The following is a 144,179-nucleotide window of genomic DNA, read 5'->3' as shown; positions in this document are numbered from 1 at the left end:
TGCTTGTAATTGTGACCTATAAGGGGTAACTGCCCCTCCACTGATTCCTGTAAAGCCAGAGCTGTCAATCAAGAAAGATGGGGGGTGTAACAAGTAGGTGGGAAAGCATACTGAACTTCCCGGCCACACCCAGGGTGCACTGAGCACCTCATTAGCATAGATGAACAATTGTTGGCAAACAGCAATGGATTTGGACTATGACTCTTTCTGGGGCAATGTCCTCGATATCGTGCTGTGCTTGGTTTGAATGGTACTTTTGTCCTGAGACTCCTTTCAACAGGAATGTGCCTTTATAAAAATGAAGAATCTGATCAGAATGTGACCAGAAGTCAGCAAATCTTATTCATGCGGTAATGTGACAGCCCTGTTCTCATCTGGTCATGTGAATGGAGGCAGAACGGAGACCGTCACCTATTGTGTTATCCACTGCATATAGAGGAGTTATCAGGCATTGTACAATAGGGGGAAGAGGTGAGCTGTGATATCACCTGTTGTGAATAGTGGATCCTGTGTTATCTACTGTATATAGAGGTGTTATATGTCATTGTACAGGAGGAGGTGAGCTGTGACATCACCTATTGTGAATGGTGGATCCTGTGTTATCTACTGTATATAGAGGTGTTATATGTCATTGTACGGGAGGAGGAGGTGAGCTGTGGCATCTATTGAGTGGTGAATCCTGTGTTCTCTACTGTATATAGAGGTGTTATCAGTCATTGTACAGGAGGAGGACGTGAGCTGTTACATCACCTATTGTGAATGGTGGATCCTGTGTTATGAGTTATTGTACAATAGGAGGAGGTGAGCTGTGACATCTATTCCGAATGGTGGATTCTGTGTTATCTACTGTATATAGAGATGTTATCAGTCATTGTACAGGAGGAGGAGGTGAGCTGTGACATCATCTATTGTGAATGGTGGATTCTGTGTTATCTACGGTATATAGAGATGTTATCAGTCATTGAACAGGATGAGGAGAAGGTGAGCTTTGACATCACCTATTGTGAATGGTGGATCCTGTGTTATCTACTGTATATAGAAGTATCTACCACAGAGGAGATTACTTTGCAGCAGACCACTCCAGTCCCTCTGTTCTCCTACTAGGCATGCTCATGAGACTATCTCCCATTGGAGATTGGGAGTCATGTGCCCAGGTCCTGCTCCAGATCTCATTGGTCCATCTCGGAGATCTGGAAGCTTCCGGAAGGTCCCGGCTATAAAAAGCGCACATGACCGTTCGGCCATGCGCTAGTATAGTCTCTAGTTGCTACTCTGTGAATGATGATGGATGTATGAACCTGCGAATGACTCATTAAGATCCCTTCTCTCTGATATTACGAATGTGTACAGGGTCTTAGATTAGAGTCAGCGCCAGCGCGTGGCAAGCCTCAAGCCACTACAGCATCATCCACAGTGCTAGCGTCCGACATTGCGCCTGCTTCCTTGCTTTGTCGACCAGTGGCAGTTTCTTACGCCACGCTGCAGTTACAGCCCTCTTTGGCGTCCGCAGTAGCGAGGCCGCACACACGGTAGGTCTAGACGGACGCAGCTCCTCTGTCTTGGGTCCTGCTCCTGTGACCGGATACCGTGTGTGCATTTACCTGAGACCTGTGACACTAACAGGTTCAGCATTTATTGTTTACCTCTGCTTACATCTCTGTGAGCAAACACAGATTGCTTAGCGCACTTGGGTGACGTTCAACCCGCGTGCGCATTTCCGCCATATTGCTCGTCTGTCACTATATAGCAGCAGTTTAACAGCTCTGCACGGTGGACCCCGAGCGGCGAACGCACTTTATTATTTATTTTTATTTAGTGCGTTCCGCCGTTCCTAACAAGGAGGAGATGAGCTGTGACAAACTATTATGAATAGAGGATACTGTGTTGTCTACTGTATATACAGGTATTAGTCATTGTACAGGAGGAGGAGGTGAGCTGTGACATCTATTGTGAATGGTGGATCCTGTGTTTCCTGTATATACAGGTATTATTAGTCATTGTACAGGAGGAAGAGGTGAGCTGTGATAGTGGTGAATCCTGTGTTATCCTCTGTTTATAGAAGTGTCATCTGTGATTGTAATCCTATCTGTGATGATAATGAGACTGCTTATAAGTCATTTATACAGATCAGGAACTATGGTACAGATTCTTCAAAGCTTTTAAGCTAGAAAACTGGTATAAAAAGCTTTGAAAAATTGCAAAATTTTTCCACAACGCATGGTTCCATAATATACAGTTACAACAAAGTGGGCAGAGCTAAGGGGCGTAATGGGGCATGGCGCTCCTTACTCCACAAACCTTACTCTGGGTTTGTGATGAGGTGCACATGGAGGCACACGCCACTTCGGGCCTTGTCTGATTCCATTAGAGGCATGCGTCTCCTAATGAATCAGATACCTAGCACTCCATGCTGACCCCTCATCAAAACCGGCTCCAGCTCTTTTTTTTAAGTGTCGTTGTGTGCTTAGTATTAGGCCTAGTGGCTGGTATGAAAATTGCAAGATTTGTTGTTTTTTTTCACTATAAAAAATGATAATAGATTGAAAAAAATTTCTAAAGAAAAGTTTGTTTCTTCGTCGTTGAGGAAGATAAAATTGCAAAATCATAGAGTCATAGAATCATAGAATCATAGAGTTGGAAGGGACCTCCTGGGCCATCTGGTCCAACCCCCTGCTCAAAGCAGGATTCACTAAATCATCCCAGTCAGATGTCTGTCCAGCCTCTGTTTGAAGACTTCCATTGAAGGAGAACTCGCCACTTCTCGTGGCAGCTTGTTCCACTCATTGATCACTCTAACTGTCAAAAAGTTTTTTCTAACATCTAATCTGTGTCTCCTCCCATTCAGGTTCATCCCATTGCTTCTAGTCTTTCCTTGCGCAAATGAGAATAAAGATGATCCTTCTACAATGTGACAGCCCTTGAGATTTGTAGACAGCTATTAAGTCTCCTCTCAGTCTTCTCTTCTGCAAGCTAAACATTCCCAAATCCTGCAACCTTTCCTCATAAGACAGGGTTTGCAGACCGGTCACCATTCTGGTTGCTCTTTTCTGAACTTGCTCTAGTTTGTTGATGTCTTTTTTAAAATGTGGCACCCAAAACTGGACACAGTATTCCAGATGAGTTCTGACCAAAGAGGAGTAGAGGGCAATAATGACTTCACGTGATCTAGACTGTATGCTTCTGTTAATACATCCTAGAATTGCATTTGCCTTTTTTGCTGCTGCATCACACTGTTGACTCATATTCAATCTGTGATCTATTAGTATACCCAAGTCTTTTTCACATGTGCTGTTGCTTAGCCCTATTCCTCCCATTCTGTATATGCTTTTTTCATTTTTATTGCCCAGATGTAGTACTTTGCATTTTTCCCTGTTAAAAACCATTCTGTTAGTTGCTGCCCACTGCTCCAGTTTATTTATATCTTTTAGAATCCTCTCTCTCTTCTCTAGTATTAGATATCCCTCCTAGCTTTGTGTCATCAGCAAATTTAATCAGTTTACCCTCAATTCCTTCATCTAAATCGTTGATAAAGATGTTGAACAATACAGGGCCCAGGACAGAGCGCTGTGGTACCCCACTTGAGACATTCTTCCAACTGGATGTGCAGCCATTTACGACCACTCTTTGGTTCCTATCACTAAGCCAGTTATGAATCCACCTAACAGTTGCCTTGTCCATTCCATACTTAGCCATTTTTTCAATAAGGATTGTGTGAGATACCTTGTCAAATGCTTTGCTGAAGTCAAGATATACTATATCTACAGCATTTCCCTGATCCACCCAATCAGTGATTCTGTCATAGAAGGAAATTAAGTTAGTCTGACATGACTTATTAGTTACAAACCCATGCTGACTCTGTTTAATCACTTCATTCTTATCCAGATACTTACATACATGTTGTTTAATAATTTGTTCAAAGATCTTTCCTGGTATAGAAGTCAGACTCACCGGCCTATAGTTGCCTGGGTCCACCTTCTTCCCCTCTTTGAAGATATGAACAACATTTGCTCTTCTCCAGTCTTCTGGGACTTCTCCTGTTCTCCACGAATTTTCAAAGATTATGGAGACCGGTTCAAAAATTTCTTCTGCTATCTCCTTCAGTACTCTGGGGTGTAATTCATCTGGACTTGGAGACTTGAATTCATTTAGGTTAGCTAAGTGTTCCCTCACTTTCTTTCTGTTTATAGATATTCTGGATTCTTCTATTCCATTAATAGGACAGTGAAGAATAGTTGATGTTACACTTCCTTTCTGAGAGAAAACAGATGCAAAATCCTGTAAAAATCCTATAGCATCTTTGACTTTTCTTTTACTTTTGACATATCCCCAAAATCCTTTATTATTGATTTTGATGTCTCTTGCAAGCCTCAATTCATTGTCAGCTTTAGATAATCTGATTCGTGCCCTGCAGGTAACATAGTAACATAGTTTTGAAGGCTGAAGGAAGACCTTATGTCCATCTAGTTCAGCCTATTTTTAGTGCAGCTGTTCTGCATTGTTGATTTTCTGGGGAAGGCAAAAAACCTCAGGTTCTGCAGACAGCATTATATTCTTCTTTAGATATGCCTACCTCTTTCCATTTGATAAACATTTCTTTCTTCCTTTTTAGCATGTGCTTAAAGGGAAGGTGCCATCCAAAAAAATTTTTTTCAGCAATTGAAAAAATGTGAAGAATTAATGATTACATTTTCTTGAAAAATATTATCATTTGTTTTTAATTTTGTAAAATATGAAAAATAATTTTAAAAAGTTTGGCATTTCCACTTGTTAACACTAGGGGGAGCAGCTACTGAAATTCGGCACAAAAACCTAGTGTACAACTAGCTCACATTACTGCCCTGCAGTAATTATGGGCGGAATCTGCTGACATGGGTGTGGTGTCACTCCTCTCCTCCCCTTCTGGGTGTTTGCTAAGGGAAAAGAGAGGATGACATTTAGGAACACAGTGAGCAGCCATTTTGATGGGGCCTGCAAAGTTACTGACTGTCTTTGCATGCAAAGTCTGGATTAGAACAGGCCATCAATCAGCAGAAATGTGTCCTGGATTTCTGTGCAGCAGACAAGAAGACGGTCCGTCCATTCATGTGTATAAAACACAGCGCTTTATGTACAATCCCTGGCACCGAACAGGGTGCCCCCCATAGACCAGCACACTGCTCTCCTGAAATACTCTGTGCTGCTGTCACCCTGCTCCTTCCACCATATATCAGACCTGTTATGATTGAGTCAAAAATGGAGGAGGAGGCAAAAATAGAAATGCTAGCTAAGTCCAGAAAACCAGAGAAGTTGGCAGCTATCGGATTGCAGACCCCTGAACCTATCAACACAACTAGCAGTAGCCGTGGGGGGCTCCTACGATGCCCTAGGCCCCTCGATCACAGCCGGAGGACTACATAGCCTAAAGATGGAAAGGGAAATCTAAACTGCCCCAGAGCAGACCCCAAAGCAAAAGGCAGCCCCCCACATATAATGACGGTGAAGCAAGAAGAAAGAACAAAACACAGACAGAAAGATAGACTGAGCAAAGATGGGGCCCAAGCTAGCTTAGATAGGAAAGGACAGGAAGGCTGCTGTCTGCAATCCGTGAAAAACCCTATGAAAATAAGAGCCAACAAACTGACAGTAAAAAAGGCCCTGAAGACGCTAGGCTTCAAAAAAGACTATGTCAGTACTCAGGAATATTCTGAAGACGGAGCAACAGGCAAAAGGAGATTCAGCTCACCCCAGCAGGGATTGGCAGAATCCAGAAAAGCAAGGAAAACAAAACACTAATGCAAAAAGGCAAAGCAGAAATCTTAGCTTTAGATGAGCAGGAATCAGACTGGTTTCCTAGAAGTCCACAGAGAAATCACCCGCAGGCCAGAAGGGCGTCGGCAGCCTTATATCCAGTCATTAACTCCACTCAGCCAGTCATCATCATCAGCCCCAGGTGTTTGACAATCAGGCTCACTACCTTTCTTCACCAGAAGAGGGAGTTCCTCGGGCCTCAGTAGTGAAGGGGAAAATGAACTCACAACACAGACCCCTGTCGCCTCGCTTTCACACATCGCCAGGACAGGATCTGAGGAGAGGAATGGGGTCTTCGGTCACCGAGGATGGCACACAGCAAGGATTCTGGGAGCAGGGTGACAGCAGCACAGAGTATTTCAGGAGAGCAGTGTGCTGATCTATAGGGGGCACAGAGGGAGATATATGGTGGAGGAGCAGGGTGACAGCAGCACAGAGTATTTCAGGAGAGCAGTGTGCTGATCTATGGGGGGCCCAAAGGGAGATATATGGGGAGGAGCAGGGTGACATCAGCACAGAGTATTTCAGGAGAGCAGTGTACTGGTCTATGGGAGGCACAGAGGGAGATATATGGTGGAGGAGCAGGGTGACAGCAGCACAGAGTATTTCAGGAGAGCAGTATCACACGGGACAGGATTAGATACACGGCTCAGCAGACAGTATCACACAGGATAGGATTAGATACACGGCTCAGCAGACAGTATCACACAGGAGAGGATTAGATACACGGCTCAGCAGACAGTATCACACAGGAGAGGATTAGATACACGGCTCAGCAGACAGTATCACACAGGAGAGGATTAGATGTCCAGCAGATTGCCAAGTGTTTTGAAAGAGCAGGGAGCAGCTCCTCCTATGTTTTGCAAGAGCAGGGGTAGCGGCTGGTCGGGTGTTTTGGAAAGAGCAGCTCGGTCTCCAGGAGCTCGTCCTGTATCCCCCTCCTGCAGCTGGTACAGTCATATGTTAAAGTTTGGGCACCCCTATTAATGTTAACCTTTTTTCTTTATAACAATTTTGGTTTTTGCAACAGCTATTTCAGTTTCATATATCTAATAAATGATGGACTCAGTTATATTTCTGGATTCAAATGAGGTTTATTGTACTAACAGAAAATGTGCAATCTGCATTTTAACAAAATTTGACAGGTGCAAAAGTATGGGCACCTCAACATGAAAGTGACATTAATATTTCGTAGATCCTCCTTTTGCAAAAATAACAGCCTCTAGTCGCTTCCTGTAGCTATTAATGAGTTCCTGGATCCTGGATGAAGGTATTTGTGACCATTCCTGTTTACAAAACAATTCCAGTTCAGTTAAGTTTGATGGCCGCCGAGCATGGACAGCCCGCTTCACATCATCCCACAGATGTTCAATGATATTCAGGTCTGGGGACTGGGATGGCCATTCCAGAACACTGTAATTGTTCCTCTGCATGAATGCCTGAGTAGATTTGGAGCGGTGTTTTGGATCATTGTCTTGCTGAAATATCCATCTCCTGCGTAACTTCAACTTCGTCACTGATTCTTGCATTGTCAAGAATCTGCTGATACTGAGTTGAATCCATGCGACCCTCAACTTTAACAAGATTCCCGGTGCCAGCATTGGCCACACAGCCCCAAAGCATGATGGAACCTCCACCAAATTTCACTGTGGGTAGCAAGTGTTTTTCTTGGAATGCTGTGTTTTTTAGCCTCCATGCATAACACCTTTTTGTATGACCAAACAACTCAATCTTTGTTTCATCAGTCCACAGGACCTTCTTCCAAAATGAAACTGGCTTGTCCAAATGTGCTTTTGCATACCTCAGGTGACTGTTTGTGGCGTGCTTGCAGAAACGGCTTCTTTCGCATCACTCTCCCATACAGCTTCTCCTTGTGCAAAGTGCGCTGTATTGTTGACCGAGGCACAGTGACACCATCTGCAGCAAGATGATGCTGCAGGTCTTTGGAGATGGTCTGTGGATTGTCCTTGACTGTTCTCACCATTCTTCTTCTCTGCCTTTCTGATATTTTTCTTGGCCTGCCACTTCTGGGCTTAACAAGAACTGTACCTGTGTTCTTCCATTTCCTTACTATGTTCCTCACAGTGGAAACTGACAGGTTAAATCTCTGAGACAACTTTTTGTATCCTTCCCCTGAAAAGCTATGTTGAATAATCTTTGTTTTCAGATCATTTGAGAGTTGTTTTGAGGAGCCCATGATGCCACTCTTCATAGGAGAATCAAATAGGAGAACTACTTGCAAGTGGCCACCTTAAATACCTTCTCTGTTGATTTGATACACCTGGCTATGAAGTTCAAAGCTCAATGAGGTTACAAAACCAATTTAGTGCTTCAGGAAGTCAGTAAAAAATAGTTAGGAGTGTTCAAATCAAGAAAATGATAAGGGTGCCCATACTTTTGCACCGGTCAAATTTTGTTTAAATGCAGATTGCACATTTTCTGTTAGTACAATAAGCCTCATTTGAATCCAGAAATATAATTGAGTCCATCAGTTATTAGATATATGAAACGGAAATAGCTGTTGCAAAAACCAAAATTGTTATAAAGAAAAAAGGTTAACATTAATAGGGGTGCCCAAACTTTAACATATGCCTGTATGTGCAGAGTGAACATCCAAGCCCTGTTATGGTGGAACAGTACAGCATCAGTGATAACAGGGCTTGCAATAGTGTAAATGGAGCTAAAAGGAAAGCACTGGGCTCTAATAAGATGCCGCCTGGCCACACCTACAGCTGCGAATTGAGACAATATCTTTTTATACTATTTTCTTCTTTACATTATGACTGTAATGTAATTTTAAATTGTGAATAAACACGGTACCTTCCCTTTAAGTTCTGTGTTCATCCATCTTGGTTTCCTTAAATGCTTCCTATTCTTCCCTCTTTTCAGAATTGTTAACAACTGTGCTTTGAGAATTTCATTTTTCAAGATTTCCCATCCTTCCTGGACATTTTTGTCTTTAAGGATATCCAGCCATTGGATCCCTCCAATTCTCTTTCTGAATCCCCTAAAATCTGCCTTTGTGAAATCTAACCTTGACGTCTGAGTCTTCACAGGTCTTCCTCCTCTAGTTATCCAAAATTCTAAAATAGCATGGTCGCTACCTCCTAGGGTCCCAGCCACTTTTACCTCCTCAACCATTTCCTCCCTGTTTATAAGGATTAGATCCAAGGTAGCAGTTCCCCTTGTTTTCTCCCTTACCTTTTGGAAGATAAAGTTGTCAGCAAGAGAGGATAAGAATTTCCTTGACCTGTTAGTTTTGCCTGAGAGAGATTCCCAACAAATGTCTGGATAGTTGAAATCTCCCATAACAACTATGTCATATTTTTTGGAGAACTTGGCCATTTGATGCATAAAGAGTTCATCCATTTCTTCAGCTTGCACAGGTGGCCTGTAGTAAATGCCTACAATGGTGTCCTTTCCATTGTTCTGTCCTTGTATTCTTACTCAAACAGTTTCCACAGAACTCCCAGTCTCTGAAGCTTCAATCTCTGTGCAGATATACGCGTTTCTAACATACAATGCGACACCCCCTCCTCGTTTATCAAGTCTGTTTCTTGCAAATAAGTTGTATCCTTCTAGTCTTGTATTCCAATCATGTGTATTGTCCCACCAAGTTTCAGTGATTCCAATGACATCATATTTCTTTTCCTGTGTTAGTAGTTCCAATTCTCCTTGTTTGTTGCCCATGCTTTATGCATTAGTATAGAAACATTTTAGTTTGTGATAGGTTTCTCTTTCTCCAATATTTTTATTACTTAGATTTTTTTGTCTTTGTTCTTCCTTTCCACTTGTAATAGCAGAGTTCTCAATAGCATTTGTCAGGTGTATGGCTTTTTCTGGTCTTTTGCTTCCCTTCCCATGTTGTTCTAGTTTAAAGCTCTCCTTACAAGTGTAGCAAGGCGACTTCCAAATACATGCTTTCCAGTCTTCGTAAGGTGCACCCCATCTCTAGCAAGTAGTCCATCGTATAAGTAATTCACTCCGTGATCCAGAAATCCAAATCTTTGCTGACGGCACCATCGACGTAGCCAGTTGTTCACCTGCAGAATCTTATTCCACCTCCTTGTTCCATGGCCATCCACTGGGAGGATGGAAGAGAAGACCACCTGCGCTCCCAGTTCTTTCACTTTCTTTCCTAAGTTTTCAAAGTCTCTGCAGATGGTTTCCAGGTCGTTTCTTGCGGTGTCATTTGTCCCCACATGTAGTAGCAGGAATGGGTAGTCATCTGTAGGTCTGAAGAGTCCTGATATCCTGTCAGACACATCTTTAATTTTTGCACCTGGAAGACAGCACATTCCTCTTGAGGTTATATCCGGTCTGCAGATAGCGGCAACTTTGCAATTTACCTCTTATGAAGAATCTTCTCTGTTCTCTAGAAAGGAGGGATTTTTAATTGTGTTGTGTACAGCTTGTTGCATAGGGTCAGTCTCAGAGGGGCTGGTTGCCTAAGCAATTGGCACTTGTCACTTGCAGGCTCCATTCTTTAGCGTCTGCAAGTGCATCTCTGAAGCTGGCGGGCTCGCTGGGTCCATGCAGCCTCGGTCTTGCAGGAGGTAGGACCCAGGCCAATGCACCAATTCTCACCTAATAAGTGGGTGGGTGGGTCACTGGACACCCGCTTTGAAGACGTTTGCATCCTAAAAGCATGAAAGGTGTGTGACTTCTGTGACCACCTAATACCCAGACACATAGAGATGAACGGGCGCGTCGGGGTGCAGTGGTCACGACCCTGATGACGCTCTCGCAGTGGCTGCTCGATCTTGATCTATTGGTCCATTTAAGGTTAATATGACATCTGCGCTCACATTAGCTTCACTTTAAAGCTGCATTTCCTGTTCTAGAGCCGCACGACACGTTCAATTAATGTGACATTTTCCAGAATCTGTAAGTAATGCTGCTGCAAAGTCTCCATCTTCTCCGGGCTGTCACAAGTCATCTATGGCTGGCCCACAGATCAGTCCTGGCTGCTCCTATTAATGAAGCGCAATTCTCCAATCTTTGTTCTCTCCATCCTGCCAAATTACTGTTTTTTTTCCTGTGACGCAGCCCATTCACCTTGTAGCGGGGCAGTGTAATGAGATCTGTGTCCCCAGCTCTGCCTTTCATCATCAGCAAATGTATTAATGTCTCAAAGCCATAGCTCCATCCTGGTGACTATTAATGGTCAGTGCTGAACTGGTGATATTACATTAACTGAGCAAATGTTGTACTGTAATGAAATTATATCTATACGTACCAAGAGTGAGAATGTAATCACAGCTACCACATTGGACTTGCCATAAATATATATACAGTATATATATGTATTTTTACCTGGTATAAATGCTGCCGTTCTCCTGAATCCGGCAATGTTTTTCTTTTGTTCCTATGCCTCTCCATTCCTGAGATATAGCCAACTCTTCCCTATTTATAAATCTAGTATTTTTAGCCAAGTGGGTGTGTCTTTTCATGATCACTCCCTTTTGGCTTAAATTACTACTCTTATATAAACGGAAGAGGGGACTATATCTCAGGAACGTAGAGGCGCAGGGAAAAAAATGAATATTTTGGGTACCTACTGTAAAATCTTTCTCAGAGCCTTCATTGGGAGACACAGGAAACCATGGGTGTATGCTGCTGCCACTGGGAGTATATGCCCACCAACTGACAAGAAGCTAATCAGTTAGTGAGAAAGCAGTAGGAGAAGCAACAGGTATACAACTATCATAACATAACCAAAAAACCATCAGTAAACAAGGGTGGGTCGTGTGAAGGCTCCGAGAAAGATTTTACGGTAGATACCCAAAATCTTAATTTCTGTATTGCTTTAGAGGGGGACACAGGAAACCATGGGTCATCCAAAAGCAGTTCCAAAGGTGGGTAAAGGAATAGTACCCTCAAGTCAGAGCTTGGGCCACTGTGGCTTGCTGGACCTTTCTATCAAGGTTCCGACGAGGCGTAGGTATGAACTCTGTAGAACTTGGCAAAGGTATGAATGGAGGACCATGTAGCAGCCTTGCAAATCTGTGAGGCCAACGCCTCGTGGCGGTCGGCCAAGGGAGCCCCACTGCGCCAGTGGAGTGCACGGTGACTCTAAGTTGACACGTTCTGTCCCTTAGTTGGTAGGCTTCCAGAATGGCAGAACAAACCCAGCAGGGAATGGTAGACCTGAAAGCAGAAAGGCCTTTTCAAGGATCTTTGGGAATTATGAACAGCGAGTCCACATGTCTGAAGGGTGCTGTTCTGGAATGGTAGATGAAGGGCTCTTTCCAGGTCCAGTTTGTTTAGAGAACATTCTCGAAGATGAGAGGGGGACGGGCAAAAGGAAGGAAGAATAATGTCCTCTGAGATGAAATGCAGAAACCACCTTAGGGAGAAAGGATGGGATGGGAAGTAAAACTACCTTGTCCTGTTGGAACACTAGTTGAACAGAACAGCAAGAGAGAGCTGCGAGTTTAGAGACTCGTCTGATAGAAGTGATGGCAACCAGGAAGGCAGCCTTCCAGAAAAGTAAGGAAAGATAGATTTCTCATAGAGGATCAAATATTGACTACTGGAGGACATCGAGTACTAGATTTAGGTCCCAAGGTTCTACTGGAGACCCGTAGGGGGGAATGGAGTGCGCGACTACTTGAAGGAATTTCTTGATCTGCAGGCGAGTCGCTACATTCTTTTGAAAGAGGATGGAAAAAAGCAGACACTTGCCCACTGGGAGAACTGAGGAACGGCCCGTTGTAACAAGGACAAAATGGATGGCAAATGGAAAACCCATCGGGGAGATTCGTTTAGTTTCGCACCTGCGGAAAAATGCTTTTCACATACGGTGGAAAATGCGAGAGGAAGAAGGCTTCCTAGCTCTGATCATGGTCTGAACAATCTGATCTGAGAAACCACCGAGTGACCGAGAATTCAGGAGGACCCTGCAAGAGAAGGTGTGGAAGGTCCAGGAGTTTCCATGGAATGTCCGTGAGGAGGTTGATTACTTCTGAGTACCAAGGTTTTCTGGGCCAGTCCAGAATTATGAGAATGATGGGCACTCCCTCTGTCTTTACCACTGATCCACAAGGTGGTCAAGAAGATCAAGGAAGGAACAAGTACGGGAGAACTGGGACCAAGGAATTACCAGGGCATCGGAACCAATTGTTAGCGGGTCGTGGGATCTGGAGACGAACTGAGGAACCTTGTGGTTCAATCTGGACACCAAAAGGTCATCATTTGGGGTCCCCAATCCTGAAACAAATCTCATGGACGACCGACAAATTCAGGGCGAGAACTTTTTGGCTGAGAAAATCGGCACCCAGTTGAGAACACCTGGAAAGTGTACTGCTGAGACCATCGGTACATTCTGCTTGACTTATAACAATATCTGTGTCACTTCTGACAGCACTGCTTGACTTCAAATTTCTCCTTGGTGGTGTATGTATGCCACTGCCATGGCATTGTCGGTTTGGACCCGAATCAGATGGTTGAGAAGTTTCTGCCAGTTGAGTTGAACAAGAAAGATTGCTCTGAGCTCCAGAATGTTGATGGGAAGAAACGATTCCTGAGCGGTCCCTCAGCCCTGGTCTGTTAAGTACTGAAAAACTGCTCCCCAGCTGAGTAGACTGGCATCCATTGTCACAATTTTCAAACGTGGCGGCAGGAACAATCTTTTGCAATGGAATAAGGGAATTGGTGTCCACCATTCTAGGGACCTCTTTATGAGGGAGAGACGTGTGATCAGTCGATCCAGGGACCTGTCTCATCTTGATAGAAGAAAAAGTTGAAGAGGATGTGTATGAAACTTAGCTAATGGGACTTCTTCCATTGCCGCAACCATCCTGCCTAGGACACTCATATAGAAGTGGAGGGAGCAAGGACATGTGCCTCTGCGTGAGTGAATTCTGCGTGATAGAGCCGATTGCTTCTCTCCAGTGAGAAAAACTCTTGATCGTGTGGTGTCGAATAGCATTCCCAGAAAACCAATACATTGAACCAGGATCAGAGACGACTTTGCGATGTTGATGATCCAGCCGAAACGGGAGAAGGTGTCCAGAGTGATCTGTAGCCTCTTGTGACACACGGAGGAGCAGTTTTGATGAGAATATCGTCTAAATAAGGGGTGATAAGAATGCCTCTGCTCCGAAGAATGGCCATAACCGTCGCCATTATCTTTGTGAAAACCCTGGGCGCTGTGACTAGGCCGAACAGCAGCGCTGTGAATTGAAAGTGGAATTCTTGTACTGTGAAGTGAAGAAATCTCCGGTGAGGAGGAAAAATGGGTATGTGTAGATGAGCATCTTGAATATTCACCGAGCATAGGAATTCTTCAACTTCTTTGGAGGCCATCACTGACTGAAGGGACTCCATTCTGAAGTGGCATAGTCGGTCAATAGTTTGAGATCCATCATGGGACAAGCGGAGGCATCCTTCTTTGGAACCACAAACAGGTTGTAATGAAAACCCGAAATGCATTGTGGCTCGGGAACAGGGACGATGAGCCCTGCCTCAGAGAGAGTGAGCCAATAGCCTTGAAAAACCAGGGAATGAGGGAAGGATTCTTTGGTGGGCGGGTATCAGAAAAATTAAAAATGAGGTAGCGTAGAAAACGCTTGTGTAACCGTGAGAAACGACGTCTTGGACCCAAGCATTGTTGACCACTGACATTCTCTTGTTCTAGAATTGAAGGAGACGTCCGCCCATCCCGAGAGGCTTTCGAGGTGGTAGCAACCGAGGAAAATCTGTTGGATCCATGTTTGTCTCATGACAAGCTGCAAATGTGTCCTGTTGGTTACTGGTGTGAAATGGGAATCTCCGAAAGGAACGAAACTGCACTGCTGGACATTTGGGAAGTGGGTGTTTAGGTCTGTGTTGCGGGAGAGAAGCACCCTTACCTCCATGGCAATCGAAATTATCTAATTCTTCTCTGTAAAGAAGTGAGGCCTGGGAGGGGAGGCCGGTAGGGGACCTTTTGGAAGCTGTGTCCATGTGCCATGCCTTCAACCAGAAGTCCCTGAAGATGGTGAAGATGTTGTCGGCTGCCAAGGCAGAGCAAGCAGCTGTGTCAGAAGATACCTTCCTGCATGACCTATTTGGTCTGCTAGGTCCACCAGTTTGGAAGAGGGTGCGGCTGACAAGATACCTTGGCGGAGGCAGGGCTGGTTAGTTATAAGACTGAAACTGAGATCTGGGATACCTTGTAAGGTCAGTTACTAACTGGGAGAGAGAGGCAGCCCACTCAGGGGCAGGCACCCTCTCGTTTTGGGCAGCGATGGGCTCCTAGGGGGTGGTATTTTGGTAAGTTGAATTATAATTTTGGCAGAGGGACAAGTTCTGACCATGGGGAAAATTTTTATTACAGGTGGAACAAGCGAAATGCAGGACAATAAAAGGAGGATGGAAGCGAGGCTCCCTGCATGTATATGTGTATGTGTGTGTATGTATATATATATATATATATATATCGAGAGAGAATGTGCGAAGGTAAGCTATGCTGGGATGAGGGCTGCCACTGGGACGTGGTGGAGATTAGTGGGCACGGCAGTGCGAATAGTTGGCATGTGTGATTGGCTGGGCTGACAGGGGCGTGGTCTGGCCACTGGAGAAGGCCCAGGATGGGAGCTAAATTTTGTTATAGCGGCCATGGAAGAGTGCAGGGAAGCGCGGTAGATGCGTGATGTAGTGCTTTTGCCCCCATCTCCTGTTAATCGCCATTATCGTAAGAGGGACAATGCTATTTGTTCCCTGTATGGCTGGGAGTTAGAGGTTTATATATTTTTAAGGATCCCCCTCACTGCCTTGTTGGAAAATACTTGTCCTGAAGATCCTGAATCCTTCTTCGCAGACCTCTGATAGAAGATGGACATCAAGGACCTGGGTGGAAACCATGGGACTGGCATCAAAGCGCTTTTTGGCCAGTAATGGATCAGTTTTCCCACAGTGCACATTTGGCTCTAGGGGGCAAGCGAGCTAGGTAATGGTGGAGAAGACTGTCCACCTGTCCCACTTTGCGGATGCCCTGAGCACCCTTTGTGTTAGGGGATAGGATCCTGCCGGATGGACCAGGGAGACAACAATAGTGACGCAACCCCACAATGTGCTCTTGGTCTATAGAGGCGAGATCAGTGACGCCATTCCATTTTGTCGCCCGTAGTCACAATTTGAACCTGCAAAAGGGAAATCATTAATAAACAACACACCTAAAGGTAGAAACGGGGCTGAGGGCAGCTCTGTGTCTGCCTGCTACTGACACCAAGCTAAAACTGATTAGCTTTGTGCCAGTTGATGGGTATAACTTTTTTGCATAGTGTCGGCCTCCTTGTGGCAGCAGCGTACACCCACGGTTTCCTGTGTCACCCAACGAAGCGATAGACAAAAGAAAAACAACGCCGGATTCAGGAGAACAGCGACATTTAAATCACGTACAAATATGTATATTTAAGGAAAATGACTGAGTATGGCTGAACTCTGTTATCAGAAGCTCCTGAGACCCAGTGATAAATCAGTTGTATGGCTCCCACCTGCCAAATACCGGAGTGTGGGGTCTTTGGATATCTCTGGCCCCATGCCCAGGTGTGACTGCTACTTCTGCCCTAATAGTTATATCACATTTGTAATAAAATCTGATGTAAACTACCTACTACACAACGGTAGGTACAAGTAGTGTAAGGTCCTGGTGTATTGTGGGGGAAATGTACTCATCCAAATCCACTAGAGTTCTAGATCTTCACTCTGGAGACTGCTCGGTGGAGGTGGATGGACCCCAAATGACCAGATTGTGGGTTTTACATAACAGATAATCGTCGCCCATATCTCTAGTGGAGGTCTCCTACTTTGATCCAGCGGACACGACATGTACCAGGCAGTCTGTGGCTGTATGGCTGCGTGTTCCATATTGGTGGCAGATGCCACTGTCATTCTCGTCGGCTTCACGTAATAATGACTAATTGCTCCTAATGACAAAAGTGCTGTCTGTTGTAGTAATTAATTATTCATTCTTCCAGATTATGGCGGTGGCTGGTCTGGACTCCAGCAAAGCTCAGAAGCATTCGCCTTGTCGCTCTACTCGGTCTTGGGCTACTCCCCCGGCAACTCCAAACCACCGGGACCGTACCCCATTCTACACCCCTCTCATCCGGGTAGACCGTACCGAATCTAAGGAGCAAATGAATGGGAGTCTCCCCTCTTTGCAACGGAGCTCATGGTACACAGATGACACAGATATTTCATATAGGACATTTACACAATCCAACCTGACTGTGCCCAACGAATTCAGGAACAAACAGAGCGACAAACAGAGGAGCGCAGACAGCCTTGTGGAAGCCGTAAGTCCCCCAGTAAAGGTTCAGAGCAACTCTTTCCTACTTTTAAAGTCTGAATCAAAGAGGACCGGTCACTCATGAGTACGGGCGATGAGATGGTTCATGGCCAGTTAGTACATGAAGCCACCTGGTACATCGCTGCTCCGTGGGCTTTACGCAGCGAGATCTCAGGAGCACAAGAATCAAACACTCAATGCATGGGGCAAAAATTGTATCTCCACTTCACAGTGCAGTCAGCACTTGCTCTATTCTGAATCCTATACCTGTAGATGGAGAGAGGGTCTGCAGCTGAACCCCCGGGGGATTAGAATTTTACTGGCGCCTCTGGAAAACCGACACTGCACATTCAGTGTGAATTCACCTTAGGATTCATTCAGAAGTCTGTGCTCCATTTCTGTTTTTCAAAAAAAAAATAAAAAATTGGACTTCTGAACAGGGTCTTATGCTGATGACACTGAATTTGTCAGATAAATTCTATCACGTCCTGAAGAATTGATAATGGATTGTCTGGGGATATGACCGTAACAATATTATCTAACGCGAGTTGTAAAACGAAGGGAACAAGATGGTAAAGCAGAGGTGGAGGGTCACCCTTACAAAGGTGATCTGTATGGAGGGGCTCATTTACACCACACAGTCATTCATATCCATAGTTCTCACTCCTTAAAGGGAAGTCATCAGAAAACGATCTATTGTTTAAATCATGTATTTATGTTAAAGATATTTTTAACAGGGATTGTGATGAGGAAAAGTAAAATGGGCAAAATGTTATAAAATACAAAATAGAAAACTTCCAATTTTCACATTGGACACTGAGGCTTTTTTTTAGACTCTAACTTGCTGTTGTTTCAGGAATCATCACATGAACATTAGCAGCAATGAACAGACCCTATCATTTATATTGAAGCATCTAATGAGCGTGTGCAAAAATCATTGCGAAGGGAGGGGGATGAGTGGTGTATCCTGTGTTATCAGCTGTGTGGAGAAGTGTGATCGGTCATTGCAATCCTGCCTGTTATGATAAGGAGCCTGCTGAAAACTCCTCTTGAAAGGTCTACAAAAGCAAAATGACCAATTTATTTATGATTAAGGCTATGTGCCCACGGTGCGTGTTAAAACGCACACCAAAAACCGGACTCCTTCCCGGAAATCGCGCGATTTTACCGCGATTATGATCGCGATTTTGCCGCGATATTCAAGCACTTTCCAAGCGATTTGAAGCATCGCTTGGAAAGTGATTGACAGTGTTTGACAAGTGTGACCAGGTTTTTACTATTGAGGCCGCCTATGCGGCCTCAATAGTAAAAGATAGAATGTTAAAATGCTAAAAAAAATAAAAAAAAATCGGGGTATATTTACCTTCCGGCATCCCGCGCTGCATTCCCGGGCCACAGCGTTCCCAGTAATGCCTTGCAAGACCTGTGATGACGTAGTCTCGCGTTGCTATAGCGATCTCACGAGACCGCTAGAGTCACGCGAGACTACGTCATCACTGGACCGTGCCGCAAGGCATTACTGGGAACGCTGAGGCCGGGAATGCAGCGCGGGACACCGGAAGGTAAATATACCCCGATTTTTTATTTTTTATTCTTTTTTTACAGGGGTATGGTACCCAGGGCCTGGAGGACAGTCTCCTCTCCTCCACACCGTGGGTACCAACCGCACATGAGACGCTTAACTTCCCGCATGGTGGGAATAGCCACATGCGGGAAGTCAGCGATTCTCATGCATTCCTATGGGTGCGGAATCGCGGCAATTCATTGCGATTCCGCACAAAAGAATGAGCATGCTGCGATTTTTTTCCGCGATGCGATTCCGCCGCGGAAAAAAGTGCAGCATTAGCACAGCATGTGCGGAATGCCATAGGAATGCATGGGGGGCGTTCTGTACACGATTTTTAAACGTTTTCGCGCTGAAAATCGCGGCAAAAACGCTTAAAAATCGCTACATGGGCACACAGCCTAAGTCTAAAAAAAAAGCACGGAACACAAAAACCTGATTTAAACAGTAGGTAATTTTCTGATGATAGCTTCCCTCTAAGGCCTCATTCAGATGTCCTTTCTTCTCTCATACATGAAAAAATGGACCGATTTCCATCAGTGTTTGGTGAGTGTGTCGGTTTTTACCATAAATGATTTTCTCGTATACCAATTACATGCCCATTAAACTGTTAATAACACACACAGATGCCATCCAATTGAAAAATGGGGATTTTTGTGTACTCACCATAAAATCCTTTTCTCCGAGCCCATCATTGGGGGACACAGATGTCTGTGTCCCGCAATGAGGTAAAGGAGAAATGGACGTTTCCGTGATTTTTTTAGTGGACATACAGGCCGCCAAAAACGAAAGAAAACAACAAAAAACAGACATGTGACCAGACACAGACTATAATGGATATGTCCAATCCCTGAAAGCACAGATAGAACTTGTATGTAAGATAAGGACGTCTGAATGGGCCCTAATCCTCCTCTTCTGTTCTTTTTCCAGTCTGATGACAGTTAACGTTTCAGCGTTTCCGCCGTAAACTCACGTCATTGCTTCTTCTCTCTCTTCCAGGTGCTAATATCAGAGGGTTTGGGAAGATACGCCCGAGATCCAAAATTTGTATCTGCCACAAAACACGAAATTGCTGATGCCTGCGACATGACTATTGACGAGATGGAGAGCGCAGCCAGCAACCTCCTGAACGGCAGCATTCGAAACGGGACGGCGGGGGGCGATATGTTCCCCATCCTAAGCAGGAGAGACTACGATCTTCAAGACTTTGGAACTGGGTACAGTGACGAGGAGCCGGAGACCAATAAATATGAAGAAGATTTAGCTGATGAAATGATTTGTATAACAACATTATAACAAAAAAAAAAAGACAAACTGTAGAATTCTATAAAAAAAAAACAACAGCAAAAAAAGTGCCTCTCGATCAGTGATGCATGGCACTACATGGGAGGACTGACCAGTCTGGATGGATAGGAGTGGAGTGGTGGTGGAAACAGCTTCCTGGCACATCCGGATGTTGGCAGACGACAACTCCCAATAGCCAAGTCCTGGAGGATGGCGTGTATACTAACGCAATGGTGACGGATGATGGTCAAACCATATTGTGCTATATATGAACAGTATGCCGCATGTTGCACCTGAATCAGTGCTGCAAATATGTGATATATGGTGATGACAATCAAAATGCCCTCGTCATTACCCTCAGCCATATCAGATGTCTGGCCACTACCGTCAAGTCTTTACCAGCGGTAGTACGGCTCCACCCTCTGCTACAGAGCGAGTGTATGGGTCCGCCCCGGCATGGACCTTGGATAATGTAAAGTTACCTTTACATAGAGAATATATCATTTCAATAGTCAACTTTTTTTTGACTATCATCTTAAAAGGGCAAATGACACTGGAATAAGCTGCAAATAACGCACTGACACCCAGAAATCAAGTCACTTAGATTTTCTGTAAATGACGTGTATCATACGAAAATTTGTATTTGTAAAGAGATGTTCTATATTTTGTAACCATTTACGGTAAAAACTGAACTGCAGCAATATCTCACTGGTGTTTGATTATTATGTAGTTCTACCACGGGGGAAAAAAAAAGCAAAAAAAATTAAAAATTGCAATTTATTTTTTATTTCTTTGGAAATCCATAGAGATCTAGAACAATATATTCATACGTCACGGGAAAAAAAAGAAAAAAAAAAGTTTTAAAATCAAAATTTATGAAGAAATTTAAAATAAAAGATATTTTATGTCAAATTGAATATTATTATAAAACAGATCTGCAATTATCAAAGTGATGTCACATTACTCTGAGGTTTTTTTTTTTCCCCCCATGTGACGTTGAGCTGTGAAACTTTTTAATCTGCAATGAAACTTTTACCAAAAAAACAAACTTTTTTTAAATTTATTTTGCAAAAAAAAAAAAATCAGAATCCCGTTTTGTAATACCCATTTTGTCTCCATTAGTGTTTTTAGTCTTCTCGCACGTATTCAGTCATATTCCAAAGCAGCACTATACAGGAAATCTGACGTTCCGGTATAAGAGATCGGGGGTGACTGGGACAGGACAAGGCGGCCATATTTCCTGACATATATACGCTCCCTATACAAAGATTCGAGGGCTGTTGGTGCTAAGCCCAAATATATATATATATATATATATATATATTTTAACCCTGCTTTACAGGTTCCTTGCATTGTCCAAATATCGTAACGCTTTAAGGGTCCAACGCATTACCATGATTTCTATGTGCACGATGCGTAAAAAGCAATTCCATAACACGCGCCCACTATTGGGATCTTTTCCTTGGATAAGGAATTTTCACTTTCTCCTACGCCTCATTGGGGGACACAGGACCATGGAAAATAAACTTCGAAAAGTCTTCTCCAGTACCGCGACCACACTGATTCTAGTCCCCCTGAGTCGCGGTACTGGAAAAGACTTTACAAAGTTTATTTTCCATGGTCCTGTGTCCCCCAATGATTGGCTCGGAGAAAAGGATTTTACGGTGAGTACACAAAAATCCCTATTTTTTTTGGCTAATAGAACTTTCTAGAAGACCGACTTTTCTATCTATGAAGAACGTGGCCCGCTCATATTTTATGGAATTGCTATTTATGCGGCACATTGATATATTGCCCTGTAAGGTGATGCAAGCATACTTGCGTTGGCTTCTCTTTATGGACGGCGGAGACTTGATACGGGGGTAAATTATTGTTCTGTTCACGGAGAGAAAAAAAAACAATTGACGGCAGTAATAATGCATTGGAGCTAATGGAAGAATTCGGAGGTCATAATTCATTGGGTGAAATGTGTTTTGTGTGCCGATACATTGAGGCATCCGCACAGAGTATACATGATGAAATCATGCCTGAACCAATAAACCTCTTTTGTACGGGTGTTGTGTGTTCTGTTCTCACTCCGGTCATGTTGGGGAAATTATATTAAGGTCTGTGCTGCATTAAAATTGTGGAGGGGGAAAAAGGGCACAAATTTCATAAAAATTGGGTAGGGCTTAGCGGAAGGGACAGGACCTCCCATTGGCCTGAAAATTATATTATAAATGACTCCTGAAATTGGTGCAAATTGTAGCACAAAATCTATGTGACTTTCTAGCAGTGGGAGAGACATAGATGTGCCAAATTTATAAAGATATCCCCTTACAGATTAGGCTTTGTTCACACTTGTGGGTTGCGTTCCGATGCCAAATTATGCACTTTTTGCACGATTGATATAAAATGGAATACAAGAAGACCCCCCCCCCCCGTAGTCAATAGTTCACCTTCTGCTTTTGTTCGAACTAATTTTGGATCTGTTATCCATTCGAAAACGGGTCAGATAAAGGGAATGCACAACGCGAGTGTGAACAGAGCCCGAGAAATGTCTTATCACTAGTGATGAGCGCGTATACTCGTTGCTCGGGTGTCCTCCGAGTATTTTCGTCGTCTCAGCTGCAGGATTTGCGACTTGTAGACAGGCTGAATACATGTGGGGATTCCCTAACAAACAGGCATTCCACACATGTATTCAGGCTGTCTAGCAGCCGCAAATCATGCAGCTGAGACGACGAAAACTAAATCTCCGAGCACGCCAAAATACTGGGAGGTCACCCGAGCAACGAGTATACTCACTCATCACTACATATCACCCTATGGAAGATGGAGATTGAATAGATTGAAGTATATTCAAAGTCAAGTAACCCCTTCAAACAAGTGACATGAAAGAGCCTTCAAAACTGTTGGCCCTTAAGCCATGGACTATATCCCCAGGGGCCCGCATGCAAGAGGTTGAGGATCTGGGCTCTGTACCGTACACATGGGCACATATAGATGCTGATGAAAACCTATTTTACCAGTCTGGTTATCGGAGAACTGTAATGACACCATACTGCACGGTTTCTCAAATGGTGTTGCGGTCACATGTAGTAGCTTTAGGCCCCATACATAACCCTCTTACATATCTGGTACCACATATATACTTGTGTGGGCCGAAACTGAACCTCCCTGTGCCTCAGAGCAACAAATGGTGATCGAAAATGCAAATCACAGTCTCCGAATATATACAAGATCAGATTGACCCATGTGGGTATCCTCTAGTTGTCTCAGGATTCTGGCACAACTGGCCTCTTGGGCCGATTCACAAATAGCCTCTCAGACCTTACTGATGAACCCTGTGGGGCCACATGAGAATAGGAGCCGATCTGCAGCACTGAGCAGCAGCCACGTTCAACGTTTACATCGGCCACCACTGGAGCAAATAACAGCAGATTGGGGGGGACAAGGCGTCCGACCACATCCGATCTAATATTGGTGACCTATCCTGGGGTCATCAGTATTAGATGCCCAGATAACCCCTTTAATGCCACTGCTGAGGTTGTAGCGTTACAGTCTCCTGGTTGAGCAGAACCGGAAGCTCTTGGTAAAGGAGTTACCTTCCGCCCATTGTAGAGATGATCAAGGAAATGGATTATCGTTGGGTTTCGAGACTTTTAGGCTTGTACACTGGAATGTTGTTTTCTTCAAGTGACGGCACCCCCTTAATTATATCGGCAGCCTTCTCGGCCAGCATGATTGTAGGGGCGTTCAAGTTGCCACTCACAATACTCGGCATGATGGACGCATCAACAACTCTTAGGTTTTCCACCCCGATGACCTTTGTGTCCGGATCAACAACAGCTGTGGTGTCGGTCGGCTGTCCCATTTTACAGGTGCAGGATGGGTGGTATGCGGTGTCTGATTTCTGCCTGATGAAGGCGTCAATTTCTTTGTCCGTCTGAACAGTAGGACCCGGTAGGATCTCTGGTCCCCGGTAATCATCAAATGCTTTCTGGGCAAAGATCTCTCTCGACAGCTTCACGCACTGGCGGAAATCTACTACGTCCTTTTCTGTCAAAATATAGAATTCAGTAATTATAAATACTGGCCAGACATAATATAAACACAGACATCAAATCTTCCTACAGATGTGCGTGGGTGGGGTTGTAAAAGATAGATGCCATCCCATTCTATTTAATAATCTAGCATCTCACTTTTGCACATTCTGCATATCATTTTTCACAGTTTTCTATGCTGCAGATCTAGCAGCTCTCTGAATGCTCAGCTCTGTATAACCCCCGCCCACACCACTGATTGGCAGCTTCCTGTGTACACTGTGCATAGGCAAAAAGCTGCCAATCAGTGGTGTGGACTGTTATACAAAGCTAATGAATATGGAGGACTACCTGGCAACAGGTTTACTAGTCCTCTAATGATCCTCTCCTCCTGATAAAACAAGGATTTTATCAAAACTATAACAAGCAGCCCAGTAAGTGATGCATCACTGGAATCAGGGTCTCCACCCTTACATGATGATGCTCTCAGATTAGGTGACAAAAATCTGATGACAAATTTGGTTTAAAAGTAGCAACCGAAACTGAATCCCATTTAGGAGGTCATAGGATTTTATATCGCCTTTTATACACCCTAAAATTTTATTTGCTTTTATCGCTGCTACTTGGCATGGAGTACTGCAGCTAAGCTTACAGATAACCAGAACACCCAAGTCCTTTTTCTAGTCTGTCATGTCTATTTTAGTTACCTATGTATATATGTTTAAGGCCGGGGTGACATTAGCGTATGGCATAAGATGCTATACGCTAATGACAGTCGTCTCAAACCTTACTGCGAGCGTGATCCAAGTGTCAGTGCTCTGTGCCCCCATCCTCTTGCGTGAGGGAGTCGCAGCGCAGGTGAAGAGGAAAAGGAGAAAATAATTTCTCCATCGCTTCCATCTGCAGTAATTGAACTGCACTCGGGTGACATCAGAGTGCAGCCCGATGTTTCATTCGCACCCACAGACTTGCATGGGTGAGTATGATCAGATTCTTGGATGCCATTACAGAATGCCGAAACGGCATGAGAAAGTGATCGCAGATCTGAGCTGCCCCATAGAATAACACGGGGCCATGTTATACACTCTTGTGAGCGAGCCTCTTCAGTGACACACTGTAAGGCCGGAGTCACACTGGCGAGGAATACGGGTGCGTGAGAGGCGCAAAAAGCACGCATTAGACACGGACCAATGATTCTCTATGGGGTCCCACGCACCAGGCGTATATTACTCATCCGTATTCTAGGCTCCGTGCCAATCGCAGCATGCTGAGATTGTCAGCGTACTACGGCCGTAGTACGCCAATGCAAGTCTATGGGTGCGCAAAAAATACGGATTACACACGGAGCACACATGTGACTTGCGAGAAATACGCACCCGGTGTCTTTTAGCAAAGCCGGCAATTCAGTGCACGATACAGTAAACTCACACTGACTGTTTTAATAAAGAAATGAAAGAATAGATATATACACATAGAATACATATATATATATATATATATATATGCATTCTATGTGTCTATATCTATTCTTTCATTTCTTTATTAAAACTGTCATAGGGCTCCATTATATGTCCATTTTGCAAGCCTGCGAGAAAATCTCACCATACGGATGCCATACGGATTACATACGGATGCTGACATGCGCAAAATACGCGACCACACCTTCATTACGGATGACATACAGAGCACTGTTTAGGGGTCTGTCATCCGTATTACGCATGTAAAATACTGACCGCATTTTGCGCAGGTTAGTGTGACTCCAGCCTAAAGGTTTCCTTTCAGCGAGCACCTTTAGATCTGCCAATAGACAAAAGCATACAGCCCCCGAGGCCGGGTTCAAACGGAGATCTTGGCTCCAAAATTCACCTTAAAAATCACTTTGAGTGTATGTGCACAGAGCGCCTGGGATCCGCCTGAAAAAGAATTGCAAAAAACACCCCAGAAAATGACCATAATGCCGAGCAATGTTAAAAAGACATTGCTGTGTGCATGTTTCATCTTATGTCAAGTGTTTTAACCGCTTCAGGGTTCAGAAACCTTAAAAGGTTATTCCAATCTCCAAGATCCTGTCCCAATAGGCAGTAGGTATAACAATACTAATATTAGCAAACACCTCGAATAAGAAAAGTATAGTTCTTCTGATTAGCTATGTCACTTACCCTATGTGCAGTTTATTGCAGTAGCTTAGGTATCCATATTTACGACCACTTATATAGTGAGTTAGGTAGTTACTAGTGGTCATAACCATTGACAACTAAGCTACTGCAATTCCCTGCACATGGGGGAAGCGACATAGCTAATCAGAAGAACTAGATTACATTTCTAATTGGAAGTATTTGCTAATATCATCATTACACCTACTATATATTGACATAGGATCTTGGGGATGGGAATACCCCTTTAAGTGGATAAAAGAAAAAAGACGCCAACAACAGAGCCGTAAAGATGCTAACAAAGCCACTTCAGAAAACCGGTGTGCCCCTGAAAAACCTGTTAGGTGCCACTGACATCCTCAGGGTAGGAGTACACAATGCTTTTTAAGGAGGATTCCGCTCTTAAAAAAGGTATGAAAAGCAAACGTGGTGGGGTGGGTTCACCCGAGTATAAAAGACGTAGTGTGTACACAGCCTTACGGTGCCGGAAAAATTCTTCCTATTGAACTCAAGGTTAATTCACATTGCTGTTTTCTTTCTTTTTTTTTTTTTTTTTTACGTTTTTCTTCCTTTTCGGGTTCTAAAAAACACCTGGTGGGAAAAAAAACTGCCCCGTTTCTTTGAGGTGGATTCCTCCTTGAATCTGCTTCAAATTTGAAACATCAAGGCAAAAAAAAAACACATTTCATTTGAAAATAATTCTTTAAAACCATTTCAATATCTCCTCATAAAACACGTCAGAAACACAAAAACGCTTTAGAAAGACTGAAAAAAAAAACTCCATAGGAATGAACATCGCCCAAAGTCTGTGCATCTTTAAAGGACTCTGTCAGCAGCTTTTTGCTGTGAAATCTGTAAGCAGCATAATATATGGGGCAGAAACCCTGATTCCAGTCACCTAAAACTTACTGGGCTGTGTGCTGCTATTTCAATAAAATCAGTGGTTTATCAGCAGGAGATTAGAGATTAACACTACAGGACTACAGGTGTCTCGTGCCTCCTAGTTAACTGCTTTGTGCAATCACATCCTCATCACTGTTTGACAGCTTTCTGTGTACATTGTATATTCACAAAAGCTGTCAGTCAGTGGTGTGGGAGGGGTTATACAGGGCTCAGTATTCTGAGCTCTACTAGATCTGCAGCAGAGAAAACTAATTGCATCAAAATGACAGCAGGCAGCCCTGCAAGTGATACATCGCTGGAATCAGGGTCTCCATCCCTACAATGATGTGTCACTTACTAGGCCATGTGTTGCTTAAATACAATCTTTGTTTTATCAGCAGGAGATTATCACTTCAGAACTAATTGTTTCGTGCCTCCTGGTTAACTGCTCTGTGTAAACCCTGCCTACGCACAGTGTACACCAAAAGCTGCCAATCAGTAGAGTGGGCTGGGTTATACAGGGTTCAGCATTTCTAGATCTGCAGCACAGAAAATAGTGATTGAATAGAAATGACAGCATGCAGCCCAGTAAGTGATACATCGCAGGAATCAGGGACTCTGCCCCTTACATCTTGCTGCTCTCAGATTACATGGGGTACATTTGCCCCCAATTTTTTTTTTTTTTTTAAAGGGCAATTGATGAATCAGCCAAAAACATCCGGAAACCCCAAATCCCGTCTGCAATGATGAACATTAACAAAGAAAAAAGGTAAACACTCAATGCACGGTTCCTTTGAGGTGGATTCATCCTGGAATCTGCTCCAAATTTGACACATCAAGGGAAAAGGCTGCAAAAAAAACCTAAATGCTTCACTTTGAATTAAAAAAAAACCTATTAAAAAAAACACTTCAACATTTCTTTAAAAACAAATGGGAAAATGATGACAAAGATGATGTAGGTGCTGAGACCCTGATTCCAGTGATGTGCCACTTTCTAGGCTTTAAAAGAAGGTGCGGGTTCAAAGAAGAGTAAGGCGCAAATGTATTAAAAAAAAAGGCGAAAAACGGCAAAAATGAGTCAAAAAAAGGCTCAAGTTCAATAATGAATCAGACCCTTAGTGCCAAACTTCACTACAGGCTACAGCTGATTGACCTGCGTATTGTTATGGGGTCTTCTATTAGGGATTGTCCAAGGCAGAGACCCCCCCCCCTATAAATACTTCATCCTAAGAGATATTTACTCACCTGTTGAAAGGTAATTTGGGTTGATGAGTGGATGGACGTTGGGGTCGGCGCTCTGAAGTTTTAACCACCCAACACTTGTCGCTCTCATGGTTCCAACATGAACCTGTAAGATATACAATGTTTAACAGTGAAGAACCCGGTCGCTAGGGGTTAAGGCAGAAGCGCCCCCCCACCCTGAGTGCCGGAATAACAGCCCCCCTATCAGACATCTACTAGTCACAGCGGTCTCATTACCACATGTATGAGAACATTTGGGTATATTGGGATGCAGCTGGTAGGCTGACAGCCGGAGGTATTTACCGCCATCTTCACAGCCTGACAGTTGCTTAAAATACAAATTCCCTTCTTGACTTTAAATTACCTATTAACAATCAAGCTGTCACTCGGATGACGGTAACGGCACCTTACAACATGCGGATCCCGACTCATCCCTCATTAATTATAATTTCACATCCCCCCCGACAAAAACTAACCAACATTCTCAATTATTTCAAAATTACATTATGGTGATGATCCGGATCGGGAGTTAACTCTTTAACCACCAGACAGCCAATCCTTTTTTGGCTACGTTCCCACTATGAGTTTTTGGCGAGTTTTTTTACGCCGCGTAATTTAGAAAAAATGTAAGTTAAATATTTTACTTAATGGGCGCCAAAAATCTGCAACATCAAAATCCAAAAGCTCATCGTGGGAACGTGGCCACCGGCACATCTATTTATTTATTTTTTGCACTTTAGTGGTTTCCCTCCCTTTCTTCCTCAGGACATTACTTTTTTTTCCCCCATCTACATGTTTTTCAGATGAGTTGTAGTTTTTAATGAGACCGTTATTTTTTTTTCATATAAAATATTGAAGGGGGGGGGGGGGAATTCCACGTGGGGTAAAATGGTGAAGAAAAAAAAAGCTGCCGTGTTTTTTGGGGTTTTCTTTTTACGACATTCATGTGATTCTCGAGGTCTGTACAATTACGGTGATACAGAAATTATACATTATTTTTTATATTAAAATGGTTGTAAAAATAACTTGTTTGCATTTCCGTTTTATGACACCAATAACATTTTCATTTTTCTGTCCGAGAGCTTGTTTTTTTTGCATGCTGATTTCTGCTTTTTATTGATGCCTACTGGGGTAATTTGACAGCTCCTTATTGTATTTTTTAAGAGAAGTTTGACCACTGAGAAAAGATTAAATAATTTTATATTTTTTATATATTGGACTGTTTGTTTTGTTTTTTTTAGTTTCATTATTTTTGAATGGGAAAAAGACGGTAATTTAAAATTTTATATATTTAAAAAAAATATATTTTTCAAAATATTATTTTTGGACTCCTCTGAGGGTTTGATCATTTATACTATACTGTATACTGCAAGACAACTTTATATATATATATATATATATATATATATATAAATGTTTTGCAACTGCGGTTCTCCTATGCATGCAGCCTATAGCTAAACTATGATGGTAGCCTCAGAGCCTACGACAGGCCCCCATCTGTTATTGTAACCCAAACGAAAGGGCCGATGAGAGCCAGTGCGCACCAGCAGGCGGGCTTTATAAATGCCTCTGTCAGGGATGGACTGCAGCAACTCAATGGTTAACAGCAGCGATCAGAATTAAGTCCGGCCGCTGCATTTACGGGCAGATGATAACTGCGTAACATTCCCCCACACAGCCTTCAGCGACTTGTGGTAAAAATGTACGCCACAGGTCATTAAGGGGTTACGGACAAGTAAAAATTAATTCAGGTTTGTCTTTCAGTCTCATTGCCCCTGGTGTATAACATCCGGCCACTCACACCTGGTGTCTAGCATTCGGCCCTGTTGCCCTCGGCGTATAATATCCGACTCCTTGCCATGATGTCTGCCTTGACTAACGTGGCTGGTGGTAAAGAGTGGTCCTATAATAGCAGCAACTAGTGCAACAAGTCTGTTCCATAAAATAAAGAGCCCCATACTTCCACTGGCATTAATGTCAGCCCAAAAGCAGGTGTGATGTGAGCTTCATGAAATGGGTTTCCATCCAGCCTTACATTACCAAGCACAAGGCCGAACATCAGACGCAGCATGATGCAACTAATTTTTGGTGCAGTGGACACGTTCTGTGCGTGCAGCGACGGATCACATTTCCCTATCTGTCATCTGATGGACGAGTCTGGGTTTGGCCAGGAGAACGTTACCTGCCTGACTACATTGTGTCTGTTGTAGGAGGAATAACGCTATGGGCTTGTTTTTTCAGGGCTCGCCCTCGGTTCCAGTGAACAAAAATCAGTTCTTCAGCACAAGCCACTGTGGACAATTGCATCTCCCAACCTTGTGGAAACAGTTTGGGGGAGGTCTCCTCTGTTCCCCATGATTGTGCCCAGTGCACAAGGTCCATACAGACATGGTTGGGGGAGTTTGGTGTGAAAGAACATGACCAGAAGAACAAAACCTGAACCTCCGCCCCATCCTACACCTTTGGGATTCTCTGGAAAGGCGATTGTGATCCCGGCCGCTCCTCCAACATCAGTGTCTGACCTCACAAATGCTCTTCAGGATTGGCTGAGTTCACACGTGGCGTTTTTTTTGCGTTTCCGCGGCTGTTTTAACCGCGCGATTTTGCCACGAAAACGCGAAAAATAAGCATCCCATGCATTCCTATGGGATTCCGCAATGCTGTGCTAATGCTGCGGTTTTTACCGCGGCGGAATCGCTTCTCGGTAAAAAACGCAGCATGCTCATTAATTTGCGGAATCGCGGCGATCCTGCACCCATAGGAATGCATTGTTCCGCTTATTTCCCGCATGTGGCTGTGCACACCATGCGAAAAGTAAGCAGAACAATTGCGGATGGTACCCACGGTCCGGAGGAGAGGAGACTGTCCTCCGGGCTTTGGGTACCATATCCCTGTAAAAAATAGAATTTAAAAATAAAAAATATTGTTATTCTCACCCTCCGACGTCCCGCGCAGTCTTTCCGCTTCTCTTCATGCTCTCGTTCCCAGTAGTCCTTTGCGAAAATGCCCGCGATGGCGTCCGTTCTCGCGGGATCGCGAAGTCTCGCGGTCATCGCGAATTACCGCGAGACATCGCGATCCCGCGAGAACGGACGTCATCGCGGGCATTTTCGCAAAGGATTACTGGGAACGGATGCGCGGGACGTCGGAAGGTAAGAATAACACCATTTTTTATTTTTTTTTTACATTTTATCTTTTACTACTGATGCTGCATAGGCGGCCTCAGTAGTAAAAAGTTGGTCACACTTGTCAAACACTATGTTTGACGAGTGTGAGCAACCTGTCAATCAGTTCTCCAAGCGATGCTACAGATCGCTTGGAGAACGCTAGCATTTTGCAAGCTAAATATGCTTGCAAAATGCTAGTTTTTACGCGGGAAAATCGCGGGAATTTAAAATGCGATTTTCCCGCAGACTGGAATTCCGGAATTCTCGCGGTAATTTCCGCGAGAGTTCCGGTACGTGTGCACTTAGCCTAAGGGGTAAAACTTCCCACAGACGCCTCCAACATCTTGTAGAAAATCTTTCCAAAAGAGCAGAAGCGGTTACAGACTCCATATTAATGTCTATGGATGTAGAATGGCTCCTGTGGGTGTAATGTGGAGGGGGGCACATACTTTTATCCACATAATATATAACACAAACACAACACCTCCAAATGATCAATTTATCGATTTAAAAATGAGGTGTTAGCTATTGAGGAACTACAACTCCCAGCATGTCCACACAGATTTAAGCCTAAATGGAATTAAACCAAAGGTTAGAGATCGTGGGTTTACTTAGGCGCGACTTTTAGGTTGGGTTATCCCACTAATGGCCAATCGCAACCATACCAGGCACACGCCAACCCCCGAGCCATAACTTTTATATTTTTCCGTTTATATGGCCATGTGAGGGCTTATTTTTTGCGGGACGAGTTGTGCTTTTAAATGACATCATTGGTTTTACCATATCGTGTACTGGAAAATGGGAAAAATATTCCAAGTGCGATGAAATTGCAAAAAAAAGTGCAATTCCACAGCAGTTTTTTCTACCATATTCACTAAATGCTAAAACTGTCCTGCCGTTATGATTCTCCAGGTCATTACGAGTTTATAGACACCAAACACGGCTAGGTTCTTTTTTTATTTAAGTGGTGAAAAAAAAAATGATAGAATTTGTTAAAAAAAAAAAAATGGCAATGGCGCTATATTCCGAAACCTGTAGCGTCTCCAATTTTCATGATCTGGGGCTGGGTGAGGGTTTAGTTTTTGCGTGCCGGGCTGATGTTTTTACTGATACCATTTTGGTGCAGATACGATCTTTAGGTCGCCCGTTATTGCATTTTATTGTAATATAGCGTCAACCAAAAGTTGTAATTCTGGTGTTTTGAATTTTTTTTATTGCCACACCGTTTAGTGATCAGGTTAATTTTTTTTTATATTGATAGATTGGGTGATTCTGAATGCGGCAATACTAAAAATGTGTATGTTTGATTTATTTTATTGTTTTATTTTGAATTGGGGAGAAAGGGGGGTGATTTGAACTTTTATATTTTTTTATATATTTTTAAAAAACTTTTTTTTTTTTTTTTTTTACTTTTTGCATGCTTCAATAGATTCTATGGGGGACTAGAATCTACACTACTTTGATTGCTTCTGGTACATACAGGCAATGATCAAATCGCCTGTGTGTAGCAGAAATGCTCACTTGCTAAGTGCGGCGCTCATAGCAATCTGGCAACGACAACCATAGAGATCTGCTGGAGACCTCTGGTTGTCATGCCGACCCATCGGTGACCTACGAACATGTGATGGGGTCACCGATGGGCGGGATTTACAACGCGCTTCCGGTAAGCTCGAGTTAAATGCCGCTGTCAGAGATTGACAGTAGCATTTATCTTGTTAATAGCCAAAGGTGGATTGCGATTCCAGCTGTGGCTGTTGCGGGCAATTGTCAGCTGTATAGATCAACTGACATGTACTCAAAAAGGTGCGGGCTCAGCGCCAGAGCCCGCACCAAACAGGGGGAGTCCGATGTGGGTGTACTATTACGCCCAACATCGGAAAGGGGTTAAACAAAGCACACAACCGATAAGTGTCCTGAAAATTATAGATGTGTTACACTTTAGAATTGCTTAAAGCGCCTTCAAAATGTGGCGCTGGAGAAGGATGTTATCAATACCCCGGATGGTAAGAAGAACAAACAAATCAATTTTAGAACAAATCAAGCCAGACATGTCGCTCGAAGCAATGGCCACCAAGCTACGACTTGTCTACTTTGGACCCATCATAAGAAGAGAGCAATCACTGGAGAAGGACTTCATGGTCGGAGAATGGAAGGAATAAGGTGAAGAGGAAGACCAGCAACCTGATGGCTTCATACTATCGAGATAATGGTGGAGAAGACCCTGGTGGACCTATCTAGGCTTACACAAGATCAATCTTCCTACAGAGCGTTCATCCATCAAGTCACCAAGGCTAGAGATCGAGCCGAAGGCCGTTAATAATATTAAAGCGGTTCTATGGATGTAACACTTGGGGAATGTGCACAGAGTCTTTTTGCAAAGTTTTCAGAGCAGAAATTCCATGGTTTTGAGGAGTTTTTAATTTTTGAGAAGGATTTGGAGACCAGCATGCCCCAACAGGGATTGGGGAATGAAAAGTGCATAGGGTTGGGTGGTGCTGCTTTGGAAAAAAATCCATAGATACTGCTGTGTAGGTACCCCATTCATTCTATGACCCCCCACTAATCAGATAGTGAGAAGATATTCTAGTGACAGGCCATTAGTCTGGTAGGGAATGTTGCCCTGATCGCTCTCGGTGATTGCACGCAGCACTTGTACCCAGGTGCTAATCTGTAGGGGGTTGCTCAGCTGTGCTGTTACCTACACTGTCTCCCCGTCACACCACGTTGTGTCCGGCTCACCTGATAGGCCTCCATCTTTGGATTCACTCGTCCATGATCTATGACCTGAGAAGGGAGAAAGTGGAACTGGATGTCGGGGTGCTCAACGCCGGGGGCACTTCTAATGAACCCACCGGACTCCAGGTGTGACGTCGCCCCATAACCTGGTGACCAATGGTCGTAAAAAGATAAAGATCTGGTTAATATTAAGGTTTTATAGCTTAACGATGTCACTTAGTATAAAACTAAAAGAACTAAAAGTTCACTGACTGATCAGTCATCACATCCAGACACAAATCACAGAACTGATCAAAACCGAAGAAGAGCATTTAGAACAGAGAAATAAGCAGCTATAAAACGCATCGGCCCCGACTCATCACTCACCACTTAAAGTGGCCTTTTGTGAAAAATTCTTGAAAATGGCACACACTGTTGAAATTTTTTTTTTTGCAGGATCAAACACTTTTTTTTTTTGTCTTTTACCTTTTTTTGTGCATTTTTAAAGGAAAAAAAATGCATGATCTTTTAAATTGTCAGTGTTCAAAAGCGCAAAAAAAAAAAAAAAAGAAACTCCGATTTCTTACTCCACTAGGGTACTGGAGTACAATTGTGCCTAAAATTTAGTAATTTTTCAAATTTGGAATTACCGTAGGTTAAAACCTCTGGATAAGGAAAAACACACTCATAATGCTAATAATAATTAGCTAATAAAAAGTGCAAGTTAAATAGTGAATAAAACCATGAAAACAAGATAAAAGTCACGAAATTAAGTATTTTGACTCCACAGAAAAAAAAAGACTCAAAAACAATGATGAAGTAGTGCCATAATTAGTGATGAGCGAGTGTGTTGGGATTAGGTGTTATCTGAGCATGCTCGGGTGCTGAGTGTCTTCAGCATGCCTGAAAAATACGTTTGAGTCACAACACATGCAGGGATTGTCTGTTTGTTACGCAATCCCTGCATGTGTTTCGGCTGTCGGACAGCCGCGAGACATGCAGCCGCGAGGACTCTAACATATTTTTCGAGCACGCTGAAGTCACTCCGTTAGCACCAGAGCATGCTCAGATAACACCTTATCCCAGCACGATCACTCATCACTAGCCATAATGTTCAATGGTGAACAAGCCGCGCTGTCTTGTGACACATTAGGAAGCCGTATTCTCACCTGTAAACTTCAGCATCCATTCCACGCCGATCTGAAGCATCTTGAGGGGCTTTTGTGCCCCGTATAAAGTGATCGGCTTTGTGCACATCTGCTGGAGATAAACTTCCAGGTGATCCTGAAGATTCTGTCCCACTCCTGCCAGAATCAGAAGGAAAAACATCACCAACAGTATATTCTGTACCCCGACCCGATTCCTCCTCAAGAAGCTCTGAAGATTTTAAAGGGCTATGCTAATTTAAAGGAACCTGTCACATCGACCATGTAGTCTGGTCGTGGGCAGCATCCTACATATCAGATTGATTCATTATTTTCTGTGGAAAAAAAAGGATTCAGCTTATCTTATGTTTTAATCCCTGCTCGTTGAGGGAGTCCAGGGGGCGGTCCTAATCAGTGATCCACAGCTATCTCGCTATGCACACTCATTGATTAGCACCGCCCACTGGACTCCTAATCTCGAAATAGCATGAATTTATATGACTGAATGGTTGTACTAAATCTTTTCCCACAAAGCTATATATAAATGAGCTCAGCTCCTCCTGCTCTTTGCCGACTTCCTATACATGGGGACAGGATTTTCTTTAAATGTAACTGGCAACAATCAGACCCAGCAGATATAGGGGAAATCTGCAGGTAGATATCTTTTAATTGCTGTATAGCCAGCTTACTAGAGCAGCAGCTGCAGGGAGGAAGTGAACATTTATCCTCCCTGTAGCCTCTTGCATGCCCCACTTCTCAGTTTTTGAGTTTCCACAAAAATTTAAAATAAACAATAAATTTCGTTCAACTTCACAATTGTGTCCCACTTGTTGTTGATTCTTCACCAAAAATTTACACTTGGTATCTTTATGTTTGAAGCATGATATGTGGGAAAAGGTTGAAAAGTTCCAGGGAGCCGAATTCTTTCGCAAGGCACTGTAAGCCATCCAATGCTCAAGTTACCCCTTAGACCCAGTCAGAGGCCTTTCCTCCAGCTAAATCAGATTTCTTGCTCAGCACTGAGGAGGGGCAATACCCTAAAACACGTGTCTGCAAATTGAGATTCTGGATTGGCTTTTATCCTAAGTCATGTAACATGTCTCATTACAAGGTGGAGACTAACTTTTAGGATTGCTACATCCAATAATTGGCACTAGCGTTCTAGTCATCTTCCTCTCTTAAGGGGCAATTTGCATATGAGCAAAAAAATTAAAAACAAAAAGCAAAACCAATTTACGGTAAGTATAAAACAAGTATATAACATACAACCGCAGGAGATCTATACCTGGCAGGTGAGAGATCACAGGGATTCCTAATTGTCTCAGGTCTGAAGCATTTCCAATTCCAGACAGCATGAGTAGTTGGGGGGAGTTGATAGCCCCACCACTCAAGATCACTTCTTTGCTGGCAAATGCCTAGAAAGACATAGAAAGTTATAGGTTAAAAAATGAAGGCCGGTCAATAAGTCAGGCAGGCAGGTAATGTTCTCCTTGTGATTACCAAAACTCATCTCCACCGCTCCAGAGTCCATTGGTGGCAGCTTTATACCACTCCGCCTGACGCTTGGTGTTGTGTTTGGTGATGTAAGGCTGTGTGCAGTTGCTCGGTCATGGAAACCCAAATAAATCAAAGCGGCACACGGGATATAACAAGTTTGGTACAGTTCAGTAAAGTTAGGGACATTTGGTTGCCTTTTGCCACCTTGACATTGAAGTACATTCGCATTTACCTGTTTCTTTTGTCCATTTTGAACATACTCCACTCCAGTTGCTTTCAGTCCTTTGAAAAGTATTTTAGTGACCAGAGTCTTCTCCTGGACAGACACATTCTTGCGATCCATTGCTGGACGTAGATAGGCACTAGCTGAGCTCCATCTCTGACCTCAACAAGCAGAGAAGGAAGGTTACAAATGTCTCTAGCGTGTTATCTATCTATTGGGCTACCTCTTACCTTTGAAAATAGTCATATCCATCCATCCCACACCTTCTTGCTGGTAGCCATTCATGTCCTCTGTGAACGGGTATCCTGCCTCCTGGGCAGCTTTGAGAAATAGCCGATGAAGAAGATGATTTGTCTTCCCTCTTGAGACATGCAGTGGGCCACTACCTCCTCTGTAGGGATCAGGTCCTAGCTCGTGAGTCTGGGCTTTCTTAAAATATGGCAAACAATGATTATAATCCCAGCCGGTGGCACCTTGGGCGTGCCATCGATTGTAGTCCTCCGCATGCCCTCGAATATAGACCATGGCGTTCAAAGAGGAAGAGCCACCCCAAACTCTACCTCTAGGCCAGTACATAACTCTGCCATCCATGTGTCTTTGTGGCACGGTGTGATAATACCAGTTGAACTTATCATCACATAGGTTGTACATCAATGCAGCCGGCATGTGAATCTTCCACGACAATCTCTTGCAGCCCAACATGAGGTCCTTGGGTCCTGCTTCCAATACCAGCAGAGTGTCATCGTGGCTTTCCGACAGGCGGTTTGCCAACACACATCCGGCCGAACCAGCCCCGACTATGATATAACTATACGAGTCCACATTGCCTTGCTGACGAGTGGAGAACGGACTGATACTGGACAAATGGGATCTCAGCCCAATCAATTGCCTTTCCGTAAGTAAATCCGGCAAACGGTGCAAACCTTGACCTCTGATGGATAAATGTCGGGAGGTGACCTTGAAAGCTTTAAAGATCTGGGCCATTTTCTTTGGTTTCAGCTGGAAAATTATAGCAAAAGGAAATCAGCAATTAATATTAAGGCCTATTCCCATTTTAACCCATTATCACCTAGCCAGACGATTTGTGGGTCCAACTGCCGGGACCCCCAACAATCCTGTGCATGGGGCTCTGAAATACAGAATGGAAAGGCGGTCGTGCATACACACCATTGCTCTGTTCAGTCTCTATGGGACTTTCAGCGACAGCTGAGTACAAGCTTGGCTATTTCCAGCAGTCCCTTAAAGGGGATTTCAGAGTCTTGTTCCTTGGATTGGTGGGGGCTCCAGGGGCCGGACCAACAGAGAACAGCAAGTTATCGCCTGACCTGTCGACATATAGCATGCTAAAAGCTGCATAACCTTTAATCTATATTCTGTATCTTAAAGGGAATCGGTCACTGTGTTTTTGCTATGTAATCTGAGAGCAGCATAATGTAGAGATAGAGACCCGCATTCCAGGTATGTATCACTAACTAGGCTGCGTGCTGTATTTTTTTTTTTTTAAATAAATTCACTGTTTTATCTCCTGTATATATACAAGTACTCAAAATGCTGATCTCTGCATAACCCCACCCTCACCACTGATTGGCAACTTTCCGTGTATACTGTGCATCAGCAGAAAATCTATGTAATAGAGGACTACATGGCATGAGACAACTAGTCCTCTAGTGCTAATCTGCTGATAAAACACTTGATTTTATTGAAACAGCAGCAGGCAGTCTAGTACTTGACACATCACTGGAATCAGTGTGTCTGCCCCTACTTTATGCGGATCTCAGGTTAAAGAGCAAAAATCTGCTGACAGATTCCCAGATTAAGTGCATATCTTCAGGTTAACAGCTTTATTTCTGGTGACAGGTTCTCTTTAATTCGTCACGACAGGCCCTCCTAGAAGGCAGCAACCCGTGCTACGTTGTTCCAGGCGAGCACGGCGGAGAGGGTACAAAAATAGAAGGCATACTGGCCCACAGTGAGATTTCCCTGGTGCAATCTGAAGAGGATGCTGTGGAGGAAACACGGCTTGGCTCATCAAAGACCTTGCGGAAGACTCCTAGGAAAGCCTGGAGGTTGGAGACTAGAGGATCCCCAATCTCCCTGAAGGGATTGAGCCACAGGAGAGCATCGCCACTAAGATGGGACATAATAAATGCCCCTTTGGCCCAGTCAGATGAGAACTGATGTCCCAATAGCTCAAAGTGCAGCATGCACTGGTTGATGAAATTGCAGCGCTATGTGGGATCACCGAGGTGGGGCAGATGACAGCGTGTCCAAAAACAGGTGCTTACAGTCTGCAGATAGGACGTGATTTTGTCCTGCTTGTCCTTCTGACCGGAGACCTCCTGGTACAGGTCAGAGACCAGAGAGGATGGAGAGTCCGTGGGTTCCATGACCTGAGCAATCTGTGACATACGTGGTAGTGGAACCAATGTGCTGTGGCCCAAGGAGACCCTGGAGGGATGTGACTAGGCAAACACCTGACTGTTCGCTAGAGTCCTGGTGGTGTGGTTAGACTTGGCCCCAGATGGACGCCAGGTGCTACTCCAGGATGGACCTCGGGACACATGGCAACTGACTCTCAAAGTGGCAGGAAGCTGGAATGGCCAGGAATGGCATGGACGGTAGGTTACAGGAACGGCAGGTATGGCTGGTACATAGGAAGGCACTACAGGTACGGCTGGTATACAGGGAGACGTGGCACGTGCAGGCGGGGTTGGCTGGTATACAGGCAGGCACAGCAGATGCAGGCAGGTACAGACAGATATACTAGAACAATTAAATAAATGTCTCCCAGCCATGGGCTAGGGACACCTTAGGACGGTGCGTGCTTGTCTCTTTAAGAGACTAAGAGCGGCGTCCTCGGTGCAGACCCCGGGGGCCGCAGCAGCAGGATAATTCGCAGGCCGAGGCAGTGAGAGTCGGCGTTCCTGCCGGGGGAAGGAGGATGGTAACTCCGCAGGGACGCCGATGCTACACCCACTTGTATTCACAACCACATAGCAGGACACCAACAGCTACAGTCTACTGTACGGGGCATCTGTGGCTACTGTACGGGGCATCAATGGCTACCGTAAGGAGCATCTATGGTTACTGTACGGGGCATCTGTGGCTACTGTACGGGGCATCAATGGCTACCGTAAGGAGCATCTATGGTTACTGTACGGGGCATCTATGGCTACTGTACGGGGCATCAATGGCTACCGTAAGGAGCATCTATGGTTACTGTACGGGGCATCTGTGGCTACTGTACGGGGCATCAATGGCTACCGTAAGGAGCATCTATGGTTACTGTACGGGGCATCTGTGGCTACTGTACGGGGCATCAATGGCTACCGTAAGGAGCATCTATGGTTACTGTACGGGGCATCTGTGGCTACTGTACGGGGCATCAATGGCTACCGTAAGGAGCATCTATGGTTACTGTACGGGGCATCTATGGCTACTGTACGGGGCATCAATGGCTACCGTAAGGAGCATCTATGGTTACTGTACGGGGCATCTATGGCTACTGTACGGGGCATCAATGGCTACCGTAAGGAGCATCTATGGTTACTGTACGGGGCATCTATGGCTACTGTACGGGGCATCAATGGCTACCGTAAGGAGCATCTATGGTTACTGTACGGGGCATCTGTGGCTACTGTACGGGGCATCAATGGCTACCGTAAGGAGCATCTATGGTTACTGTACGGGGCATCTATGGCTACTGTACGGGGCATCAATGGCTACCGTAAGGAGCATCTATGGTTACTGTACGGGGCATCTGTGGCTACTGTACGGGGCATCAATGGCTACCGTAAGGAGCATCTATGGTTACTGTACGGGGCATCTATGGCTACTGTACGGGGCATCAATGGCTACTGTATGGAGCATCTGTAATGTGAACAAAAATGGAGGGCACCACTGGAAAGAGGTGTTCACCAGAGACTAGTCAAAAATATGTGACAGAAAAAAGAACAAAGCGACCAGCCTATGAATAGGGAACACCACATGTATGAGTAAAAAAATGTATGAAGTTTATTGAATACATCCAACACAGACATGGAATAACACAGACTCCATAAAAACATTTAAAAACATGTGGAAAAGTGGTGAGTCAAATCATGAAATAATGATATGATAAACCTCCCACATCAACAGACCCCACAGACAATGTATGAATGAGCACTATAAAGTGTCTAATGAGGAACAGTCTCTAAAACAAACAAATGAAAAAAGGCATTAAACATGAAAAATCAAAATGCCTGACTGGTTTGGAAAGAGAACTATTCACAGCACCATGAATATATTAAGCACATATGAAACCCCTGAACTGGCATCTATGTACTCACTGATGTAGTTAATGAGCACACACTCCTGTGGACTGCATATAACAAAAAAAAAAAAAAAAAGTTGAGCAGATGGAAAAATATCAAAAGCCCATATGGGACAGCAGTACTAATGCCCTTGCACCTCTAATAAGGTCGTTGCAGACATACAGACCACAAATGGCAGAGACAATGAAGGCAGAAAAGGTCAAATAAACCAAAGCTCCATAATATGCCAGTGCATATGAAAAATAAAGTGCCTGGTGCTTCTGTGGGATGAGTGTGCGGGGGGAGCAAACCCCACGCGTATCGCCACCAGAAAGTGGCTTTCTCAAGGGAGAAATAAAGCGCTGTATGGAGCATCTATGGCTACTGTACGGGGCATCTATGGCTACTGTACGGAGCATCTATGGCTACTGTACGGGGCATCTATGGCTACTGTACGGAGCATCTATGGCTACTGTACGGGGCATCTATGGCTACTGTACGGGGCATCTATGGCTACTGTACGGGGCATCTATGGCTACTGTACGGGGCATCTATGGCTACTGTATGGAGCATCTATGGCTACTGTACGGGGCATCTATGGCGCATCTATGGCTACTGTACGGGGCATCTATGGCTACTGTACGGAGCATCTATGGCTACTGTACGGAGCATCTATGGCTACAGTATGGAGCATCTATGGCTATTGTATGGAGCATCTATGGCTACTGTACGGGTATCTATGGCTACACTGCAGGACAAGACCCAATACATTTGTTCTATTTTTCACCTTTGCACCTTTGTTATTTTTATTTATTAATTTTTACTTTATTTTTTTTAAGCCTCCCCCACCCCTGAGGACTTGAACCTTCGATTGTTTGATCCTTATTCTATGTACTGCTATGCCACTCTTTACAGTAGGAGCACCATGATTGGTGACACCAGAGACCTTTGTTGGGCCCTCAGCTGCGGTGGCTACCCATTGGCTTCTCACGATTCTGTTGCCAGGTTAGTGATAGATGCAAGAATCATTATGCCAGAAAATGAGGCAGTTTAAACATCACCGTCAGAGGCCGATGACAGTGTTTCAATGGTTAAACAACAGCAGTTGAAGTTTGCTCCAGTTGCTGCTGTCAGCAGTAGGTGCTGGCTGTACAACACAGCCGGCATCTGCCCGGTTCAGAGCAGTCTCAGCTACTGCTCCATAGGACATAAGAAGAACTCCTATCAAATATGACTGTAAGGAGTTAAAGGGACATTAAGACCTGAAGCTTCTATCACTTATCCCTGGATTGGTAACGAGTCCCACTGAGCCCCATTTTAGCCCTCGGTAACGTCGTCCATTTATCATCATTGGTTAAGATCCTATTTTGATAAATGTTTCGGGCAGGACAAATGGAAACTCATAACAGCCGCCAATGATCTGATGCCAATTCATGCCGATGCAGCTTGTGGTGGGCTACTGTACACGTCCATGTTTATTCGGTAAAGAAGGTCAGAGAGACGTTCAGGCCACTTCACTAGCATTGTTTGCCATCTCTGGAGAACATAGACCTCCCCTCACAAGCCACCATGCTGGGCTCACTCACAACACAACTCTACTGCCCTCCATAAAGAGCGTCACCTAAGTGACTGGGAAGGAAACGATGGCCTCATTTATGGCCTACGCGGCTGTGGTAGAATGAAAGCGGAGTTCTGACTGGTTACTCTGGTAAAATGAAAGATGCATTCTGATTGGTTGCTTTGGGGAACAACAATAGTTTTATTTAAAAAATTGCAATAAACGAGGCCCGTAAAGAGTCATCCTGTACAACTACATAAGGGAAACAAGGGGCTGTAGTATCAGACGTACAAGAGGCTTTGTACTGCAGGGTATCATCCCCATACAATCCTCTGCCATTCAGCTTCTCCTAGTTTCCCTAATGCAGATTATCACATTTCCATGTCACAAAAACATTTGCATAGTGGTTATTAATACTGAGAACCGTACCGACTAGCTGCAGCACATTGCCCTGGTCCTCGGCTACACTGCCGCACATTGCCCTGGTCCTCGGCTACACTGCCGCACATTGCCCTGGTCCTCGGCTACACTGCCGCACATTGCCCTGGTCCTCGGCTACACTGCCGCACATTGCCCTGGTCCTCGGCTACACTGCCGCACATTGCCCTGGTCCTCGGCTACACTGCCGCACATTGCCCTGGTCCTCGGCTACACTGCCGCACATTGCCCTGGTCCTCGGCTACACTGCCGCACATTGCCCTGGTCCTCGGCTACACTGCCGCACATTGCCCTGGTCCTCGGCTACACTGCAGCACATTGCCCTGGTCCTCGGCTACACTGCCGCACATTGCCCTGGTCCTCGGCTACACTGCAGCACATTGCCCTGGTCCTCGGCTACACTGCAGCACATTGCCCTGGTCCTCGGCTACACTGCCGCACATTGCCCTGGTCCTCGGCTACACTGCAGCACATTGCCCTGGTCCTCGGCTACACTGCCGCACATTGCCCTGGTCCTCGGCTACACTGCCGCACATTGCCCTGGTCCTCGGCTACACTGCCGCACATTGCCCTGGTCCTCGGCTACACTACCGCACATTGCCCTGGTCCTCGGCTACACTGCCGCACATTGCCCTGGTCCTCGGCTACACTGCCGCACATTGCCCTGGTCCTCGGCTACACTGCAGCACATTGCCCTGGTCCTCGGCTACACTGCCGCACATTGCCCTGGTCCTCGGCTACACTGCCGCACATTGCCCTGGTCCTCGGCTACACTGCCGCACATTGCCCTGGTCCTCGGCTACACTGCCGCACATTGCCCTGGTCCTCGGCTACACTGCCGCACATTGCCCTGGTCCTCGGCTACACTGCAGCACATTGCCCTGGTCCTCGGCTACACTGCCGCACATTGCCCTGGTCCTCGGCTACACTGCCGCACATTGCCCTGGTCCTCGGCTACACTGCCGCACATTGCCCTGGTCCTCGGCTACACTGCCGCACATTGCCCTGGTCCTCGGCTACACTGACGCACATTGCCCTGGTCCTCGGCTACACTGTAGCACATTGCCCTGGTCCTCGGCTACACTGCCGCACATTGCCCTGGTCCTCGGCTACACTGCCGCACATTGCCCTGGTCCTCGGCTACACTGCAGCACATTGCCCTGGTCCTCGGCTACACTGCAGCACATTGCCCTGGTCCTCGGCTACACTGCAGAACATTGCCCTGGTCCTCGGCTACACTGCAGGACATTGCCCTGGTCCTTGGCTACACTGCCGGACATTGCCCTGGTCCTCGGCTACACTGCAGGACATTGCTCTAGTCCTCGGCTACACTGCAGGACATTGCCCTGGTCCTCCGCTACATTACAGCATATTGCTCTTAGTCCTCGGCTACACTGCAGGACATTGCCCTGGTCCTCGGCTACACTGCAGCACATTGCCCTGGTCCTCGGCTACACTGCAGCACATTGCCCTGGTCCTCGGCTACACTGCAGCACATTGCCCTGGTCCTCGGCTACACTGCAGCACATTGCCCTGGTCCTCGGCTACACTGCAGGACATTGCCCTGGTCCTCGGCTACACTGCAGGACATTGCCCTGGTCCTCGGCTACACTGCAGCACATTGCCCTGGTCCTCGGCTACACTGCAGCACATTGCCCTGGTCCTCGGCTACACTGCAGAACATTGCTCTGGTCCTCGGCTACACTGCAGGACATTGATCTAGTCCTCGGCTACACTGCAGGACATTGATCTAGTCCTCGGCTACACTGCCGCACATTGCCCTGGTCCTCGGCTACACTGCAGGACATTGCCCTGGTCCTCGGCTACACTGCAGGACATTGCTCTAGTCCTCGGCTACACTGCAGGACATTGCCCTGGTCCTCGGCTACACTACAGCATATTGCTCTTAGTCCTCGGCTACACTGCAGCACATTGCCCTAGTCCTCGGCTACACTGCAGCACATTGCCCTAGTCCTCGGCTACACTGCAGCACATTGCCCTGGTCCTCGGCTACACTGCAGCACATTGCCCTGGTCCTCGGCTACACTGCAGAACATTGCTCTGGTCCTCGGCTACACTGCAGGACATTGATCTAGTCCTCGGCTACACTGCAGGAAATTGCTCTAGTCCTCGGCTACTCTGCAGGAAATTGCTCTAGTCCTCGGCTACACTGCAGCACATTGCTCTAGTCCTCGGCTACACTAAAGGACATTGCTCTAGTCTTGCAGTGTAGCCAAGGACTAGGGCAATGTGCTGCAGTGTAGCCGAGGACTAGGGCAATGTGCTGCAGTGTAGCCGAGGTCTAGGGCAATGTGCTGCAGTGTAGCCGAAGACTAGAACAATGTGCTGCAGTGTAGCTGAAGTCCAGAGCTGCAGCACATTGCTCTAGTTCTCGGCTACACTGCAGGGCATTGTTCTAGACCTCGGCTACACTACAGCAAATTGCTCTTGACCTCGGCTACACCGCAGCACATTGCTCTAGTCCTCGGCTACACCGCAGCACATTGCTCTAGTCCTCGGCTACACCGCAGCACATTGCTCTAGTCCTCGGCTACACCGCAGCACATTGCTCTAGTCCTCGGCTACACCGCAGCACATTGCTCTAGTCCTCGGCTACACCGCAGCACATTGCTCTGGTCCTCGGCTACACTGCAGCACATTGCCCTGGTCCTCGGCTACACTGCAGGACATTGCCCTGGTCCTCGGCTACACTGCAGGACATTGCTCTAGTCCTCGGCTACACTGCAGGACATTGCCCTGGTCCTCGGCTACACTACAGCATATTGCTCTTAGTCCTCGGCTACACTGCAGCACATTGCCCTAGTCCTCGGCTACACTGCAGCACATTGCCCTAGTCCTCGGCTACACTGCAGCACATTGATCTAGTCCTCGGCTACACTGCAGGACATTGATCTAGTCCTCGGCTACACTGCAGGAAATTGCTCTAGTCCTCGGCTACTCTGCAGGAAATTGCTCTAGTCCTCGGCTACACTGCAGCACATTGCTCTAGTCCTCGGCTACACTAAAGGACATTGCTCTAGTCTTGCAGTGTAGCCAAGGACTAGGGCAATGTGCTGCAGTGTAGCCGAGGACTAGGGCAATGTGCTGCAGTGTAGCCGAGGTCTAGGGCAATGTGCTGCAGTGTAGCCGAAGACTAGAACAATGTGCTGCAGTGTAGCTGAAGTCCAGAGCTGCAGCACATTGCTCTAGTTCTCGGCTACACTGCAGGGCATTGTTCTAGACCTCGGCTACACTACAGCAAATTGCTCTTGACCTCGGCTACACCGCAGCACATTGCTCTAGTCCTCGGCTACACCGCAGCACATTGCTCTAGTCCTCGGCTACACCGCAGCACATTGCTCTAGTCCTCGGCTACACCGCAGCACATTGCTCTAGTCCTCGGCTACACCGCAGCACATTGCTCTAGTCCTCGGCTACACCGCAGCACATTGCTCTAGTCCTCGGCTACACCGCAGCACATTGCTCTAGTCCTCGGCTACACCGCAGCACATTGCTCTAGTCCTCGGCTACACCGCAGCACATTGCTCTGGTCCTCGGCTACACTGCAGCACATTGCCCTGGTCCTCGGCTACACTGCCGCACATTGCCCTGGTCCTCGGCTACACTGCAGCACATTGCCCTGGTCCTCGGCTACACTGCAGCACATTGCCCTGGTCCTCGGCTACACTGCAGCACATTGCCCTGGTCCTCGCCTACACTGCAGGACATTGCCCTGGTCCTCGGCTACACTGCAGGACATTGCCCTGGTCCTCGGCTACACTGCAGCACATTGCCCTGGTCCTCGGCTACACTGCAGCACATTGCCCTGGTCCTCGGCTACACTGCAGAACATTGCTCTGGTCCTCGGCTACACTGCAGGACATTGATCTAGTCCTCGGCTACACTGCAGGACATTGATCTAGTCCTCGGCTACACTGCCGCACATTGCCCTGGTCCTCGGCTACACTGCAGGACATTGCCCTGGTCCTCGGCTACACTGCAGGACATTGCTCTAGTCCTCGGCTACACTGCAGGACATTGCCCTGGTCCTCGGCTACACTACAGCATATTGCTCTTAGTCCTCGGCTACACTGCAGCACATTGCCCTAGTCCTCGGCTACACTGCAGCACATTGCCCTAGTCCTCGGCTACACTGCAGCACATTGATCTAGTCCTCGGCTACACTGCAGGACATTGATCTAGTCCTCGGCTACACTGCAGGAAATTGCTCTAGTCCTCGGCTACTCTGCAGGAAATTGCTCTAGTCCTCGGCTACACTGCAGCACATTGCTCTAGTCCTCGGCTACACTAAAGGACATTGCTCTAGTCTTGCAGTGTAGCCAAGGACTAGGGCAATGTGCTGCAGTGTAGCCGAGGTCTAGGGCAATGTGCTGCAGTGTAGCCGAAGACTAGAACAATGTGCTGCAGTGTAGCTGAAGTCCAGAGCTGCAGCACATTGCTCTAGTTCTCGGCTACACTGCAGGGAATTGTTCTAGACCTCGGCTACACTACAGCAAATTGCTCTTGACCTCGGCTACACCGCAGCACATTGCTCTAGTCCTCGGCTACACCGCAGCACATTGCTCTAGTCCTCGGCTACACCGCAGCACATTGCTCTAGTCCTCGGCTACACCGCAGCACATTGCTCTAGTCCTCGGCTACACCGCAGCACATTGCTCTAGTCCTCGGCTACACCGCAGCACATTGCTCTAGTCCTCGGCTACACCGCAGCACATTGCTCTAGTCCTCGGCTACACCGCAGCACATTGCTCTAGTCCTCGGCTACACCGCAGCACAATGCTCTAGTCCTCGGCTACACCGCAGCACATTGCTCTAGTCCTCGGCTACACCGCAGCACATTGCTCTAGTCCTCGGCTACACCGCAGCACATTGCTCTAGTCCTCGACTACACTGCAGCACATTTCCCTGGTCTTCGGCTACACTGCAGCACATTGCCCTGATCCTCGGCTACACTGCAGCACATTGCCCTGGTCCTCGGCTACACTGCAGGACATTGCCCCGGTCCTCGGCTACACTGCAGGACATTGCCCTGGTCCTCGGCTACACTGCAGCACATTGCCCTGGTCCTCGGCTACACTGCAGCACATTGCCCTGGTCCTCGGCTACATTACAGCATATTGCTCTTAGTCCTCGGCTACACTGCAGCACATTGCCCTAGTCCTCGGCTACACTGCAGCACATTGATCTAGTCCTCGGCTACACTGCAGGACATTGATCTAGTCCTCGGCTACACTGCAGGAAATTGCTCTAGTCCTCGGCTACTCTGCAGGAAATTGCTCTAGTCCTCGGCTACACTGCAGCACATTGCTCTAGTCCTCGGCTACACTGCAGCACATTGCTCTAGTCCTCGGCTACACTAAAGGACATTGCTCTAGTCTTGCAGTGTAGCCAAGGACAAGGGCAATGTGCTGCAGTGTAGCCGAGGACTAGGGCAATGTGCTGCAGTGTAGCCGAGGTCTAGGGCAATGTGCTGCAGTGTAGCCGAAGACTAGAACAATGTGCTGCAGTGTAGCTGAAGTCCAGAGCTGCAGCACATTGCTCTAGTTCTCGGCTACACTGCAGGGCATTGCTCTTGACCTCGGCTACACCGCAGCACATTGCTCTAGTCCTCGGCTACACCGCAGCACATTGCTCTAGTCCTCGGCTACACCGCAGCACATTGCTCTAGTCCTCGGCTACACCGCAGCACATTGCTCTAGTCCTCGGCTACACCGCAGCACATTGCTCTAGTCCTCGGCTACACCGCAGCACATTGCTCTAGTCCTCGGCTACACCGCAGCACATTGCTCTAGTCCTCGGCTACACCGCAGCACATTGCTCTAGTCCTCGGCTACACCGCAGCACATTGCTCTAGTCCTCGGCTACACCGCAGCACATTGCTCTAGTCCTCGGCTACACCGCAGCACATTGCTCTAGTCCTCGGCTACACCGCAGCACATTGCTCTAGTCCTCGGCTACACCGCAGCACATTGCTCTAGTCCTCGGCTACACCGCAGCACATTGCTCTAGTCCTCGGCTACACCGCAGCACATTGCTCTAGTCCTCGGCTACACCGCAGCACATTGCTCTAGTCCTCGGCTACACCGCAGCACATTGCTCTAGTCCTCGGCTACACCGCAGCACATTGCTCTAGTCCTCGGCTACACTGCAGCACATTGCTCTAGTCCTCGGCTACACTGAAGCACAGTGCTCTAGTCGTCGGCTACACTGAAGCACAGTGCTCTAGTCCTCGGCTACACTGCAGCACATTGCTCTAGTCCTCGGCTACACTGCAGCACATTGCTCTAGTCCTCGGCTACACTGCAGCACATTGCTCTAGTCCTCGGCTACACTGCAGCACATTGCTCTAGTCCTCGGCTACACTGCAGCACATTGCTCTTGTCCTCGGCTACACTGCAGCACATTGCTCTAGTCCTCGGCTACACTGCAGCACATTGCTCTAGTCCTCTGCTACACTGCAGCACAGTGCTCTAGTCCTCGGCTACATTGCAGCACATTGCACTAGTCCTCGGCTACACTGCAGCACATTGATCTTGACCTCTGTTACACTGCAGCACATAGCAAAACCAAAGGAAAAAACAATGTGTGTATATACCCTAAAAAAATAAATAAGTAAAAAAGCAAGTGCGTTAAATAACATAGGGTACTTGGTAAACACTATTTTGATCAAAAAAGTATAAAGCTGTCCCACCACGGCAAGGTGTACCCATTTGAGACAGTAACTACACTAACGGTTAAAACCTACCTAGTGTGAATAGTGGCAGAGTCTCTGGGTCCCATCCGGACACCCAGCTTCAGAGGGACTATAAGTGAACTACACAGCTCAGTAGAAAGGAGGCAACACCCTATTTGTACTGAATACAAAAATGCTGAGGAAAAACCAAAAAAACTGAACTGGAATAGACTTGAATGACATGCATGATGTAAAAGCATGTTCACACTGGCCATAAAACCATGCAAAACCAAAGGAAAAAACAATGTGTGTATATACCCTAAAAAATAAATAAGTAAAAAAGCAAGTGCATTAAATAACATAGGGTACTTGGTAAACACTATTTTGATCAAAAAAGTATAAAGCTGTCCCACCACGGCAAGGTGTACCCATTTGATACAGTAACTACACTAACTGTTAAAACCTACCTAGTGTGAATAGTGGCAGAGTCTATGAGTCCCAAACGGACACCCAGCTTCAGAGGGACTATAAGGCTGTGTGCACACGCTGCGGATTAGGTGCGGATTCATCCGCGCGGATTTTGTAGAAACCGCAGGTCAAAATACCTGCGGTTTTACCTGCGGATTGCTCTGCGGTTTTGCCCTGCGGTTTTTCATCTCCTCAATGGAGGAGATGGCAAACCGCAGGAGAATCCACCGAAAGAATTGACATGTCAATTCTTTCTGCGGATTGAAAACCGCAGATAATCTGCGCGGAAAATTCCGCACCGTCTGCACTGCGGTTTTTGATTCCCATAGGGAACCGCAGCAAAATCCGCAGCGTGTGCACACAGCCTAAGTGAACTACACAGCTCGGTAGAAAGGAGGCCACACCCTATTTGTACTTTTCCTTTTGTTTTGCTTGCTTTTATGGCCAGTGTGAACATGCTTTTACATCATGCATGTCATTCAAGTCTACTCCAGTTCAGTTTTTTGTTTTTTTTTCAGCATTTTTGTATTCACTTATAGTCCCTCTGAAGCTGGGTGTCCGGTTGGGACCCAGAGACTCTGCCACTATTCACACTAGGTAGGTTTTAACCGTTTGTGTAGTTAATATCTCAAATGGGTACACCTTGCCGTGGTGGAACAGCTTTATACTTTTTTGATCAAAATAGTGTTTACCAAGTACCCTATGTTATTTAATGCATTTGCTTTTTTACTTATTTATTTTTTTTAGGGTATATACACACATTGTTTTTTTCCTTTGGTTTTGCTTGCTTTTATGGCCAGTGTGAACATGCTTTTACATCATGCATGTCATTCAAGTCTACTCCAGTTCAGTTTTTTGGTTTTTCTACTGCAGCACATTGCTCTAGACCTTGGCTACACTGCAGCACATTGCCCTAGACCTTGGCTACACTGCAGAGACATTGCCCTAGACCTTGGCTACACTGCAGCACATTGCCCTAGACCTTGGCTACACTGCAGAGACATTGCCCTAGACCTCAGCTACACTGCTAGACATTGCTCTAGACCTCAGCTACACTGCAGCACATTGCTCTAGTCCTCGGCTACATGCAACACATTGCTCTAGTCCTTGGCTAAACTGCAGGACATGGCTCTGGTCCTCGGCTACATTACAGCATATTGCTCTAGTCCTTGGCTACACGGCTAGACATTGCTCTAGTCCTTGGCTACACTGCAGGACATTGCTCTAATCCTTGGCTACACTGCAGGACATTGCTCTAGTCCTTGGCTACACAGCAGCACATTGCCCTAGACCTTGGCTACACTGCAGAAACATTGCCCTAGACCTCGGCTACACTGCAGCACATTGCTCTAGACCTCGGCTACACTGCAGCACATTGCTCTCGTCCTCGGCTACACTGCAGCACATTGCTCTAGTCTTTGGCTACACTGCAGGACATTGCTCTAGTCCTCGGTTACTGCAAGACATTGCTCTAGTCCTCGGTTACACTGCAAGACATTGCTCTAGTCCTCGGCTACACTGCAGGACATGGCTCTGGTCCTCGGCTACATTACAGCATATTGCTCTAGTCCTTGGCTACATGGCTAGACATTGCTCTAGTCCTTGGCTACACTGCAGCACATTGACCTAGACCTTGGCTACACTGCAGCACATTGCCCTAGACCTTGGCTACACTGCAGAGACATTGCCCTAGACCTCGGCTACACTGCTAGACATTGCTCTAGACCTTGGCTACACTGCAGCACATTGCTCTCGTCCTCGACTACACTGCAGCACATTGCTCTCGTCCTCGGCTACACTGCAGCACATTGCTCTACTCCTCGGTTACTACAAGACATTGCCCTAGTCCTCGGCTACACTGCAAGATATTGCTCTAGTCCTCGGCTACACTGCAGGACATGCTCTTATGCTCGGCTACACTGCAGCCACATTGCCCTAGTCCTCGGCTACACTGCAGGACATTGCCCTAGTCCTCGGCTACACTGCAGGACATTGCCCTAGTCCTCGGCTACACTGCAGGACATTGCCCTAGTCCTCGGCTACACTGCAGGACATTGCCCTAGTCCTCGGCTACACTGCAGGACATTGCCCTAGTCCTCGGCTACACTGCAGGACATTGCCCTAGTCCTCGGCTACACTGCAGGACATTGCCCTAGTCCTCGGCTACACTGCAGGACATTGCCCTAGTCCTCGGCTACACTGCAGGACATTGCCCTAGTCCTCGGCTACACTGCAGGACATTGCCCTAGTCCTCGGCTACAAGGCAGGACATTGCCCTAGTCCTCGGCTACAAGGCAGGACATTGCCCTAGTCCTCGGCTACAAGGCAGGACATTGCTCTAGTCCTCAGCTACACTGCAGCACATTGCCCTAGTCGTCGGCTATACTGCAGCACATTGCCCAAGTCTTTGGCTACACTGCAACACATTGCTCTAGTCTTTGGCTACACTGCAGGATATACAATACAACACTTTTTTACCTATATGATTTAATAGAGTTTAGATAGAAAAACCTCCACAGTCCAGGACCTAATCCGATCCCATCCAGTTGCCAGTCTTTATTATCCAAGATTACGAACACTACAGTGCGGCTCCTTTCAGACTGTAAGCTCTTTTGCACTTAGTTACATAACAATCGGCTTTGTGTTGGGGGCTATCAGACAAAGCTGAGCTGAATTTGTCATTTATCCTGGCACAACTTACATAAGACTGCAGGTAAACCTACCTCAAACCCAGACGAGTAAAATCACAAACTCAGCTCTGCTACATCTGTAACATTCCACAAACTTTCTTGTAACTCCACAGAGGAGGATTACATAATGTACTAGTGGAAACATGTCAGGATCTGCACCATATTAGAGGGGTCATCTATGGACAAGAAGCCTGGACTTTCTACAGCTTCTGTGCTGGGTTTGTCACTTACCTTCCAGGGGTCTGATCACAGCTGGGACTCAGCACATGTATTCAGGGCTCGATCATGTAAAGGAGTGAATATTGGGAAACTTCCTGCACCTTCTGTGCCAGGATATCTGCTATACAGTATGCAGCATAGGGGGAGGGGGCTCTTAAAGCTGAACTGTTTCTTCCTGAGGATAAACTTTATACTGATGATATACACAAAAATGCAGGATCAGATATATACAGTAAGTGCACATAGAAATTCACTATCACTATTGCTGCATATATAATGCAAAAACTGCAACTTTTGAGTTTTTTTCCAAGATTTTCAATGTTTTTGCTCCATTTTTGCTGCAAAAACTCCTAAAAAAAACCCCCACTCAGTGTGCGCACAGCCTTAAGGTTCTACTCTCATGTCCAGTAATTATCCGTTAGAACGGATCCAGCAGAAATCCGTTTTATGACGGAGAAAAAAGTTGTGTCTGCACAACTTTTTGGCTAACAGATTTCCTCTGGATCCGTTCTAACGGATGATTACTGGACATGTGAACATAGCCTTATACTGTCAAACAGAACAGAAAAAAATGTCTTCTGCACTCAAAATTAGCAAAAAAAAATATGTGCAGTAAAAATGACCTGGCAACATGATTCCTTGGGGTCTGTTTGATAATTAATTTGACCCTCCACCGGCATCATAGCGTCTTCCAGTGATTCCACTAATGTAGGTGAGCACCTACATTACTGGCATTCAGAATGGACAGAACAATCTAACGACTCATTCAGATGTCCATGCACATAGGACCGAGATCGGACCACAATGCACGGACTGGCCGCGGAGAGACGTGGGGGCAGAGTGGAGAGACATGGCTGTAGAGTGGAGAGAAACGGGGGCAGAATAGAGAGACAAGGTGGCAGGATGGAGTCAAACGATGCAGAATGGGAGAACATATGGGGCCAGGAATGAGACACATCGGGTCCAGAATGGAGTACATATGGGAGCAGGATGTAGGACATTTTTACTTTAGGGACTAATTATGGGATAATATTACTGCTGTGATGTATTTCATTTTTGAAGATACTGTTTTTAGTGTGTGGGAGGAGAGTTTGTTACTGTGCAGGGCGACACGGTCACTTTTTTTCTTCATCTGGCGTAGTGTAGAAGTTGGGGAAAAATTTGAGAATGTGCTCTAGATGACTTATTTTCTGCAGACACACGTCCTGGCTGGAAGAAGTGATGGCGGTCTGTGCTGGATGAAGATAAAAGATTTTAACTAGTAGAGACATCTCCGGTCAGTCAGTGTGTCACCTGTACACTGACACTATACTATATACAAAGCTCCTGTGTATAATGTCACGGGTGATCACTGTATTACCTGTACACTGACACTATATACAGAGCTCCTGTGTATAATGTCATGGGTGATCACTGTATTCCCTGTGCACTGACACTATATACAGAGCTCCTGTGTATAATGTCACCAGTGATCACTGTATTACCTGTACACTGACACTATATACAGAGCTGTGTATAACGTCACTGGTGATCACTATTATCTGTACACTGACACTATATATAGAGCTCCTGTGTATAATGTCACAGATGATCACTGTATTCCCTGTGCACTGACACTATATACAGAGCTCCTGTGTATAATGTCACCGGTGATCACTGTATTCCCTGTGCACTGACACTATATACAGAGCTTCTGTGTATAATGTCACTGGTGATCACTGTATTACCTGTACACTGACACTATATACAGAGCTCCTGTGTAAAATGTCACAGGTGATCACTGTATTACCTGTACACACACTATATACAGAGCTCCTGTGTATAATGTCACTGGTGATCACTGTATCACCTGTACACTGACACTATACACTAAATACAGAGCTCCTATGTATAATGTCACGGGTGATCATTGTATGACCTGGACACTGACAGTATATATAGAGCTACTGTGTATAATGTCACTGGTGACTCACTGTATTACCTGTACACTGACACTACATACAGAGCTTCTGTGTATAATGTCACTGGTGATCACTGTATTACCTGTATACTAACACTATATACAGAGCTTCTGCGTATAATGTAACTGGTGATCACTGTATTACCTGTACACTGACACTATATACAGAGCTTCTGTGTATAATGTCACAGGTGATCACTGTATTACCTGTACACTGACACTATACACTAAATACAGAGCTCCTATGTATAATGTCACAGGTGATCATTGTATGACCTGTACACTGACATTATATACAGAGCTTCTGTGTATGTCACTGGTGATCACTGTATTACCTGTACACTGACACTATATAAGAGTGTATAATGTCACTGGTGATCACTGTATTACCTGTACACTGACACTATATACAGAGCTGTGTATAATGTCACTGGTGATCACTGTATTACCTGTACACTGACACTATATACAGAGCTTCTGTGTATAATGTCACTGGTGATCACTGTATTACCTGTACTCTGACACTATATACAGAGCTTCTGTGTATAATGTCACTGTTGACTCACTGTATTACCTGTACACTGACACTATATAAAGAGCTTCTGTGTATGTCACAGGTGATCACTGTATTACCTGTACACTGACATTATATAAAGAGCTTCTGTGTATAATGTCACAGGTGATCACTGTATTACATGTACACTGACACTATATACAGAGCTTCTGTGTATAAGGTCACTGGTGATCACTGTATTACCTGTACACTGACACTGTATACTATATACAGAGCTCCTGTGTATAATGTCACTTATGGTAATAGTATTTTTTTTATTAACCCCTTCACCCCCAAGGGTGGTTTGCACGTTCATGATTGGGGCCAATTTTTACAATTCTGACCACTGTACCTTTATGAGGTCATAACTCTGGAACGCTTCCATAGATCCCGGTGATTCTGACATTGTTTTCTCGTGACATATTGTACTTCATATTAGTGGTAAAATTTCATTCAAATAACTTGCGTTTATTTGTGAAAAAAATGGAAATTTGGCAAAAATTTTGAAAATTTTGCAATTTTCCAACTTTGAATTTTTATGCCCTTAAATCACAGAGATACGGCACACAAAAAACTTGATAACTAACATTTCCCACATGTTTACTTTACATCAGCACAATTTTGGAACCAAAATTTTTTTTTGTTAAGAAGTTATAAGGGTTAAAAGTTGACCAGCGATTTCTCATTTTTACAACACCATTTTATTTTTAGGACCACATCACATTTGAAGCCACTTTGAGGGGTCTATATGATAGAAAATACCCAAAAGTGACACCATTCTAAAAACTGCACCCCTTAAGGTACTCAAAACCACATTCAAGAAGTTTATTAACCCTTTAGGTGCGTCACAGGAATTTTTTTTAATATTTAAAAAAAAATGAACATCTAACTTTTTTTCACAAAAAAAATACTTCAGGTTCAATTTTTTTTATTTTACCAAGGGTAACAGGAGAAATTGGACTGCAAAAGTTATTGTGCAATTTGTCCTGAGTACGCTGATACCTGATTTGTGGGGGGGGGAACGACTGTTTCGGCGCATGGCAGAGCTCAGAATGGAAGGAGCGCCGTTTGACTTTTTCAATGCAAAATTGGCTGGAATTCAGATCGGACGCCATGTCACGTTTGGAGAGTCCCTGATGTACCTAAACAGTGGAAACCCCCTACAAGTGACCCCATTTTGGAAACTAGACCCCCCAAGGAACTTATCTAGATATGTGGTGAGAACTTTGAACCCACAAGGGCTTTACAGAAGTTTATAACGTACAGCGGTACAATTAAAAAAATCATATTTTTTCCACAAAAATGATCTTTTCACCCCAATTTTTATTTTCCCAAGGGTAACAGGACCCTAAAAGTTATTGTGCAATTTGTCCTGAGTACGCTGATACCCCACATGTGGGGGTAAACCACTATTTGGGCGCATGGCAGAGCTCGGAAGGGAAGCAGCGCCATTTGACGTTTTTGGCTGGAATTGAGATCGGACACCATGTCGCGATTGGAAAACCCCTGATGTACCTAAACAGTGGAAACTCCCCACAAATGACACCATTTTGTAAACTAGACCCCCCAAGGAACTTATCTAGATGTGTGGTGAGCACTTTGAACCCCCCAGTGCTTCACAGAAGTTTATAACGCCCGGGCGTGAAAATAAAAAATTCGTATTTTTTCCACAAACATGATCTTTTAGTCACCATTTTTTTATTTTCCAAAGGGTATCAGGAGAAATTGGACCCCAAAAGTTGTTGTCCAATTTGTCCTGAGTATGCTGATACCCCATATGTGGGAGAAAACTACTGTATGGGCACACGTCGGGGCTCGGAAGGGAAGTAGTGACGTTTTGGAATGCAGACATTGATGGAATGGTCTGCGGGTGTCATGTTGCCTTTGGAGAGCCCCTAATGTACCTAAACAGTGGAAACCCCCCACAAATGACCCCATTTTGAAAACTAGACCCCCTAAGGAACTTATCTAGATGTGAGGTGAGCACTTTGAACCCCCAAAGGCTTCACAGAAGTTTATAATGCCAGGGCATGAAAATAAAAAAATCGTATTTTTTCCACAGACGTGATCAATTAGTCCCCAATTTTTTCACTTTCCCAAGGGTAACAGGAGAAATTGGACCCCAAAAGTTGTTGTCCAATTTGTCATGAGTACGCTGACACCCCATATGTGGGAGAAAACTACTGTATGGACACACGTCGGGGCTCGGAAGGGAAGCAGTGACGTTTTGGAATGCAGACTTTGATGGAATGGTCTGCGGGTGTCATGTGCGTTTGGAGAGCCCCTGATGTACCTAAACTATTGAAACTCCCCACAAGTGACCCCATTTTGGACACTAGACCCCCCACGGAACTTATCTAGATGTGTGGTGAGCACTTTGAACCCCCAAGTGCTTCACAGAAGTTTATAATGCTCGGACGTGAAAATAAAAAAATCATTTTTTTCCACAAAAATGATATTTTTGCCCCCAATTTTTTATTTTCCTAAGGGTAACAGGAGAAATTGGACCCCAAAAATTGTTTTGCAATTTGTCCTGAGTAGGCCGATACCCTACATGTGGGGGTAAAACACTGTTTGGGCGCATGGCAGAGCTTGGAAGGGAAGGAGCACCATTTGACTTTTTCAACTCAGAATTGGCTGGAATTGAGATCAGACGCCATGTTGCATTTGGAGAGCACCTGATGTGCCCAAACAGTGGAAACCCCCAATTCTAACTCCAATCCGAACCCCAACACACCCCTAACCCTAATCTCAGCCCTAACCCTAATGGAAAAATGGAAATAAATACATTTTTTTTATTTTATTTTTCCCTAACTAAGAGGGTGATAACGGGGGGTTTGATTTACTATTTATGGCGGTTTTTATGTTTGGCAGCTGTCACACGCTAAAAGACACTTTTTATTGTAAAAATAGTTTTTGCATCACCACATATTGAGAGCTATAATTTTTCCGTATTTTGACCCACCGAGTCATGTGAGGTCTTATTTTTTGCGGGACGAGTTGACGTTTTTATTGGTACCATTTTTGGGCACGTGACATTTTTTGATCGCTTTTTATTCCGATTTTGGGGACGCAGAATGAACAAAAACCAGCGTTTCATGAATTTCTTTTGGGGGGGTGCGTTTACACCGTTCCGCGTGCGGTAAAATTGATAAAGCGGTTTTATTCTTCGGGTCAGTACGGTTACAGCGATACCTCATTTAGGTCGTTTTTTTATGTTTTGTCGGTTTTATGCAATGAAAACTATTTTATATAAAAAATAATTATTTTTGCATCGCTTTATTCTGCGAGCTATAACTTTTTATTTTTTTCTCTGATGATGCTGTGTGGCGGCTCGTTTTTTGCGGGACAAGATGACTTTTTCAGCAATACCATGGATATTTATATGCGTCTTTTTGATCGTGCGTTATTACACTTTTTGTTTGGCGGTATGATAATAAATCATTTTTTGCTTCGTTTTTTATTTTTATTTTTTAAGGGGTTCGCTAAGGGGTTAACTAATGGGACAGTTTTATAGGGCGGGTCGTTACGGACGCGGCGATACCTAATATGTGTACTTTTATTGTTTTGTTTTTTTTTATTTCCAAAAAATGGATTTATTTGGGGGAATATTTTTTTTTTTTTTTAATTTATTTGGCGATTTTTTTTAAATTATTTTAACACTTTTTTTTTTTTAACTTTATTAAATAGTCCCAGGTGGGACATCACTGTCCTGTGACAGATCGCTGATCTGTCACATCACAGATCACTGTGACAGATCAGCAATCTGTCACAGGCATTGAAGACTTCCTCTTGCCTGCGCTTTGCAGGCACTGAGGAAGCCAGCTTCCTGCAGGCCCCCGAAGGTCCCCGTCGCCATCTTGGATTCGGGGGCCTGCAGGAAAGGAGCCCCCCGCAGCAGCGCTGCACATTGCGCTGCCGTGGGGGGCTCAGGGAAGCACGGAGGGAGCCCCCTCCCTGCCGATGCTTCCCTTGAACCCCCGGTACACCGCGATCGTGTTTGATCGCGGTGTGCAAGGGGTTAACGTGTCGGGGGCGGTCCGTGATCACCCCTGACACATTGTGCCGGGTGTCAGCTGTGATAATCAGCTGACACCTGGCCGCGATCAGCGGCGCTCACCACGTGGGCGCCGCTGATTGCAGTAGACGTACTATCCTGTCCATGGGCATAGGGGCCCAGGTCACATGGACGGGATAGTACGTCTGATGTCAGAAAGGGGTTAATGATCAGTATTTTAGTATTCTGTCACTATGTGGTAGTAATATGTGGTCCCGCCATGATGTGGTGGTATTTGTCCTTTGTATGAGGTATTATTTGGTCACTGTGTGGTGGTAATATGTGGTCCGGCCATGGTGTGGTGGTATTTGTCACTTGTATGTGGCATTATTCTGTCATTATGGGGTGGTAATATGTGGTCTGGTCATGGTGTGGCAGTATTTGTCTCTTGAATGTGGTATTATTAATTTACTATCTGGAGGTAATATGTTGCCCGACTATGGTGTGATGGTATTTCTCGCTTGTATGTGGTATTATTCGGGAACGATGTGGTGGTAACGTGTGGTCCGGCTATGATGTGGTGATATGCGTCCCATGTATGTAGTATTATTGTTAATTTAAAAAAAATTATGTGACTCATTCCCTTAAAGAAAAATAAATAAAAATATACCTAAAAAGAGTATTAAGGCTTGAGAAAGGCTCACACCTTGAGCCAAAACAACATAGAAGCCCATATGGGCTAATAAACCACTATATTTTTTCTAAGAAGAGCGCTGTCTTCATTTTTTTCGTACCATCTTTTTTGTGCTAAAGAGTATTGGATATATTAAAAAATGTTTAATAGGTTAGAGCAAAGTAGAGCCCGGCCAAAAGAGTCTACCTTGTCGTGGTGGCAGGCTTAAAAAATCTTTTGGCCAAAACAAAAGCTGATGGCTGTGTGTGTGTGATTGGTGTTAGATGGGAACTGTTAGGGCTCATACTCATCTGCGAGGAAAACGGACGAGTGCAATCCGATAAAAAAAAAAAATTGGATTACACTTAGGGCAATGTTAATCTGTGATTCCCTGCTCATCTGTGATTTTTTTTCTCAGCTGAAATCATATGGAGAAAAAAAATGCTGCGATTGTCCTCGTATACCAGTTGGGACATTAGTGGTCTGCTGACCTCAGATCGGTGTGCATGGGCGTCTGAATGAGCCTTAATACACATTGCACAGAATCTACCGTAGTTAATTGTTAACCTTGGTGTTTAGTCTGCCAGAAAGTCAACTGTCAGAATTGTGACACCAAGTTAAGGGAGTTCAGAGATTAATCCGCTCAGTGCCGCTCCCGTCTCTTCCAAAGTCAAAATTAAGACTTAATAGACAATACAAAGTGGACTCTATGGACAATCCATGTAATAATTGACTTACTGAGACGATTCCAGCAGGGAACCATTGCTTTACATCTGATTAATCATCTCCGAACAGAACTACGAAGCTGTGCTTAGAAATTCTGGCATTTATGAAAGGTTTATAATATGGCAAATATAATATATTTTAAGTTATTTCATTAGGGGAACTATAGGCCCCGTCTCACGTAGCGAGATCGCTGATGCGTCACCGATTTTGTGACACAACAGCGATTTCGCTACGTGTGACACATAGCGGCGACCGGGCCCCCCCGCTGGATATCGCTGATTGTGCTCGAATGTCCTGGGCCATTTTTTGATCGTCGGCGTCCCGCTGGCCAGCATGCATCGCTGTGTTTGACGCCGGCGAGCGACCTCATTGGTGACGCAGAACTCAGGGACGCAGGTGTTAGTCGTCAGAGTAGCTGCTGTGTGACAAAGCACCAGCGATCCCTACCAGGTCGTATCGTTGTCAGGATCGCTGGTGCGTCGTTGAAGAGATCTGGCTGTTTGGCAGCTTACTAGAGATCATGTAGCGACGCACCAGCAATTCCAACAGGTCAGATCATTGTCGGGATCGCTGGTTGGTCGCTATGTGAAATGGGGCCCTAAAGGGCATGTCACACTTAGCGATATCGCTAGCAATATCGCTATAACTTGTGACGTTATAGCGATATTGCTAGCGACATCACTATGTCTGATACTTACCTCCGACCGCTCCCCCGCTGGTTATCGCTGATCGTGCGAGAACGTCCAGGACTGTTTCTCGTCGTCAGCTTCCTGTGGCGCTTCTTGTGGAGAGACGAGTGACTCGTGGAGCCGGGCGGGAGGACGCAGGATCGCCGCGTCTGACAGGTAAGTAGCGACCCCCGTCCCCAGCGATGTTGCTGGTGAGATCTGCCTGTGTGGCAGCTCACTAGCGACCAATTAGCGATGCACCAGCGATCCTGACCGCGTCATATCGCTGGTTGGGATCGCTGGTACATCGCCAAGTGTGACAATACCTTAAGTCTCCTGGGTGTGGTGGCAAGAATGGGATGCACTTCATTAGTATGCAAAGTTCCCATTGTTTGTACTGATTCCCACATCAAAAGGTCTTTGGGACCAACAAGTATCAGCTTAGCAGGAGAACAATGTCTGTACCCAGCAGATACAATAGGTATAATGAAGATAATAATACCAAAGAATTTGTGTTTGCAATCATTTTCAGGAAGAAACTGAGTATTATCTGACAGAATTGCAGGGGTGTCAATACTTTTGGCCACAACTGTAGCTCCCCCAAGACACAGCAGTGTGCTCCTGAGGATTGACCATTCAGAATGGCGGCATGGCTGCACCAATGGCCCGAACAGTGCACTCTCCGGTGCGGCAAGGAGCTGTAGTTTTGCTTCTACACATCAGAGGAAAGCAGTGCAATGAAGCTGGCTGGTTCCAGGTAACTTCTACAGCAAAGTGCTGCTTTCCTTGCTTTGGAGACTGGCCAATGATGATAAACCGCAGAGGTGGCTGGTAACCTAAACAAAAAGCAGAAAACTATACAAACTATACAAAACAAGCAAAAAAACCCCAAAACAAAACACTATTAACCCCTTAGTGACAGAGCCATTTTGCAGCTTAATGACCGGGCCAATTTTTACAATTCTGACCACTGTCCCTTTATGAGGTAATAACTCTGGAATGCTTTAATGGATCCCGCTGATTCTGAGACTGGTTTTTCGTGACATATTGTACTTCATGTTAGTGGTAAAATTTCTTCGATATGGCTTGTGTTTATTTATGAAAAAAACGGAAATATGGTGAAAATTTTGAAAATTTTGCAATTTTCAGACTTGACACCATTCTAAAAACTAGACCCCTCAAGGTGCTCAATACCAAGAAGTTTATTAACCCTTTACGTGCTTCACAGGAACTAAAGCAATGTGGAGGGAAAAAATTTAACATTTAACTTTTTTTGGGCAAAAAATTTACTTAAAAAAATTGGTTTTGATTTTCACAAGTGTTAAAAGAGAAAATTAACCACAAAATTTGTTGTGCAATTTCTCCTGAATACGCCGATACCCCATATATGGGGGTAAACCACTTTTTCGGAGCATGGAAGAGCTCGCAAGGGAAGGAGCGTCGTTTGACTTTTTCAATGCAGAATTGGCTGGAATTGAGATCGGATGCCATGTTGCATTCGAAGAGCCCCTGATGTGCCTAAACAGTGGAAACCTCCAACAAGTGACCCCATTTGGGAAACTAGACCCCTTAAGAAACTTATCTAGATGTGTGGTGAGCACTTTGAACCCCCAAGGGCTTCACAGAAGTTTATAACGTAGAGCCGTGAAAATAAAATATCTTTTTTCCCACAAAAATGATCTTTTCGCCCCCAAATTTTTATTTTTAAAAGGGTAACAGGAGAAAGTATACCCCCACAGTTGTTGTGCAATTTCAATTTGTCCTGAGTACGCTGATACCCCATATGTGGGGGTAAAACACTGTTTAGGCACATTGCAGAGCTCAGAAAGGAAGGAGCGCCATTTGACTTTTTCAATGCAGAATTGGCTGGAATTACGATTGGACGCCATGTCACTTTTGGAGAGCACCTGATGTGACTAAACAGTGCAAAAAACCCCACAAGTGACACCATTTTGGAAACTAGACCCCTTAAGGAACTTATCTGGATATAAGGTGAGCACTTTAAACCCCCAAGTGTGTCACAGAAGTTTATAGACGTAGAGCCGTGAAAATTAAAAATAATTTTTTCCTCAAAAATGATTTTTAAGCCCGCTATTTTTTATTTTCCTAAGGGTAACAGGAGAAATTGGACCACAAAAGATGTTGTGCAATTTGTCCTGAGTACAGCGATACCTGATATGTGGAGGGGAACCACTGTTTGGGCGCATGGGAGAGCTCGAAGGGAAGGAGCTCCATTTTGGAATGGTCTGCGGGCGTCATGTTGCGTTTGCAGAACCCCTGATGTGCCTAAACAGTAAACCCCCCCCCCCACAAGTGACCCCATTTTGGAAACTAGACCCCCCACAGAACTTATCTAGATGTGTGGTGAGCACTTTGAACCCCCAAGTGCTTCACAGAAGGTTATAACGCAGAGCTGTGAAAATAAAAAAATCTTTTTCCTCCAAAAGTGATTTTTTAGTCCCCAATTTTGTTTTATTTTCCCAAGGGTAACAGGAGAAATTAGACCCCCAAAGTTTTCTTTATTTCATTATGTTTGCCTAACTAAGGGGGTGTTAAACAGGGGGGGGGGGTTATTTACTATTTCTTTTATTCTGATCACTAGTGATCAAAATGAATGAATGGAATCTGCCAGCATTTTCTTCCAGATCCAAGATGGCGGCACCCACCGGAGGAGGGGACCCAGGACCACTGTGAGGTTCCCGAGAGGGGATCGAGGACCCTATTTGCCTCTCTTCTGATGTGCGATCACATCAGAGGAGAGAGAAATTAAATGCAAAATCGCTGCTTTTTTTTTTTGTTGCAATCGCAGCTATAGGGTTAATAACGGCGATCGCAAAACCAGGGTCGGTAAAAACCGACCCGATTCATGTTCTCTGGGGTCTCGGCTACCCTCGGCAGCAGAGACCCTGGAGAAAAGCCGACGCTGAGTGGAGCTATTTGCTTTCTCTACAGCGCTGTGAATTAACGGCGCTGTGGTTTAAGTACCCTTAACTACCGCCGTTAAAAGACGTATCGGCGGTCGTTAAGGGGTTAACCTGCAGGTTAATAGCGTTGAGAACCTGCCCAGTGCCGGCATGTAGAACCTGATGCCGAGAACAGGTGCAGTAGAGGGGATAATGAGATGCCCGTGGCGATTGAATCCATATTGGCTTACCGTATTTTTCGCTTTATAAGACGCTCCGGATTATAAGACGTACCACAAATTTTGAAGAGAAAAATAAGAAAAAAATATTAATAAAATGGTGGTGCTTCTTATAATCCTTGCATCTTATTGCTTTCTGGGGTTGGTGGCTGCGGTGTAGCGGGGTCCCAGGCTCGCTGCTGGAGGAGGCAGGCGTGGAGTGATGCTGCAGGCCGCATTCAGGGATGAGGGGGGGGGGCCTCCAATGTGTGCCGTTGCTGCTGCTGCTTCTGGAGGGTCTTGTGCTGCTGCCGGGTTTCTCCGCTTGTCCGGCGGCTGCTGACCGGTGCTGCGGGTTTCTCTGGTGCGGCGTTGTGTGCCCTTCGATGCCAGAGCCCAAGCATTTCCTCGGTTCCCTGTGTGCACGCGCTGTGGTGCCGGTAAAAAAGATGGCCACCGGCGTGTGCGCAGATGGGATCTCGGGACCCAGTTCTCGAGAGATGAGATCTGAAATCTCATCTCTCAAGAGCTGGGTCCCAAGATCCCATCTGCGCACGCGCGGCGGCCATTTTTTTTCCGGCACACAGGGAACCGAGGAAATGCCAGGGCTCTGGCCTGTCGCACAATGTTGGCAGGGCCCCAGGCATCGACAGGCACACAACGCGGCACCGGAGACACCCACAGCACCGGCCAGCAACCACCGGACGCCCCTGATCACAGCCTAGGTAAGGCATGTCCGCTTTGTAAGACGCACCCCCGTTTTCCCCCCAAATTTGGGGGAAAAAAAAAAGCGTCTTACAAAGCGGAAAATACAGTATGTTAGTAGGTAATTCTATAAAGGAGGAATTGACAGAACTCTGGGAAATAAATGACCAGCTTCCAACATAATATTGTGGGACACCATGAAAGCGTATGTTAGAGGAATATTTATACGAGATATTTTTAGGTCTAAATCTACAATCAAGGAAACTCTCCAAAATAATGTGCAGCAGGCTGAAGGACAATATATATTAAGCCCATCGGTGAGTACTAGGAAGAACTAGAAACAGCTCAAACTATTTAATGGTCATCTTCTATCTAGAGCAGAAAACAAATTGATTTTTTTTTATAAAGCAGAGAGATAGTGTGGGGCACCTTTTGTCTACAATAGTTAAATCACAGGAGGGTCTGTCTTGTATCCTCCAATTAGGTACAGAAAATGGAGCTATAATAAGGGGGAATGAGAACATACTTACAGCCTTTTATTCGTATTACACCAATATAAATGATTTAAGGTTTATTGGTATCGGGGAGGAGCTGAAGCGTTTTTTAGATGGCATACAATTGCCCAAATTAAGGAAAGTACTGTATTGTTCGTAATTTGGGGGGAAAATGGGGGTGCATCTTATAATGCGGACTTACCTTACCGGCCATGGTGGAGCAGGGTCGCTGCTGGAAGAGGCAAGAGTGGCGTGTTGCTGAAGGCCGCAGGCTGGGATGAGGGGGTGTTCCGATGTGCGCCACTGCAGGTGAAAATGGCTGCGGTGCTATGTGGCGAGTGGGGCTCCGCCAGCTTTTTGTGAATGCGCGGAGCCCCCAGCATATCCATTACTGTGATGCGATGGCCTCCTGGAAAATGGCCGCCGGGGGTGGCGCATGCTCAGATTGAGATCTTAGCAACAAGAGCTTGATCTTGTCGAGATCTCAATAAGAGCATGTGCCGCCCCGACGGCCATTTTCCAGGAGGCCATCGCATCGCAGTAATGGATATGCTGGGCGCTCCGGGCTTCCACAAAATGCTGGCGGAGCTTCATCGCAGCCACCACCCCCGGTAAGCAATAAGACGCATGGATTATAAGAGGCACCACCATTTGATTAAGAAAGAAAAGGTTTTTTTTTTTTTCCTATTTTTCTCCTCAAAATTTCGGGTGCGTCTTATATTCTGCAAAATATTGTAGTTCCTATTTAGGGGCCCCATTGATAATAGCTGAATTTGAGGAAGCCTTGCAATCCCTTGCCAATGAAAAGGCACCTGGTTCTGATGGACTGCCCTGTGAATTTTTTCAAAAAGTATAAGGATATTTTGATTCCCAAGTTACTGGAAACTTTTAACGAGGCCCTAAAATCTGGTCAAATGCCAAAATCTAGGTGTGAAGCAATTGTAGTAATTTTAAAACCGGGAACAGATCCAACAGATCATATCGTCCCATCTCTCGTCTATCAGTTGACACCAAGATTATCGCAAAGGCCTTAGCAAATAGATTATTTCACATTATTACCGAGGTTATTCACCAGGATCAATGCCAAACCGGTCCACAGCAATAAATCTAATCAGACTTTTCTTAAACATTCAGAAATCAAATGCAACACCGGGACATAGAGCTATTCTCTCTCTCGACGCTAAAGCATTCGACAGCGCGGAGTGGAGATACCTGTGAGAGGTTCTTAAACAATTGGGGGTGGGCCCTAAATTTTTATCATAGATACAACTTTTGTACCCTGGGCCTCATGCTAAAATAAGAACCAATGGTCTTTTAGCTGATAAGATTGCGTTGGGAAGGAGCACACGGCAAGGATGTCCATTGTCTCCCCTTCTTTTCGCAATGGCCATTGAACCCTTGGCCTGAATGTTATGTTCCAACCCGGATGTAGTGGGTTTTGAATATAGTAAATTAGATGAACGGGCATCCCTGTACGCAGATGATCTGTTGATATACATAGGTGATGTCCAGAAATCTATTGACCCTATTATGAATATCATCGAGGAGTTCGGTAAATGGTCAGGCCTATCAATTAATTGGGATAAGACAATTCTTCTACCAATTGATAATCCCCCTAGCTCGGTTATACTGGAACATATTCAGCTACAAATATTACGAAAAAACCTCAGGATGATATACCCCTGAACTTGCACCCTCTTCTGGAAAGGTTTAAAGGGATCTGTCACCTGTTTTGGCCGATATAAGACACGGCCACCGCTTTTCAGGGCTTCTCTACAGTATTCTATAATTCTGTACATCTGCCCCCGGTCCGACCTGCAAGATAAGAAAAATAAGTTTTATTATACTCACCGAGGGGGCGGTCCGGTCTGATGGGTGTCGCAGGTCCGGGTTTGGCGCCTCCCATCTTCTTGTGACGCCGCCCTCCTGCTTGCTTCATTGCTCCCCAGCATCGCGCTCTTGCGCAGGCGTACTTCTCTGCCCTGTTAAGGGCAGAGCAAAGTACTGCAGTGCGCAGGCGCCGGGAAAGGTCAGAGAGGACCAGTGTCTGTGCACTGCAAAAATTTGCTCTGCCCTCAACAGGGCAGAGCAGTATGTCTGCGCAAGAGCGCGATGCCGGGGAGCGATGAAGCAAGCAGGAGGGCGTCGTCGCAAGAAGATGGAAGGCGCAGGACCCGGGCCTGTGACACCCACCGGGGCGCCCCACCCCCACCCTAGGGAAAAAAAAACAAACTTATTTTTCTTATCTTGTAGGTCGGATCGGGGGCAGATATACAGCATTTTAGAATGCTGTAGAGAAGCCCTGAAAGGCAGTGGACGCATCTTATAGCCGCCAAAACAGGCGACAGATCCCAGAAGAGGGTGTAAGTTCAGGGGTATATCATTCTGAGGTTAATGAATCCGTGCAATCAATGGGAATTTTGCATAGTAAGGCTACGTTTTCACAATGAGCTTTTTTGTGAGTGTCTGATTTTGCAGATTTTCTGCACCTATTAAGATAGGTTACTTGCATTTTTTCTAAAATCTACAACATTAAAAGCTCATCATGTGAAAGCCTAATAAAGTGGATTCCATGAAGACATGCTACCACCACACCCAGGCCTCTCAATCCATAGTACACCCAATACAGGGCACGGACACTGTTTTTTTGGTTTTGCTTTTACGGTATTCAATGCATGAAAAAAAATGAAATGTGAACATAATTCTTCAGGTCAGTGATATCAAATTTCATAGATTTTTGTTATATATTAAAAAAAACAAAAAAAACCAAAAAAAAAAAAAAAACCATAACATTTACGTTTCCTTCCATGGAGCTACACAAGCTTGTCTTAAGCATTGTTAGGTGACATTGTTATTTATACCATTTTAGGGTACCCACTACTCTATGATCACTTTTTATTGCATTTTTTTTTTAGGGGGTTTAGGTGCTAAAGTACATGCAATTCTGAGGTTTCAATTTTTTTTCTCTTTACTGTACTGGTTAATGAATTTTATTTTTTGCGAATTTTGATGGACCAGATATTTACTGATGTGCCGATACTAAATGTGTATTTTTAATTTATTTTTAATTAGGGATAAGGCGGTAGGGAGACTTATTTTTCACTTTATTTGTTTAGGGGAGTTGAACCTGTGATTGTCTGATCACCTATATTATATACTGCAGTACTACAGTAGTTAAAGGACAAACCATTATGATCGCCTATGAAACTCAGCCTGTGGAACAGGAGAGCCAAAATGACAGCAACGGGGGAACTTCATATACAAAAGTTCACTACTGACAAATACAGATTTAGTAATCCTTAACTTGTCAAACGGCACAAGACTTTCTTTAAAAAACCATGTAGCACGTCATCTGACAAGTTATGGATTTCTACATGTGTACAGAAACAGAACTAATAACAGTACAGGAATACATAACTAAGACCACACTCAGTACATTAACACAGTACCAGAACCACCATCAATACATGAAATCAACACAAGATCTATAATGAGTACATGAATACATCAGAACCACCATCAGTACATGACTTCAGCATGAGAAGCAACATCACGACACAAACAGCACAAGAGACATCATTAGTATATTAATACATCAATATCATCAGTACATGAACTCAGCATCAAAACTACCATCAGTACATGAACACAGCACTAGAGCCATCAACGGTGAAGGATTACATCATCAGTACATAAGTACAGCACCCGAACCATTAGTGAAGGAATACATCACCAGAACCACCATCAGTACAGGAATACATTACCAGCACTAGTCAGTATATGAAAGCTTCACCAAACTTAGCACTGAGATCAATTGCAATGCCAGATGAGCCCCCACAATATACATTTGTACTGCATAAAAGTACAACTCCCAGCATGCCCTTTACAATGGTAAGGAGATTCAGGGAATTATTGTTGTTACCAGCCATCATCAGACTGCAGACCAAACATGAACTGCAGTACTGATTATATGTAGCACATATCAAATACAAACATTCACACTTCGGTACCTTATGGGTGATGTCTTCTATGATTGGAGTTGTCCTCATTTCTTTGGTCATCTGGTCTAGATGTCATATTGACTTTTCATAGCTACAGCTTGTCTCCGCAGACTTACATTTTCTGTGCTCTTCTGCAGCACATCACGATACAGTGCCCTTATGATATGATCAGCTGTCATGTACCCCTAACAGCCACGGGTGGAATCGCAATCCACCCGTGGCTGTTAGCATGTTAAATGCCAATGTCAATCTCTGACAGCAGCATTTAACATAATCGGGCAGCAAGCGCCCGTCACATGATCGCAGGGCACCGATGGGTCGGCATGACAATCGGAGGTCTGCAGGACCTATCTGCTATGAGCGCCGCCCCGTGAAGATCACAGTTTCAAGTCTCATACACATTTTGTATCACTGCGTTCAGAAACGCCAGTTCAAAATATAAAAAGAATGAATCTGATCGTTAAACGGCATAACAAGAAAAAAAAATTAAAAACGCCAGAATTGTTGTTTTTGGTCTCCGCAACATTGCAATAAAATGCAATACCGGGCAATCAAAACAACCAAAATTGTATCAATAAAAAAAAACATCCTTGGCGCGCAAAAAATAAGCCCCATGATGCACAATCCGCTGAAATGTATGGCGGTGCAGAGATCCGTCAGTTCCCTACACTAAAATACACCCTGCTGGCAAATAAGAGGCCGGCAGCGGATGTCAGCGTGCCAGTCACGAGGGGTTCATGGCAGGGACGTCATACGCCGCCCAAGGCTGGCACACTGAAGTCAGCTTCTAACCACAGACTAGGACAACATATATTGTGGAAGTGGAGGAAGGCAAGAAGAATGGTTTTGTTTTAGGAGATGGAAAGGACCGGTAGGACGGCCATTACACCAGAAGGGGCCCAGGATGGGGGTCCTTATACCAGGATGGAGGACATTACACCAGAAGAGGCACAGGAAGGAGGACTCTACACCAGGATGGGGGTCATTATAACCAGGAAAGGGGCCCAATGTTATAAAATGGGGAACATTATACAAGGAAGGGGTCAGGATGGGGGACATTATTACAGTAAGGAGCGCAGGACATGTGCCCAGGTCGGGGGACATTATTATATGGAGGGTGAACACGTCTTTATTGGTTCTAGACTACAAGAGCCAATACATCTGACCAACATGTAGGTGGGGTCTCAGGTCCAAATTTTGCATCAGGCTCCAGGGGACTTTAGTTACGCCACCAGTCCCATTTCTGATGGTGTATGGAGCAAGCTCAGGAACTAAACCTGCTCCACACATGCCTAACGGCGACTTTATTATACACCTTGGCATCCACCCTCTATCAACAGTGACCAGAGCTAGCTCCAATCGCTGCTGTTTAACTCCTTAAATGTTGCCATCGATCTCTTAAAAGGGCCTGTCAGCACTGAATGCATGTTTAAACCAAGTACAGGGACAGGGTGCACCCTTGGTGTGGCCAAACAGTTCAGTGCTCATTCCCACCTACTTGTTTTACTATCTATTTCCGCCACCCCCACCCCCCCATTCTATATTTTTATTGACTGCTTTGGCTTTACAGGAGCCAGAGAAGGGCAAAGATTAATGGAAAAGAAACAGGTGGGGAGGTGCACTTAAATCTTTGGCTATGCCAAGGGTGCACCGAGTGCCTGTACTTGGTTAGAGCAGTCATGCTGTGCCGAGAGACTCCCTATAAACTCTTAAAAATTCAGAGATCCTTGGTGCCCCTAAATTGCTTTATGCAGCATTTACACCTCTGCGCAGATATTGATAGTCGCACTGTCATTGTGGTGCACGTAACAGACGCAGCGGCTGGCGGCAAGCTGACTGTTGCGGTACATTAATAGCGTACCAATATATACAGTGTTGGCCAAAAGTATTGACACCCCTGCAATTCTGTCAGATAATACTCAGTTTCTTCCTGAAAATGATTGCAAACACAAATTCTTTGGTATTATTATCTTCATTTCATTTGTCTTAAATGAAAAAACACAAAAGAGAATGAAGCAAAAAGCAAAACATTGATCATTTCACACAAAACTCCAAAAATGGGCCAGACAAAAGTATTGGCACCCTCAGCCTAATACTTGGTTGCACAACCTTTAGCCAAAATAACTGCGACCAACCGCTTCCGGTAACCATCAATGAGTTTCTTACAATGCTCTGCTGGAATTTTAGACCATTCTTCTTTGGCAAACTGCTCCAGGTCCCTGATATTTGGAGGGTGCCTTCTCCAAACGGCCATTTTTAGATCTCTCCACAGGTGTTCTATGGGATTCAGGTCTGGACTCATTGCTGGCCACCTTAGAAGTCTCCAGTGCTTTCTCTCAAACCATTTTCTAGTGCTTTTTGAAGTGTGTTTTGGGTCATTGTCCTGCTGGAAGACCCATGACCTCCGAGGGAGACCCAGCTTTCTCACACTGGGCCCTACATTATGCTGCAAAATTTGTTGGTAGTCTTCAGACTTCATAATGCCATGCACACGGTCAAGCAGACCAGTGCCAAAGGCAGCAAAGCAACCCCAAAACATCAGGGAACCTCCGCCATGTTTCACTGTAGGGACCGTGTTTTTCTTTGAATGCTTCTTTTTTTCTCCTGTAAACTCTATGTTGATGCCTTTGCCCAAAAAGCTCTACTTTTGTCTCATCTGACCAGAGAACATTCTTCCAAAATGTTTTAGGCTTTTTCAGGTAAGTTTTGGCAAACTCCAGCCTGGCTTTTTTATGTCTCGGGGTAAGAAGTGGGGTCTTCCTGGGTCTCCTACCATACAGTCCCTTTTCATTCAGACGCCGACGGATAGTACGGGTTGACACTGTTGTACCCTCGAACTGCAGGGCAGCTTGAACTTGTTTGGATGTTAGTCGAGGTTCTTTATCCAACATCCGCACAATCTTGCGCTGAAATCTCTTATCAATTTTTCTTTTCCGTCCACATCTAGGGAGATTAGCCACAGTGCCATGGGCTTTAAACTTCTTGATGACACTGCGCATGGTAGACACAGGAACATTCAGGTCTTTGGAGCCTTGAGATTGCTCATGCTTCCTCACAATTTGGTTTCTCAAGTCCTCAGACAGTTCTTTGGTCTTCTTTCTTTTCTCCATGCTCAATGTGGTACACACAAGGACACAGGACAGAGGTTGAGTCAACTTTAATCCATGTCAACTGGCTGCAAGTGTGATTTAGTTATTGCCAACACCTGTTAGGTGCCACAGGTAAGTGACAGGTGCTGTTAATTACACAAATTAGAGAAGCATCAAATGATTTTTCGGACAGTGCCAATACTTTTGTCCACCCTCTTTTATGTTTGGTGTGGAATTATATCCAATTTGGCTTTAGGACAATTCTTTTTGTGTTTTTTCATTTAAGACAAATTAAATGAAGATAATATTAACAAAGAATTTGTGTTTGCAATCATTTTCAGGAAGAAACTGAGTATTATCTGACAGAATTGCAGGGGTGTCAATACTTTTGGCCAACACTGTACAATATTTGCATAGTACGGCTGTCCTCATTCATTCTGAATCAGCACATTTTTCAAATAGCGTACATGCAATCATCACAGCGCTGCATCCATCACGCTGGATTTTCTTCAATTTTTAAAGGTATATTCACGAGGGTCAGCAGGAATTTCTGTCACTTTCCTATTAATCAGTGATTGCGGTCTTATTTTAAAAGAATCTGTCACTGCACTTTTGCTACCTGATCTGAAAGCAGCACAATGTGGGGGCAGAGAACCTAATTCTGTAGATAGGTCACTTACTGGGCTGCTTGCTGCAATTTTGATAAAAATCACAATATTATCTGCTGCAGATCTAGCTGTTCACTGAATGCTGAGCCCTCTATAACCCCGCCCACACCACTGATTAGCAGGTTTCTGTGTACACTGTGCATTGGCAGAAAGCTGCCAATCAGTGGTGGGGGAGGAGTTATACAGAACTCATGAATATGACGAATTACATGTCAGTAGGTTTACTACAGTAAGTAACGCATCACTACAATCAGGGTCTGTCTCTATATTATGCTGCTCTCAGATTAGGTGGCAAAAACCTGGTGGACAAATTAAATTTCACTAAATTTAACGGCTATCCACATGAAAAAATGTTTTGCAACAAATCTGCTGTGTGTGAACACTGTTCTAGTTTAAGGCTGATGACCAAAAAAAAACAAAGTCACTACAAACCTTAAAACGGTCAGAAGAACCACATGCATAATAAATACACTTATTCTTTGTGGACCAATCAGACTGTGATCCATACATGATGGTAATAATTACCTATTTATTTTGCTGTTGTGTGTAAGTAAATGACACAAAATCTCACCGATTTCAGTCTTTTCAGTTTGTACTCAGGATGGAAGTAATGAGTGTATGGAGGCAGAACATCACGGCTCTGTACACAGTTTACTGGCTGTGCCCAGGTACTGAGATTCTGCTGTCATTCACTGCTGTGCTACAGTACCCGAGATTGGCCACTGCACAGTGTGGGTGCGCTACAGTTCCCGAGATGGGCCACTACACTGTGTGGGTGTGCTACAGTACCCGAGATGGGCCACTACACAGTGTGGGTGTGCTGCAGTACCCTAGATGGGCCACAACAGTGTGGGTGTGCTGCAGTACCCTAGATGGGCCACTACAGTGTGGGTGTGCTGCAGTACCCTAGATGGGCCACTACAGTGTGGGTGTGCTTCAGTACCCTAGATGGGCCACTACAGTGTGGGTGTGCTGCAGTACCCTAGATGGGCCACTACACAGTGTGGGTGCGCTACAGTACCCGAGATTGGCCACTGCACAGTGTGGGTGCGCTACAGTACCCGAGATGGGCCACTACACTGTGTGGGTGTGCTACAGTACCCGAGATTGGCCACTGCACAGTGTGGGTGCGCTACAGTACCCGAGATTGGCCACTACGCAGTGTGGGTGTGCTACAGTACCCGAGATGGACTACTACGCAGTGTGGGTGTGCTACAGTACCTGAGATCGGCCACTACAGTGAGGGTGTGCTGCAGTACCCTAGATGGGCCACTACACAGTGTGGGTGTGCTGCAGTACCCTAGATGGGCCACTACACAGTGTGGGTGTGCTGCAGTACCCGAGATGGGCCACTACACAGTGTGGGTGTGCTGCAGTACCCGAGATGGGCCACTACACAGTGTGGGTGTGCTGCAGTACCCGAGATGGGCCACTACACAGTGTGGGTGTGCTGCAGTACCCGAGATGGGCCACTACACAGTGTGGGTGTGCTGCAGTACCCGAGATGGGCCACTACACAGTGTGGGTGTGCTGCAGTACCCGAGATCGGCCACTACGCAGTGTGGGTGTGCTGCAGTACCCGAGATCGGCCACTACACTCTGGGTGTGCTGCAGTACACGAGATCGGCCACTACACAGTGTGGGTGTGTTGTACCCGAAATGGGCCACTACGCAGTGTGGGTGTGCTGCAGTACCCGAAATGGGCCACTACACAGGGTGGGTGTGCTGCAGTACCCGAAATGGGCCACTACACAGGGTGGGTGTGCTGCAGTACTCGAGATGGGCCGCTACACAGTGTGCGGCACCCACATCCCAATCTGATACTGATGATGTATCCTGATGATGATGATGGGCCATTCGGTTTAGTTAAGGTTGATACAACAAGTGCTACAGATGAAAATACCATGTAAGAGAGCTTTAGATTATGCTGCTGCAAGTTTCATCCTGCTGAATTCTTTGTTGCATATGTCAGAATCCTTTTGTACCCATACACATAAAAAAGCAAAACCGAGCAATGGAGCCCTGTTCTCAAGAGGAGTGGAAATTGCATGTATCCAAATCTTCTATAGAAGTCAGACAATAGGACAACCCCTTTAAATGACCACTCACTCATACACAGAATCACATCGCTCTCCGATTTTGTTTTATCTCCCACTGAAGGTCAATGAATAAAAAGCCGTCATGTTAGATATAAAGATTTATTTCCTCCTTTGCTTCGAAGTAATAAAAATATATTACAAGCTTTCTGATGATAAATGTTACACTCATCCCCCCTCACAGCAGAAGTAGTCCATATAGTTCACCAAACAAATGCAGCCCTTTCCCGTAACATGCGCACTCCGAACCTCTGCCATTCCCGCTGGTAGATCCACAGCTCCTGAGTGGTGTCAAGACAAGCAAGGACGGCGCCGCCTTTCCATGCTATCAGTCGTGGGTCCATATCCTGGGAAAAAAACACAAACAATCAATACACCAAGAGTAATGGAAGATCTAAATCTATACATTAGGTGAAAATAACAGTATTTTATAGCTTTCATCAAGATGTCGTATACTGAAGTACAGTGAGGATCTCCTTTATCAGTCTCTTCAGAGCCTGTATTATCTGAATACAAAAAAGTTAGCTATCGAACTTGATTGGTGGGGGTCCGGCCGCTTAGCAAAAGGGGGGAATTTCTATTTCCATAAAAATGGAGCAGTAGTACGAGTGTGGAACCTGAACTTTATTTATTCCCTATGGAGCTGCCAAGCACTGCACTGAGATTCTTCATTATCTTCATTTAATTTGTCTTAAATGAAAAAAAACACAAAAGAGAATGAAGCAAAAAGCAAAACATTGATCATTTCACAGAAAACTCCAAAAATGGGCCAGACAAAAGTATTGACACCTTCAGCCTAATACTTGGTTGCACAACCTTTAGCCAAAATAACTGCGACCAACCGCTTCCGGTAACCATCAATGAGTTTCTTACAATGCTCTGCTGGAATTTTAGACCATTCTTCTTTGGCAAACTGCTCCAGGTCCCTGATATTTGAAGGGTACCTTCTCCAAACTGCCATTTTTAGATCCCTCCACAGGTGTTCTATGGGATTCAGGTCTGGACTCATTGCTGGCCACCTTAGAAGTCTCCAGTGCTTTCTCTCAAACTATTTTCTAGTGCTTTTTGAAGTGTGTTTTGGGTCATTGTCCTGCTGGAAGACCCATGACCTCTGAGGGAGACCCAGCTTTCTCACACTGGGCCCTACATTATGCTGCAAAATTTGTTGGTAGTCTTCAGACTTCATAAAGCCATGCACACAGTCAAGCAGTCCAGTGCCAGGGGCAGAAAAGCAACCCCAAAACATCAGGGAACCTCCGCCATGTTTGACTGTAGGGACCGTGTTCTTTTCTTTGAATGCCTCTTTTTTTCTCCTATAAACTCTATGTTGATGCCTTTGCCCAAAAAGCTCTACTTTTGTCTCATCTGACCAGAGAACATTCTTCCAAAACGTTTTAGGCTTTTTCAGGTAAGTTTTGGCAAACTCCAGCCTGGCTTTTTTATGTCTCGGGGTAAGAAGTGGGGTCTTCCTGGGTCTCCTACCATACAGTCCCTTTTCATTCAGACGCCGACGGATAGTACGGGTTGACACTGTTGTACCCTCGGACGGCAGGGCAGCTTGAACTTGTTTGGATGTTGTTAGTTGAGGTTCTTTATCCAACATCCCACAATTTTGCGTTGAAATCTCTTGTCAATTTTTCTTTTCCGTCCACATCTAGGGAGGTTAGCCACAGTGCCATGGGCTTTAAACTTCTTGATGACACTGCGTACGGTAGACACAGGAACATTCAGGTCTTTGGAGATGGACTTGTAGCCTTGAGATTGCTCCTGCTTCCTCACAATTTGGTTTCTCAAGTCCTCAGACAGTTCTTTGGTCTTCTTTCTTTTCTCCATGCTCAATGTGGTACACACAAGGACACAGGACAGAGGTTGAGTCAACTTTAATCCATGTCAACTGGCTGCAAGTGTGATTTAGTTATTGCCAACACCTGTTAGGTGCCACAGGTAAGTTACAGGTGCTGTTAATTACACAAATTAGAGAAGCATCACATGATTTTTCCAACAGTGCCAATACTTTTATCCACCCTCTTATGTTTGGTGTGGAATTATATCCAATTTTGCTTTAGAACAATTCTTTGTGTTTTTTCATTTAAGACAAATTAAATGAAGATAATAATACCAAAGAATTTGTGTTTGCAATCATTTTCAGGAAGAAACTGAGTATTATCTGACTGAATTGCAGGGGTGTCAAAACTTTTGGCCACAACTGTACACATACACACCTTAGGTCTTGTTATAACTTCGACATTTTCCACCATTCTTCTGAAGGAAGGAGGCATCTTGTTGAGGATTCGGTGCTGCAGAAACTGCTGAGCCTTGTGGAACTTTAGCCCCCCTCCGACCACCAAGATGGAGCTATACATTTTCTTTTTTGTGTCATCGGAGGCTGCAAGGAAAGGGTGGAAAATGTCATCATTCATCTGGATTGACATTTGAGATCTGAGGTGAAAAACAACTTGGGTTCTCAAGTCCTCAGACAGTTCTCTTCTCCTGTCTGTTCTCCGTGCTTAGTGTGGCACACACAAGGCAAAGATTGAGTCAACTTCTCCCCATTGTTTCTGATACGAGGTGTGATTTTCATATTGCCCTTATCTGTTACTTGCCATAGGTGAGTCTGAATGAGCATCACATGTTTGAAACAAAGTTGTTTACCCACAATTTTGAAAGGTGACAACAATTTTATCAGCTCAGTTTTTGAGGCTGTGTGTGAAATTATGTCCAATTTGCCATTTTTCTCTGTTCTTTTTGTTGTTCCAATACACACAATGGAATTAAACAAATGTATAATAAAACGTGTAACTGCAATAATTTTCTGGGAGAAATATTTCATTTTCTGGAACAATGTCAAGGGTGTCAACACTATCGGCCATTACTGTAAGATCAAGGCATTTCCTGCCCTGATATATACCAAAGAGAAACCATTTTAACACTTTTTCCTTCTCGTTTATGCTGACTGGACACCACAGATATGGTAACAATTTTTGCCTAGCCTGTAAAATACTAAGAGTATTGGTGGTTTTATATGTGCTGATTTCAACCCACCAATGCACCTTAATGAGCAGCAATCAGCTATACAACAAGTTGTTTACTGTCCTCTTTACACCGGCTGGGGACAGAACAAAATCGTAATGTATCATTCTGTTCTCCATACACAGTATGCTATCGGCAGCATATCCTCTACTTACACAGGGCAATGTGCTGCCGATAATGATTATTTTCTTGCCGCCATAACCGATCCAATCACCATATGAATGTACACTGTTTTGATTATCCGCTGTTGTGTACATGCTGGCAATCAGGAACACACATTCCAAAGAGCCTTCATTTGCTGATAATCAAGGGATATTCATGAGAACATGTAAGATTTGGTGTTTTTAGGTGCTTGTGCCTTTGTGCTCTTATTTCAAATAAGTGTATGCAATGTATTACACCCGAGAAAACACAGATGATGGTAAAATAGGCACGAAGTCAGGGGATAGCGGACTTACTGCAGCAATCAATGCTATGAAGAATGGCTTTGTCCAGGCCGAGTGCCTTCCCTTCAAACTGAGACACCATTGTTTTCCTGGCGTATAAAGAAGAGGACGGCTCGTCCCCGTCATTACTATGCCCCATGCCATCGCTCTGAGAGGGCCCGAGCTCCACATCCATCATGTGCCCTCTTTCTGCATCCTGGCCCCGGGGATCGTCGTACATGCTGGGTTTAGACATGGCCTTCCGATCTGCAGCCGCCTTAGAGGACTTTAAAGAAAGTACAAATTACAATCAAACTCGGACGTATCCTTATGTACAGTGGCACATTCAGTTTGCCCAATAGATGTAGCAGATCTATCCTCTGAAATCTAGCCGTCAATTTCCGACAGCGGCATTTAATATGTGCCAACAGGGGCGTGCGTTGTTCCAAGCTTCCATTGGTGTGCCATTGACAAGATCACGGGGCGACGATGGGTTGCTATGACATCCGGGGGTCTGTTGATAACCGCCCTTGCCTGTCATTATGATCCTCCTGTGACAGCCAATCATTGGCTGGCGTTCAAAGGAGATCGAGATTTCCACTACACACTGATGCACGGCTACGTACAGAACAAGCAACAAATCCCCTTATGAGACTGTTAAATCCAGTAAAAAGTGGGGAAAAAAAAAAAGTTAAAATTTTTTATATATATATATATATATATATATATATATATATATATATATATATATATATATATATATATCCGCAAAATTCAAAAACCTCTCATATTTGTCATTGCTGCATTCGTCAAAGTCTGATCCATCAAAATATAAAATAAATTAACCAGATAGAAAACTGCATAAGAAGAAAAATGAAGACGCCAGAATTTTGGCTGCAGTAACAGACTGCAAAAAATAAGCCCTCACACAACAAGCTAAAAAATTATAGGTCTTGGAAAATGGTGACAAAAGTCACTTTTTTATATAGTGAACATGGTAAATAAAAAAAACAAACGCAATTGTGAAATTGCACTTTTGCAATTTCAACGCAATTGGACTTTTTTCCCCGTTTCACAGTACACTACATGGTAGATTGAATGCGGTCGTTGAAAATTACAACTCGTCCCGCGAAGAATAAGCCCTCATACGACCATATTGATGGAAAAATAGAAAAAAAAAAAAAATTATTGCTCTTGGAACAAGGGGAGGGAAAACAAAAATGAAAAAAAACGGAACATGGCCCCAGTGTGAAGCAGTTATGTTGCCGTAGCCATTGCCTTTTCAGGTTACATTTTGTGCCTCTATTTGGTCCTACCTGATCCTGTTTACTTTGTGTTGCCAGTAGATAATGCTCATCATGGGGATCTTCTGGATCTCCCTGTGATCTGTGCTGTAAATGTGTCATTTTCTGGCCAACAATTCCAAAAGTGGCTGGATAGAACAGAGCCATGGGTGCCTAAAGGACGCCAAACGCTATCAGTAAGTGGCGATAATAAAACAGAACTGGTCACATTACCGATAATCATGTGACGACCACTGTACAAAAACATAGAAAGTGTGAGCTGAGACATACAATGGATGGCACTGAAGATTACATACCCAAAATAAGATTTACATAAATGCAAAACCCAAGGAAAACAAACAAGGAGAGCAAATACCCTGCAGTAATAAATAGTGCAAGTAAACAACATAGGGAACTTGGCAAACAGTTTTGATTAAAAAAATAAAAATAAAATTAATCTCACCGCGACTAGGTGACCCAATCCGGGAATGTCCTACCCGCTAGTATTAAAACCTCACCTTGTGTCAGCCGACCTCAATGTAGATAGGAGCAGATCAGGATGGGGTGCAGCTACCCATTTTTGAGCTAGGTATTTCATCTACATAGCTTCCTATGGGCACGTCTGATCAAAATCATGATAACCAAGTACTAGAGGTTATTTACATGTTCTATAACTATTTACTTACTACGAAGTATATGCTAATTTTGTTTTGTTTTTTCCTTAGGTTTTGTCTGTGAAATTGTCACAGTGTGAACGTGCTTCTCCACAATGCACTTATATCAACTTATATTCCGGCTCATTTTTTTTGGTTTTGCTGTAGTTTTTTGTACTCCGTATAAACCAATGTGTGGTCCCCCCTTTTTGAGCTAGGCATTTCATCTACATTACTTCCCATGAGCAGGTGTCTGAACAGTTGGACCCCTATCCTACTCTGCCCTTATCCACACTGAGGTCGGCTGACACAAGGTGAGATTTTAATACTGCCAACATAGGACCATCCAGATTGGGTACACCTTGTTGCGGTGGGTTGGTTTTTCTGTTTTTTTTTTTTTCAATCAAAACAGCATTTACTTGGTACTCTATAATATTTACAATTGCTATTTATTACAGGGTATGGTTTTTTTTTTTGTTTTCTTGGGTTTTGTCTGTGAAATGGCCACAGTGTGTTCTTATACGCTGCATGTATACTAACGTATGATCCGGCTCATTTCTTTGGTTTTATATAAAAGCAGATAAAAACTCCATAATGTACATTACAATTGAGTCATAAAAATAACAGGATTTTTTGGGTTGCTTACCGTAAAATCTGTTTCTCGGAGCCTTCATTGGGGGACACAGAGACCATGGGTGTATGCTGCTGCCACTAGGAGGCTGACACTATGCACAAAAAAAGGTTAGCCCCTCCTCCGCCGTATACACCCCACCGACCGGCAGGAAGTTCCTCAGTTAGTCAGAAAGCAGTAGGAGAAGTACCAGAATAGATTGAGAACAGAACAAACAACTCAACTGTAACAAACCGACAAACATAAGAACAGGAGTTGTAGAACATGGGAGGGTGCTGTGTCCCCCAATGAAGGCTCCGAGAAACAGATTTTACGGTAAGCAACCCAAAAAATCCTGTTTTCTCGTTCGCCTTATTGGGGGACACAGAGACCATGGGACGTCCCAAAGCAGTCCCTGGGGTGGGAAACAAACTTCCATCAGGCCAGTGGACTCGCCACCGCAGCCTGCAGAATCCTTCTACCTAGGCTGGCGTCCGCCGAAGCGTAGGTGTGGACCCTGTAGAATTTCACAAAGGTGTGAACCGATGACCACGTTGCAGCCTTGCAAAGCTGCAGCGCGGAAGCTCTGTGGCGCACCGCCCAGGAGGCACCCACCGCCCGGGTAGAGTGCGCTCTGACCCCTGGAGGGGCCACTCGAAGCTTGACCCGGTATGCCTCCAAAATTGCCGATCTGATCCAGCGCACAATAGTGGCCTTTGAGGCTGGGTGACCTTTCCTCGCCCCGTCAGGAATGATGAACAGAGAGTCTGACTTCCGCAAGGAAGTCGTCCGGGCTAGATAGACTCTCAATGCCCTGACTAGGTCCAGCTTGTTCAAGGACCGCTCCCGAGGGTGAGCTGGGCTCGGGCAGAAGGATGGCAGAACAATGTCCTCATTGAGGTGAAACGAAGATACCACCTTCGGAAGAAAAGAGGGCGGAGGCCGCAGAACTACCTTGTCCTGATGAAGGACCAAAAAAGGAGAGCGGCAAGAAAGTGCTGCCAATTCCGACACGCGCCGGATGGAGGTAATGGCCACCAGAAAGGCCACTTTCCAAGAAAGGAGGGAAAGGGAAACGTCCCTGAGAGGTTCAAAAGGAGGACCCTGCAGAACCTGAAGAACCAAATTAAGATCCCAAGGATCCACGGGCGCTCGGTACGGAGGAACCGTGTGAGCCACACCCTGGAGGAAGGTTTTGACCTGGGGCCGGGAGGCCAGCGTTTTCTGAAATAAAATGGACAGTGCCGAAACTTGACCCTTCAAGGAACTGAGAGCAAGCCCCGCATCCAGCCCTGCCTGCAGAAACGCCAGAATAGAAGGGAGCGAAAAAACCAAGGGCGCGATGTCATTGGTCTCACACCAGGAGAAATAGGCTTTCCAAGTACGGTAATAGATCTTCGAAGAAGGCGGCTTTCTGGCGCGGATCATGGTATGAATCACCCGATCAGAGAATCCTGCCCGTCTCAAAACCTCGGTCTCAACAGCCACGCCGTTAAATTGAGCGACCGAGAATTGGGGTGGCAAATCGGGCCTTGAGACAACAGATCTGCCCTGTCGGGAAGCTTCCAGGGAGCGTCCGCGAGAAGGTTGACAATGTCCGCGAACCAAGACCTTCTGGGCCAATTCGGGGCGATGAGGATGACTGGAATCCCCTCTGCTTTGATTTTCTTCAACAACTTGGGAAGAAGAGGCAGAGGAGGAAACAGGTAGGGGAGCTCGAACTGTGACCAAGGGACGGCCAGAGCGTCGGCGCCCACTGCCAGAGGGTCCCGAGACCTGGACACGAATTGTGGGACTTTCCTGTTGAGGCGAGATGCCATGAGGTCTACATCCGTAGTTCCCCACCGACGGCAGAGCAGATGAAACACCTCCGGATGTAGGGACCATTCCCCTGCCGCGAGACCCTCGCGGCTGAGGAAATCGGCGGCCCAGTTGTCCACGCCGGGAATGTGAACCGCGGAAATCGTTGGAACAAAGGTCTCTGCCCATTGAAGAATTCTGGACACTTCCGCCAGAGCTGAGACACTCCGTGTCCCCCCTTGGCGGTTGATATACGCCACCGCTGTGGCATTGTCTGTCTGAATCCTGACAGGCAGGCCCTTGAGGCGCCTTTCCCAGTGGACGAGAGCTAGATGGATCGCTCGTATCTCTAGGACATTGATCTGCAGAGCTGATTCCTGAGTCGACCATCGACCCTGAACAGTGTGATTGCGGAACACTGCACCCCAGCCGATGAGGCTGGCGTCCGTAGTGACAATCTGCCAGTGAACGGGAAGAAAAGACCGCCCCAAGAGAATGAGGGGAGACGTCAACCACCAGTTGAGAGACCGCTTGATCCGGCATGAAAGACGAACCGGACGATCCAGAGATAGAGCCGACCTGTTCCACCTGGACAAAATGGCCTGCTGGAGTGGCCTGGCGTGAAATTGGGCAAAGGGAACTGCCTCTATCGCCGCCACCATCTTCCCCAGGACCCTCATGGCTGTCCTGAGGGATGGAAATCGTGTGATCTGTAATGATCGCACGCCCTGCTGCAGGGAAAGGATCTTGTCTTGTGGGAGAAATACCCTTGACCGACGAGTGTCGAACAGAAGGCCCAGAAACACAAGGCGTTGAGTAGGGACCAGACAGGACTTTTTTCGGTTGACGATCCACCCAAAACTGGACAGGGTGTCTAGAACGATCGCCACACTTAGGCGGGCCTGTTGAAAGGAGGGAGCCTTGATCAGGATATCGTCGAGGTACGGAAAAAGAACGAGACCTCTGATCCTCAACAAGGCCATCAACGCCGCCATAATCTTCGTGAAGACTCTGGGAGCGGTGGCGAGCCCGAAAGGAAGCGCGACGAACTGGTAATGTTCGTGGTGAATCGCAAACCGCAGGAACTTCTGATGTCCGGGAAATATGGGCACATGCAGATAGGCATCTTGGATGTCTATGGAACCCATGAATTCCTGCTCCTCCATGGAAGCAATTACCGAGCGTACAGACTCCATCCGGAAGTGGCGAAGGCGAACTCTCTTGTTGAGTAACTTGAGATCCAAAATGGGCCGAACTGCCCCGTCCTTTTTCGGCACCACAAACAGGTTTGAATAAAACCCTGTGAAGCGTTCCGATTCGGGAACGGGCACAATCAACCCGGAACTGAGAAGAGAGGCGATGGCCGAACAGAACCCCGGGACCAAGGCCGGATCCCTCGGCGGACGGGATTGGAAGAAGCAATCCCGTGGAAGAGAAATGAACTCTATTTTGTATCCTGTTGATACAACCTCTCTGACCCAAGCGTCCTCTACTGAGGCGAGCCAGACGTCGCTGAAGAAAAGAAGTCGACCTCCCAATTGGAAGGGACCCCCGGGAGACCGATGGTAGTCATGCGGATGTAGACCGTCCAGATCTAGATCTGGACGGTCTTCCCTGGGAAGAGTGGGACCGCCAGGACGGAGTGGGCCTGAAGGAAACCTTCTTTCTTTCCTGACGTGCCTGTGGCCTTTGCTGGTTGGAAGGGATTTCCGCCGTATTGAAACGGCAGAAAGTCCGAAAGGAACGAAACTGACGCCTTGGAGGAGGTCTGCGAGGCTTGGAGGGGAGAAGAGAACTCGTACCTCCGGTAGCGTCCTTAATAATCTGATCCAATTGTGATCCGAAGAGACGCACTCCCTGAAAAGGTAGATTGGTCAGAGACTTTTTAGAGGACAAGTCCGCCTGCCAGGCCTTGAGCCAAATTGTACGTCGGATTGCCACGATGTTACTTGACGCCTGAACTGCGCAAGATGCGGCATCCAGGGAGGCAGAAAGCAGATAATCCCCCGCATGGGAAATCTGATTGGTGAGATCGGCCAAATGCTCTGGTCGTGCCTTATCCAGAATGCCCTGCCGAAGGTCGTCTGCCCAAGTGGATATGGCCTTTGCTGCCCAAGAAGAAGCAAAGACTGGACATACCGCTGACGATGCCGCTTCGAAGGCAGATTTTGCTAGAGATTCTATGATCCTATCATTAGAATCTTTTAGAGACGCCACACCTGACAGCGGAAGGACCGTATTATTAGAAAGTCTGGACACGGGAGGGTCCACCGAGGGAGAAGCGGCCCAGTTGTCCGTGAGCTCTTTAGCAAACGGGTACAGTACGCCGAGACGCTTTCCTCTTTGAAAGCGTCTGGTCGGATCTACTCTCTCCCTTGTAAAAATCTTTCCAAACTCAGAATGGAAGGGAAACACCCTGGATGGTGTTTCCGCCCGTCTGAACGAAACCTCCTGATCTGAGGATTTCGCAGGGGCGTCAGCGATGTCAAAGGTATGGTGAATCGCAGCAATGAGGTTTTGCACCGTAACCTTCATGTTCGCATCCTGGTCCGAATCCAGCTCTAAGACCCCTTCCGATTCCGAAAGCGCTTCGCCTGACTCGGGAGAGGAGGCCCGAGAGGGAGACTGCTGGGGACTATGGGGTGAGGTAGGACGAGGGGAGGACTCCGCCTGGAGGTCCTGCCTGGGCCTCTTGCGACTGCCGCTGGCTGGCTCAGATGGGACGTCCTGAGACGTGCTGGGTCCCGCCGAAGCTCCCAAGGGCAACTTGTCCAGAACGGCTACTAGGGACTGAGACACCTTGGTGAGGACTGCCACTGACTGTGATAGAGAGGAGGCCCAGCCCGGCATGGGGGGCTCACTCACCACTGGGGCTATGGATGGCTCCTGAGCGGCGTCGGGCTGGATTGGATTGCTACAGTCCAGGCAGAGGGGAGTGGACTGACCTGAGGGAAGTTTGCGATTGCAAGAAGAGCACGCAAAGTACTTGACTAAGGTGCCAGAGGAGGCAGGGGGACGAGCGCGGTCAGACTTAGAATTAGACATACTGACGGACAGTCACTGAAGCCTTGCCGGAAGGTTGGGGGACAGGAGGCAGAGGAGGGTGTCAGTCTGCAGTATGCAGAGCTACTCACGGTCCGGTGTCCTATCGCAGCTTCCAATAAATGGAGATGCACGGTTCGTCCGGCTTGCAGGGGCACGGCTGAGGGAACAGCGTCCGGCTGACAGGCTGTGAAAATGGCGGCAGCCAGAGAGGAGCCGAGCAGGAAGCGCGCGCTTTCCTGCAGATGCAGAGGAGGGAGGTAGGCGGGGCTAGGCGCCGATGATAAAAATGGTGCCGCCCGCTAAGATGGTAGGTGGGAGGGACGGCGCCGCCTCCGGGACGCTCAACCTGAGGGGAGAAGGCCGTGGGCGGGCTTAGAGCGGGCGGGAGGGAAGCGGATGGAGGCGGGGGGCGTGGCCGCGACGCCGGACAAGGCCCCAGATGAAGCCGGGGCCTGGATTAGAAGAGGCGGCCGCCTGTCAGCACAGGGCGGCGCGGAGGCGTCGCAGAACCGCCGCGGTGGCCGCTACTGAGGACAGCTAGGGCCCGGCAGAGGGGGGGGGGGGGGGGAGAGCTGTCCGATAACCAGCCAGGGCCCAAATAGCTGCAGCGGCCGCCTGGAGACGACGCGGAGGCGTCGCAGCACTGTCACAGCGACCGCTGCCGAAGAATCCATGGAATGGCCTGGCGTGGAATCCGCAGGGGAGAATGGGACTCAGGTCTCATACTTACCCTCCTGATCCGTTTCATCCAGCGTACTGTTTCAAGGAGAGTATCCTGCGCCTCAACCGACCGACCGGCTCTGGTAGGCGAGTGGGTGGGAGACGGGGAGCGAGGACCATCTGGAACGCCACATCCATGTTAGGGGTCTTGGCCCTGCTGTAGACTTATGAGGATATGGGGTGGCAGTACACGCCGTACTCATAGTCTCTTTGTGGGACTACAGATGTGACTATTCACACTGTATCCCTCCGGAAAAACCTGAAAAGAAACGACGCACATCGAGGTAGATATGGGTCTAATCAAAGACCCGTGTCCACCTCCTACTGACACTAAGCTAAACTGAGGAACTTCCTGCCGGTCGGTGGGGTGTATACGGCGGAGGAGGGGCTAACCTTTTTTTGTGCATAGTGTCAGCCTCCTAGTGGTAGCAGCATACACCCATGGTCTCTGTGTCCCCCAATAAGGCGAACGAGAAAATAAAAATTCATAATTGGCCCTTACTTGAAGTTTTTCATCTCCTAGTCGCATTTGGTACAACAAGGCTGGAGAGTCTGGATGCCGAACCTGAAACTCGTGATCCTGCAGCCCACAAATGTCCTAAAGAAAACACACAAAGAGTCATTGACACACAGCTTGTATTATTATAACCTCTACACATATTTTACCGGAAAGTCTTATTAAAAGGAAGGTGTCATCAAAAAGGACTGTCTAAATTAGGTTTTGATGCGGTTTTTGTTTTCCTTTTAAAGTTTGATTTTTTATTGCTTGCATAAAACTCTGAGGACTTCAAAAACAGCCTCTTCTGGACACAAAGATATCACAGAAAATAAACCGTTCTTTCAGCAGGCACATGTCAGTGCGGGCTCACTCGAAATTACAGTCCTTTCTCCTGGAGCAAATTTTATACACAGAAAAGGTACGGTCTTACCAGTCTAGGCATCGCCCTCAGCCTGAGCTCCGGTAGCTTCCAGCGCCAAACAGAAGTGTTCATCTGTGGGCACAGTGAACAGGCTGCAGCTTCCAACACACAGACTGCTCAGCTTTCCATGCTGACAACTGCAGTCTCTCTCCTAGCTACAGCTCACATTTTAGCCAGTCACTCACCAGCTTCAGCACACTCCATTCTGCTTAACATCCAAGGTGAACCCATTTCCTGGTTCTTAGTTAGAGCTAGCTAGCATATAAGTATAACCTGTAGTGCTAGGATTTAACCCAGTCCTATCTGGTTTTGCTACAATATGTATTTATAGGTTCTTTTTTTTTGCAATTCTTCATACAAATTATATAGCTGCTGGATGCATGATTGTTTGGCCAGCAGCCATCTCACAATGCATCCTCCATACACAGAACCCTCATTCACAGTCTATCGGGTGAACCAAACAATACGGTCATGATCGGCTGACATTAGTTTGATGCATATGGAGGGTGTTTAGCTTCAGTAACCCAGCTTACAAAGTGACATTGTCACACTTTTGGCACTATTGTGTAAAATATACCAGCTTGAAGACCAGGTCATTTGATTCACAGACAAAACTGGCTAAACTGGATAGCAACGCTGAGCTGTACGACATACTATGGGAATAGGTTAAGACTGGAGCTTCAGATTCCAGAATAAAGTCTCCCATACACTTTAGACCAATGTCGGCCAAAGCGGACGAAATTGATAGGTTCGACAGACTTCCCTGTCTGCGGATCCTTTTTCCTGAGAGATCAGCAGCTATCATAGAAGTCTGGCAGCAGCTCCTCTCATTGAGAACACAGGAGCACTCAGTAAAGCGAGCGCTCCCGCGTATGGGAGCCACGGCCGAGAGATCAGCAGAACCGTGGCTCGGCCAACAGCCATCTGATGTGTAAGGAAGGGTGTGGATTTTAGCTGTAGAATATAGTAGAGGTGTTGGGCTACTGGATCTGCCAATCCTACACTTTTCGAGAAGGTATGTACAGAAGTAAAAAGTCACAAATTATTCTACAAAAAATCTACAACTTTTCTCATGGCAGTTTTCTGGTGTATTTCTAAATAATTAATACCCCAGTATGACAATATAGGTTGTAAGTATCAGGACGAAAAAAGGAGATTTTTGTGTACTCACCGTAAAATCTCTTTCTCTTAGCCTTTAATTGGGGGACACAGAACCGTGGGTGTTATGCTGCTGTCCACTAGGAGGCGACACTATGCATAATCTGAAAAAGATTAACTTTGGCTCCTCCTCTGCAGTATACACCCCTGGACGGCGTCAGCCTTCTCCAGTTTTGTGCAAAAGCATTAGGAGGAATATACCAGAAACATAACCATGCCTGTAAAAAAAGGCTACTATAAACAGGCTCAAACAACAATATGAGAACCCAACCGTAACAACGGCCCGCAAGGGCAACAGGGTGGGAGCTGTGTTCCCCAATTAAAGGCTAAGAGAAAGAGATTTTACGGTGAGTACACAGAAATCTCCTTTACTCTGTCGCCTTATTGGGGGACACAGAACCGTGGGACGTCCCAAAGCAGTCCCTGGGTGGGAAGCAGTGGACGAATATTGTGCTGACAGTCCTCTAGACTTGGGGTACTGCCGCCTGCAGGACCCGTCTACCCAGGCTCGCATCTGCTGAGGACTGGGTATGCACTCTGTAGTGTTTTGTAAATGTGTGCAGGCTAGTCCAAGTGGCTGCCTTACACACTTGATGTGCTGAGGCTTGATGCCGAATGGCCCAAGAGGCCCCTACCGCCCGCGTAGAGTGTGCCGCGATACCGGCCGGAAGGGGAGAATTGTTGAGGCGGTAAGCCTCTTGAATGGTGGACTTGATCCACTTAGCAAGGATGGCTTTGGAAGCCGGTAGGCCCTTGCGAACGCCTTCTGGAAGAAGGAAAAGTGAATCAGACTTCCAGAAGGGAGCAGTCCTAGACACGTAAATACACAATGCCCTGACAAGGTCAAGCGTATGCAGAGCCTTCTCTACCCTATGAACGGGAGCCGGGCAAAGAGACAGTAGTGATATTTCCTCATTGAGGTGGAAGCTGGACACGACCTTCGGAAGGAAGGATGGTACTGTACGGAATCATAGAATCATAGAATCGTAGAGTTGGAAGGGACCTCCTGGGCCATCTGGTCCAACCCCCTGCTCAAAGCAGGATTCGCTAAATCATCCCAGTCAGATGTCTGTCCAGCCTCTGTTTGAAGACTTCCATTGAAGGAGAACTCACCACTTCTCGTGGCAGCCTGTTCCACTCATTGATCACTCTAACTGTCAAAAAGTTTTTTCTAATATCTAATCTGTGTCTCTTCCCATTCAGTTTCATCCCATTGCTTCTAGTCTTTCCTTGTGCAAATGAGAATAAAGTTGATCCTTCTACAATGTGACAGCCCTTTAGATATTTGTAGACAGCTATTAAGTCTCCTCTCAGTCTTCTCTTTTGCAAACTAAACATTCCCAAATCCTGCAACCTTTCCTCATAAGACAGGGTTTGCAGACCGGTCACCATTCTGGTCGCTCTTTTCTGAACTTGCTCCAGTTTGTTGATGTCTTTTTTAAAATGTGGTGCCCAAAACTGGACACAATATTCCAGATGAGGTCTGACCAAAGAGGAGTAGAGGGAAATAATGACTTCACGTGATCTAGACTGTATGCTTCTGTTAATACATCCTAGAATTGCATTTGCCTTTTTTGCTGCTGCATCACACTGTTGACTCATATTCAGTCTGTGATCTATTAGTATACCCAAGTCTTTTTCACATGTGCTGTCACTTAGCCTTATTCCTCCCATTCTATATATGCTTTTTTCATTTTTATTGCCCAGATGTAGTACTTTGCATTTCTCCCTGTTAAAAACCATTCTGTTAGTTGCTGCCCACTTCTCCAGTTTATTTAAATCTTTTTGAATCCTCTCTCTCTCTTCTCTAGTATTAGCTATCCCTCCTAGCTTTGTGTCATCAGCAAATTTAATCAGTTTACCCTCAATTCCTTCATCTAAATCGTTGATAAAGATGTTGAACAATACAGGGCCCAGGACAGAGCCCTGTGGTACCCCACTTGAGACATTCTTCCAACTGGATGTGCAGCCATTTACGACCACTCTTTGGGTCCGATCACTAAGCCAGTTATGAATCCACCTAACAGTTGCCTTGTCCATTCCATACTTAGTCATTTTTTCAATAAGGATTGTATGAGAGACTTTGTCAAATGCTTTGCTGAAGTCAAGATATACTATATCTACAGCATTTCCTTGATCCACCCAATCAGTGATACCGTCATAGAAGGAAATTAAGTTAGTCTGACATGACTTATTAGTTAGAAACCCATGCTGACTCTGTTTAATCACTTCATTCTTATCCAGGTATTGACATACATGTTGTTTAATAATTTGTTCAAAGATCTTTCCTGGTATAGAAGTCAGACTCACCGGCCTATAGTTGCCTGGGTCCACCTTCTTCCCCTTTTTGAAGATAGGAACAACATTTGCTCTTCTCCAGTCTTCTGGCACTTCTCCTGTTCTCCAAGAATTTTCAAAGATTATGGAGAGGGGTTCAAAAATTTCTTCTGCTATCTCCTTCAGTACTCTGGGGTGTAATTCATCTGGACCTGGAGACTTGAATTCATTTAGGTTAGCTAAGTGTTTCCTCACTATCTTTCTGTTTATAGATATCCTGGATTCTTCTATTCCCTTAATAGGACAGTGAATAACAGTTGATGTTGCATTTCCTTTCTGAGAGAAAACAGATGCAAAATAGGAATTTAAAAGTTCAGCCTTCTCAACATCCTGTCTTACCATTTCATCATTTTCATCCTGTAAAAATCCTATAGCATCTTTGACTTTTCTTTTACTTTTGACATATCCCCAAAATCCTTTATTATTGCTTTTGACATCTCTTGCAAGCCTCAGTTCATTTTCAGCTTTAGCTAATCTGATTTGTGCCCTGCAGGTTCTGCAGACAGCATTATATTCTTCTTTAGATATGCCTCCCTCTTTCCATTTTATAAACATTTTTTTCTTCCTTTTTAGCATGTGCTTAAGTTCTGTGTTCATCCATCCTGGTTTCCTTAAATGCTTCCTATTCTTCCCTCTTTTCGGAATTGTTAACAACTGTGCTTTGAGAATTTCATTTTTCAAGATTTCCCATCCTTCCTGGACATTTTTGTCTTTAAGGATATCCAGCCATTGGATCCCTCCAATTCTCTTTCTGAATCCCTTAAAATCTGCCTTTCTGAAATCTAACCTTGACGTCTGAGTCTTCACAGGTCTTCCACCTCTAGTTATCCAAAATTCTAAAATAGCATGGTCGCTACCTCCTAGGGTCCCAGCCACTTTTACCTCCTCAACCATTTCCTCCCTGTTTATAAGGATTAGATCCAAGGTAGCAGTTCCCCTTGTTTTCTCCCCTACCTTTTGGAAGATAAAGTTGTCAGCAAGAGAGGATAAGAATTTCCTTGACCTGTTAGTTTTGCCTGAGAGAGATTCCCAACAAATGTCTGGATAGTTGAAATCTCCCATGACAACTATGTCATATTTTTTGGAGAACTTGGCCATCTGATGCATAAAGAGTTCATCTATATCTTCGGCTTGCACAGGCGGCCTGTAGTAAATGCCTACAATGGTGTCCTTTCCATTGTTCTGTCCTTGTATTCTTACCCAAACAGTTTCCACAGAACTCCCAGTCTCTGAAGCTTCAATCTCTGTGCAGATATACACGTTTCTAACATACAATGCGACACCCCCTCCTCGTTTATCAAGTCTGTTTCTTGCAAATAAGTTGTATCCTTCTAGTCTTGTATTCCAATCATGTGTATTGTCCCACCAAGTTTCAGTGATTCCAATGACATCATATTTCTTTTCCTGTGTTAGTAGTTCCAATTCTCCTTGTTTGTTGCCCATGCTTTGTGCATTAGTATAGAAACATTTTAGTTTGTGATTGGTTTCTCTTTCTCCAATATTTTTATTAATTGGATTCTTTCGTCTTTGTTCTTCCTTTCCACTTCTAATAGCAGAGTTCTCAATAGCATTTGTCAGGTGTATGGCTTTTTCTGGTCTTTTGCTTCCCTTCCCATGTTGTTCTAGTTTAAAGCTCTCCTTACAAGTGTAGCAAGGCGACTTCCAAATACATGCTTTCCAGTCTTCGTAAGGTGCACCCCATCTCTAGCAAGTAGTCCATCGTATAAGTAGTTCACTCCGTGATCCAGAAATCCAAATCGTTGCTGACGGCACCATCGACGTAGCCAGTTGTTCACCTGCAGAATCTTATTCCACCTCCTTGTTCCATGGCCATCCACTGGGAGGATGGAAGAGAAGACCACCTGCGCTCCCAGTTCTTTCACTTTCTTGCCTAAGTCTTCAAAGTCTCTGCAGATGGTTTCCAGGTCGTTTCTTGCGGTGTCATTTGTCCCCACATGTAGTAGCAGGAATGGGTAGTCATCTGTAGGTCTGAAGAGTCCTGATATCCTGTCAGACACATCTTTAATTTTTGCACCTGGAAGACAGCACATTTCTCTTGAAGTTATATCCGGTCTGCAGATAGCGGCCTCTGTTCCTCTCAGCAGGGAATCCCCCATGACCACCACTCTCCGTTTCTTCTTCACAACATTTTTCTTTCTCCATCCAGGAGGACTCTGAGGGCGTACAAGGTTGCTGTTTGTTGGCAAAGTCTTATCCTGATGTATTTCTTCATCGTTTTCCTGCGTGAGAGCCTGGTACTGGTTTCTGAGCAGTATGGGTGCTGACTGCCTCCTGATCCTCCTGCTTCTCTGGGTCACATGTCTCCATTCCTCTGTTTCTTCAGGTGCACTTCGAATTTCTTCTCTTTCTGTAACATGAAGAGATAATTCTGCTCTGTCCAAGAACTCTTCACCTTCCTTAATGATCTTCAACGTAGCTAACCTCTCTTCGAGATTTTGCAACTTTTCCTCCAACAGGGACACAAGCTTGCATTTGTGGCATGTGAAGTTTGGCTTTTCCACTGGTAAATCTGTGAACATGTAGCAAGAAATGCAGCTCACCAAATGGCTCCTGGCCTCTTCCATCTTGAGATTTCTTAAAAACGATGAAAGATGAGCCAAACTTCGCGCGCCGATAGGACTCCTCAAGACTCTTCCCCTGGTTTTCCGATTTCCTCTTTTCAGCTGCAACCGCCAAAACCCAGTGATCGTTGAGCTCGCGGAGACTCTTCACTTATCCCAGAAGGCACTGGGAATATGCAAATGATCTCCTCAAGACTCTTCCCCTGGTTTTCCGATTTCCTCTTTTCAGCTGCAACCGCCAAAACCCAGTGATCGTTGAGCTCGCAGAGACTCTTCACTTATCCCAGAAGGCACTGGGAATATGCAAATGATCTCCTCAAGACTCTTCCCCTGGTTTTCCGATTTCCTCTTTTCAGCTGCAACCACCAAAACCCAGTGATCGTTGAGCTCGCGGAGACTCTTCACTTATCCCAGAAGGCACTGGGAATATGCAAATGATCTCCTCAAGACTCTTCCCCTGGTTTTCCGATTTCCTCTTTTCAGCTGCAACCGCCAAAACCCAGTGATCGTTGAGCTCGCGGAGACTCTTCACTTATCCCAGAAGGCACTGGGAATATGCAAATGATCTCCTCAAGACTCTTCCCCTGGTGGAGACCCACCTTGTCCTGGTGAAAAACCAGGAAGGGTTGTCTGCAGGAAAAGAGCTGAAAGTTCAGACGCCCTGCGTAGCGAGGCGATTGCCACCAGGAAAAAACACTTTCTGTGATAGAAAGCGGAGTGAGACCACCCTAAGGGGTTCAAAAGGAGGTGACTGTAGTGCTGTCAAGACCAGGTTGAGATCCCACGTCTCCAACGGACGTTTGTAGGAGGGAACCAATCGGGAAACCCCTTGGAGAAAAGTCTTCACTTGCGGCTTGTTAGCAATACGCCTCTGAAAGAGCACTGAGAGCGCTGACACCTGGCTCTTCAGCGAGCCCAGGGATAGCCCGGCGTCCAGGCCTGACTGAAGGAAACCGAGGACCTTTGGAAGAGAATAGGGAAGTGGAATCTTCCCACGAGAGTCGCACCATGTGAAGAAAATCTTCCAGGTACGATAGTAAATCCTGGCTGGAGTTGGCTTTCGAGCCCTGATCATGGTTTTAACAACGTACGGTGAAAAACCTGCTTGGGTCAAAACCCAGGTCTCAATGGCCACGCCGTCAAATTGAGAGCCCCTGAGTTCTGGTGGAAGAACGGGCCTTGTGACAGGAGGTCGGGACGTGTGGGGAGACGCCAGGGGGCGTCTGCTGTGAGTTGCACGACGTCGGCGTACCATGTACGCCTGGGCCAGTCTGGAGCGATCAGAATGGTGGGAACACCCTCTTGTTTGATCTTCCTCAGGACTCTGGAGATCAGGGGGAGGGGTGGAAAAATGTACAGAAGCTGGAACTGGGTCCAGTCCTAAACCAGGACATCTGCTCCGAGAGACCGCGGATCGCGCGTCCTGGCCATGAAATTGGGAACCTTGGCCTTGAGATGGGATGCCATCAGATCCACATCCGGGGTCCCCCAACGATGACAGATCTGACAGAAGACTTCGGGATGGAGAGACCATTCCCCCGAGTCCATTCCTTGTCGGCTGAGATAGTCGGCTTCCCAGTTGTCCACACCCGGAATGTGGACCGCGGAGAGTACCGACCTTGCAGCCTCCGCCCATTGTAGGATACGCGTTACTTCGGTCATCGCCTGGATGCTGCGGGTGCCGCCTTGATGGTTCACGTATGCCACTGCCGTGGCATTGTCCGACTGTACTCTGATATGAGAGTCTGCCAGCAAGTGATGGAAGGCTTTCAACGCCAGGAAGATGGCCCGAATTTCCAGGATGTTGATGGGCATGGTCGATTCCCTTGGTGACCACCTGCCTTGCGCTCTGATGTAGGTGCACCGCGCCCCGACCCATAAGGCTTGCGTAGGTGGTCAAAACCTTCCATTGACCGGAGAGAAAGGATTTTCCCCTTGCAAGCGAGGTTGGCTTGAGCCAGCAGTGCAGGGACCTCCTGGTGTTTGCTGATAACCGGAACTCCCTGTCGAGGGAGAACGGATTCCTGTCCCAGGACTTGAGGATGGCCAGTTGAAGGGGTCTGAGGTGAAACTGGGCAAATGGTACCGCCTCCATTGCTGCTGCCATCCTGCCAAGTACTCTCATGGCATACCGGAGAGATCTGGGGGACTTGCGGAGGAGTGTGTGAACTCCCAGACAGACAGCCAGTGCCTTGTCCCTGGGGAGGATCACCAGACCCTTGGAGGTGTCGAATAGCATCCCCAGGAAGGTCAGAGACTGACTCGGGGTAGTCGAGGACTTCTGTAAATTGACTAACCATCTCAGGCGCGTCAGAGTGTCGATCGTGATCGAGACGTTGACCTCGCAGTCCTTGAGGGTGGGGGCCTTGATGAGAAGGTCGTCCAGGTATGGAATGACTACTATGCCTCTGGAGTGCAGAACGTCCATGGTAGCTGCCATGACCTTTGTAAATGTTCTGGGAGCCATGGCGAGACCGAACGGGAGGGCCACAAACTGGTAATGGTCTTGGTTGATTGCCAATCTGAGAAACCTCTGATGGGCGGGAGCAATCGGTATATGCAGGTATGCGTCCTGTATGTCTATGGAGGCAAGATATTCTCCTTTTTCCATAGACGCAACGATTGACCGGAGGGATTCCATGCGGAAGTGACGAACTTGAACATACTTGTTGAGTTGCTTGAGGTCTAGTATGGGTCGGACGCTGCCTCCCTTCTTGGGCACCCCGAACAGGTTGGAGTAGAACCCTCGGAAGCGCTCTTCTGCTGGGACTGGCACTATGACTCCTGCTCGCAGGAGGAAAGAAACCGCTTGACGGAAGGCCTGAGCTTTGAGCGGGGATTTTGGAGGGACAGAGGGAAAAAATCTGTGCGGTGGGCTGGTAGTAAACTCGATTTTGTATCCTGAAGACACTATTTCCTTGACCCACTTGTCTTCTGTAATAGGCAGCCAGACCTGCTGAAAGAGTAGCAGTCGTCCGCCTACAAGTGGGGTGTCTTCCAGAGGGCATGAGTCAGGATGAGGGAAAAGTCTGAGGTTTTCCTCCTTTAGGTTTTGCCTGGCTTGTCTTTGATTGCCAGTTCCTGTCCGGCCTCTGTGCCGCACGTGTGTTGTCCCTGCGGGGGGAACGATTACGGTTTTGTGCTGGGCGTGAGATGGACCAGCCTGAAGAATTCCGAAAGGATCGGAAACGAGATTGATTACGCCTTTTAAACGGGCGTTTTGGTCTTAGTTGGGGGAAGTACTTTTGCCCCCGTAGCATTGGATATCATTGTATCCAGCTTTCCACCGAAAAGACGGCCACTGAAGTACGGGAGATTTGTTAAGGACTTTTTTGAGGCCGCGTCCGCTTTCCATTCTCTTAGCCAGAGAATACACCGGATTGTGATGGCGTTTGATGCTATTCCCGCTATTCCTCTTGCAGAGTCCAACGCTGCATGGACCATGTAATCTGCCACCACTGCAATTTGCACCGCCTGGTCCGCCAGCTGAGGATTTCACGGTTGAAGGCCCTTTTGCAATATAGATCAGCCCAAGCCATGATGGCCTTGGCTGCCCAAACTGAAGCAAATGCGGGAGCCAAAGAGGCACCTGCCGCTTCAAAGATTGAACGAGCCATGCATTTGACTTGTCTGTCTGCTGTGTCCTTGAGGGTTGAACTGTCCGGCAGCGAGAGAAGCGTTTGTGCTGCCAGCCTAGAGACTGGAGGGTCCACTTCAGGCGAATCTGTCCAATCCTTGGTGTCTTTCTGTGGAAAGGGGTAATTTGCTTCCAAATACTTGCGATTGGCGAATTTTTTCTCAGGCTGCAAAAAATGCTTAGAAAGGATTTTTTGAAATTCCGGGTGATTAGGGAAGACCTTCGATGGTTTCTGAACACTTTCAAAGGAAATCTTGTGTTTTGGTGCTTCCGGGGTTGGATCTGAAATGTCCAGCACCCGAAGGATGGAAGAGACGATATCCTCAACTATTGCAGTATTGCTGGGGGGACAAGAGACGAGATAATTCTCTGTTTCGTTGTCTGGGTTAGAGTCACATATGCCTTCCGAGTCTGTGGTCGGAAATCGTTGCGGAGATCCGCATTGTCTGTCTCTGTCAGGGGACGGACTAGGTGACCTGGAGCCACTGTGTCTCTTCCTGGAGAAGGACGACCGAGTGCTATGTGAGGACACAGATGAATGCGACCTGTGGGTCCGCTTACGTCTGAGACTGTCGGAAGTGGCATGTCCCTGAGATTTAAACGCATGACCCCGGACCTGCTAGTGCGGGCTGGTCTCCCATTTGGGTTCCGGCCAAGGCTCAAGCTGCTTAGCGGCCGCCACCTGACGAATGCAGTCACGCTCGGCCTAGAACGGCCGGTGGCCTGGGTAACGTTCATAGCCGAGACACGACCCTGCAGTAGTGTAGAGGTCAGGCTATGTATGGACTGTGTTATAGACTGCAACATCTGAGTAGCCCATTCCGGTATGGAAGAAGACGCAGAAGCGTTGGTTCTGACCCAGTGTTTTGGACACAGTCCCGGCAGTGTGGGTCCGTTCTGCCTCTGGGGAGTGGTCTTGCAGGCTGTGCAGAATGCTCTTGCCTGGTTTTCTTCCTTGAGCCCGGCATCATGCACAGAGGCTGGCTAGCAGGGGGTCCTACAGGGGCTATGCAAAGGGGAGAACTTATAGGTAATATGAATGCACAGCTGAGTAAAGAGGACCCAGCTGTGATCTTACCCCACCAGTGTGCCCTTAAGTCCAGCGCCGACAAATCACAGTCCTGTGCCCCCCGGAGACTGTTGTATGGCTGTCAGCTATGTTTCCTGCTGCAGCAAGATGGCCACCGGGATTCTGAGGTGGAGGGGGAAGGGGGCGGAGAGCTGAAAAGGGCGCGCTGAGCTATGTAAAAGCGCGCCCTTCCTGCCTCGATCCGCCCCTTCTATGACACTGCAGAGTGTCATTTTCGTCATCCGGGGGGTGGGCCAGGGAGCAGGAATAGGGCGGCGACTACGGCTAGGCCGAAGCCGCGGCCTAAATTTGATACCTCATGCCCAGAAGAGCTCCAGGACGGCGCGGTTGTCCGGGGGGGGGGGGGTTGGGGGTCGGATTCAAACCAGACCCCCCCGGATTGAACGGCAGGCTAGCGGTGGGGACATGAGCGCCACCTGGGCCCTGTGGGGGGTCCCTTTGAGGCGCTATGCAGTTGGTGCTGCCACAGAGACAGGGGCGCAGGGAGCCCTGTCTCTGACAAGTGCCATGCCTGCCTGCACCTCCCCCGGTCCCAACAGGAGACCGCAGCTGGGCTGGGGTCCCTGGACTTGTAAGTGGCCGAATGGTGCCTGATAGTATTAAGTTACGTACCGGTAACGGTATTTTTCGGAAGCCCATGACAGCACCACGAGAGAGGGGATCCGCCCTTTAGGAACAGGAAACCTACAGATACAAAAGAGCGGCACCTCTCCCACGCATCAGTTGGTTTACAGAGCTTGAGAGGCTACCATGGTTAGTACACAACATATACAACCTATCTACCCTATATAGCAGAAATATATATTTTTTTTTTTACACCATCTCCCACATACCGTAAATTGTGGACAATCTTCTAAAGGAGTGCACCCCTATATGTGAACAAGGGAGGGAACTAAGGGTGCTGTCATGGGCTTCCGAAAAATACCGTTACCGGTACGTAACTTAATACTTTATTCGGACTCCCATGACAGCACCACGAGAGAATTACAGAGATGTAAACTAATTTAGGGCGGGACTACAGCCTGCAGCACCCTTAGCCCGAAGGTGAGATCTGAAGAGGCACCCATATCTAATCGATAGTGGTTAAAAAAGGTGGAAGGAGATGACCAGGTGGCCGCCTTACATATCTGATCAATTGACACTCCAGATCTTTCTGCCCAAGATGATGCCATGGCACGAGTGGAATGCGCCCTCAGGTTCTGCGGAGCCGGACCTCCACCTGCTGTGTAGGCAAGAGAGATAGCCTCCCTAATCCACCTCGCTAATGTGCGTTTTGATACCCTACAACCTTTCCTGGGACCTTGGAAGGATAGGAATAATGCATTCTCCTTCTTCCAAGGATCCGTGGCTGCTAAATATTTAAGTAAGCATCTCCTAATATCTAATGCCTGAAGTTTTTGCTCCTTAGGGTTGGTCGGATTAGGGAGGAAGGAAGGCAGAACTATCTCTTGTGTCCTGTGAAATTGTGATGCTACCTTGGGAAGGTATGCTGGATCTGGCCTTAGGATTACTCTATCCTGTAAGAACTCTGTGTAAGGGGGCAATCTGGAAAGTGCCTGTATGTCGCTCACTCTACGTGCGGATGTTATCGCCACCAGAAAAGCTGCCTTAAGAGATATAATCTTTAATGAGGCCGAATCCAGAGGTTCAAATGGTCTTTCTGTCAAGGCCGTAAGGACTAAATTTAAGTCCCAAGGTACACATCTGTCTTTGTGTATGGGTCTCGATCTAGCCGCTGCTTTGATGAACCTTGCTACCCAATAGTTATTGGCAATATCACATGCAAACAAGGCCCCTAAGGCTGAAACTTGTACTTTTAATGTACTTGTGGAGAGACCCAATTCGAGACCCTTCTGGAGAAATTCCAGAATATGTTTCGTGGGAATTCCGTCTCTGGCGTCAAACTGAAAGGTGGACAGGAATCGCTTCCAGGTCCTAGTATAAATGTTAGTGGTAGTCAATTTCCTGCTTTTTAGGAGGGTATCAATTAACTTCTTGGAGAACCCTCTATCCTCTAACAGTGACCTTTCAAAGACCACGCCGTCAAATGGAGTCTCGCTACTTGTGGGTGGCTGACTGGCCCCTGGTAGAGGAGATCCGGAAGGTTCGGCAGCACCCAGGGATCGCATACAGACATGGTCCAAACCAGGTCCTCCTGGGCCAAAAGGGGGCAATTAATATGACTCTTGCCCGATCTTCCCTACTACCAGAGGTAGAAGATTTAATGGCGGGAAGGCGTATGCCAGAGAAAAGTTCCATCTTATCAGGAGGGCGTCCACTGCTAGTGGATTTTCCCTGGGATTCAGAGAGCAGAACGATTTTTCTTTTCTGTTTTCTCTGGTGGCAAAGAGGTCTACCTCTGGCCGACCCCATCTGCGGACAATCTGGTGGTAAATATCCCTGTTCAAAGCCCATTCTCCTTGCTTTAGAGCCTTGCGGCTTAGAAAGTCTGCCTTCACGTTGTCCTTTCCTCTGATGTGGAGCGCCGTCAAAGATAGAAAACTTCCCTCTGCTATTTGAAGGAGACGTTCTGTTGTCCGCATCAGGGCATCGGAGCGGGTTCCACCTTGGTGGTTGATATATGCTACCGCTACCTGGTTGTCCGAGAGTATCCTCACGTGATGGCCCTGTAGGTACATAATGAGTTCTTTGACTGCCTGCTCTATCGCCAATAGCTCTCTTTGGTTGGATGAGATCTCCGTATCCGAATCCCACTGTCCCTGTACCACTATGTCCCCCATATGGGCACCCCAACCGAAGGGACTAGCGTCTGTGGTTATAACACGGGTTATCTGCGTTATCCAGGGCACCCCTGAGGCTAGGTTCTCATCATCGAGCCACCATCTAAGCGATGTGACAGTCGAGGGGCTTAGCAACAGTTGACCTTGTAAGGAGTGTCTTAAGGCCCTGCTATTAAATAGGACATCCTTCTGAAGGGCTCTAGTATGGAATTGTGCCCACCTAACTGCTGGGATGCATGAGGTTAGAGATCCCAACAGGGACATGGCCTGTCTGAGGGTCATAGAAGGATTATCAACCGCCCGAAGAACCTGCTGCTGTATCTTTTGCATTTTATCCAATGGCAACAGACACTGCTGAGTTTCTGAATTTAATAGTAAGCCTAGAAACTTTTGTATTTTTGAGGGCTGGAGTCGGGATTTCTCGTAGTTTAATATCCATCCGAGGTTTTCTAACCTGGACTTAGCTCTTTCTATCTGGGATGTACAATGGCCCACCGATTTTCCCACAATTAAAAAATCATCCAAATATGGAAAAATCAGGATGTCCACTTCCCGTAAATGCGCCATCACTTCGGCCACTATCTTTGTAAATACCCGGGGCGCTGCTGAGAGACCAAAGGGAAGGGCTCTATATTGATAATGACGGACTGTGCAGTCTATTGAAACCGCCACCCTCAGGAACTGCTGGAAGTCTGCATGGATAGGTACATGATAGTACGCATCTTTCAAATCTATGACCAGGGCTGTGGAGTCAGTAAGCCAAACCTGCGACTCCGACTCCTCAATTTCCCTTACACCGACTCCGACTCCAACTCCACGACTCCGACTCCCACACATATTGCTTATATTTAAGTGAAAAATTTATTGTAGTACAATGTGAACCGCAGACATTTAATCATTTCTATGATCCAATAATCAAGATATTTAGATAGAACAGAATATATATTGGTGTACTACCCGGTTTTCATTCTTTTTGGTACAGATACGATATGGATAGACAGATATGGATAAATGGATAGATAGAGCAGATTTCTAATCTGCTTTTGCTATTGAAAACATTATCTATGAGCTCAAAAACCTTTCAGGTGATGCGGTTTTTTAAAAAGATGATCAGCTTTTGCAGCTGAAAAACGTATCCTCAAAAAACACAGGAAAAACGCTGTGTGTGAATGTAGCCTTAGATCAGGAATAGAACAGCCATTTATAGGACATTTCATAACTTTCCCAAACTCCTATGAAAAAATATTCAGCACATCCTGCATTGAATTACTGTACCCAATTTATTATATATTTTAGGAGTCTGAGTCGGTCCATTTTATATCGACTCCAACTCCACCAAAATGAGCACCGACTCCGACTCCACGACTCCGACTCCACAGCCCTGTCTATGACTGCCATAAAACACCCTTTAAACAATATTTTTATTGTCGTATTGATGGACTCCATCTTAAAAGTACGGTTCACCAAAAACTTATTAAGGAAACGTAAGTTAATGATCGTTCTAAATGTCTAATCAGGTTTTTGGATCAGGAATAAGGGAGAGTAGAACCCTCTTCCTCTCTCAGCTTCTGGAACCTCTATCAGGACGTTTTTCTGGCATAGGCTCAAGACCTCCGCTTCTAAAGCTGCTTGTTCGAGGGGTGAAGATCTTAAAGGAGTGGATTTAAAGGTATCCCGCGGGACCTGGGTAAACTCCAATCTAAGCCCGGTGGATATTACATTGCGCACCCAGTCACTATTTGTAATCTGTGACCATGCGGAAGGAAGGATGATAGTCTACCTCCCACGGGAATTGCTAGTCATTGATTCTGTCTCTTTTGATCTCTAGACGAGCGTCTAAACATGTAGCCCGTACCTCTTCTCCTTCTATCTTCCCATCTGGGACGGTCTCTAGTAGGCGAAGAATTGCGCCTTCTCCCCTGACCGAATCTCCTTCTACCAAATGGGCGTCGGTAGGATGTAGGCCAGAGATTTGGGAATTTTTTCTTGTCGTCCCCAGCCTTCTCAAGCAGTTCGTCCAGGACTGCGCCGAACAAATATTCCCCCTCACACGGAATAGTACAAAGCTTCGCCCTGGTCTGAATGTCTCCCTGCCAGCACTTTAGCCACAGGGCTCTACGAGCCGCATTAGAGAGACCTGCTGCTCTGGCTGCCATTCTTACTGCATCCGCCGAGGCATCTGCTAGGAAGGCTGCTCCCTCTTGGATTGTTGGTAGGGCCCCAAGAATTGTTTGTCTTGACGTACCCTGTTTTAATTGTGACTCCAACTTGTCCAACCAGACCATCATGGACCTGGCTGTGCATGTTGACGCCACTGCTGGTCTTAAGGAACCGGCTGCCATCTCCCAAGTATTCTTAAGGAAGGTGTCTGCCTTCCTGTCTAGGGGATCTTTAAGGGATCCCATGTCCTCAAAGGGCAGCGAGGATCTTTTCGATGCCTTTGCAATGGCCGCATCTAATTTGGGGGCCTTGTCCCAAGTATTTACTGCCGGATCGTCGAAGGGATATCTGCGTTTGAGGGCTGGTGGTAGCGACCCTCTTTTATCCGTTTTTTTCCACTCTCTGTGGATTAGATCCTGGATCTTCTGATTTAAGGGGAAGACTCTACGCTTCCTCTGCTCCATCCCCCTGAACATGACATCCTGCATGGATAATTGGGGCTTAGGCTCCTCTACTTCCATTGTCCCTCTGACTGCTTTGACCAGCTTGTCTACCCGGTCAAGAGGCAGACAAAACCACCCAGAGTCCTCTTCTCCTGAGGAGGACGAGGGAGATGAAGCCTGGGAGTCTCTACTTCTCCTCCATTCTGCCGAGGAATCGGACTCCACCGGGACCCCGCCCTTTATAGTTTCCGGCTGGGACAGTGACTTTAGGGTTTCCTTCATTTCTGCCCTAACAATGTCTCTCAAACTCGCTGCTACCGCGGGCGACTCTTCCGCCACTGTCTGCTGAATACAGGGGGGGCACAATTTTTTGGGGCATGAGTCCGGTAATGGGCATGCACAGAGTGCGCATTCCCTGTGTTTAGTTTTACTTGAAGCCTTCTTCCCCTAGAATAAAGCACAGAAGGGGGGCCCCGTCACTGAGTGAACTTTCACGAAGATCACTTACCAGTGCCACAATCAAGTACCGGAGGATGAGGGGGATTCTTCTCAGACGATGCTCCTGTCTGCTTAGAGGAGCTTTTATGGCTGGACTGGTCACTTCGTCCCGCACGTTCGCTGTCACGTGACTCTTTTTCTGCTTGACCTGCCGAAGGTCATCCAGGGGCGGCAGAGATGTTTGTCCCTGCTGCCGTCGTTGCTGCTGCTGCCGCCGCTGCTGCTGCTCCTGCTCGCTCTCCATTACTGCTCGCAATAATGTGGCCAAGGCAAGGCACCCTGCCAGGGTCCTGCCTATATACCCCTCCTCCGGACAGCAGTATGCGTGCCGCGCCCCTCCCCCCCTAATAGGGCTCCCTTCCCCAGCTGGCGCCGCACCCGGCCGGAGAGCCGACGCTCATCGGCGTTTGCGATGGGCGCCGCCATCTTGTTTTCCTCGCGCCTGCGCAGTGGCGCCACCGACCCGGAAGCACCTCCTCCGGCCGCCCCCTGACGTCACCCTGATCCCGCCTGACCGGAAGTCACGCGGGACGCCCGGGAGCTTCGGGATACCGCGCTCCCCGGTCGCAGCCCCCTCCGCAGCGCGCCGGCCACCGCACCAGCGCCGCCGGATCCAGGGGCCCCCGGGGGAAACATACTCACCGGCGGCGACCTTTATCCTGGAGTCGGACATCCTCCGGACGCCGCTCCCTGCTGACTACGCCACCGCCGTGCTACCCATCCTGGGCCACCGTGGAGTCTTCCAGGGATCCGCACCAGGCCGAGGTAGAAGACCCCCCCGCTACCTGTATCGGCCGGCCGGCCTGGGATCCTGGTCTTCTGTAGGATCCCGTCCCTTCAGGAACAGGAAACCAACTGATGCGTGGGAGAGGTGCCGCCCTTTTGTGTCTGTAGGTTTCCTGTTCCTAAAGGGCGGATCCCCTCTCTCGTGGTGCTGTCATGGGAGTCCGAATAAACAGGCCCTACCTGCGGTGTCTCAACCTAATGCCCCCAGAGGGGGATTAGGGAGGGTGCTGCTGTCACCGTCAGGGGGGCTTCATCCTATCCTCGACCTCAACCCAGAGCCCAAGGGAACTGGGGAAGGAGGGGGGGTCTCGACTTCGAGCCAGTACCCGAGGGACTGGGGAAGGAGCGACATGGGGAATAGCCGTCTCGACCTCAACCGGGTACCCCTTAATAGGGGACCGAGGAGGGAGCCATGCCGGGAGTCTCGCTGGGGACCCGCTTTTCTTCATCTGTAATCCGTTGAAAAAAAAAAAAAAAATCAAGGAAAAAAAACTCTTAGGTGTGCCTCCTTGCGACACTAAGCAAAAACTGGAGAAGGCTGACGCCGTCCAGGGGTGTATCCTGCAGAAGAGGAGCCAAAGTTAATCTTTTTCAGATTATGCATAGTGTCGCCTCCTAGTGGACAGCAGCATAACACCCACGGTTCTGTGTCCCCCAATAAGGCGACAGAGTAAAATTAATTTTCTTTTTCAGCCTCGAAAGAATACACTTTTATTAGAAGTTTTGTTTCAATCCAAGTAGGACTGAAGTCCAGCACAAAAATGTATGTAAATACGATGCGTAAATTCATGCCTACCTGGTCCAGATGTGTGCATGTCTCTTTAAGCTGCTGTAAGAGAAGACTGTCCAATCTATTGGTCAGCTGACACTCTCGGTAAGGAAACCCTGCTCTCTGCATGAGCCAGAAGAAGCAGCGTGTGACGTCGGATCCACCGTAGGCGAGACACAGCCTGTATCGGAACAAGGAGAGCAACATTTGCGTTAGAGGAAAATTACAAATGTCACTTTACTCCTGTATGCATCTGTACCTTGTGCTGCATTCATGTGTCAGGGTCTGGGTTCATACCGTGAAGCACGGACTGTGAGATCTCCTAGCCTGAATTTGAAATGTATATATGGGACTGTCACGTTTGGGTCAGGAGACTCACAAGACAATCCATGCTCGGACCATGACACACGGATGTAGGATTATTAATAGCGATGAGCAAACGTGCTGGGATAAGGTGTTATCTGAGCATGCTCGGGTCCTAACCAAGCGACTCTGGCGTGCTTGAAAAATATGTTCGAGCCCTAGCGCCCGCATGCCTCGCGGCTATTCGACAGCCACAACACATGCAGGGATTGCCTAACAAACAGGAAATCCCCACATGTTGTGCAACTGTCAAACAGCAACGAGACATGCAGCCGCGGGGACCCGAACATAGTTTTCGAGCACGCCAAAGACACTCCATTAGAGCACCCGAGCATGCTCAGATAACACCCCAGCACGTTCGCTCATAATCAATTAATTAATTAATATGAATCAACCACCTTGAAATGATTAAAACACCCTTTGGTGGGACTGCAGTGACACTGAACACTCACTTCCAGGCTTTCCCCCAGATTACTCCTGATCGCAGAGGGACACTTTGCAATTAAAGGGGTATTCCCATCTCCAAGATCCTATCCCATTATGTTGTAATTGTAAAAATAATAGCAAATACCTCCAATTAGAAACGTAGTATAGTTCTTCTGATTCGCTGTGTAACTTACCCTATGTGCAGGGCATTGCAGTAGCTTAGGTATGGTTATGACCACTAACAACTAACTGTCACTATATGAGTGGTCATAACCAGGGATACCTAAGCTACTGTAATGCCCTGCACATGGGGTAAGTGACATAGTGAATCAGAAGAACTATATAACATTTCTAATTAGAGGTATTTGCTAATATTACTATTACACTTACTACGTATTGGGATAGCATCTTAGAGATGGCGATACCCCTCTAACTTACTGTCAGAATGTCCTTTTAACATTTAAGGACTGTCCAAAATAGTGAGCCCCTTTAAGTGTAGGGAAACGAAAATTGTGGAAAGAGGAGACGTGCTGCAATTTCCAAAGCCAAAATCTCTTCTTGCCGGCAGGACCCACTTTTTCCACCCCGGCTAATAGAGGTGGGACTGGAACCGGCATGTACTAGGACATACGGACAGCGAACATCCTAACCATCCTGCAGATACCTGGTGTTTCGGTGAGATATTCCATCCTCCACACAGCAAATGCTGGTCTTCTGGTCCCCAACATCCACCACACATGCACTGGTGGCACCACTCCCGTACACGGCGCAGACGGACTCCTGATGGACGATCACCCCTGAAAGACAAAACACATTAATGGACTTTAAATTTATTTGGAAAAAAAAATACTAATTTTTCAAGAATATAACTTATTTATATATAAATATTATATATTTACCTAAAACATAATTGTAATATTTTTAATTTCTATAATAATTTTAACTTAATTTCTATAATAGAATAATATAATAATAGTAATATAATATATAATAAACAATATATTTTTTCTAGAATTTTTGGTAAAAGACATGAACTCACCTGAAAATCCCATCTTCGTGAGGATCATGTTAACCATTTCTTTCACGTGCTGTCTGTTATATATGTCCGGGATGAGTAATATACACCGGTAATACTGTAAGAGATGTGAAGAAACGTTAAAATAAAAAAAAAAAAAAGGGTCAAAATTTATCGAAATATAATATATTAACAAAATCAACAACATTTTTTGGCTTGAAGCATGACAACCAGGACAAGAAACCCACCAATAATTTTTTTTTTGGCCGATAAAAACCACATTTCCCCAATAAGTTTTTGGCTTTGGAGAGAAGAGCCTCATCACATACAGTTAGAAAAACAATGCAAAAGCGCAACAGGGTCTTATCTGAGTATTCACCCCTTCACCACCTTGGGATGTTCCGTTTTTTACTCCCCTTCTTCCCAGAGCCATAACTTTTTTTTTCCTTTTTCTGTCAATATGGCTGTGCGAGGGCTTGTTTTTTTTGCGGGAATAGTTATACTTCTGAACGACACCATTGGTTTTATCATATAATGTACTGAAAAATGGGAATAAAAATCCAAATGCGGTGTAACTGCAAAAAAACAAAAACAAAAAAAAAAACAAAAAAACCTGCAATTCCACAATGATTCCCTGCTTTTTTCTCATACCATTTGTTAAAACTAAATGCTAAAGCTGACCTGCCATTATCATTCTCCAGGTCATTACGAGTTGGCAGACACCAAACATGTCTAGGTTCTATATATATATATATATATATATATATATATATATATATATATATATATATATATATATATATATATACACACACACTTTATATATTATAGATTTAACCCCTTAACGACCGCCGATACGCCTTTTAACGGCGGTAATTGAGTGTACTAAAACCACAGCGCCGTTAATTCACGGCGCTGTGGAGAAAGTACATAGCGCCCCCCCAGTGTCGGATTTTCTCCGGGGTCTCGGCTGCCAGGGGTAGCCTAGACCCCAGAGAACATGAATCGGTCGGTTTTTACCGACCCCGCTTTTGCGATCGCCTTTATTAACTTATTAACCCTATAACGGCGACCGCAAAAAAAAACAAAAAAAAAAAAACTGCGATTATGCATTAAATTTCTCTTTCCTCTGATGTGATCGCACATCAGAGGAGAGAGAAATAGGGTCCCCGATCCCCCCGGTACCTCTCCGTGGTCCTCACTTTCCTCCCGGTGGTCCCGCCGGCGTCCTCCAATGGGCGCCGCCATCTTGAAAATGGCGGGTGCATGCGCAGTGCGCCCGCCGGGAATCTGCCAGCTCCGTCATAGTGATCAAAATAAAAAAATAGTACATAACCCCCCGTTTATCACCCCCTTATATAGGCAAATATAATGAAATAAAATATTTTTTTTTTTTTTCATTTTTCCATTAGGGTTAGGGTTGGGCTAGGGTTAGGGTTGGGGCTCGGGTTAGGGCTAGGGTTAGAATTAGGGTGAACTAGGATTAGGGTTAGAATTAGGGTTGGAGCAAGAATTGAGGGGTTTCCACTATTTACCAACTTTGGAGGTCTAAAAAAAAAATCACTTTTGTGGAAATAAAAAAAAGACTTTATTTTCACGGCTCTGCGTTTATAAACTTCTGTGAAGTGCTTGGGGGTTCAAAGTGCTCATCACACATCTAGATATGTTCCTTAGGGGGTCTAATTTCCAAAATGGGGTCACTTGTGGGGGGTTTCGACTGTTTAGGCCCATCAGGGGCTCTGCAAACGCAACATGATGCCCGCAGACCATTCTATCAAAGTCTGCATTCCAAAATGGCACTCCTTCCCTTCCAAGCTCTCCCATGCGCCCAAACAGTGGTTCCCCCCACATATGGGGTATTGGCGTACTCAGGACAAATCGCACAACAACTGTGGGGGTATGATTTCTCCTGTTACCCTTGTAAAAATAAAAATTTGGGGCGAAAAGATCATTTTTGTGGAAAAAAAAATGGATTTCTTATTTTCACGGCTCTACGTTATAAACTTCTGTGAAGCACTTGAAGGTTCAAAGTGCTCACCACACATCTAGATAAGTTCCTTAATGGGTCTAGTTTCCAAAATGGGGTTACTTGTTGGAGTTTTCCACTGTTTAGGCACATTAAGGGCTCTCCGAACGCAACATGGCATCCGATCTCAATTCCAGCCAATTCTGCATTGGAAAAAATCAAACGGCGTTCCATCCCTTGCGAGCTCTGCTGTGTGCTGAAAAAGTGGTTTACCCCCACATATGGGGTATCAGCGTATTCAGGAGAAATTGTACAACACATTTTGTGGTTGATTTTCTCTTTTAACACTTGTGAAAATAGTTCCTGTGAAGCACTTAAAGGGTTAATAAACTTTTTGAATGTGGTTTTGAGCACCTTGAGGGGTCTAGTTTTTAGAATGGTGCCACTTTTGGGTATTTTCTGTCATGTCCACCCCTCAAAATGACTTTAAATATGATGTGGTCCCTAAAAAAAAAAAAAAAAATAGTTTTGTAAATTTTGTTGTAAAAATGAGAAATCGCTGGTCAACTTTTAACCCTTATAACTTCCTAACAAAAAAAAAAAAATTTTGCTTCCAAAATTGTGCTGATGTAAAGTAGACATGTGGGAAATGTTATTTATTAAGAAATTTGTGTGACACATCTCTCTGATTTAAGGGCATAAAAATTTAAAGTTTTAAAATTGCAAAATTTTCAAAATTTTTCTAAATAAACACAAGGCTTATCGAAGAAATTTTATCACTAACATGAAGTACAATATGTCACGAAAAAACAGTCTCAGAATCAGCGGGATCCATTAAAGCGTTCCAGAGTTATAACCTCATAAAGGGACAGTGGTCAGAATTGTAAAAATTGGCCTGTCATTAAGCTGCAAACTGGCTCTGTCGCTAAGGGGTTAAATGTCATCCGTTGCTTTTATGGTTGATCATGAAAAAGGAGTCTGAGTGACACAAAAACACGTTGACATTAAACCCACAATTCTTCATTTCATCACGGCTTGTCATTTATCAGCAGCGCATAATACTTCCATAACCCTTGGCACATTTGTACTGGAATCCGGTGATATACATCAGGAACCAGCTGTTCCACATCGTCAAAGTATGTGATATAGCTTCAATTTGTTTCCCCTGCCTCCTGCTTGCCAAAGGTTTCTACCTGTCAGCTGAAACAGTGTGACGCTGCATTTCACAAAATTTCTGCCCACAGCACTTGAACACACACCTTCAAGTCTTTCGGTTGTATTTCCAGGAATTTTTGTATGACGTGAGTCCAGATAACTTCCAGGTCTGAAAGCACAGAGGTGAGAGAGCCCCCGGGTCCACCATGAATATTGAGCTGGCCTCGCCGAATTGGATAATGAATATCATAGCCATCAGTGGGATGCACAAATAATGCCTGGTGGAAGAGAACAATGACATTTACATGAAACAGACCAGTCACAGGTGCGGTGTCAGCAAGATAGCGATGAAAACCAGGAACTGCTCTATATGCGTTTTGTCGTAATGTTTGCTCTATTAAAGGGGTTGTGCAGAGAAAACAAGGTATCACTTACCTGCAGAATAGATAATTTACTGTTCAGTGGATATTCCAACCGCTGATACCAGCAACGATCAGCAGAACTGGGAATTTTTAGCCCCAACAGAGGACATGCAGTGGCAAGTAAAAGTTTGGGCTCCCCTGGTCAAGATTACTGTAATTGTGAACAGTTAAGCAAGTTTAAGCAGAAGGTAAAGATGACACATTTCCTTTGTGTTATAGGGAAAAAAGAAAATAGCGAAAGTAATTTTTTACATTTTGAAATTATAAAAAGGAAAACGGGCCGATTCAAAAGTGTGGGCACCCTTGTGGATGGTGTGTGCTCAGATAAGATCTGAAACCTTGGCCAAAGTTAGTTAGCCTGTTAGGGTGATGGCTTGTTCACCATCATCATTAGGAATGGCCAGGTGATGCAAATACCCCAGCTTTATAAAAACCCAGCCTCCTCTAACCTTGTGCCAAAAAACAGCGGCCATGGGTTCTTCTAAGCAGCTGCCTAGCACTCTGAAAATGGTGGAGGCCCACAAAGCAGGAGAAGCGTTTTCAAGTGCCCTTTCCTCAGTTCAAAATGTAATTAAGAAATGGCAGTTATCAGGAACAGTGGGGATCAAGATAAGGTCTGGAAGACCAAGCAAAATTTTAGTGAGAGCTACTCGTAGGATTGCTAGAGAGGCAAATCAGAACCCCTGTTTGACTGCAAAAGACCTTCAGAAAGATTTAGCAGACTCCGGAGTTGTGATACATACCGATGAGGTTAAAATAGAACTCTGGCCACAATGATCAAAAGGTATGTGTGGAGGGCACAGAATTTCAGGAAAAGAACCTTTTTGGCAACCATTAAGCATGGGGGTGGATCAATCATGCTGTGGGGTTGTGTTGCAGCCAATGGCAACGTGGAACATGTCACAGATTGAGGGAAGAAAGGATTCAATGAAATTTCAACAAATTCTTGATGCAAACATAACACATCTGTAAACAGCTGAGGTTGAGAAGAGGATGGCTTCTACACATGGATAATGATCCTAAACACATGTCAAAATCCACAATAGACTACCTCAAAATGCGCAAGCTGAAGGTTTTACAATGGCCCTCACAGTGCCCTGATCTGAACATCATTGAAAATCTGTGGCTAGACCTCAAAATAGCAGAGGAAGCAAAACGACCCCAGAATCTCACAGAACTGGAGGAATTCTCCAAGGAAGAATGGAAGAAAATCCCTCAAACAAGAATTGAAAGACTCTTGGCAGGTTATAAAAAGCGTTTACAAGATGTTATACTTGCAAAAGTTTGGGCACCCTGCATTGTTTATACCCCCTTTTGCATCAGCCCAGTCTCCATTTTTCATATGGACTAATTAATATATATATATATATATATATATAAAAAAAAAATTTGCCAAAAGTACAAAGGAAATGGTGTCATCTTTAACTTTAGCCCTCTTAGAGATCATTTAATCTTCCAACTTGATTAACTGTTCACAATGACAGTACTTTTGACCAGGGGTGCCCAAACTTTTACATGCCACTATATACACCTGTTACAAAAAGGTACTGGAAGTCACTCTTACATTAATTCCAGAAAGGGCCTAGCGCAGCACTCTCCAGCCCAATACGGAACGAGTGCAGCGGTGGGTGGTCGAGCCTGTGCACTGCTCCTTCATTCTACCCAGTTCTGCCAATCGGTGCGCACCCCAATCAACAAGTAATCACTCGTGGATAGCCGATGACTTGTTTTCACCAGACAATCCCTTTCATTATGAAAGGTAAAGCGGAAAGAGATGCAAGATGTGCAGTGTGTAAGGATTAGAAAAAAATATGTCTGCCGTCTTTCACAAACAGCGCCCCACCCGTGCACTGGTAGAGTTTAGTATTGCAGTCCAGGACCATAAATGTGAAAATGGCTGAGCTCCAATATCACACACCTGTGGACAGGTGTGGAGACGTTTTTGTTATTCGAAAGTCCCCCATACAAATTAGACTAAAATCAGCGGAACTCGCTGATATTGGCCTCCTGATTCTCCCACAACAGATGTCGAGAAGGATCCGGCCTGTCAAATCTCAGCAGCTCATCCTATTATTCTCCATAAGATAAGACGCTGCCAGAAGAGTCTGACAGCGACTCTCTCAGAGAAACACATGGGCAGTCAGCCGAGTCGAGCGTCCCACTGTGGGGCGGTGGTGGAGACGGTGAGATAGCTGCGGCCAAATGATCGCTCAGTCGGCAGCCATCAAATGTCTATGGGGGGCCAAGATCCTATAAGATCCCTAAAATAAGGAACATAGATTGACAATCTGAAAAATAGAGATTTGAGCAAAGTACCTCTTCTCCTACAAAGTATTCTTCCTTCTGAGAAGTACTGGTCCATTTTACTCCGGAATCATGGTCCAAGATCGCTGGTCTTATCTGTTTATTGTGTGCTCGAGCCTAAAAGAGAAGAAAAAAAAACCCCTGATAAAAAAAAGATAAGAGTCCCATTTCTTAAAATTAGATGTCAACAGAATTCACAATGCAAGTTGCAGAATATATCTTTAAATCAATGTTTTTTTTTAGACCTGATGTGGCTGGTAGATTTACTGTGAAAATCCATATCAGAAAAGCTATAAAATTCTGATAATAAGATAAGCATTTTATAAGTCCAGCCATAGTCACTCCTCTCACAGTCTGACTGACTTCTGAAGCTTATACTGAGCAGTGCAAGAGCTAATCAGCAGCAGGGAGGAGGGACACTGAGGAGCGGTCAATCAGGCAGAAAGGAAGGTGATAAAGTGATGGATGATGGAACATCAAGGACCACTGGGTAGTCACAAAAATGTACATGTACACATCGCATAACCAAGACCAGCGCGGGACACACGCCGCATAGCCAAGACCAGCGCGGGATACACCCTGCATGGACCAAGACCAGGGTGGGATACACTATACATGGACCAATTGACTCTGCCAGACATCCTCGGTAACACTGTCCATATCTCAGTATCACTTTGCAGTCACCAACAAAATGGCTCTGCACTATGATGCTAAACTTCATCCTTCCTTATCCTTTTGCCAACGCCCAGAAGGGGAGGAGTGAAACGTGATGTATATGCTCCAGCCTCAGTGCCTCCTGTGATGTGTGTGCTCCAGCCCCAGTGCCTCCTGTGATGTGTGTGCTCCAGCCCCAGTGCCTCCTGTGATGTGTGTGCTCCAGCCCCAGTGCCTCCTGTGATGTGTGTGCTCCAGCCCCAGTGCCTCCTATGTGATGTGTGTGCTCCAGCCCCAGTGTCTGTGATGTGTGTGCTCTAGCCCCAGTGTCTCCTATGTGATGTATATGCTCTAGCCCCAGTGTCTCCTATGTGATGTATATGCTCTAGCCCCAGTGTCTCCTATGTGATGTATATGCTCTAGCCCCAGTGTCTCCTATGTGATGTATATGCTCTAGCCCCAGTGTCTCCTATGTGATGTATATGCTCTAGCCCCAGTGTCTCCTATGTGATGTATATGCTCTAGCCCCAGTGTCTCCTATGTGATGTATATGCTCTAGCCCCAGTGTCTCCTATGTGATGTATATGCTCTAGCCCCAGTGTCTCCTATGTGATGTATATGCTCTAGCCCCAGTGTCTCCTATGTGATGTATATGCTCTAGCCCCAGTGTCTCCTATGTGATGTATATGCTCTAGCCCCAGTGTCTCCTATGTGATGTATATGCTCTAGCCCCAGTGTCTCCTATGTGATGTATATGCTCTAGCCCCAGTGTCTCCTATGTGATGTATATGCTCTAGCCCCAGTGTCTCCTATGTGATGTATATGCTCTAGCCCCAGTGTCTCCTATGTGATGTATATGCTCTAGCCTTAGTGTCTTCTATGTGTGTTTATTCTTCAGCCCAAGTGTCTACTATGTGATCTATATTCACCAGTCTCGGTGTCTCCTATGTGATGTATATACACAGGGACGGTTTGAGACAAAATGGGGTCCTGGGTAAAAGTTTAACGTGGGACCCCAGATGCTAACAAATTGGACCATCACACAAACATTTCAGTTGTATTTACATGCGCTGAGTTCAGGCTGTTAAATGAGCGTGATTGACAATATTGAAGTTGTTTGATGCTGGTTCTCGAGGTTCTTTACACCGACTGAGGAAGAATGATGGGGACAGATAGAGTATACTGCAGTCCCCCCCACACACAGTATAATGAAGCCCCCCCCACACACAGTAATAATAATTATACTTATTCTATTTCTATAGTGCCAACATATTTCGCAGCACTTTACTTTATAGAGGGGACTTGTACAGACAATAGACATTACAGCATAGCAATAAACACATAGATCAAAACAGATACCAAGAGAAATGAGGACCCTGCTCACAAGCTTACAATCTATAAGGGAAAAGGGGAGACACGAAAGGTGGATGGTAACAATTGCTTTTATTGTTTGGACCTTCCCTAGTGTAAGAATCGGGTGTTCCTGCATGAACCAGTTAACAGTCTAAATATGTAACAGTACAGACACAGAGCGCTATATGAAGCCCTCCCTCACACACAGTTTAATGCATACACATACATACACAGTATAATGCAGCCCCACAAACACAGTGTCATGCATACACAAATAGACTAATTCGTACACACACAAACACAGTATAATTCATACACATATACAATACTCACCTCTTCTCTTCTTACCCCACGCTGCTCCAGACTCTGCTCCGGTCTGATCAGCTCCACTGATGACACAGCGTGGCGAACGATGAAGTGACATCACTGCATGGCCGCTGAGTCACAAGCAGAGGGGAGTGATGGGAGAGGGAGCATCATCTTACACCCTCTCCTCCATTTGCTTTCAACTGTATCAGCGTCTATGATGCTGATAAGTTGAATGCGCAATGCAGGGGGGGGGGTCGGTGGCACCGGGCCCCTCTTACTCACGGGCCCCATAGCAGCCGCTACTGGCTGGAGGCCCCTGGAGGAGTGGTCAGCCTGCCCCTCATGCTGGCCCTGTATATAAACCAGTCCCAGTGTATTCTATGTGATGTGTATACAGCAGTCTCGTTGCCTCCTATATAATGTGTATGCAGCAGTCTCGGTGTCTCCTATGTGATGTATTCTGCAGACCTCTCATTGCTTGAGTTATATAAAAGTGTAGAGAGTAGTGATTAAATTCTCACTTTGAGGAGACCTGCAGTGAAATTAGCATCTCTGTTCAGAACAACATTCTGCTGCAATCAGTTCATTACAAAACTTCTTTTTGCAAAGAGTGGCCTGCACTCCGGACTGAAGCAAACCTGGAAAACCTACTGCGAGCAGGGACATCATCATCATTACCACCCAACATCACAGCCACACCAGAGAGAAGCAGCTCCAGCCGTCACATTAGCGGGGAGTTATTAATGGTTTGATCACATTTCGCAGGGTAATTTTCAAGCTGCTAATTTTGTGCGGCCCCCAAATGATGAATGATGGTAGAAATATCCAAATGGCCCTTAGCAGAAAAAACAGATTCCCACCCCTGTTCTAACAGAAGCAGTTTTGCCTCTATAGCATGAGAACAGGGGCTGCTCATACCCAGCGATCCAAGCAACTACAGAGCAGCGTTCGCAAGTTCATCATGGAGTCTACAAGTGTTCACTCCCAACTCCTCAGCTTGGCGGAGACAGCTCTGACAGTGGCTTATCTGCCCTGAAAACTAAAGGATCGGCCATCGATATTCCAACTGCCCAATCCTTCTCTCTCCCGGCATCATCTGGTCGATCGGTGGCATGGAAACTGGCGGGTTCGGCCGGACATTCATCTAATGTGTATAAAGCCCTAAGCTGCAGCACCTCTTCTGAACACGTACCTGCTCCGGCACCACAGGGATCCGTCTGGTCCCATTAGACATCTTTTTGGACCAGATCGCTTGATCCACCATTTTGAGTCCATTCTGCCTCTGTTCATTGCTTTCCGGCTTCTGAAAAATAAATATGCAAAAAAAAAAAAAAAAATCATGTTCTGACATTGTTCCATCATATCGACTGTCTCACAGTCAGTAGAGCACAAGAGAAACAGCAAAGCCGAAGACAAATCAAAGGGGTAAAAGTATGATGTAGTGACCAGGTCATCATAAAGTGGGGTACATAGTGCAGCAGGGACATTACAGAGGGTGCGTGTCTCACAGGGTTCCTCAGGGGTGTGCCTCAGGATTCCTTGTGGGCGTGCCTCAGAATTCCTTGTGGGCGTGCCTCAGAATTCCTCAGGGGCGTGCCTCAGGATGCCTTGTGGACGTGTCTCACAGGATTCCTCAGGGGCGTGCCTCAGGATGCCTTGTGGACGTGTCTCACAGGATTCCTCAGGGGCGTGCCTCAGGATGCCTTGTGGACGTGTCTCACAGGATTCCTCAGGGGCGTGCCTCAGGATGCCTTGTGGACGTGTCTCACAGGATTCCTCAGGGGCATGTCCGACAGGATTTATGGGGGGGGGGGGGGCACAATTTCTGTAATCATATGACAAACTTTTTTCAAATTGCAGAAACAAAGTACTCAGGGGGCAGTAGGAATAAAATAAAAGCTACGACTGCCTCTTTCGGGACAGGTTCTCTTTAGGTAATATGTCTATATACATAAGTATTGAACGCGTCAATTTTCTAAGTACTTATATTTGTAATGGTGCCATTGACGTGAAATTCTCACAAGATGTCGGTAACAACCCATCCAATTCACAAGGGCAAAGAAATCATCTATAGATGTCCATAAATTACCGCATGTCTAATAATGAGAAATAACACAGGAAAACAGTATTGAACTAAAGCACCTTTAGGAATCTATTTCCATAGAAGCCTGCTGACATATTCAATCCTTTTATCCATATATACATTATGGGGACGCAGGATAGGGAGGAACTAGAGATAGTGTGAGTGGAGTCGCAGGACCTGGTCCGTCGGTTGCATTGGTGGTCTGTGCCCACTGGATGGAAGAAGTGGGAACTAGAAAATACGACTATTACTGCTCCTAACTGCACACTGAGGAGCGGACAAGTGCAGACACGACATCCATGTGGCCCTATGGGCTGTGGAGAGCCCTCCAGTATTATGCTGGTGCCCCCACTTACATTCAGTCCCTCTCGGAGGAGCCACTTGTCACAGGAGGACGGCTGCCCGGGCTGCTTGTGTCGTCTGCCGATCACGTGGGGGATGGCCGCAGGATGGGTGTCGGTGGCTCTGCCGATGCGCAGGGTGTTGGACCCGGGGTGTATGACCACCACGTAGTCGCTCTGGATGTGCTTCGGAATGAGAGCAGAGGTTACTATGAGGACACAGACATTCCCAACATCCCGGACAATTCGTTCCCGAAAAGAGAGGACAGTGATCGCTCCAACCCCCGGCCGATCACAAAAACCAAGCGGAGTGCAAGACAAAATGTGCCTGGTTATTAATGGGGAAAGGGGGTGATCTATACTGGCCAGTATGGGGGGGTGGGCGATCAGACTCCTCAGGGAATAACGGATCCGGGCACAAAATCACTTTTCTTTAACCCCTTACTTACCGCTGACACAACAGTACGTCATCGGTAAGTATCCCCTGCTTTGATGAGGGCTCCAGCGCTGAGCCCACCTCAAAGCTGCGACATGTCAGCTGTTTTAAGCAGCTGACATGTGCCCGCAATAGGCGTGAGCGGAATCGCGATCCACCCGCACCTATTAACTAGCGCTTCCGGCACGTGGCCAGAAATGAGCGCATCGCCGACCCCAGTCACGTGATCGGGGGTCAGAGATGCGTTGGCATAACAACCAGAGGTTTCCTGGAGACCTCTATGGTTGTAGATGGCAGATTGCTATGAGTGCCACAATGTGGTCGGCGTGTTTAAAAATAAAAAAAAACCTAAAAGTTTAAATCGCCCCCCTTTCGCCCCAATAAAAAGAAAACAAACATACACATATTTGGTATCGCCGCGTTCAGAATTGCCCGATCAATAAAAAAAAGGGATTAACCCGATCGCTAAACGGCGTAGCAAAAAAAAAACAAAAACGAAACACCAGAATTACTTTTCTTTTGGTCGCCGCGACATTGCATTAAAGCTCAATAACGGGCGATCAAAAGATCATATCTACACATAAATGGTATCATTAAAAACGTCAGCTCGGCGCGCAAACAATAAGCCCTCAGCCGACCCCACATCACGAAAGATGGAGACGCTACGGGTATCGGAAAATGGCGCAATTGTTTTTTTGGAGCAAAGTTTGGAATTTTTTTTCACCCCTTAGATAGAAGAGGGCGCAGACATGTTTGGGGTCTCTGAACGTGTAATGACCGGGAGGATCGGAATGGCCGCGGTCAGGTTTAGCATCTAGTGAACCTAGCAAAAAAGCAAAACAAAACACAAGTGTGGGATTGCGCTTTTTTTTTTGCAATTTCACCGCACTTGGAGCTTTTTTCCCCCGTTTTGTAGTATACGAGTACAACTCGTCCTGCATAAAACAAGCCCTCACACGGCCACATTGAGGGAAAAATACAAAAGTTACGGCTCTAGGAAGAAGGGGAGGGAAAAACGAAAAAAGCTCCGAGGGTTAAGGGGTTAACACATACTCGTGCTGCTCGTTATAAACGGCCGCGGTTTTCTCCTCTGGTGTGAACTTAGTCTGACAGGACTTCACCTACACAACACTCAGCACAGTGAGGCTCATTCACTCCCCCCCAGTCACCTCCTGCAGGGGCTCCGGGATGGCTGCCGGCACTACCGGCCGTTTCACCCCCCGCTGCTCCTTCTCTCTGCCGTTCTCCGGTTCCCCTTTCTCAGCCTGTGTCATAGCGGCGACCGGGTTCCAACCGCGCATGCGCGCAGCAGCTTATTCCCCCTCCTTCCTGAGTTATCAGGAAGATGGCCAACCAGAATATATCCCTGGGAGAGCGGACAACTAGCAGCTAATTCCTGGGTGACAGTCTAACGTTGTTTTACAGGAAGAAACGTTTCACCAGCTGCAGCCAATCAGCGGCCTCCAACTCCTTGCACACGTGACCAGGATTTCCTCCTGACGTCGGCGGCCAGGGACTGAGGAGTCACCACCAGACGGAGGAGCAGAGACATGGTGTACATCGCGAACGGTGAGCGCCGCCTGCATGTGGCCGAGCAGGATCCCCTGCCTCACTCACATATAGGTGCAATAATGAGAGTGGTAGCAAGTACATCCCTTAAAGGGGATCTGTCCATGTAGACATTGCTGTAAAAGCCTGAGGACGTAATGCAGAGCAGTAGGGGTTAATCAATGATTACAATTTGTCTCAGCACATGACTTGGGGTTGTGCCTGCAAGGGTTAATCTACCTCCTCTCACGCAGTCCAGCATTCAACCTCTGTCCTATGCTGCAGTGGGAGCCTAAATCGCACCCCGACACAGACCGCACCACCCCTTCACTGTGGTCACCCACCACAACCCCCTGAGCTGGCTGCACACCGTGTCCGGTACCAACGGAAGGTTGCTACGCTGGAGCCTTGCCCTCCAACAGTACAACTTTACCGTTAAACACAAAAAGGGCAGCAAGCATGGCAACGCAGATGGGTTGTGTACCGAAAGGTCCTGCCTCCGTAGCGCAGTCCAAAAGGAGGAGGTGTCATGATCGCACGAACCACGACATGTCTGATTGACAGCGGCGTCTAAGAGGTTAACCTGCCTATCTACGGGGAGCCAGCTGTCAGTCAGCATGACGTGGGCAGTCACACCCTGTCAACAGAGCAGAGAAGGGAGAGAAGAGCTGCTCTATTCACATGGTGCAGCTGAATCGCAGTTTTGACTGCGGGATCCCGGCGTTACTACTCTGAAAAGAAGAATATGCAAAACTTTTTTTTTTAATTATATTATTTAACAACAGTTTTTTTTTCTATATTTATCTGGTAAGCTGAGAATAAATTGTGACTCCGTTCCTTTTTTCCTTTTTTCTTCCATATAGGACAAGTGTTGGATGGGCAGCAGAGGTCTCCATGGAGGCTCTCCTTCATCACGGACATGTTCTGGGGGATTACAGACTTTGTTGTCTTGTTGTAAGTAGCGACCTGTCTAGAATTTTTTTTTTCTCTTGTAAGGCGTCTTGGTCAGTCGTTGGGGTATACTATATACTATTGATCGGGATTGGTATAGCCACAGGAAACCGCAGCGATCTCAAGATTGCAGAGACGTGGGCCCTTCAGTGTCTTCTCTGCACAGCACCCCTACAGTCTGTGCTCGGAACTGCAGCCTGGCCTCATTCACGTGATTAGGGCTGAGTTTTAGCTCCTGCAATAAAAATTCCCGAATACACGGGGAGAGGGGGATAAAATACTGCCCTGAATTCTAGAAAATTACATCCCCCCCCCCATCATCATCATCTATGATCAGATTTTTTTTTAGGGAACCTGATTGTCAAAAATAATCTCCATGTCCCTATAGATTGACAGAAATGTCATACAAATGTTAGTGCTGGAAATGAGTCTTCGACACGAACATGATGGAGAAAGGTAGAAATAAACCAAGTCCTAACTATCTTTTTTTCTTTTTATCTTTAGCTTTCAGAGCATGATTCGACCAGACTTGACAAGAAGAGGGTGTTCAAGGTCTTTATCCAGCTCGGGATATGATGATGGAAGAGGGTAATGTGCCACGTGGTTAAATGTCCTAAGATATGACATGGGCAATTGTGTTCTAGGGGGTTGCAGTATTAATGGGCTATTACCTAGTTAGGAGTCCAACTCCTGGTACCCCAGCTGATTAGATGTCTGATAAGGGGGCTACAGCATTGAACATCTTGTACCGGATCTGACTGCTACTTCAGTTTAGAGCCACCAAAGCAAAAAAAAACAAACAAAAAACGCTTTATAGAAAAAGTACGAAATAAAAATATAATTTTTATTACGCAATAAAATAGCAAACATGCATAAAAACAAGGAAAGACCACAGATGAGGAACAATGATGGATAAACCCTGACATATCATACGTACAAGAAAGGCTACATAGATGTCATATAGTAGTAGGAGCAGCATCCTACATGAAAACGTGAGAAATCTGGCAATTAAACATAGTATCCTTGGACGAAGCACTTCAATGCGAAACGCGCGTCGGGTGTGAGGACTCCTTGACATACTGTAACCCTAGTTTGATGCAGGTGTATTGATGTATAAATTGTAGGCACACGCTTTCCCTTAATATTTGCTGCGGTCTTTTATTTCGCTGGTGATTAACTTGAGTGGTATACTATATTTATTTTCCAGATTTCCCACTTATTCACCTGGGATGCATATACACTGTCTATAAGATCTTCATATACATTTTTTGCTTGACCGTGCCATTATTTTCTATTTTGTCTGACTATATACGGACATATTTAGCTATGTTGTGGTTTATACACTGCTCTTACCTTGACTCGCCTTGTAGGTGTTTTTTTTTTTTTTTTTTTCCTTTTCGGCTACTCCTACTACTATATGACATCTATGTAGCCTTTCTTGTACATATGATATGTCCGGATTTATCCACCATTGTTCCTTATCTGTGGTCTTTCCTTGTTTTATGCATGTTTGTTATTTTATTGGTTGATTTTATTAATTGTTTTATAAAAAAAAAAAATTATTTTTGTATCGTACTTGGTCTGTCTATAAGAGGTTTTTTTTTTTTTTGCTTTGGTTCTATATGTTTATTATTTCATGGCCCCATTTATGGGATCAAATTATGTGTCTCTGTTACTTCTGTTTAGTGGAGAGCAAAGAACTTTTTTTTTTTTTTTTAAAGTTCCAAATAAGTGGAAAAAGTAACTCCACTTTTAGAAAACTTTTGTCTATGATGTGTCAGAAGTTTTGCTTTGCGGCATTTTGTGGCTGAGACTCCCGATGATGACTAATGGAGGGGTAGAAAATCTATGAGCCCTTGGTCTGTCTCCCTTTTTTCCGAGGCCCTTGGTCTGTCTCCCTTTTTTCCGAGGCCCTTGGTCTGTCTCCCTTTTTTCCGAGGCCCTTGGTCTGTCTCCCTTTTTTCCGAGGCCCTTGGTCTGTCTCCCTTTTTTCCGAGGCCCTTGGTCTGTCTCCCTTTTTTCCGAGGCCCTTGGTCTGTCTCCCTTTTTTCCGAGGCCCTTGGTCTGTCTCCCTTTTTTCCGAGGCCCTTGGTCTGTCTCCCTTTTTTCCGAGGCCCTTGGTCTGTCTCCCTTTTTTCCGAGGCCCTTGGTCTGTCTCCCTTTTTTCCGAGGCCCTTGGTCTGTCTCCCTTTTTTCCGAGGCCCTTGGTCTGTCTCCCTTTTTTCCGAGGCCCTTGGTTCGTCTCCCTTTTTTCGGAGGCCCTTGGTCTGTCTCTTAGCGGAGCTCTTCAGGCCTGTGATTTTTATCCATCAGGTTGATACTTGGCATCTGGACTTCTACATTTCAAAGGTTTTCTAATAGTCCAGTTACCCTTTACACTTAACGTTTGGCACCCCCATTGCATTTTATTGCTATGTCCTAATACCAAGATGTCTTGACATCGCCTTCATACTGTCTATTATATATTGCAGTCCTCCGGGATATCCACGTCGTAGAATGGGACGTATCAACCACGGGTCTGGCCCCAGCCCTCCACCGATGGCAGGAGGTGGATGAGGAAGGTACGTTGCGAGGAGAACGATTTCGGTGATTGTTTGTAGACCATTTATCCAGCTTTGCTCTAGTGAAGTCAGAGGTCATGTTTTGCTTTTGTACTCGATAGCCTCTAGGAAAAGGTTATTCTTGTGGGTCTTCTGTCGGCACCTCCGGAGCCCGCTCCGTATACATCTGTGTCTGGCGAATGTCGCAAAATCAAAAGTTGTCAAAAAAGTGGGTCCATATGCTCGACTGGGTTCGATAGGCGCGGGCGCCAGCTCTAATGTTTCACTTTACTCCACAACGGCGCTTGGTCTAGCAGAAAAAGAAAAGGAACACTATGTAGTGGGAAAGGCCCATGGTCTGAAATGCGGCCTACGTTTTTGGTGTAAATTACTGGAGCAAAGTAAGCACACCCCTTGTATTTCACTTAGAGGAACTCTAGGCAAAAACTAAATTTACTCCCAAAGATCCCCTGTTGTCTCCTACTAGGCCGCAGCCGAAGACCGTGCTGCTGTAGCAACAGATATAGACCCCATCAGTATCGCGTAATGTTACAGTGATGACTACGCCTCTGCAGGATGATGGGACACCAGTGATGATGGGGCTTGGATAAATATGATATATACAGTGGGGAAAATAAGTATTGGATACTCTGCCGATTTTACAAGTTTTCCTACTCACAAATAATGGAGAGGTCTGTCATTTTTATTGTAGATACACTTCACCTGTGAGAGACAGACTCTAAGAGTAAAATCCAGAAAATCACATTGTATGATTTTTACATAATTAGTTTGCATTTTATTGCATGAAATAAGTGTTTGATACAATAGAAAAACAGAATTTAATATTTGATACAGAAACCTTTGTTTGTAATTACAGAGGTCAGACGTTTCCTGAAGTTCTTGACCAAGTTTGCACACACTGCAGCAGGGATTTTGGCCCACTCCTCCATACAGATCTTCTCCAGATCTTTCAGGTTTTGGGGCTGTCACTGGGCAACATCGAGTTTCAGCTCCCTCCAGAGATTTTATATTGGGTTCATACCTGGAGACTGGCTACTCCACACCAGGACCTTGAAATGCTTCTTACAGAGCCACTCCTTAGTTGCCCTGGCTGTGTGTGTTTCGGGTCTTTGTCATGCTGGAAGACCCAGCCATGACCCATCTTCAATGCTCTTACTGACTGAAGGAGGTTGTTGGCCAAAATCTCAAGATACATGACCCCATCCATCTTCCTTTTAATATGATGAAGTCTTTCTGTCTCCTTTCCAGAAAAACACCCCCAAAGTATGATGTTTCTCCCACCATGCTTCATGATTGGGACGGTGTTCTTGGGGTTGTACTCATCGTTTTTCTTCCTCCAAACACGGTGAGTGGTGTTGATACCAAAAAGTTCTTTTTTGGTCTCATCTGACCATATGACCTTCTCTCGTGCCTTCTCTGGATCATCCAGATGGTTATTGACAAACTTTTAATGGGCCTGGACATGTGCTCTGGTGTGAGCATGGGGACCTTGTGTGTCATACAGGATTTGAATCTATGACGGCGTAGTGTGTTACTAACGGTTATGTTTGAGTCTGGGGTCCCAACTCTCTTCAGGTCATTGATCAGGTCCTCTCGTGAGTTCTGGGCTGATTCCTGACCTTCCTTAGAATCATCCTTACCCCAAGTGGAGAGATCTTGCGTGAAGCCCCAGACCGAGGAAGACTGACGGTCATCTTGTTTCTCCCATTTTCTAATAATTGTGCCAACAGTTGTTGCCTTCTCACCAAGCTGCTTGCCTATTGTCCTGTAGCTCATCCCAGCCTTGTGCAGGTCTACAATTTTGTCCCTGGTGTCCTTAGACAGCTCTTTGGTCTTGGCCATGGTGGAAAGATTGGAGTGTTATTGGGTGTGAGGACAGGTGTCTTTTATACAGGTAACAAGATCAAATAGGTGCTATTAATACAGTTAATGAGTGCGGAGTAGGAGGCTTCGCAAAGCAAAACTAACAGGTCTATGAGACCCAAAATTCATGCCGGTTGGTCGGTGACTAAATACTTATTTCATGCAATAAAATGCAGATTAATTATATAAAAATCATACCATGTGATTTTCTGTTTTTTATTCTTAGATTCTGTCTCTCACAGGTGAAGTGTACCTACGATAATAATTACAGATCTCTCCAATCTTTGTAGGTGGGAAAACTTGTAAAATCGGCAGCGTATCAAATACTTATTTTCCCCACTGTAGTCACCTCATCTTTGTCGGGCGAGCTTCATGATTCATCATTTATTGCTTCGAGTTTTATGAATTTTCTTCAATGCTAGCGTATGGAACGAGACAATGCCCAATGGCCGGGAGTATGTATAGCACATACTGTGAATGCAAGGCAATAAACCAGCTCACCCTCCACCGTCCGCAGCACGTTCAGGAGTCCGCGATCAGCGCTGCTGCGAGCGCTCCATTAGATGCATGAAAAAAACAAAATTGGATCCAGCTCCTGATACGTTACAGATAAAATCCAACATTTATTCATGTTTTTGGATATTTCCATTTTAAATGAATAAGAATAAATCTTGGATTGTACCTGTAACGTATCAGGAGATGAATCCATTTTTTTTTTTTCCTCTAACACATACTGTACATACCCTCCGGTCTCTGGTCTGAAAATGTCGGCTCTCCGCAGCACACAGTGTGTGCCCTGGGGGGGATTGATTGACTGCAGACTTACTGATTTGGACCAGACAGCCCCCTTTAAAACACTGTAAGGTACATATGGATGAACAGGGGGAGACGGATATCGCCTGAGAGTTCACATGATGATAAGAAAGCAGAGTGGCGCGCAGTACACTTTATCAAAGAAAATGCCCATTTCGCATCAAGCTTCATCAGTGGCCTTATACAGCATTGGCTGTTTTGGCTTGTACCTTTTGAGTGTCCGTCTTAAATACTGTGCTTGCACATAATATAACTCTATATTGATTTGTAGCATTCACACAAGGGAGTTTTATTATTATTATCACTTACCCACCTTTATTATTTTGTATGTCTATTTTTATACTTTTTAATTATTTTCTTATCCAGTAAAGTGTGTGTGTGTGTGTGTGTGTGTATATAATATATATATTTATTACTATATGTATTTCATTTGAGCCTTGCACTTTTCTATATACAGTAGGTATTCTCGGATTACATAGCCAAAAACCTGCTGACGGATTCCCTCTAATAGAAGTTTTTTTCCTCTTTTCCAGGTAAACGCCTGACTCCTGGAGGCAGGCATATAGAGAAGAACGTGAAGCGGTAAAAGGAGACGAGGAAAGAGCACATCCCGCTGTTCACTGTTCTCTCTACGTGTGCAATGCTCTGCAGCCATGCAGATGTATGATGTTGTACCGGGCAATCCTTAGCCAGGATCCAGTATGACTGATAAAGCATTTGTATAAGTGTACATGTAATTTTTGTAGTACGACATGTCTTATCTGGATGTTAGAACATGGGTGAAGTTTGTACAGACTGGGTGATGACAACCGTGTGACCTCCCCCCCCCCCCCCCCCCATCATCTGCAAAGTCTTTTCTGAAGATGATTCTGGAATCCGTCAGCAGCACAATGCCTTTATTGCATGTCCTATAATTTATTTTCATGGTATATAACAGTTTTTTCATGTTGGCCTTATAAGCATTGTATTTGGTTCTGATATTTGTGTTGAACTATAGTCGCCTTTTTCTTTTTTTTCTTTTTTTCCCCCCTAAGTCAACAATCTTCTAGTAGATATTTTTTTTTTTATATTCTGTCCTTTTTCTATAGATGTCAATAAAACCATACTGCATCTTTATAGTCATGTAAATACTTCAGCCCTGATTCATCAAGACCTGCGTTGGTGAAGTCAGACAGTTTTAAGAGGTGAAGATCTCTTAATGAATCGGGCGCGTCTGACGAGTGGCGTGTGCCTGCAAACGCCTCTCTACAAATCCTACTCCAGTCAGAGACTGGAGTAAGATTTCTGGCATATGGAATGCTCCTGCTCGTTACAAATCAGACAAACCGAGGCATCAACCATCCATGTCCCACCTCAGCCCTGCTTTGAGAAACTGATTTGAAAATGCAAAAAAGTTGCAAAATTGTTGCTCAACTTCGCGTTGCGCCAAAAATGTTAAACTTTTCAAAGTAATTCTAAAACAATTGCTTCGTTGAATCTGGGGCCTTCATATCGAAATTGTACGCATGCGTCGCTTTACTGCCAACGAAACATTGATCATGTGCTAGAACAGGCCGTATATTCTTCTGCAATCACATAGACCAAATGGATTTTTGTCCTTATCAGGTGACATATTGTAATTGTGTCTTTCATATATTTTTAGAGATGTAAATAAATATTTGTGATACAGTGAAAACTTCTTTATCAAATTCTCCACCATTTTACTTTTTATTTCTTTGTTCACTTGAGGACTAACATGCAGGATTCATCGCTAATTTTTCAGTAGTCTCTGAGCTAGTGGAGAGAGACTAGCTGATATATTGTCTCCTGCACACAGATGTGAGAGATTCCTGGTTTCCTGTCTCTGTTGTTAGAAGCAGCAGCTGAATGAAGGATGTCGTCCGGCAGTACTGAGCATTGTAGCTGTGGTGAAGGAACACTTTACTAAAGAGCAGCATGATCTGTATGTTTCTGCCCCCCCCCTTTCCACAGACTTCAATAGGCAGCTGTGATCTGATTCCTCAGTGAGCCGGCGGTCCATCTTCTCTTAAGTAGGACGGATTTTTAACATTATTTCACATCAAATAATGAGTTCAGGAGGACGAGAAAAAAGTGGTTAAGTGGAGAAAAATGTAGCTTTTCCAGATAAGATATTATATAGTTTTCTATATTTGCTTGTACTACTGATTTATGCACAGCCTGTTGCCAGGACAAAGGTCATACATGTTATCAATGGTCAATCTACAAGATGTCCTGATGTGGAATCCCTCTAGGAGAAATGGGGACCCCACCAGCTGCATACGTTTCAGTGGAGAAAGTCACGCACAAGTGAAGCTTCTATTGAAAAGAAAGTTTCACTGAATTGTTCGTTTTAAGACTGAACTGGTGTTTGTGTGTACACACAAGTGAGGTATAACACTTTTTCTGGCCAGTATATGACTTGTACACTGCATTTCCATCAGTTTTATCCCTCTTCAGACTCTATCTCTAATTTTCAATTGACTCTGAGCTGGTGAGGAAAGACTAATCGCTCTCATACACTAAACACACAGATGGATTGTCAACATTTTTCCCTTAGGTAATACAGAGAAGCAGCAGAGGAATGGAACATGATGCACAGTTGTACTGAGCAGTGTAGCTGCGAATCCAGCTAAAATTTCTATGTGTTTCTTTAACTCTCTTTTCCCCCTTTTCTTTCTCAGTAAGGTGGTGTAACCTGACTATTCAGTGTGCTGACATCATCTTGTCTGAAGTAAGATGGATTTGTGCTGGATTTTTTTTTTTTTTTTTTGGAATTGATGTAGAGCTCGGGGAGGAAAGACAGAATCTTTAAGGAATATTCTCAAATTTGAAAGTTCTTCCTAACCATCTAATAGAGGAGAACGTCCAAAATGCTGGGACCCTCACCAGTCCCGAGAACAAGGGATCTAAAGGCCCCGTGGAAACGGAACTGTGGTTGATCATTCACAGCATGACTCCATTCATTCTTATGGCAGTGCTGAAGACTATACGAGCGTAGAGAAAAAAAAAGGGACAGATTGCATGATCATCAACCACGGCTCCATTCATACGCGGCTCTTTAGAGCCCTTGTTCTTGGGAAACATGGGGGTCGCAGTGATCGGGAAGTTATCCCTATCCGATGGATGAGCAATAACTTCCAAATTTGGGAAAACCTTTTTAAGTGGAGAAAGTAGCACGTTTCTCCCATAAGAAGTATTGTAAAGTTCCTTATTCTTACTATAGAATTTTGCAAAAATTTGTTGAAATTTGGATTCGAGTATCGTTAAAACCTTTCATAATCCCATGTGATGTTATCGTCCTTATGTGGGGGCCATCTTTTATAAATATGTGGGGGCCATCTTTTATAAAGCAATATTCCGACGCTGCAGGCCATGATGGCTTTGGTTGATTGCCATAGACAAGTTTTACTTTTAGGCAGTTTTTTTTTTTTTTTTTTGCCAAATCTGCCCCGTCCTTGTTAACCATAAAAATCATAACCCAGCCCTCCCATCTACAGGTTACATTGGGGGAGAGAAGGATTCGGATATTTCAATTTCAAGGACTCTTCCTTTTTTTGCCACCGAGATAAGAGGATTTTGCTCTTGGAGAACACAGGAACGCTCGCCCAAGGAGTGTCGACCGGTCAGCTGAAAAAATGCACAGTTGACAGCTATCTAATGTGTATGGGGCCCTAAAGAATGCAGCCCTCACCCTCCCGGGGTGGCAGGGCAGAAGCAGACGGCCCCTTATTTGTATATAGTGTCGTGATCCTGATTTATCAAGACATCCAGCACAAATCCATCTTACTTCAGACAAGATGATCTGTCAGCACACTGAATAGTCAGGTTACACTACCTTATTGAGAAAGCAAAGGGAGAGAAGAGAGTCAAAGAAACACATAGAAATTTTAGCTTGCTTATTTCCCAGAGCTGGATTCACAGCTACACTGCTCAGTACAACTCTGCATCATGTTCCATTCCTTTGCTGCTTCTCTGTAGCTGGACATCCAGTAATATACTAAATTACATCCCAAACTCTAGTGATAACCAGACTATACAATGTCGCTAACAAGTGAGCAGAAGACACGGCAGACCACTTGGGTCTGCTTGATCAGCACATGTGAAAACGGCAATATTTTAAAGGGAGCCTGGTTTTCTCAATACATACAGTACGGCCATCACTTTAAAGTTTTTTTATATATATATATATATATATATATATATATTGTGGCAGGGCTAAGGGTCGTGTAATCGATGGGAGATATGTGTCTCATAAATGGCTTGTCTCCATAATGTAAGGCATAACAAATATTGCTGTATTATTATTGTTTTGAAGGACCTGTGGTGAGGTCACAGTCATGTGACCAGTCAGCTGCTGGGTTCGTGGGTGAGGATACACCCTTATAATGTGGCCTACTCTTGAACCAGGCGGCTGTGTGTGGGGGTATACTCCTCCTGTGTGCGCTGAGGCTCGCGGACTGAGTCTGAAGCAACGGACATTTCTGTTCTTTGGTGCCTAAGCTAAAGGCTATTTCTTTGTGACGTGCTATTGTGGTTTATGATGCAAATAAACCGCATGAACTTTAAAGGAACCGGCCTCTTGACTGTCTCCCGCTGCACCTGAGCGAGTAGAATCCCTACAATTGGTGCTAGACGTGCGGGCAGAGTTCCCAGCAGAGACGTGAGACCGTTGCTGCATGTCCTGGGTAAAGTTTTCAGCGAGGCAGCAAGCTCTATCCGGAATAATGGAGGACCTGCTGAAACACCTGGTCCAGGCCCAGACACGGCAACAGGAGGCCAACAGGCTGTTCTTACAGCAGCTCCAGCAGAGCCAGCATGAGCAACGGCAGCAGAGCCAGCAGGAGCAACGGCAGCTGATGCAGCTTCTGGCAACTCCCATCCAGGAGGGCAGGACGGGCACCCCAACCCCAGGTCCGGCTGATGCCACCCACGGCACGAAGGCGGCAAGACGCGGTAATGCAAAAAATGACCCCCGAGGATGATGTGGAGGCCTTCCTGACGGTGTTTGAGAGGGTGGCTGAGAGGGAAAAACTTCAGCCAGAGCGGTGGGCAGAGGTACTGGTCTCATACCTAACGGGGGAGCCCCAGAAGGCACACTTTGACCTGACTGTACAAGACGCCAGAGAGTATCCCAAATTAAAAGCGGAAATTCTCGCACACTTGGGGGTAACAATGACTACCAGGGCACAGCGAGTTCATCGCTGGGCCTATCACCGGGACAAACCGCCACGCTCCCAAATGTTCGACCTGTTGCACCTGGTCCAGAAATGGCTGCAGCCAGAGTCATCTTCCCCGGCACAGATGGTAGAGCAAGTGGTCATGGATCGGTTTGTGCATTCTCTGCCGAGACCCCTACAGACTTGGGTGGCCCAGGGTGATCCCCAAAATGCCGATGAACTGGTTGGGCTGGTCGAGAGATACCAGGGGATGGAAGGTTCCTTGGGGAAGAAGCCCATTCCGCATTGGGGGACCCAGCAGGGAGCGGAGTCCCAAAAAGGGGTGGTGTGTCCAAGGTCAAAAGGGGCGGGGGAGGCGGTGCCCAAGGTCCCCTCGGGTGATATTATTTGCTGGAAGTGTCAGGCCAGGACATATACCGTAGCTGCCCGTTGTTCCAGACCACTGAGCAGATGGACTGCAGCATGGGACGCCGTAGTTCATACTATGCATATCCAGCTTGCAGTGTGAACTCGCCACCTAACGAGGGCCCACAAGCGTGTCCCGTGAAGGTGAACGGTCGAGCAGCAATGGCGCTTCTAGACTCCGGGAGCTTGGAGACCCTTGTGAGGGCCAGTTTTCCTCTCAACATACTCCCGGGTAAAAAAGATTGGCGTTCGGTGCATACATGGCGATGCAAAGGACTACCCTATGGCCAGGGTGAACATTGAAGCGGCGCATGGCACTGAGTCGCATGAAGTTGGCATTGTTCGAGATTTGTTGCATCCTATAATTATTGGCCGGGATTTCTGTCTGTTTTGGGATCTGTGGGGGAAGGGTTCTGAGTGTGCTAGCAAGAGCAGGGAACCGATCCACCCCAATGAGGTATCGCCACCACCAGAGGCAGACGGGTTTCCTTTATGTGTCCTTGTTGGGGATGAAGAGGAAGGGTCCCCTGTACCTGACATCCTGGAGTTAGGGGTGGCCGGGGAGAATTTTGGGACTGCCCAACATAGGGACCCCACACTGAGGGAAGCCTTTGCCAATGTCACCGTCATTAATGGGGTTGCACAAGAGCCAGGAGCAGACACAAGGTTTCCCTATTATATGCTGAGTGGGGAATTGTTGTATCGGGTCACAAAAATAAGGGAGGAGGTGGTAGAGCAGTTAATAGTACCAGGCCCCTATAGACGGAAAGTGTTGGACATGGCCCATTCACACATCTTGGGGGGACACCTGGGGGTGGAAAAAATGCAGGAACGGATTGTACAGAGGTTCTATTGGCCTGGGTGTCACCGGGAAATAGCAAACTATTGCAGGTCCTGCCCGACATGTCAGTTAACTGCCCCCACATCTCATTTTCGGAACCCTTTTGTGCCACTGCCCATTAATGAGGTGCCATTTGAGAGAATTGCCATGGACTTGGTCGGTCCCTTAGTTAAATCAGCTCGGGGCCATCAGTATATATTAGTTATCCTGGACTATGCCACACGCTATCCTGAGGCTATTCCCCTGAGAAACTCCTCCGCGAAGAGTATAGCCCGTGAGCTGGTCCATGTGTTTTCCCGGACGGGTTTGCCGAAGGAGATCCTGACCGACCAGGGGACACCTTCTATGAGCAAGGTGATGAGGGAATTGTGCAGAGTCTTGCAAATCTCCCAGTTGAAGACTTCAGTGTACCATCCACAGTCAGATGGCCTTGTTGAGAGGTTTAACAAGACACTGAAGAGCATGCTGAGAAAAGTCATAGAGAAAGATGGTAGAGACTGGGATTGTCTCTTACCATATTTACTGTTTTCTATCCGTGAAGTTCCCCAGGCCTCCACGGGGTTCTCGCACTTCGAGCTTCAGTACGGCCGGCATCCGCGAGGTCTCCTAGGTATAGCCAAGGAAACCTGGGAAGCCGAAGTCACGCCCCACAGAAGCGTCATTGAGCATGTGGCACTGATGCAGCAGAGGGTTGTGAAGTTGATGCCCATTGTTAAAGAACATCTCCGCCAGGCACAAGAGGCTCAGGCCAGGGTCTACAACCGGTCAGCCAGAATGAGGCAGTTCAATCCGGGAAACCGAGTTCTCGTTCTAATCCAGACGGTGGAGAGTAAGTTCTTGGCCAAATGGCAAGGGCCATATGAGGTGGAGAAGCTGGGAGACGTAAACTACAAGATCCACCAACCCGGAAGACGGAAGCCATACCAGGTTTACCATGTCAACCTCATCAAGCCGTGGCAAGATAGAGAGCCAGCGGTAACTCCGTGCTTGCTGGGCAACCTAGAAGGGGTGGTTGGAGCGGTTACCATAGCGGAGAAGCTATCGAAGGCCCAGAAACAGCAGTGCCGGGAGTTACTCCAGAAAAACAGGGACCTGTTCTCAGAGTTGCTGGGGTGCATGGAGGTGGTGGAGCATGAAGTTCTGACCAAGCCACATGTGCGGGTGAACGTGAAACCGTATCGTATTCCTGAGGCCCGGCGAGAGGTAATCTCCAAGGAGGTGCAGCGTATGTTGAAACTCAGGGTCATTGAGGAATCCAAGAGCGGCTGGTCGAGCCCGATTGTCCTGGTCCCAAAACCTGATGGTGAATGGAGGTTCTGCAACGATTACTGGAAGCTGAATGAGGTCTCCAAGTTCGACGCTTATCCCATGCCACACGTTGATGAGCTCATCGAGAGACTTGGACCTGCCAGGTACATAACCACTTTGGATATGACAAAGGGATACTGGCAGATCCCCATGGCACAGGAAGCCAAGGAGAAGACGGCATTCTCCACACCAGACGGGCGCTTCCGGATGCTGTTTGGCCTGCAGGGAGCTCCGGCAACCTTCCAGAGGGCTATGGATAGAATCCTTGCACCTCATAAGCTATATGATGATATCGCGTACCTGGATGATATCGTCATCTTTACCCCGGACTGGGAGTCTCACCTGGAAAAGGTCCAAGCAGTGTTTGATGCTCTAAGGGAGGCGGGGTTTACAATAAACCTGAAAAAGTGTGCCTTGGGTAAGGAGGAAGCCAAGTACCTCGGATATGTAGTTGGGCGTGGCGAGATCAAACCCCAAATCAATAATGTGGAGGCAATTCAAAGATGGCCGAGACCTCTGTCAAAGAAGCAAGTTAAAGCCTTCCTGGGGATTGTGGGATATTCATCCCAAACTTCACCACAATGGCTGCACCTCTAACTGATCTGCCTTAGGGGACAAAGTCAGTGATGATCAGCTGGTCCGAAGAAGCAGAGTCAGCCTTCCAAGAAATGAAGGGAGCTCTTTGTAAGCAACCCGTTTTGGTGGCCTCAGACTTTAAACGTGAATTTGTCCTCCAGACAGATGCCTCAGATGTCGGGGTAGGAGCAGTCCTTTCCCAAGAGATACATGGGGAGGAGCATCCTGTTGTCTACTTGAGTAGGAAGTTGACTTCTTGTGAGAAATTACTCAGTTGTAGAGGAGGAGTGCATCGCCATAAAATGGACAGTGGACACATTACGGTACTACCTGGTGGGACGGAAGTTTAGATTAATATCCGGCCATGCCCCACTCAGGTGGATGAGGGAAACAAAGGGTAAGAATGCTAGGGTCACCCGCTGGTTCTTAGCCCTACAAGACTTCAGCTTCCATGTAGAGCATAGGGCCGGGAAGCTACATGGGAATGCCGATGCCCTCTCCAGAATCCCTTGCCTGGTAGGTGAAAGTGCCAAGCCCCACGGCTTAAGGCAGAGGGGGGAGGTATGTGGCAGGGTAAGGGTCGTGTAATCGATGGGAGATATGTGTCTCGTAAATGGCTTGTCTCCATAATGTAAGGCATAAATATTGCTGTATTATTATTGTTTTGAAGGCCCTGTGGTGAGGTCACAGTCATGTGACCAGTCAGCTGCTGGGTTCGTGGGTGTGGCTACACCCTTATAATGTGGCCTGCTCTTGAACCAGGCAGCTGTGTGTGAGGGGGTATACTCCTCCTGTGTGCGCTGAGGCTCGCGGACTGAGTCTGAAGCAACGGACATTTCAGTTTTTTGGTGCCTAAGCTAAAGGCTATTTCTTTGTGACGTGCTATTGTGGTTTATGATGCAAATAAACCGCATGAACTTTAAAGGAACCGGCCTCTTGACTGTCTACCGCTGCACCTGAGCGAGTCGAATCCCTGCAATATATATATATATGTCTATATATATTATACTCATAATCAAAATCTAATAGTGATGAGCGAACGTGCTGGGATAAGGTGTTATCTGAGCATGCTCGGGTGCTAACCGAGAAACGTGATTATTAGTAGTCCTATCGGGGCGTGACGTCTCGAGGGGGGGGGGGTCCTAGCAGATATTGGATTATTTCTACAGATCCCGTGTGGGGCTCACTTATTATTACTACTTTATTTGCATTTTTATAATTTGCAGATAACAGAGTTTAGATGAAAGCTCTTTGCTGCACTAACATAAAGAGGAATCCTCTAACCAGCCACGAACATTCCAGCAGTCCCGGACCCCCCTTTTTCCAGGCATTCTGCAGGCTGAATGTATTTCCTCCAGATTAGCACCTGGAGGATTGCACTATCTTCTAGGGCCACGCGCTGTCCTAGCGTCCTATGAAGAAGTGTGAAATGAAATCCTTTATGCGCTTTTCTCGACGTCCTTTAAACGCGTTTATTCAAGGAGAATTTCAGCGCGCCTGTAATTAGATAAGGAGGCCCGATACTCTGCGCCGAGCGCTGCCTTCAGGAGTACAGAAAGCAGAGGCAGCAGTTTGGTGGCGGCTGCTTGCTCCGAGCCCTGTGATCTTGTTTACAAGCCAATAAGCTGAAGAAGAAAAGCAAATGCAATCTCAGGCTTTTTTCTAAAGCTTCATCATTACAGTGGACATTCATCCATCCAAGCACAAACCTCTTCACCTGCCTCCACGAGCTCACAATATAAAGTGCACGGAGGGTTTATGTTTTTTGCAAGTAAGAGTTTTTGATACAGTATACTCCAGATATGTCTGTTCTAGTAAATACATGTCATTTCATAAATTTACAGATGTAGAGAAACTTTCCTACAATTTTGTGTTGTGCTGTTCCTCAGGTATTCCTTCTACAATTTTAGGAATAAATTGGGTATGCTGGTAGCACTGTCTGAGCGCACTGTTCGTGCTGTCTGAGTGCACTGTTCGTGCTGTCTGAGTGCATTGATAGTGCTGTCTGAGCGCACTGGTAGCGCTGTCTGAGCGCACTGTTTGTGCTGTCTGAGCGCACTGAGAGTGCTGTCTGAGCGCACTGAGAGTGCTGTCTGAGCGCACTGAGAGTGCTGTCTGAGCAATGGGGCACATTTCCAAGACGATGAGATAGTATCAACACTCCAACTTGATGGATAGTGTCAAGGTGTGTAGAGACAACAAAACTTGATTTGATAGTGTCGGCGTGTAAAGACACCCCCCCTAATTTGATTGGATAGTATAAGAGTGTGTAATGATTGTGTGTGTGTATAAAGAAACAAATGCAACTTGATTGAATCATGTCAGAGTGTTTAAAGAGACCCCCCAATTTTGATTGCTTAGTGTCAGGGTGTGTAAGAACACCCTCAACTTGATTGGATAGCATCAGAGTGTTTATCGACACCCCCAACTCTTGATTGGATAGTGTCAGAGCATGTAAAGACACCCCCCCATTCTATTGGATACTATTAGTGTGTAAAGAACCCCCCCAATTGATTGGATAATGTCAGAGTGTGTAAAGACACCCCCCTAAATTAACTAGATAGTATCAGGGTGTTTAAAAACACCCCCCAAATCTTGATTGGATCGTGTCAGAGCATCGAAAGACACCCCACCATCATTACTGGATAGTATCAGAGTATGTAACTGGGTCGCCCTCCCAGGGCTGTGGGGTACTCGGTACTGGGCCGGTGTCAGGGGAGCGTGTCACAGCAGCGGTGACCCGGACCGTGGCCCTGGGCGCCCAAGTCAATGGCGGAATGTAATGTAGTTTAAGTGGAATGGAATAGTTTGTGACGCCACCTGTGGTGCTCGGCAAGGGAGGTGTTAAGCCGACGCTGCAGACAGATCCTCTGGGACAGATGGCAGGATGGAGCAGTGATGGTATAGCCCTCCACAGGCAGGGCTGATGTCCCAGGGCAGTGTAGTTGTAATGGTTGTGGAAAGGCGCAGGCAGTGTAAAAGATGGTACCCAGATGTAGCGGTGCTGAATGGGTTGGCGCGAGAATGAATGGAGGACACCAAGGCTTGCAGTTCCAAAGCTTTACTCACAGTCTGCGGTACACAAGGGAGCCTGCCTCCGGGCCGTGTCCTCCGAATCAGAGACTCAGCCAACCTCCAGGCCAGATGGAAAGCGCCTCTCCAACACTCCGCCAATATGTACCTTTCCTGAACGACTCCTCTATTGCGCCTTAAGGTGTGAAGAGCTCCAGTACCGCGGTACTCTGGAGTTCCTCCTGTCAGATGTTCCTAACAACTCTACTCGTATGGCAGACAGCTGTAGCCTCTCTCGGGGACCCCTCTCTCCTGAGTCCTGGCTCTCTATTCAGTTGCTGTTGTGCCCCAAGTCTTAGTTGGAAGTAGTGCATTTACAGCCAACTACTCCACCGGTGTCTGCTGCAGAACCATAAGTGTCCATACAACCTCGGGGACCGGGCACCGGCCTTGCGCTGAGAACCAATAGGCAGGGTTCCTCTTCCAACCCACTTCTCCTCTCTGTTCTCCTACTCCTTCGTTCCGTACTAATCCTTCTCTCTCTTATGGAAGCTTAGGTTGCAGTTCTACGTCTTTCTCCTTCTGTTTCTTTCCCATGCCAGCTGGCTCAGATCACTGAGGCAGCTGCAGCACTCCTTCCTCCATCCCTTCTTCCAGGGAACCCCACTCCCCCGAGTGGCTTCCTTCCTCACTGACCTTCTGTCAGACTGAACCTCGACTGACTGCCCTCTATCCTCAACTTTCCCACTCTTTTATATATCTTAACTCCACCCACCTCCCAGCACATCCAGTGTTCCATGCAGGGAACCACCAGAGGTGCTCTGCTACTCTCTAAGCACTGAGCCGCAATGTGGCTGTGCAGAACTACCCTGTTGTGTGGGGTGCAAGTGTTGGAGTGTGGAAAGGAGTTCCCACCTTACCTGGATGATGGTGGGTCACTACACCTTTAAAGAGAGAGAGGAAGGTGCAGTACCTCTGTGGCGACTGAGCCTCAGGGGCGCCACATAACAACACTTCCCCCCATCTTGATTGCATATTGTCAGTGTGCGGACACCCCCTAACCTGATTGGATAGTGTCACAGTGTGTAACCCCCCCAACTGGCAACACCAATTATTCATTTATTCATAAAGTTTTCTTAGGAATAACAGAGGATTAGTCAGAGCCGGCCCTCGGTATATGTGAGCCTTGGGCTACAGAGTGCCCGTGGACCCCTCATCACTTTTATTTTTTCTTCTTTACTTTCCAATAACTATGGCCTCAATACATCATAGTGTTTTCTTTTTGTCACGACACTGAAAAAATTCACAATTTTTTTTGCGCAACTGAAAGGTTCACAAACATGTTGTGACTTTTGGAGATTTCCCGCCAATCACGGTTTGCTTTGCCAAAATGGGCAAAGGATGGCTGGGATAAGGATGGAGAATCTCGTCCACCAGATCCTGGGCATAACAGGCCAGAAATGTACTCCGGTCCCTGACTGAAATAACATTTTTGGTGAGGCGCATGGAGGTGCTCACCAGTGAGTGGTAAGATGCACCTAATTCACAAGGAGGAGTCTGCGCCTCTTAATGGATTTGACGCATCTTACTCCTGCACGCTCATCATTAAGACTGGTGTGCGAAATGCCAGTCTTAATGAATCTGGCCCTTTTTCTTATCTGTGTGCCGATACTGGATGTAGTTTTTATTGGTTCCATTCTGGCGTCCATTGAAATCGCTCTCCATCCACTATCCAGGCTCTAAAAGAGGTCGTTCTTGAAGAATGGTGACAGATTCCACAATATGTCACCAACTTGTTCATTCCAGACCTTGGAGACTTGGTGCTGCCTTTAAAAGTCATGGTGGTCACACAAAATACGAGAAGTCGTAGTTTTTTGATTTGGGGTGTACTTATTTTTACATCAACCAATATGAGTACAAGGGAAGATTTTGTAATTAACGTTATATTATTAACCTTGCTTTCATGTTTTGGGTTAATAAAATTGTGACGAACAGCCCACGGCCGTTCGTCCACTTACGGGCGACTAACGGGGGTCCCGCTGCCACCAAAACGCGACGGACAGCGGACCCTGTGTCACCACTATGTCACAGTCCCACCACTGACACGGGTGTATCAGCGGACGGAGGGACGAGACACACTGCCGGCACACGGCTATCACAGGCACAGTTGGGGCTTATCTTAGTTATCCCACCACTGGCACCATGTGACCAAAATATCCAGCAGGCTACTCTCGCTCTACAATTTGCCGCAGGGGGGGTTTAATTTGGATGCCCCGCCACTGCTATCAATCTTCCAAGTACTGCGGGGATTTATGTATATCCCACTTTCTCAGTTCCACTTTGGAACTCACAGCTCTCCGGCGCCCCCCTTACCCTCAGGTCAGTCAGGGAACTGCACCTAGGATAATTAGTCGCCGGACGGGCTGCCTGTTGTGAACCAGCAATCAGGCTTCTTATCAATACTGTGGCCGCAGCCCCTCATTCAGCAATATAAGACCCTTCTAAACTGCCAGCAAGCCGCAATAGCCGTACACAACGCGCTGCCAACAGTCACGGTTACTTAATTCACAGTGTTAAATTAAGAGGGTCCGTGGCAAACCCCTTGAATTAGTAGCGATTATCTATCAAAGGCGTATAGTTCGATTCTTAGAGCATGTAGACAGATCTAAATAATTATATCATTTATTTTCCGAAAGAGGACAGTGATTACAGATAAAAGTTGCTATAAAATTGAGACATAAAATATGTTCAGTACAGATATAAAATAAAAGGATTAAAAGGCTAGAAAGTCACACTCACATGTGGTCAGTTGGCATCCCATGTGGCTTTAAGGGGGGTGGAGGCGGAGCTGTACGTCTCCACTCATCTGGGTTCTTTCTAGCAAGACGACTTGAGCTGTTCTGAGCTGGTTTGCCCAGGGAATGCCTTATAGACTTCCCTATGTGACATCACGGAGAGGTGCATTCTGGGTTGATCCCGCCTCTCTTATCCAAGTTATGTTTTGGCTACAAAACTTAGATTAGCTATAACTTTATGGGAGAAGCTGGTATGGACTCATCAGTGGTATCATGTTTCCCAGCGTAATGAGCCTATCAAGAAAACATCAAACATCTATGAGATATGACCGTCCATTTGGGCGTAAATCCTATCTCATGTTCTGGACAGGGTAGAACTTCGAAAGATATGTGCTATCGAAGCTGGGACCGCTCAGGTTACAAAAATATGATTTTCATATCTCTACTTGGTACGGTTTTCGCAGGGCAGGCTCTTAAAGGTTTACTACTAACCTTTATTTCAAACAAAGACCTTTTTCCCGCATTTTTTCCGGCTGAGAGAAGGAAACAAATGGTTGTAACAGCAGGGGGTCTCCTATTACTAGTGCGAACACAGGCTGTAGAGGAGGGGGGTGGCACTGCTCTGTGTGTGTGTGAAGGGAGGAGGGGTGAAGCTGCAGAGCTAGCAGCCTGGATTGTCATATGTGCCGGATCTTTCTGGAAAGTTACAACAGAAAACATCATATTTTGCAGACATTGTACATCACAAAAATGTCATATGAAACTCAGTCTTGTCAAAATTTTGGAAATTGTTCTTGTGTTCAGTGAGAAATCGATTAAAATCTTAACTTTTTAATGGGGGTGTACTCATTTATGTTGAGCACTGTGTGTATATACTTTGCTCTTCCACTGATTTACATTGATCTGTGATCACATTGATCTATTTTGAAATCTAGGTCATCTGGGCTTAGACTACCGTGATGACTATAATCTTTTCCCAGCTTTTAATCATGAAAGTAATGCAGTTAATTTTGGATGTGAGCAAGTCTATGAAAGATTAAGGCTTGGATCCTTCAGCTAGATAAGTGGATTATTTTCCTCTTTCTCAGAATATTAGTATTTGTGAAATGCAGATACGATATAAGTGTAAGAACACTATGCTATTCTGCTGCCCTCTGGAATTCTCATTTGGACTGGAACTTTGGAGGACCGTAGAATTCTCTGGTGGGCCGCAGCACTTTTTTTTTACATTTTTACTGCCAATTAGGGAATTTTCCTACTAATAGGACAATCATCTATAGTTCTGCATCTCTCCTAAAGGTGAATCTTGGGGGTCTGGTAGCTGGAACCCATGATGATCGACTGTAATAAAAATGGTGCTGATATGTCCCGTTTAAGCTGGGACTGAACTGCGGTACCAGACACAGTTTTTTGTATGGGTGAGCCTATGTAAATTCTCTTAAACCCTATGACCCCTATATTGTTTTCAATGGTGGAGGTCCAGGGTAGGCTAGTTTGACCCTTCTTAGTGTTTTTTTACGAGTAGTTTAAAAATTCCCTTAAAAATCCCATATATAATCCTATTTCCAATATATTCTGTGTATAATCCTCTTCATATCCAAAATATAATCTTTCACAATTTTACGTCTTGATGAGAGGTCGTCCCCCCCTCGGAGGCCATTTTTCGAACGCGATCATGGCTCAAAATGTTTTACTCTATTACATTTATCATTGTTTTCATGCAGACCAAGTTTCACATTAGGACATCTACATGGAGTTTATTTGTTCTCCCCCCGTTTCTGTGGATTTCCTCTAGATTCTTTGTGCAGCCCTGTGGAATGTATTGGCGATATATAGAAGCAATAAGAAAATAAAATAAGTTAATAAAAATTCATAATGTAAGTATAACAGGCAGTGTGGCGTTAGCGCCAGTAGGGGGAGCCATTGGCTTTGCTTAGCAGAGCTATAGGGAAAAATTCGTACAGATGCTGAAGCTTTGGTGCTGTGTTTTAGCTACTTTTTCCCACGCCATAATTTTATTGAATTTTTAATAACTTATTTTTTTTGCCATCCTTCTTTGTAAAATGATACATATATTGTAACAGACGCTCTTGCCAAACTGTATTCTCGCATTAAATGCTTGCACAAATTATATTTATTTGTAAGGCGCAGTCAGGCGGCCATAGAACACGGAAGAGGATCACATTGCGGTCCACGGACTGGCCAGCGGCTCTCCTCACCCAAGCATGACAGCTACATAAAAATACAAGGCGTCACGCTCGGGTCAGCAGAGCCGCCGGCCAGTCCGTGCACTGCGTTCCAATCTTTTTCCGATTTATACGGACATCACGTGTAGCATTTTTGCAGCATTTTTTCCATCTTATTTTTTTTGTAGGGCTGAAAAACAGTTTAAACTAGCAGCCAAATAGATAAGATTTCAAAAACCTCATTCACATGCTTGATTTTTTTTTTCCTTGTGTCCTTTTGGTTTGACAACCATTCACTGAATATTGTGATTTTTTTTTTTTGTTTGCTTTGACGAGCCAAAAACATAAATGAACCAAAAGAGCAGCACGTCATTTCTTTGAGCGCGTTTGTTACGTTCCCCTCCCCCCCATTGAGATCCAAACTAAAAAAAACTAACTAGTGGGGAGTTGGAGCATAGAGCTTGTAAGCGCTGTGCTCCTCGGCTGGAAGACCAGCCACCGCCTATAGACTGCAGCAGTAAACAACGAAATAAAAAATCCCTCTGTTCTTGAGAACG

The 144,179-nt window shown here is 45.9% G+C and overlaps 4 protein-coding genes across 18 annotated transcripts in view; 2 read left to right on the top strand and 2 right to left on the bottom strand.

Moving 5' to 3' along the window:
- The window catches only part of CACNA1D (calcium voltage-gated channel subunit alpha1 D), a 361,717-nt gene extending 339,748 nt beyond the window's left edge, over positions 1 to 21,969 (top strand). For 13 of the 15 annotated variants that reach the window (XM_073574161.1, XM_073574160.1, XM_073574162.1 and 10 more), the window contains 2 exons: positions 16,752 to 17,072; positions 19,629 to 21,969. In XM_073574161.1, coding sequence (XP_073430262.1) covers positions 16,752 to 17,072; positions 19,629 to 19,925 — 618 coding nt within the window. In that variant the 3' untranslated portion in view covers positions 19,926 to 21,969. The remainder of the gene's footprint in view (positions 1 to 16,751; positions 17,073 to 19,628) is intronic. The other 2 variants (XM_073574175.1, XM_073574172.1) reach the window with 2 other exon arrangements.
- Positions 20,677 to 53,442, bottom strand: CHDH (choline dehydrogenase). The gene is made up of 8 exons (XM_073574176.1): positions 53,334 to 53,442; positions 37,193 to 37,961; positions 36,972 to 37,123; positions 36,528 to 36,657; positions 35,267 to 35,401; positions 34,122 to 34,264; positions 28,219 to 28,321; positions 20,677 to 23,954 (listed from the first exon to the last, which is right to left on the bottom strand). Exons 2-8 carry the CDS (start codon positions 37,944 to 37,946, stop codon positions 23,536 to 23,538), a joined length of 1,836 nt encoding a protein of 611 aa, XP_073430277.1. The 5' UTR covers positions 37,947 to 37,961; positions 53,334 to 53,442; the 3' UTR covers positions 20,677 to 23,535.
- A 22,718-nt stretch (positions 53,443 to 76,160) lies between these two features.
- Positions 76,161 to 120,973, bottom strand: ACTR8 (actin related protein 8). Its single transcript, XM_073574158.1, has 13 exons — positions 120,756 to 120,973; positions 119,166 to 119,336; positions 117,919 to 118,029; positions 114,423 to 114,527; positions 111,789 to 111,962; positions 108,588 to 108,681; positions 108,213 to 108,345; positions 106,787 to 106,940; positions 88,141 to 88,236; positions 80,844 to 80,984; positions 79,561 to 79,813; positions 78,295 to 78,458; positions 76,161 to 76,419 (listed from the first exon to the last, which is right to left on the bottom strand). Exons 1-13 carry the CDS (start codon positions 120,885 to 120,887, stop codon positions 76,276 to 76,278), a joined length of 1,872 nt encoding a protein of 623 aa, XP_073430259.1. The 5' UTR covers positions 120,888 to 120,973; the 3' UTR covers positions 76,161 to 76,275.
- A 25-nt stretch (positions 120,974 to 120,998) lies between these two features.
- Positions 120,999 to 128,997, top strand: SELENOK (selenoprotein K). Its single transcript, XM_073574159.1, has 5 exons — positions 120,999 to 121,155; positions 121,998 to 122,088; positions 122,590 to 122,673; positions 124,557 to 124,646; positions 127,856 to 128,997. The coding sequence occupies exons 1-5, from the start codon at positions 121,137 to 121,139 to the stop codon at positions 127,857 to 127,859; spliced, it is 288 nt and encodes a 95-aa protein (XP_073430260.1). The 5' UTR covers positions 120,999 to 121,136; the 3' UTR covers positions 127,860 to 128,997.
- Positions 128,998 to 144,179: the final 15,182 nt, after the last annotated feature.

The sequence above is a fragment of the Dendrobates tinctorius genome, unplaced genomic scaffold (assembly GCF_039654945.1).
Source record: "Dendrobates tinctorius isolate UK_male_01 unplaced genomic scaffold, ASM3965494v1 ptg000038l, whole genome shotgun sequence".
In the NCBI taxonomy this organism is placed as follows: Eukaryota; Metazoa; Chordata; class Amphibia; order Anura; family Dendrobatidae; genus Dendrobates; species Dendrobates tinctorius.
Note: the sequence above shows the minus strand (reverse complement) of the source record. Positions and strands in the feature narration are given on the sequence as shown.

What these genes read in the sequence shown, in the direction of transcription:
- CHDH (XM_073574176.1), bottom strand. Translation starts at nt 37,946, where the DNA reads ATGGCCCAGATCTTTAAAGCTTTCAAGGTCACCTCCCGACATTTATCC. An exon ending in AAAATGGACAAAAGAAACAG is followed by an intron (nt 36,658 to 36,971) that starts GTAAATGCGAAT and finishes ATGTCTTTCTAG; the next exon opens with GCATTTGCCAGCAAAGAAGT. An exon ending in ATGGATGCTGAAGTTTACAG is followed by an intron (nt 34,265 to 35,266) that starts GTGAGAATACGG and finishes ATTGGTCACCAG; the next exon opens with GTTATGGGGCGACGTCACAC.
- ACTR8 (XM_073574158.1), bottom strand. Translation starts at nt 120,887, where the DNA reads ATGCGCGGTTGGAACCCGGTCGCCGCTATGACACAGGCTGAGAAAGGG. An exon ending in TACAACCGAAAGACTTGAAG is followed by an intron (nt 108,682 to 111,788) that starts GTGTGTGTTCAA and finishes CATCTCTTACAG; the next exon opens with TATTACCGGTGTATATTACT. An exon ending in AAGTTATAACAAGACCTAAG is followed by an intron (nt 76,420 to 78,294) that starts GTGTGTATGTGT and finishes TTTTTTTCCCAG; the next exon opens with GATATGGACCCACGACTGAT.